This window comes from Dipodomys spectabilis, unplaced genomic scaffold (assembly GCF_019054845.1).
Source record: "Dipodomys spectabilis isolate Male_0828 unplaced genomic scaffold, ASM1905484v1 ptg000118l, whole genome shotgun sequence".
In the NCBI taxonomy this organism is placed as follows: domain Eukaryota; kingdom Metazoa; phylum Chordata; class Mammalia; order Rodentia; family Heteromyidae; genus Dipodomys; species Dipodomys spectabilis.
Window position 1 is genome coordinate 7,107,063 of NW_024870795.1, and position 123,281 is coordinate 7,230,343.

The 123,281-nt window shown below is 43.5% G+C and overlaps 2 protein-coding genes across 8 annotated transcripts in view; both read left to right on the plus strand.

Moving 5' to 3' along the window:
• The window catches only part of Med18 (mediator complex subunit 18), a 16,310-nt gene extending 1,110 nt beyond the window's left edge, over positions 1 to 15,200 (plus strand). For 3 of the 4 annotated variants that reach the window (XM_042688587.1, XM_042688589.1, XM_042688590.1), the window contains exon 3: positions 2,249 to 2,893. In XM_042688587.1, the coding sequence (XP_042544521.1) occupies positions 2,249 to 2,802 (554 nt within the window). In that variant the 3' untranslated portion in view covers positions 2,803 to 2,893. Of the gene's footprint in view, positions 1 to 2,248; positions 2,894 to 15,179 lie in introns of those variants that run through there. The other variant, XM_042688588.1, reaches the window with a different exon arrangement.
• Positions 15,201 to 28,871: 13,671 nt separating this feature from the next.
• Positions 28,872 to 116,743, plus strand: Phactr4 (phosphatase and actin regulator 4). 4 transcript variants are annotated; one of them, XM_042688661.1, is made up of 15 exons: positions 28,872 to 29,017; positions 42,783 to 42,836; positions 78,654 to 78,681; positions 79,576 to 79,749; positions 81,653 to 81,733; positions 84,313 to 84,471; positions 86,550 to 86,942; positions 89,348 to 89,948; positions 91,820 to 92,004; positions 93,579 to 93,732; positions 106,675 to 106,730; positions 109,835 to 109,896; positions 112,002 to 112,139; positions 112,630 to 112,706; positions 116,069 to 116,743. In XM_042688661.1, exons 4-15 carry the CDS (start codon positions 79,608 to 79,610, stop codon positions 116,082 to 116,084), a joined length of 2,064 nt encoding a protein of 687 aa, XP_042544595.1. In that variant the 5' UTR covers positions 28,872 to 29,017; positions 42,783 to 42,836; positions 78,654 to 78,681; positions 79,576 to 79,607; the 3' UTR covers positions 116,085 to 116,743. The 4 variants fall into 4 exon arrangements, with proteins under 4 accessions (XP_042544595.1, XP_042544593.1, XP_042544594.1 ...); XM_042688659.1 differs by lacking the exon at positions 78,654 to 78,681 and having other exon boundaries at positions 28,932 to 29,017; XM_042688660.1 differs by lacking the exons at positions 28,872 to 29,017; positions 42,783 to 42,836; positions 78,654 to 78,681 and adding an exon at positions 60,595 to 60,671.
• Positions 116,744 to 123,281: the final 6,538 nt, after the last annotated feature.

Sequence of the window (123,281 nt, forward strand, 5' to 3'; positions counted from 1 at the left end):
GAAATTAGAATTTCATAGGAGCTCAGTGCTGGTGGCTCACACCAGTGATCCTAGCTACTCAGGAGGCTCAGATCTGAGGATCATGGTTCAAAGCCAGCCCCAGCAGAAAAGTCCGTGAGATTCTTAACTCCAATAAACCACTAGAAAACCGGAAGTGGCACTGTGGCTCAAGAGGTAGAGTGCTCACCTTGAGCTGAAGAGCACAGGGACAGTCCCCAGGCCCAGAGTTCAAGCCCCAGTACAAAAAAGAAAAGAATCTCATAGGGACTTTTCTGCCAAGGCTAGCTTTGAACCGAGATCCTCAGATCTCAGCCTTCAAGAGTAGCTAAGATTACAGTTGTGAGCCACCGGCACCTGGCTGCAGGGATGTTTTTACTTTTCTTTCCTGAGCTCTTTTTGCTCAAGGCAAGTGCTCTACCACAGCTCCACTTCTGGCTTTTTGATGGTTACTGGAGTTATTGGAGGTAAGAGTCTCCCGGACTTTACTGCCAGGGCTTTGAACCGCTATCCTCAGATCTCAGCCTCCTGAGTAGTTAAGATTACAGGCATGAGCCACCAGCACCCAGTTGTATTTTACTTTTAATTGATTATTTTTGTGGTTCCAGAGGTGGCACCCAGAGCCTCGTGTCTGTTAGGCATCTGAACAGAATAGTTGCACAAACAGTTGGATGTATGAGTCTGTATATACAGCATGAGATGTAAATGTGTGAGGCTTGAGTGTATAAATGATATTTAAAGTCATAGAACCAAATTGAGTCATTGCATGAGAAAGTGACTTGCTAGAGAAGAGGACCTGGACTGAATTCACAGATCCTCTGTCATTTAAGGAAGATTAAGAAGGGCTGAGCACAAAAGACTTAAAGAGCCAGGCATGGTGGTACACTTCTGTCATCCCAGCTAGCATTCAGGAGACTGAAACAGGAAGACCAAGAGTTCCAGGCCCAACTGGAACAGAGGAGACCCTGTCCTGGGGGGGTTGGGGAGAATAGGCAATGAGTTTAGTGAAGGACCAAGAGCGACTTGTGTCCCCATAGGAAAAGTGGGTATAATCTAACAACCAGGCTGGGTGCTGGTGGCTCATGCTTATAATCCTAGGTACTCAGGAGACTGAGATTTGAGCATTGTGATTTGAAGCCAGCCCAGGCAGGAAAAGCTTTGAGACTCTTATCTCTACAACTACCAGGAAAGCCAGAAGTGGAGCTATGGCTCAAAAGTGATAGAGTGCTAGCCTTGAGTAAAAGAAGTTCAGGGACAGTGCCCAGGCTTTGAGTTCAACCCTCAGGACTGGCACCAAAACAGCCAACTCCCCAAAACAAAACGAACAACAACTACAACAACTAACGATTGGGCTGGGAAGGTGGCTCAGTGGTAGAGCGCTTGCCTTGCATGCCTGAGGCCCTGGGTTCGATTCCTCAGCACCACATAAGCGAAAAGAAAAAAGCCGGAAGTGGCGCTGTGGCTCAAGTGGTAGAGTGCTAGCCTTGAGCTGAAGAGCGGAGGGACAGTGCCCAGGCCCCACGACCAGACCCTCCCCCCCCAAAAAAAAAACAACAACAACTAACAATTATGTCAGATTCCACCAAGAGAAGACTAAATTAATAGTTTCTATGAAATACTTCATTTTTTTCTTAAGTAATTACATGAAAAGGAAAGATATTTCTTCTATATGGTTTTAGTTCTGGAAATAGAAGATAGTTGTGGCTGAGGGTATAGCTCAGCGCGTGTTAGTATGTATGAGGCACTGGGTTTGATTCCCCAGCACCAAAAGATACAAAGGGGAGGAGAAGAAAATAACTGTTCAATGACATCAATCAGTATTCTTTCTTTTTTTTTTTTTTTTTTTTCTGGTCGGTTGTGGGGCTTGAACTCTGGGTCTGGGCGCTGACCCTCAGCTCTTCAGCTCAAGGCGAGCACTCTACCACTTGAGCCACAGCACCACTTCCAGTTTTCTAGTGGCTTTTGGGAGATAAGTGTCTCACAGACTTTCTTGTCTGGGCTGGTTTGAACCATGATCCTCAGATCTCAGCCTCCTGCAGTGCCAGCTACCAATCGGTATTCTTAAAGTCTAGATAGCTCTTGTGGCTGGAGATGATCATTACCAGGGAAGGCCCAAAGACATCCTGGCACCAACCAAGGAAATGCCAGGCACAAAATGTTACAGTAAACTACTTCATTGTGTTTTTTTGATCTTTTGCTAATTATATGACAGAAAAACAAAAGCTGGACTCTGGTGCTTTTCCTTCTTTAGGAAGTGTTTTAGATCACAGTTTGGAAAGCCTCATCCATCGCCTTCGGGGTTTGTGCGACAACATGGAACCAGAGACTTTCCTTGACCATGAGATGGTATTCCTCCTTAAAGGCCAACAGGCTAGCCCATTTGTTTTAAGGGCTCGACGCTCTATGGACAGGGCAGGGGCACCTTGGCACCTGCGCTACCTGGGACAGCCAGAAATGGGAGACAAGAATCGCCATGCCTTGGTGCGGAACTGCGTGGACATTGCTACATCTGAGAACCTCACCGATTTCTTGATGGAAATGGGCTTCCGCATGGACCATGAGTTTGTTGCCAAGGGACACTTATTCCGTAAGGGCATCATGAAGATTATGGTGTACAAGATTTTCCGAATCCTGGTGCCAGGGAACACAGACAGTACAGAGGCCTTGTCACTCTCCTATCTTGTGGAATTAAGTGTTGTTGCACCAGGTGGGCAGGACATGGTCTCTGATGACATGAGGAACTTTGCTGAGCAGCTGAAACCTCTGGTTCATCTAGAGAAAATAGACCCCAAAAGACTGATGTGACTAGGAGGGTTGGGCCATCTTTTTCTTTTGTGCTGGTCCTTTGGCTTTAATTCAGGGCCTAGGTGGTATCCCTGAACTTTTTTTTGCTGAAAGTTAACATTCTACCACTTGAGCTACAGCTCTATTCCAGATTTGTGGTGGTTAACTAGAGATAAGAGTCTCATGGGCTTTCCTGCCCTGGCTGGCTTTGAACTATGATCCTCAGATCACAGCCTCCTATGTAGCTAGGATTACAGGTGTGAGCCAGAGGCCCATGACTTTAGTCCATCTTTGAGGCCTGTCCTCACTTGTTAGAAAGATAATACAAATGCCTCAATTCTGACACTGCCAACCAGTCCATATTCCTTCAGGAAAGACAGTTGCACTGTTTCTTTATGTAATGATTTGCGTTCATGACAGACTTTTTAAACAAAGGCTCAGAATGACATAGAGAGTTTTTCTAATTCCTCTGCACAAAGCGGGAAACTGGGATAAATCAGTCAAGTAAAGTATAATTGGCAGGTATAGAGGCTTATACTTATAATCCTAGAACTTGGGAAGCCAAGGCAAGAGGAATATGAGCTTTAAGTTTGAGAAAGAAAAACAAAAGAAAAATCTCCTAATTATTTTGCCAGTTGTACATAGGTTTTTAACAGAGTCTGTGAGTCTGTGCTATATGGTAATAAAGGTTATAAAGAAACATGTCTGTGATTCTGATCCCACTGTACAAATTCAGGGTTGATTCATTTCCAGATGGAGCAAGCAAAAACGAATGACAATTCTTGGTTGGTTTGCAATACTGGGAATGGAACCTATTCTTAGCTTTGAACATGCTAGGCAAGTACTCTACCATTAAGCTATACCATCTTCAGTCCCAGTTGTTCAGGGTTTTTTGTTGTTGTTTTCTTCTGTTTTTTTTTTTTGTTTGTTTTTGTGCCAGTTCTGGGGGCTTGGACTGGGCCTGGGCACTGTCCTAAGTTTTTTGCTTAAGGCTAGCTCTCTACCACTTGAGCCACAGCTCCACTTCTGGCTTTTTTTTTTTGGTTGGTCATGGGGCTTGAACTCTGGGCCTGCACTCTGTCACTCAGCCCGTCAGCTGAAGGCTAGCACTTTACTACTTGAGCCACAGTGCCACTTCAGGTTGTTTATTGGAGATAAGAGTCTCACGGACCTTTCCTGCCCAGGCTGGCTTTGAACCACAATCCTCATATCTCAGCCTCCTGAATAGCTAGGATTACAGGTGTGAGCCACCAGCTCCCAGCTTACTTCTGGCTTTTTGATTATTAATTGGAGATAAGAATCTCATGGACTTTCCTGCCCAGGCTGGCTTTTAATTGAAAACCTCAGCCTCCTCAGTAGCTAGGATTGTTGGTGTGAACCACCAACACCCAGACTCAGTCCTGGTTTTAATTTTGAATGTTATTAGGTTGTTTTGTTGTTGTTGTTTGCTGGATGCAGGTGTTCATGGGGGTAATTTCTTTTTTTTTGGGGGGGGGGGGTCCGGTCATGGGGCCTGAACTCTGGGCCTGGTGCTGTCCCTCAGCTCTTCAGCTCAAGGCCAGCGCTCTACCACTTGAGCTACAGCGCCACTTCCGGTTTTCTGGTGGTTTATTGGAGATAGGAGTCTCAGGGTCTCTCCTGCCTGGGCTGGCTTTGAACCACAATCCTCAGATCTCAGCCTCCTGAGTAGCTAGGATTACAGGCATGAGCCACCAGCGCCCGGCTCATTTTATTATTTTTTTATTGTGAAAATACTGTACAGAGGGGTTACAATTACATGGACAAGATAATGAGTACATTTCTTTTTTTTTTTTGTCGGCCGTGGGGCTTGAACTCTGGGCCTGGGCACTGTCCCTCAGCTCTTCAGCTCAAGGCAAGCGCTCTACCACTTGAGCTTCAGCGCCACTTCCGGTTTTCTGGTGGTTTATTGGAGATTGGAGTCTCACGGTCTTTCCTGCCAGGGCTGGCTTTGAACCGCGATCCTCAGATCTCAGCCTCCTGAGTAGCTAGGATTACAGGCGTGAGCCACCAGCGCCCGCCATGAGTACATTTCTTATCAACCATTGTGCCCTCCTCCTTTGTTTGCCCTTCCCATCCAACATTTACTTTTTCTAAGGTTAGAACTTAAGGCCTCATGTTTGCTAGGCAGGTGATCTACTTGAGTCTTGTCCCTAGTTATTTTTTCACTTTAATTCTTGTTTTATTTTTTTATTTTTTATTTTTTTAATTTTTTGTCGGTTGTGGGGCCTGAACTCTGGGCCTGGGCGCTGTCCCTCAGCTCTTCAGGTCAAGGCGAGCGCTCTACCTCTCTACAGTGCTACTTCCGGTTTGGTGGTGATTTATTGGAGATAAGAGTTTCACAGAGGGGCTGGGAAGGTGGCTCAGTGGTAGAGTGCTTGCCTTGCATGCATGAGGCCCTGGGTTCAATTCCTCAGCACCACATAAGCAAAAAAGAAAAAAGCCGGAAGTGGCACTGTGGCTCAAGTGATAGAGTGCTAGCCTTGAGTTGAAGAGCAGAGGGACAGCGCCCAGGCCCAGAGTTCAGGCCCCAGGATCAGACTCCCCAAAAAAAAGAGTTTCTTGGAGTTTCCTGCCTCGGCTGCCTTTGAACCTCGATCCTCAGTTCTCAGCCTCCTGAATAGCTAGGATTACAGGCGTGAGGCACCGGCGCCTGGCTTAATTCTTTTTTAAAATGGACACTTGCCTCTTTTTTTTTTTTGTTGGTCGTGGGGCTTGAACTCTGGGCCTGGGCGCTGTCCCTCAGCTCTTCAGCTCAAGGCGAGCGCTCTACCACTTGAGCTACAGCGCCATTTCCAGTTTTCTGGTGGTTTATTGGAGATAGGAGTCTCACGGTCTTTCCTGCCGGGGCTGGCTTTGAACCGGGATCCTCAGATCTCAGCCTCCTGAGTAGCTAGGATTAGAGGCGTGAGCCACCAGCGCCCGGCTAACACTTGCCTCTTTTATTTTTTTATTTTTGTATTTTTGCCGGGCTTGATCTGAACCACTATCCTACTTTTATGTCTCCTATGTAGTTGGGATGGCAGGCATGTACCACTTTGCTCAACACTGGTTGGAACGGGGATCTCACTAACCTTCTGTGTGTGCTGGCCTCATACAATGATCCTTTTGATCCCTGCTGCCTAATAGCTGGGATTATGGATGTGAGACCTGTGCCTAGTTCCCATTTTTCTTTTTAAATTTCCAGAACTTTTTGTATATTCTAGATATTAACTCTTTGTTTTAAATGCCTTTTCTAATTTTGTTTTTTTTTGCTTTACCATGTTAAGGATTAGACCCAGGACTTCACAGAATGCTAGGCAAGTAAGGAATCTACCACTGGGCCATATCTCCAGCAAATGATCTATATTGACCTTATGGTTTGGAACCTTATGTGTTTGCTTGTGGAGACATTGTCTGTATGCAGCCCAGAGTGACCTGAAACTGGACATCTTGCTTCCACCTTTGGAGTAAGTAGGATCACAGGTGTGGGCTGGGAAGATGGCTCAGTAGTAGAGCACTTGCCTTGCATGCCTGAGGCCTTGGGTTCAGTTCCTCAGCACCACATAAGCAAAGAGAAAAAAAAAGCCGGAAGTGGTGCTGTGGCTCAAGTGGTAGAGAGCTGGCCTTGAGCTGAAGAGCTGAGGGACAGCGCCCAGGCCCAGAGTTCAGGCCCCACGAAGGGACCCCAAAAAAAAAAAAAAAAAAAAGTAGGATCACAGGTGTGCCCAGGATAGCATACTTGGAATGGTTTGGAATCTTGTTTATAGGTTCATTATTTACTCCTAGTAACATAGATTTTTCTTACGTTTTCTTGTACTAGTTTTATAGTTTTACCATTCATTTAAATCTTTTAATCCACATAGTTTAAAGTAAAAATGCAGCTTTCTTTTTCCAGTGAATTTGTATCCCCATTTGAAAAACCACCTTTCTGGTTACCTTCATCACATATTAAGTTTCCACTGAGTATTCTTTATGTACAAGCCCTCCATTCTTTTCTATTGGTCGTTTTCTTTGTTTAATGCTGGCAACATGATGTTTTTATTACTGTGGCTTTATGGTTGAGCCGGTTCTACCAGTAGGACAGGTTTCCCTACTTTGTTTTACCCTCAAAATAGACCTAGCTTGCATAGACCTTTATTCTTTCATACTCAGCTTAGTGTAAGTTTTTCTGGAATTGCACTGGATATGAAATACAAATGATAAAAGTTGAGATAGGTTATTTTGGGAAAGAATTGTTGCTGGCTTCTTTCAACTTCCAGGTCTCTGCTAAAATGTTAGAGTAACCTTCCCTGATAATTCTGAATTATGTATCACACCCACTTTCTCTACTTTGTGTGTGTGTGTGTGTGTGTGTGTGTATGTATATGCCAGTCCTGCAGTCCTGGGCTTGAATTTAGGACCTGGTCACTGTCCTTGAGCATCTTTTTCTCAAAGCTTGCATTCTAACACTTGAGCCATGGCTCCATTTCTGGCTCTTTTTTTTTTTTTAAGTTGATTGGAGACAAGAGTCTCACTAACTTTCCTGCCTGGGCTGGCTTCAAACCCCAATCAGTAGATCTCAGCCTCCTGAGTGGCTAGGATGTCAGGTGTAAGCCATCAGTGCCCAACTTCTCTCCTTCTTCTGATTGGATTTCATTTTTCCACAACAGTTATTACTGTTTGACCCCATTTATTCATTTCTTTGTTTCTTTCTTTTTTTCTTTTCTTTTTTTTTGTTGGTCATGGGGCCTGAAATCTGGTCCTGGGGTTCTATCCCTCAGCTCTTCAGCTCAAGGGGAGTGTTCTTTTTTTTTTTTTGGGTCCGGTCGTGGGGCCTGAACTCTGGGCCTGGGCGCTGTCCCTCAGCTCTTCAGCTCAAGGCTAGCGCTCTACCACTTGAGCCACAGCGCCACTTCCGGGTTTTTTTATTTTGCTTATGTGGTGCTGAGGAATCGAACCCAGGGCCTCAGGCATACAAGGCAAGCGCTCTACCACTGAGCCACCTTCCCAGCCCCTTTTATTCATTTCTTTAATAAAATGTGAGCCCCATAAGTGCAGGTGCTTTGTCCTTTTCCTCACTGAATCATTGGCACCCACAACAGCAAGTAGCCCATGGCAGGGGCCACTGGATATTGGTAAACAAATGAAAAAATCTTGGTCCTATTGAGGTCATCCTAAGAATATTTATTCATGTTTTCTTATGGCCAGAATACAGTTTACATTTTTTCTTACTAAATTTCCTTAGGCATTTGCTAAGGCTCAAACTGATTACTGTGGACTGATAGTCAGACTTATGTATGGCATCCAGCCATTTGGTTTTGTAATTTAGGTTTTATTGGAACACATATTCATTCATTTAAATATTACCTGTGGCTGTCTTTATAGTATGAGAGATTTCACTAGCTACAATAGAATTTCTCTATTAACTATGAAAAAAAGGTCATTTTTTTAATCCTTTGATCCATTAATTGGGTCAGTGATTTTTGACAGATTTTCTGCTAATGGGCCTTCCCAGCCCACTTTACTCCCTTAGTGTGCATAATGATGTACTTACTTTTTAAAATTTGCGCTCTCCCTGGGTCTTGAGTTCAGGGCCTACGTGTTTTCCCTTAGTTTTGTTTTGTTTTTTCTCAAGTCTGGTACTGTACTGTTTGAGCCACAAATTCCCTTCTGGCTTTTTTTAGTGGTTAATTGGAGATCAGAGTCTCATACTTTCCTTCCTGGGCTGGCTTCCAAACCATGATCCTCACATCTCAGCCTCCTAAGTAGCTAGGATTACAGTTGCAAGTTACCAGCACCTGACTCATGATGTATCTTTTTAATGTCCTGTTGAATTTAGTTGTGTATTAGTTTCTTTAGTACACTTGCATTTTGAGTTCCTTAATTGCAGTGCAAGGTCATGAAATGTGTACACTGGGTTGAATGCTACTGTAGAACAGTGGCTAAGGGAAAATCCCTTCTGAGATTGCTCCCAGGGAAGAGGCAGACATTTCATTCAGTTGTAGTCATGAAAGCTTTGTGAACAAAGGGCTTCTTTGCAAAGGGAATGGGTTTTCAGTGCTGTCAATCAGGTCTGCTTCCTTTCCTTAGGACACACCTCAGTGTTCTTGCTTACCTACTCTCTCCTGATGCCCTTTCCCATTGCCCTTTCCATTCATCTCTGCCTGTTAAGAGCTCAGGCTGGAGGGACAAATGTAGACTCTGATTTTAGCCATGCCATTTACTAGCTGTATGACTGCATATAATACATCACCTCAAAGAGAATCTATTTCCCCATCCCTTAAGCTGAGCTTACTATCAAGGAACTGAACTGGGAGAACTCTTCAACACAAGGCCTGAAAGGCTGCTAGCAATATCCATTTCTATGCTTCTGGTATCTTTTCTGGACTACGAGAAACACAAAGAAGTGTCTCTTATCTGACCCTTGACTTCTGACAGCAGCTAAATAGCATCATTCATTTTACATTTCTTCTTTGTTTACTTGGCTTCTAGTTCTACCATTCTTGGTATTTTAGGCAAGTTATTTAAGCTTTCACAAAGTCAGTTTTCTCATAGTAAAAAGAACATAGCAGAGCCAGGCGCCAGTGGCTCACACCTGTAATCCTAGCTACTCAGGAGACAGAGATCTGAGGATCACGGTTCAAAGCCAGCCCGGGCAGGAAAGTCCGTGAAACTCTTACCTCCAGTAAACCACCAAAAACCGGAAGTGGCGCTGTAACTCAAGTGGTAGAGCTCTTCTTGCCTTGAGCTGAAGAGCACAGGGACAGTGCCCAAGCCCAGAGTTCAAGCCCCATGACCAAAAAAAAAAAAAAAGAACATAGTGCCTATTTCTTTTTTTCTTTTTCCTTTTCTTTTTTCTTTTTTTTTGTGTCAGTCCTGGGGCTTGAACTCAGGGGAGCTTCATTTGCTCAAAACTAGCACTCTACCACTCTACCATTCTTCTGCTTTTTCTGTTTATGTGGTACTGAGGAATTGGCCCAGGGCTTCATGCATGCTAGGCAAGCACTCTACCATTCAGCCACATTCCCAGCCCCAATAGTGCCTATTGCTAAAGATATGTCAAATTATCGATATGCATACACCCTAGCAGAGTGTTTGTCACATAAGTGCTTGGTATGTGTTAACTGTTTTTAACTTTTAGTATTGCATGCTGTGTTTTTGTAGTATAGCATAATGGTTATGAACACAGACTCTGGAATTTTGAATTCAGAAGTGAAGTTTGAATTCAAACTCCACTTTGAGGCCTGGGACTGTAGCTCAGTGGTAGAACATAAGCTTAGCACGCAAAATGCACTGAATTTGATACTAAGTACTAAGCAAACAAATATACCAAGAACAAGACATCAAGAGGCTGGGAAGGTGGCTTAGTGGTAGAGTACTTGCCTAGCATTCATGAATCTCTGGGTTTGATTCCTCAGTATCACATAAACAGAAAAAGCAGAAAGTGGCGTTGTGGTTCAAGAATAGAGAGCCAGCCTTGAGCAAAAGAAGCTCAGGGATAGTGCCGAGGCCCTGAGTTCAAGCCCCATGACTGGCAAAATAAAATTTAAAAAGTAAATAGGAAAATGAGTCTCATAGACTCCTTTTCAGTCTGCCTTTAAACTGCAATCTTCAGATCTCAGCCTCCTGGGTAGCTAGGATTACAGATATGAGTCCTTGGTGCCCCACTAAAACTTTATTAATTACTCTTTGAAAGTTCCAGTACTTGGTAAGGATATACTAGCTCAGTGGTAGGTCACTTGCCTATCATGCTGGAGAGCCTGTGTTTACTTGCCAGCTCCACAAAACAAAGTAAAGCAAGGCAAAACAAAGTTAAAGTTCTAGGGGCTGGGAAGGTGGCTCAGTGGTAGAATGCTTGCCTTGCATACATGAGGCCCTGGGTTCGATTCCTCAGCACCACATAAGCAAAAAAAAGAAAAAAGCCGGAAGTGGTGCTGTGGCTCAAGTGGTAGAGCACTAGCCTTGAGCTGAAGAGCTGAGGGACAGCGCCCAGGCCCAGAGTTCAGGCCCCATGACCGGACCCAAAAAAAAAAAACAAAGTTAAAGTTCTAGTGGTTTGCATGATGATTCTGTTTTATTTTCCATACAGACCATCTTATCATTGGCAGCAATAGCTACTGTATGTAGTTCAAGCTGGCCAAATCTCTCTAACCTTCGTTTTGCTATTTCTCCAACATGAGCATGATCATAGGAACCTGTCCTTCGTGGTTGTGAAACCAGAGTTTTAGACCCTAGGCCTAGACTCTAGGAGTTTTGTATGTGAGGTCTGCCCACTTACTCTTATATGCCAAGTAAAAAGACATATTTCACTCTGAGCAGGAAGGTCTGTGAGACTCTTCTCTCTAATCAACTACTCAGAAAAAGCTGGAAGTGGTGCTGTGGCTCAAGTGGTAAAGCACTAGTCTTGAGCACAAAGAGGCTCAGGGACAGCACCCAGGCTCTGAGTTCCAGTCCCAGCACTGGAGAGAGAGAGAGAGAGAGAAAGGGTAAAGGAAAAAGGAGATTTAATATGTGGGAATATATCCCCCATGCAGAGGTGACACTTTAGCCTATCTTTAGCTGGTCTTTGTTCTACAGAAATGAGCTATAGGTTTAAATAGACAAAGAACTGGGGACAGGAGAAAGAACTACTTATAGTTAAACAGTCCCAGCTGGAGTGATGATTTTCTCAGTCCTGGTATTGAGGGAGGTTTTGGAGTTGTTATGTGTCATCGCTCGAAAGGAGCAGCTGGGTCAGGATAAATGAATCATTGACACCTGCCAGAAGGTCTGGTCCTTCAGGGATTTTCAGATGGCTGTGTATTGACTACTGGAATGAATGGCTCAGGGAAAAGGATATGGGTACAAAGTACAGGCTGGAGTTCCTAGACTATCCTTTTGGTTAATTTGTGGGTCAATGCTTTCCAGCAAAAGCAGCTTTTAAGCACCTGTTGTAGTTGTTGTAGTGATTACATGAGATAACCCATTCGCTTAGTATTGGCATTTAGCACCATGCCTGGTGTAAATATTGACTTACTCTTCTAAATGTTTTATTTAGCATTTACAGAATGTTTTATTTAGCACTCAGGGTTCTAAATATGTTATTTTTGTGAACCTCATAGCCCACATATACCTTGGCACTACTCATCTAATGGTCTTTCAAATGTTTGTTGAGTGAATGGGTGAATTAGTGAATTCTGACTTACAGAGCACAAATCCTGTTTGTGTAAACCTGGCTTGTCTCTGGTCAGCAGTCTTCATGACTGCCATGTTTAGTATCGAAGGCACAGTTCAGCTCTGCGGAGAACAGAAGTGATTTAGGGAAAGGACAGCTGTTTGCCCTGCTTTTTCCCATCTCATCCTTCAGTGCTTCTAATTCATTTTTTTCAGAACTGAAAAAAAGGAAACCCATTAAAAAAAACACAGGGGCAAGCCGGGCGCCAGTGACTCACACCTGTAATCCTAGCTACTCAGGAGGCTGAGATCTGAGGATCACGGTTCAAAGCCAGCCCGGGCAGGAAAGTCCGTGAGACTCTCATCTCCAATAAACTACCAGAAAAACCGGAAGTGGCTCTGTGGCTCAAGTGGTAGAGCGCTCTCCTTGAGCTGAAGAGCACAGGGACAGCATCCAAGCCCAGAGTTCAAGCCCCACGACCGACAAAAAAAAAAAAAAATACAGGGGCTGGGAATGGGAAGGTGGCTCAATGGTAGAGTGCTTGCCTTGCATGCATGAGGCCCTGGGTTCGATTCCTCAGCATCATATAAGCAGAAAAGGCCAAAAGTGGCACTGTGGCTCCAGTGGTATAGCACTGGCCTTGAGCTGAAGAGCTGAGGGACAACACCCAGGCCCAGAGTGTTCAGGCCCACGACCAACAAAAACAAACAAGACCAGAGGGCTGGGAAGGATGGTTTAGTGGTATGTTTGCCTAGCATGCATGAAGCCTTAGGTTCACTTCCTCAGTACCATATAAACAGAAAAAGCCAGAAGTGGTGCTGTGGCTCAAGTAGTAGAGTGCTAGCCTTGAGGAAAATAGTTCAGGGACAGCACCCAGGCCCAGAGTTCAAGCCCCATCACCACCACCACTAACAACAAAAAAAAGCCCAGATCAGTTAGCCCAAAGAACTAGTTAAGTGTTCATGAAGGTTTACCATGGGGTTGCTCATTTTAGTGGATGTGTCTGGTAGCAAGAAATGGAAATAATCTAGATGTCAAATGAAAAGGGATGCAGGCACTGGAGGCTCACACTTGTAATCGGCTACCTAGGAGACTGAGATCCAAGAATCTATGTACTTTGAAAGGTAATCTCTTTTTTTTTTTTTTTTTTTTTTGTCGGTCGTGGGGCTTGAACTCTGGGCCTGGGCGCTGTCCCTCAGCTCTTCAGCTCAAGGCGAGTGCTCTACCACTTGAGCTACAGTGCCACTTCCGGTTTTCTGGTGGTTTATTGGAGATAGGAGTCTCACGGTCTTTCCTGCCGGGCTGGCTTTGAACCGTGATCCTCAGATCTCAGCCTCCTGAGTAGCTAGGATTACAGGCGTGAGCCACCAGCGCCCGGCGGTAATCTCTTAGATACAGGCAGTGACAGGTTCTTAACCATGTTGGTACCCAACAATAGAATACCATCAGTGAACTCTAGAGGTGAACAGGATGTGACTCACTACACTGGCCTTTTGTTAAGTAGACTGTAATTGTTTCTGTGTTTTTCCTTGGTAGTGTGGATGTGAATTGATGAGACTAATTAAAAAAACAAACATCAGCAGATAAACATCTAAATAAGTACTTACCTTCAATAACTTTTGAAGGTTCTTTGGGGAAGAGGAGAAATCAAACCCATTCAATAAAAATTGGTTTATATGAAATATTTTTTCTACCTCTTAATGAATAAAATAATGATATTCAGTACTGTGTGAGTGCGCGCACGTGTGTGTGTGTGTGTGTGTGTGTGTGTGTACTTTTACTGGGACTTGAATTCTGTGTATATATTCCAGTGCTAAGGCTTGAATTTATGGCCTGGGCTCTATCCCTTAACTTTCTTTTTTTTTTTTTGGTCCGGTCGTGGGGCCTGAACTCTGGGCCTGGGCACTGTCCCTCAGCTCTTCAGCTCAAGGCTAGTGTTCTACCACTTGAGCCACAGCGCCACTTCCAGCTTTTTTTCTTTTTGCTTATGTGGTGCTGAGGAATCGAACCCAGGGCCTTGAGCATGCAAGGCAAGCGCTCTACCACTGAGCCACCTTCCCAGCCCTCCCTTAACTTTCTTGCTCAAAGCTGATGTTCTACCAGTTAGCCACACCTCTACCTCCAGCTTAATGGTGGATGATTGGAGATAAAAGTCTGCCCAGGCTGGCTTTGAACCATGATCCTTAGATCTAAGTCTCCTAAGTAGCTAGGATTACAGGGGTGAGGCACCAGCACTTAGCTTCTACTACTTTTTAAATTATAGTTTGATGGTATTCTCATAGTTCTAATAGTATATAAATTAGATATTTAAAGTAATTTATAAGTAAATATGAAGAACCGCCAAAAATAGTTGTCATTTAAAAATAAAAGGAGCCTGTCACTAGTGGCTCATGTTTTGAAGCCAGCCTGGGTAGAAAAGCCCCCAGGAGACTCTTATCTCCAATTAACCATTCAAAAACCACAAGTGGAGCTGTGGCTCAAAGTAGTAGAATGCTAGCCTTGAGCAAAAAGATCTCAGGGACAGCACCTAGGCCCTGAGTTCAAGCCCCACAACCGACAAAAATAAATAAATAAATTAATTAATTAATTAAAAAGAAAAACATCAAATGTTCATACACTGTGACCTGACAGTACTATTTCAGTAACCTATGTATGGAAAATAAACTAAGTATGGCGGGGGGGGGGGGGGGGGGGAGGGGGGAGGGGAGGTGAAACATACTTCATACTAACAAAGATCTTGAACCTACCAAAATGTTCATAAAAGAATAGCACATAAATTTTTGGCAAATCATTTCACTGAATATTATCCAGCCATTAAACTTACTTTTGGGGGCTGGGAATGTGACTTTAGTGGTAGAGTGCTTGCCTAAAATGCAAGAAGCCCTGGTTTCAATTCCTCATACCATAGGGCTGGGAAGGTGGCTCAGTGGTAGAGCGCTTGCCTTGCATGCATGAGGCCCTGAGTTCAATTCCTCAGCACCACATAAGCAGAAAAAGCCAGAAGTGGCACTGTGGCTCAAGTGGTAGAGTGCTCGCCTTGAGCTGAAGACCTGAGGGACAACACCCAGGCCTAGAGTTCAGGCCCCATGACCGGACCCCCAAAAAAAAAAAAAAAAACAATCAATTCCTCATACCATATAAACAGAAAAAGCTGAAAGTGGTGCTATGGCTTAAATGGTAGATCTCTGGGCCTGGGCGCTGTCCCTGAGCTCTTCAGCACAAGGCTAATGCTCTACCACTTGAGCCATAGCACTACTTCTTATAGTTTTGTTTTGTTTTGTCATGGGGCTTGAACTCTGGGCCTGGGCACTGTCACTGAGTTTTTCATCCCAAGGCATGCACTCTACCTCTTGAGCCGCAGTGCCACTTTCCATTTTCTGAGTAGTTTATTGGAGATAAGAGTCTCATGGACTTTTCCTGCCTGGTCTGGCTTTGAACTGAGATCCTCAGATCTTAGCCTCCTCAGTAGCTAGGATTACAGGCGTGAGCCACCAGCACCGGCTAAGTTTTTAAACTTATAATGTTAAGATCATATTTTAAACTCATAGCAACCTTTGTGATAGATATTATGTTTCCTTTTTACTAGTAAGAAGATTGAAGCACATAGAGAAAGATGACCAAAGACAAAGTCATTCACTAGGATTATAGATATGTGCCTGGTTTTTGTTTTGTTGTTGTTTGTTTGTTTTTGGTGCTTTTTAAAATTTTCTGCCTGTACTGAGACTTGAACTCAGAGTCTAGGCACTGTCCTTGAGCTTTTTCACAGAAGACTGGCACTTTACCACTTTTGGCTTTTTGGTGGTTAATTGGAGATAAAGAGTTTCATAGCCAGGTGCTGGTGGCTCTCGCCTGTAATCCTAGCTACTCAGGAGGCTGAGATCTGAGGATCATGGTTCAAAGCCAGCCCGGGCAGGAAAGACTGTGAGACTCCTATCTCCAATAAACCACCAGAAAACCAGAAGTGGCGTTGTAGCTCAAGTGGTAGAGCCCTCGCCTTGAGCTGAAGAGCTGAGGGACAACGCCCAGGCCCAGAGTTCAAGCCCCATGACCGTCCAAAAAAAAAAAAGAGTTTTATAGACTTTTTTTGTCTGGGCTGGCTTTGAACTGTGATCCTTAGATCTCAGCCTCCTGAGTAGCTAGGATTACAGGTGGGAGCCACTAGCATCCCAGCCACATAATGCATTTTGAAAAATATTTGCAATATGAGCTGGGCACCAGTGGCTCACACCTGTAATCCTAGCTACTCAGGAGGCTGAGATCTGAGGATCGCAGTTCAAAGCCAGCCAGGGCAGGAAAGTCCATGAGATTCTTACCTCCAATAAACCACTAGAAAACTGGAAGTGGCACTGTGGCTCAAGCTAAAGAGCATAGGGACAGCGCCCAAGCCTAGAGTTCAAGCCCCATGACCGACCAAAAAAAAAAAAAAAGCCAGAAGTGGTGTTGTGGCTCAAGTGATAGCATGTATGCCTTGAGCAAAAGAAGCTCAGGGACAGTCCCCAGGCCCAGAGTTCAAACCCCAGGACCAGCCAAAAAAAAAAGAAAAAGAAAAATATCTGCAGCAAGATTTGCAATAAATGTTGACGTCATTGTAATGCACACTATGAAGGAAAAAATGTAACCTAGACAGAAAGTAACACCAGAGAAAGTAACCCAAAAGACCACGTGGACAGGGCTGGGAAGGTGGCTCAGTGGTAGAGTGCTTGCCTTGCATGCATGAGGCGCTGGGTTCGATTCCTCAGCACCACATAAGCAGAAAAACCTAGAAGTGGTGCTGTGGCTCAAGTGGTAGAGTGCTAGCCTTGAGCTGAAGAGCTGAGGGACAGCACCCAGGCCCAGAGTTCAGGCCCCATGACCGACAAAAAAAAAAAAAAGACCACCTGGACAGATGTCAAGTAGAAGAAAAGATTTATTGCCAGCAGAGCTGACAAGGCCATGAGGAAAGGGAGAAAATGGTGCCATCTGGCTCCTTGGAGGCCCCTTTTATATTGGGGGCCGGAAGTGGAAGGTGCCTCACCTACTACACAGGCTGCCCTCAAGGGCAGAGATTAGGTCTGTGAGGTGGGTGTTTCCTTACACACTAGACTATACTTAATATTCTGAAATCTCCTTATTCCACTTAATCCAGTCTGTGGGTCATTCTTCTATATCAGTATAAGGAGATTTGCCTTACCCTGTTCATTTATTTAACTTACTTGCTTATTTATTGGCATTACTGGGGATTGCACTTGCTCTGCAGGTACCTACCACTTGAGCCATAATCCCAGCTCTTTCTTGCTTTAAAAAGAAAGTTAAAGCCGGGCACTAGTGGCTCACGCCTGTAATCCTAGCTACTCAGGAGGCTGAGATCTGAGGATTGAGGTTCAAAGCCAGCCAGGAAAGTCATGAGACTTTTATCTCTAAACAACTACTAGAAAATTAGAAGTGGCGCTGTGGCTCAAGCAGTAGAGCGCTCGCCTTGAGCTGAAAAGTGCAGGGACAACGACCAAGTCCCAGAGTTCAAGCCCCACGACCAACATTTAAAAAAAAAGAAAAGAAAAAGAAAAAGTCTTGACGGGGGTACCAGTGGCTTATGCCTGTAATCCTAGCTACTCTGGAGGCTGAGATCTGAGGATCGCGGTTCAAAGACAGGCTAGGCAGTCTGGAGATTCTTATCTCCAAGTAACCACCAGAAAACTAGAAGTGGTGCTGTGGCTCAAGTGGTAGAGTGCTCACTTTGAGCTGAAAAGCTCAAGGACAGAGCCCAGGCCCAGAGTTCAAGCCTCACAACCAACAAAAGAAAAAGGAAAAAGGAAATTGACAGTCAGGGTCTGGGAATGTGGTTTAGTGGTAGAGTGCTTTCCTAGTATGCATGAAGCCCTGGGTTTGATTCCTCAATACCACATAAAGAGAAACAGTGGGAAGTGGTACTGTGGCTCAAATGCTCAAGTGGTTGTGTGCTAGCCTTGAGCAAAAGAGGCTCAGAGAAGCCCCTGAGTTAAAGCTCCAGGACAAGAGAAGGGGGGGAGAGAGTGAGGGGAGGGGGGAGGAGAGAGAGGAGGGTAAGGGAGAAGAGATGGAGAGAGAGAGAGAGAGGGTAGGAGAGAGGGAAGAGAGAAATTGAAGGTCAAGCCTAGTACTGGTGGCTCATGCCTGTAATCCTAGCTAATCAGATCTGAGGATCAAGGTTGAAGCCTGCCACGGCAAGAAGTCTATGAGAGGGCTGGGAAGGTGGCTCAGTGGTAGAGCGCTTGCCTTGCATGCTCGAGGCCCTGGGTTCGATTCCTCAGCACCACATAAGCAAAAAGAAAAAAGCCGGAAGTGGTGCTGTGGCTTAAGTGGTAGCGCGCTAGCCTTGAGCTGAAGAGCTGAGGGACAGGGCCCAGGCCCAGAGTTCAGGCCCCACGACGGGACCGAAAAAAAAAAAAAAAAAAAAAAAAGAAGTCTATGAGAATCTTATCCCCCATTAGCTACCACAAAGATAAGAATCAAGCTGTGGCTCAAGTGGTAGAGTGTTAACAGAAAAGCTCAGGGACAACCCCCAGGCCCCAAGTTCAAGCCTCAGGACCAGCACACACACACACAAAGATTGATAGTCAAGCCTGGTGTTGGTGGTTCTTGCCTGTAATCCTAGCTACTCAGAAGGCTGAGATCTGAGAATTGCAGTTCATAGCCATCCTGGGCAGGAAGGGCCATGATACTCTTAACTGCCCAAAGCTAAAAATGGAACTGTGGTTCAAGTGGTGGAGTTCTAGTCTTGAGCAACAACAACAAAAAACAAGCTCAGCACCTAGACCCTGAGTTCAAACCCAAGATTCACACACACACACACACACACACACACACCACACGGGGGGGGGGGGGGGGGGGGGGGGGAGGGGGAGAAAACCAAAAGAAATTAACAACCCCTGATAGCTCAGGCCTGTATTCCTATCTACTCAGGAGGCTGAGATCTGTGGTTGAGATCATGACTTGAAGCCAGCCTTGGATTGAGGACAGTGTTTCTGAACTTCTTTTTTTGCTTAAGGCTAGCATTCTACCACTTGAGCAACAGCGCAATTTCCAGCCTTTTCTGTTTATGTGGTACTAAGGAATCAAATCCAGGGCTTTAAGCATGCTAGGCAAGCACTCTATCACTAAGCTACATTCCCACATTTCCTGGTAGTTAATTGGAGGTAAGAGACTCTTACCTCCAATTAAGTACCAGGAAACCAGAAATGGCACTGTGGCTCAGAGTGGTAGAGTGCTAGCCTTGAGCAAAAGAGCTCGGGGATAGTACCTAGACCCTGAGTTCAAGCCCCATGACAGACAAAAAAAAGGACAATTATTGATGAAAAGATTGACACAGATAGATGCCACATGCTAACCATGTGACCTTGAGGTGGCTTAACCTGGTTAGCAGTAGGTAAAAGACCTTACGTGGTAGGGCTGCCATGAAGATAAAACAACATGTGAGAAGTATCCTGCTTCTTCCTGAACACAATGTGCACTTCATTGACTGTCATTGCTTTAGGAATAAGATTTTGTTATGTAAGGTACTTGTTACAGCCTGAGATAGAAGTCCTACCGCTCTGAACTCCCATGTCAACAGTGTTAAATTCATTGTTGAGACAATAATATAGCACATTCAGAGTGACGCTTGATAAAATATTCATTTCTTGCCTCTTTATGTTGAGACAAAGGGTCAATAAGGAGATGGAAATGTAAACATCTGTGTTTGAATAGCACTGTGCTATTCATATATTTGAACACAACATTTAATCTTCTTGGTCAGTGTGTCACAGAGCCAATTTTGGGCACTTTCTTAGACACACAGATTTCACCTGTGCCATATCTAAACATCTGGACTGAGGCTGCACACCTTCCTCACAGCTGTAAGTAATCATGGAAATGAGATGCTTGTGAGGACTAGGGTTAATGGCTGCCTTCCAAAGGTGGTTCTTTTTCCTCTTTCAGTTTACAAGGCATAGATTATGAGCAAGAAAGCCAAGGGAGAGCATAAGGCCCTGTGTTTAAGCCCCAGTACCAGCACAAATAAGAAGACTTTTTGCTGTTGCTGTTGTTGGTTGTGGATCTTGAACTCTGGGCCTGGGCACTGTCCCTGAGCTCTTCAGTTCAAGGCTAGTGCTCTACCACTTGAGCCACAGCACCACTTCCGGTTTTCTGGTGGTTTACTGGAGATAAGAGTCTCATGGAATTTCCTGCCGGGGCTGGCTTTGAACAGTGATCCTCAGTTCTCAGCCTCCTGAGTAACAGGATTACAGGCGTGAGCCACTGGTGCCCAGCAAGAAGATTTTTTTTTTTTTTTTTTTTTTGCTGGTCATGGGACCTGAACTCTGGGCCTGAGCATTATTGCTCAGCTCTTCAGCTCAAGGCTAGCGCTCTATCACTTGAGCCACAGTACCACTTCCTGCTTTTTCTGTGTATGTGGTGCTGAGGAATCAAACCCAAGGCCTCATGCATGCAAGGCAAGCAAGAAGAAGAATTGAGAGAAAAAATTAGTATAAGCAATTTGGTTGGCCTGGGCACCGGTGTCTCACAGTTTCTTTTTTTTTTGGTCCGGTCGTGGGGCCTGGGAGCTGTCCCTCAGCTCTTCAGCTCAAGGCTAGCGCTCTACCACTTAAGCCACAGCGCCACTTCTGGCTGTTTTCTTTTTGCTTATGTGGTGCTGAGGAATCGAACCCAGGCATGCAAGGCAAGCGCTCTACCACTGAGCCACCTTCCCAGCCCCATAGTTTGGATTTTCTTTAAGATCCCCTCATACAGTGTTTGTTTCATGGTAGAAGCTAAAAACAAGAAGTTCCATGTAGTTCTACCCAAGGTTGTGGTTTTGTTTTTGTGGTTTTTGTTTGTTTTGTTTTTGTTTTTATTTGCTAGTGATTAACGCACTCTTTAGCCCAGCACTTAGAAACTTGTCTTATCATGTGTGAAACATTGATGCATCATGCCTAGCATGTAGTAGGTACTCAGTTCATAGGTGTTGAATCCCATTAAGTGGAACTGAACATCCATCCATTTAGACTTTAACACAAGAGCTGTGTCACTAAATAGCTGTCATTTCCAAAGTGGTAGCCAATCATGACACAGATATGCTTACATAGTTCATAAGCCATGACTTCAACTTCCTGCATTGCAAACATCTCAATTGATATTCCATTCTTCTTGCTTGACCCTTAGAAAGGGCAAACTGAGGAATCTCTCCTTTAGCAGTTAAGAGAAGGCACTTTGATTTCATATCCTGGCACTCACACTGTCTGGGGGGTCTATTAATCTCTCCAAGCATCTGTGAGAAGGGGGGATGCTAACCCCTGTCTCCTGAAGATATTAGGAGAGTGGTGCCTTCCATCTGCTTCTCTTTGGACCACTCTTCCTCCATATTCCACCCATTTACCATCACTTCTTCCAAAATGCCTTCCCTGCTGCCTGTGATAGGTTAGGGCCAGGGTTACACTCTCCCTGGAGCAGCTTCTTCAACTACTCACTTCTTTTCTGAACTGTGAATTCCTGAAGGTGTCTATCTCATTCATTCCTGTATCTCCAGTGTCTAATAGTCCCTTGGCACACTATATTTTGGTGGACTGTTTTGTTAACTGAGTGGAAAAAAAATGAGATAAGAAGGCACAGAAATATAGAGCTTTATATTTATCAAGCCTTAGTAGATGTAAATGTATTCACTAGGTAAATACATTTACTTAGTATTGGTGCTGATTCAACTGGTCTTGAGAAACGAATATATAGAGAGGAACAACATAACGGGTGTTGTGTCTCTAGCTCTGTATCTTTTTGTTCTGTGTCTTGGGCAGATATATATTCTTTTCAGTTTCCATTATGAAAATGAATGTCAGATATTCACTGTGATATGCAACTCATCCTAGTTCTTGTGAAGTCTGCTCTTTTCCTGAAAGGCTGTTCTGTTCCTGAAACCAGATTCTATACTGATACTGTCTTTGTGTTTCTGTTTTCTCTGCTGCTAAGAGTTCATCATTTTGAACCTGGCTAGCTCCTAGTTTGTTATGCCCATTACCTACCTCCTGGTAGGTCTATCCTTGAAGTACAGATGCTCTTGGACTTCAGTGGCATTACGTCCCAATCAACCTATTCTTGCAAGTTGAAACATGTTGATTAGCCAGGAATGCATTTAAACTGGACGTTGGTGGCTCAAGCCTGTAGTCCTAGCTACCCAGGAGGCTGAGATCTGAGGATTGTGCTTCAAAGCCAGCCTGGGCAGAAAAGTCCATGAGACTCTTATCTCCAATTAATCACCAGAAAACCAGAAGTGGCACTGTTACTCAAGTGGTAGAGCACTAGCCTTGAGCTGAACTGCTGAGAGACAGCGCTCAGGACCAGAGTTCAAGCCCCATGACCAAAACCAAACAAACAAACAAAAAATGAATGCATTTAAGCTAGGGGTATTGGAACATACCTGGAATTTCAGCATGTGGTAAGCTGAGACAGTAGGGTTCAAGGCCAATCTGAGATACATAGCAAGGGCAAGACTTACAGTACCTACCTACCTGAATTCAAACTAGTACCACAGGAGAAAAAATGGCCAGGTACTAGTGGTTTACACTTATAATCCTAGCTACTCAAGAGGCTGAGATCTGAGGATTGAGGTTTAGAGCTAGTCCCAGCCAGAAAGGCCGTGAGATTCATCTCCAATTAACCACCTAAAAACCAGAAGTGGAGTTGTGGTTCAGAGTGGTAGAACACTAGTCTTTTTTTTTTTTTTGGGTTGGTTGTAGGGCTTGAACTCTGGGCCTGGGTGCTGTTCCTCGGTTCTTCAGCTCAAGCCTAGTGATCTACCACTTGAGCCACAGTGCCACTCCAGGTTTTTCTGCTTATGTGGTGCTGAGGAATTGAACCCAAGGCCTCATGCATGCAAGGCAAGCACTCTACCACTGAGCCACCTTCCCAGCCCCTAGAATACTAGTCTTTTTTTTTTTTTTTTTGGTCAGTCGTGGGGTTTGAACTCTGGGCTTGGGCGCTGTCCCTGTGCTCTTCAGCTCAAGGCAAGTGCTCTACCACTTGAGCCACAGCGCCACTTCCAGTTTTCTAGTGGTTTATTAGAGATAAGAGTCTCACAGACTTTCCTGCCTGGGCTGGCTTTGAACCGCGATCCTCAGATCTCAGCCTCCTGAGTAGCTAGGATTATAGGTGTGAGCCACCGGCGCCTGGCTCAGAATACTATCTTGAGCAAAAAAAAAAAACTCACTGACAGCACCCAGGCCCTGAATTAAAACCCTAGTACCAACATACAACACACACACACACACACACACACACACACACACACACACACACGCATCTCATGGCATTAGATTGTCTGGGCTCTACTTTGTCTAATCCTGTTCTTTACATCAGTTTCCTCATCCATAGCAGTAGCTCCTGCAGACACATGGCCCAAGGTTCCAATCTTGTCATAAGAAGCACACTGCCAGGCACATAGTGAACTTACAACTAATAGTAGTTGTTGTTGTTAGGCACATACAGCCCCTCCCATTCAAATTTTTCTTTTCTTTTTCTTTTTTTGTGCCAGTCTGGGGCTTGAACTCAGAGCCTCAGTACTGTCCTTGAGCTTTTTTGCTCAAGGCTCATACTGTACCACTTCAGCCATAGTTCCACTTGAGGCTTTTTTGGTGGTCAACTGGAGTTTCCTGCACAGGTTGGCTTTGAACTGCAATCCTCAGATTTTAGCCTCCTGAGTAGCTAGGATTACAGATGTGAGCCGCTGGGCTGAGCCCTCCCATTCTAAACTGCCAAGTTGGACCTTGACACACTTAGTCTAGTAGAAAGATCTTTAGCACCTGGCTCCACCACTTAGCGCTTGTGACCTTAGGCAAGTGTCTTCACCTTGCTGAACCTTACTTAACCTCACAGGTGTTTTGGAAGAATACATGAGATCATCTAAAGCACCAAGACACTGCCTGACAGATAAATAGAATGATAATGGTATAGTAATTACAGAACTAGTTACCAACTACAGCCAAAGACTGAATAGAACAGACTACAAACCAGTGCTTTACATTTTTTAAATTACTGGCCAACAATTAAAAAAAAATAGGGAGCTGGGAAGGTGGCTCAGTGGTAGAGTGCTTGCCTTGCATGCATGAGGCCCTGGGTTTGATTCCTCAGCACCACATAAAGCAGTAAAAGCCGGAAGTAGTGCTATGGCTCTAGTGGTAGAGCACTAGCCTTGAGCTGAAGAGCTAAGGGACAGAGCCCAGGCCCAGAGTTCAGGCCCCATGACTAACAAACAAACAAACAAACAAAACATAACATAACCTGGCTAGAATCCCAAGATTAGTGCTTCTGGGAGACTTCCAAGTAGTCAGTTGGCTGAAGCCCAATGATTGAGGAAGTAGGAAGAAAGCCAGGCACCAGTGGCTCATGCATGGAATCCTAGGTGCTCTAGAGGCTGAGATCTGAGGATCGCAGTTTGAAGCCAGCCTGGGCAAGAAAATCCAAGAGACTCTTATCTCTAATAAACTACTCCAAAAAAGTTGGAAGTGTTGCTGTGGCTCAAGTGGTAGAGCGCTCACCTTGAACACAAAGAGGCTCAGGGACAGTGTCCAGGCCCTGAGTTCAAGCCCCAGGAGTGGCAAAGAAAAAAAAAAAAGAAAAGGTCTCACAGATTTCCTGCTCAAGCTGGCTTCAAACTGTGATCCTCAGATCTTACCCTCCTCAGTAACTAGGATTACACACACACACACACACACACACACACACACACACACACACACACACACACACACACACACACGAGCCACCAGTGCTTGGCATGTTTTTTTGTTTGTTTGTTTGTTTTTGTCAGTCTTGGGGCTGTCCCTCAGCTCTTCAGCTCAAGGCAAGTCCTCTACCGCTTGAGCCACAGCACCACTTCCGGTTTTCTGGTGATTTATTGGAGATAAGAGTTTCAAAGACTTTCCTGCCCAGGCTGGCTTTGAACCGTGATCCTCAGATCTCAGCCTCCTGAGTAGCTAGGATCACAGGTGTGAGCCACCGGCCCCCCCACCCCCACCCCCGCCCATGAGACCCTTATCTCCAATAAAAACCACTAGAAAATTGGAAGTGGTGCTGTGGCTCAAGAGGTAGAGCGCTTGCTCGCCTTGAGCTGAAGAGCGCATGGACAACGCCCAAGCCCAAAGTTCAAGCCCCACAACAGACAAAAAAAGAAAAGACAAGACATCTCTAATTAATTACTCCAAAATCAGAAGTGGAGCTGAGGCTCAGAGCTCTTGTCCCTGAGCAAAAGACAGGGACAGTACTAGGCCCTGAGTTCAAACCCATGATCCACCAAAAAAAAAAAAAAAAGGATGAAAGGAAACGGGGAAAAAAGATCAGTCTTCACACTTACCCCCAAGTCTATTTCTGATCCCATTACTAAAGAATGAGTTCTTCTAGGATGGGTTCAAGGCAAGTGTTCATCCTTGGGATGAGTATTTTCCCAGGCTAAATGTCTTTAAAAATACTCTTATACCTAATGTTCAGGCTCCACAGCATGCTAATTACTTGGGCAAGTGGACAAGGTCAGAGGAAGAAAGACCTCCTTTTTATTAAACATTGCAGCTTACTGAGGCATGTAATGTTTAAAGGAAAGAAAGGAGAGCCCTGTGCACTGTTAATCAGTCTGTTCATTAATAACAATAATGTCTCTGAGTTCTGTGTGCTGTTTTCTTTCTCATTTTCCCTCATCTATCCTGCCTGAGTCCAGTTTCTTTAACTTAACATTAGTGGTGAGAATCATTCATATACTTGGGTATTGCATGTTATAGATAAAAAAATGTCATATGAGGGGCTGGGAAGGTGGCTCAGTGGTAGAGCACTTGCCTTGCATACCTGAGGCCCTGGGTTCGATTCCTCAGCACCACATAAGCAAAAAGAAAAAAGACGGAAGTGGTGCTGTGGCTCAAGTGGTAGAGCGCTGGCCTTGAGCTGAAGAGCTGAGGGACAGCGCCCAGGCCCAGAGTTCAGGCCCCACGACTGGACCCAAAAAAAAAAATGTCATATGACATAACATATCCATTGCAAAGGATTTTGATCAATACTGAATCTTCAAGATTATATCCACAGCCTGGTGCAGATGGTTCAAGCTTGTAAGCCTAGCTACTCAGGAGGCGAGATATGAGGATTGATGTTCAAAGCCAGCCTGGGCAGGAAGTCCATGAGATTTTTCTGTTCAATTGACCATCAAAAAGCTGGAAGTAGCTAGATGGGCGTGACTCACACTTGTAATCCTAGTTACTCAGGCTGAGATTATGGTTCAAAGTTAGCCTGGGCAGAAAAGTCCATGATACTGTCATCTCAAGTTAAATGCCAAAAAAGCCAGAAGTGGAGCTGTGGATCAAGTGGTAGAGTGCCAGCCAGCCTTGAGCAGAAAAGCTAAGGTACCATACCCAGGCCCTAAGTTCAAGCTCTTAGTATTTGCACGCGCGCGCACACACACACACACACACACACACACACACACACACACAGGGAAAGAAAAGAAAAAGAAAAGATTATATTTAGGCACACTACTTGAATCCAGCCATAATTCCTGCAGATTAGGTTGTGGACTGGATCTAACATAGAATATGGACAGTTGTGAGCAATGCAAGGGATGGTCCACATACCTTGTCCCTTACCCCACTTTTTCTTCTCTCAGATTCTAGCTGAGACCTGGAACATAATTTGGAGGTGGTTCAACTCTCCCTGTGACTTTCTGTTTTGTGTCTAGAGTTTTTCCTAAACCCTGAAAGACATTGGTGGTGTGTGATGCCTCCTGGGCAGTCCTAACCAATTGTTAGAATGGGAGTCAGTGGATACTTGCATCTTAGTAGCAGTCCTTTAGGAGGACCAGGAGGAGAAACATACTACAAAATCCTCAGATGCCTGTTGCAGAACCTACCTTCGGGTAGATGAAATGATTACCCTAGGTATTGTATCTGGCATTGGCTGTTTTTCCTACATGACTCTTGCTTGACTTTCACCTTAAATTCCTGGGATCACCTCCAAATAAATGATCAGCAATCAGTGCTTGTCTGAGAGTCTGCTTTTTTTTTTTTTTTTTTCCCCTTGTCAGTCATGGGGCTTGAACACTGGGCCTGGGTGCTGTCCTCATCTTTTCAGCTCAAAGCCAGTGCTCTACCACTTGAGCCACAGTGCCATTTCTGGCTTTTTCTGCTTATGTGGTGCTGCGGAATCGAACCCAGGGCTTCATGCATGCAAGGCAAGCACTCTACCACTGAGCCACCTTCCCAGCCCCCTGGGTGTTTTTTTTTTTCTTCTTTTTTTGGGTCCGGTCGTGGGGCCTGAACTCTGGGCCTGGGCGCTGTCCCTCAGCTCTTCAGCTCAAGGCTAGCGCTCTACCACTTGAGCCACAGCGCCACTTCCGGCTTTTTTCTTTTGTAGTGCTAAGGAATCAAACCCAGGGCCTCATGCATGCAAGGCAAGTGCTCTACCACTGAGCCACCTTCCCATACTTGGGTGTTTTCTTTAGGTAAGAATCTCATGCACTTTACTTGTTCTGGCTGGCTTCAAAACACACAATCCTCAGATCTCAGCTTACTGAGTAGTTAGGATTACAGGCATTAGCCACAGACACCCAGCTATATGTTTGTTTTCTTTTTTATTTTTGGTGCTGGTTTTGGGGCTTGAACTCAGGGCCTGGGCACTGTCCCTGAGCTTCTTTTTGCTCAAGGCTAGCATTCTACCACTGGAGTCATAGCTCCACTTTTGGCTTTTCGGTAGTTAATTAGAAATAAAAGTCTTGGCTGGAAATGTGGCTTAGTGGTAGAATGCTTGCCTGGCAAGCATGAAGTCCTGGGATCAATTCCTCAGTGACCCATAAGCAGAAAAAGCTGGAAGTGGTGTACTGGCTCAAATGGTAGAGTTCTATCTAGCCTTGAGCAAAAAGAAGCTCAGGGACAGTGCCCAGGCCCTGAGTCCAAGCCCCAGGACTGACAAAAGAACAAAAGAAAAAGAAAAGAAGAGTCTCTTAGATATTTCTCCCTGGGCTGGCTTTGAACCTCCATCTTCAGATCTGCTGAGTAACTAGTATTACAGGGGTAGACACCTGGCTGGATTGTGTTTTTGATTTTGTTTTTTTGTTTTGTTTTTGGGTCCGGTTGTGGGACCTGAACTCTGGACCTGGGCACTGTCCCTCAGCTCTTCAGCTCAAGGCTAGTACTCTACCACTTAAGCCTCAGCGCCACTTCTGGCTTTTTTTTTCTGCTTATGTGGTGCTGAGGAATCGAACCCAGGGCCTTAGGCATGCAAGGCAAGCACTCTACCACTGAGCTACCATCCCAGCCCCGATTGTGTTTTTGAAAATCAGATTTTTCTCCTGTTTTCCTAGAAGTGTAATAGCTTTAGGTTTTACATTTAGGTCTAATTTAGATGTGACGCAATTGGTTTGGCATCTAGATCCTCTAGCTGAAGTAAGGGAGGTGCTTCTAAGACTTTAGCCTGGAGGCCTGAAATGAGTGCAACTTTGAGGTGCTGGTTTTTTAGCTATGGAGAAAATGTAAAGGTGTTGAAGAATTGTGGCTGTTGAATGGCCAGACTTGGGTTGGAGGTATCAGTAGTGATCCCCAGGATTTGTTTTTTGTTTTTTAATGCACAGAACCGTGGGTGGCTTATTTCTAAGATTTTTGCACTTAAATTGGCCCCGAATGTTTTTTTTTTCTTTTAGGGAGATTGAATAGTTTGTAAAGCAACACACTGCATCAGCTGTCTTTTGGGGCACTTCCTGGAGCCCAGTATTGAACCTGCATTCCCGAGCCCAGGGACCTTTGCCTTCCTCTGTTCCACGAAAGGCGCCCAAGCCCTCGTCCTCGCAGGGCGCGAGCCGCGCATGCCTAGAAGGGCGGGTGTAGAGCTGGCGGTTTGAAGCTCAGGTTCTGCAGTTCCCGCCATTTTGTCCCGCGGGTCCCAAGGCGAGCCCCTGACCCGTCTGGCTACGGACTACAAGTCCCGTGAGCCTCCGCGGCGCTACTTCCGGCCCTCACTGTCCGGCCCGCTCCCTCTTCTCCCCCCCTCCCAGGGGCCGAGGGCTCTGGCTGCAGCCGGGCGGCCAGAGGCCAGGTAGGATTTCCGGGGGAAACTGCTGTGGAGACTGAGGAGGCTGTGGCAGCGACCTCGAGCCGGGTGAGTTCGGCGAGCGAGGGAAAAGTGAATGGCTCTTGCTCTCCGGCCGTGCTCTGGTCCTCGCTAGGGGGTCGCGGCCTGGGCGGGAAAGGGAATGGCCGGGGTGGCGCGGGGTCTGGCCAGGGCGTGGCGGTCCGGGGCCGCCGCCTCCCTCCTCGGCCCTCCCACCGTGGAGCGGCGGCGCGCGGTGTCTCCGCCCGCGGCTGGGCCGCGCAGGCTCGCCCTCTCCGCCCCCCGGACTCCTCCAGGCCCTTTTGTCTGCGCGGCTTTCGCGTGAAACCCTTTGTGTCCGTGCGTGGAGTCGCCGCTCGGGGTGCGGAGGTCGGCCCGCAGAGCCCCGGCGGGGACCGGCTCCCCTGGGGATCCGGTGGCCGTAACGGGATCGGGTCCAAAGTCCAGTTTTCAAAACGGTTCTCCCGCCCACCTCGGCATTCGCACCGGGCCGAGCGGAGGCTGCGGAGCCAGGCAGTTTCTGTGGAAACCAAGGTTGTTGTCCGGCTCCTCCATGTCCGCCGCCGGCAGTCCGCGCACGGGCTTCTCCGTTAGGGAACGAATCCGAGAGACGCAGCCTCCGAGCCCCGCTCCTAGAAACCCGAGCGAGCGAACCTGCGGAGCGGGGAGCGGGACACCCCGGAGCGCCCGTGTGCGTAGCATTGCCCACCCCGAAACTCGGGGGACAATGAGTGATTCACGGGACATCGTTCATTGCTTGCAGAGTGACTCCGATACTTCATTCGCTTCCCGAAACGGCGCCCGTCGTTCTGTTTTGTTTTTCGTTCTTTAAACGAAAAAGCCCTTTCACAGAGAGACTTAGGGAGAGAGAGAGCGAGCGCAGAAACCACTAAGTTTCTAGAAAGCACGCGCTTTTTCACCAAGCAAAGTAACAGTTAGGGGAGGAGAGGTGTTGTATTTCTTATGGAAGCCACGGAATTGCGTGGATGTGTAACAGTGCGTTGCTAGATTTAGCTTACGGTTAAAAAAAACACTTTTTTGTATAATTTTTATTGTTAAAAATACTGTACAGAGGGGTTACACTGCATGAGTTAGGTAAGACACTCCTTTTGAGAAGTAGATTAATCCGTATTTCAGGTTCCTGGAATGGAGAAAGTATATAGATTAAATTTCTACCAAATCCAGCAAGGCAAAGTCCTTTATTTCCTATTATATTTATTTTGCTATCTCATAATGAAAATGACTTATTCTGAGAATACAAGACTGTGTTAGTAATATTGTATAGGGTTGGGAGGTCCTTGATTGCAAATATTAATTAATTTATTGTGCTGGTGTGGATTGAACCAAGTCTTGCTCATGCTAGGTAAACACGTGCTTAGTGCTGCAACTCTAGCTTCAGCTATTACTGAGGTTTGAACTCAGTGCCTGGCACTTCATAGACATAGCACTTGCTAGGCAGCTTAGCAAGTCTTCCAGCTCAGTTTATTTTTGAGAAATTATCTTGGTAGGTAACATCGGTTAGGCTCAGATTCCAAGTCTTCCTGCCTCACCCTCCTGAATTCTAGGATTACAGGTGTGCCTCACCATATTCCAATCTTGTGTTCAGATTTTTAACAAAGAAGTGAGGAATCTTAATGTATTCCTGCGTAGGCTTCCAAGCAGTAACCACAATTTTAAACTGAATTTTTAAAACAGTCCAAGAAACAGTAGTTGCTGTGGAGTAGCTCTTATATGTTCGGGCATGATAATGCTATCAGTGTTACTTTAAACAACAAGAATGATTGCACACTCTGTATGTTTTGATTCTCACTACAGTTCTGTGGGGTAGTGGTTCTCATTTTACAGCTGGTAAAACCTTCCCTCTTATTGTTTAGTGACTTACTCAGGACCATAGAGTTAAACTAGGTAGAAAAGAGCAGAAAAAAAGCCGGGCACCAGTGGCTCATGCCTATAATCCTAGCTACTCAGTAGGCTGAGATCTGAGGATCTTGGTTCAAAGACAGCCTGGGCAGGAAAGTCTGTGAGACTCTTATCTCCAATAAACCACTAGACAACTGGAAGGGATGCTGTGGCTTAAGCGGTAGAGCGCTTGCCTTGAGCTGAACAGTGCAGGGACAGCGCCCAAGCTCAGAGTTCAAGCCCCATGACAGACCCCCCCCCAAAAAAAAAGCAGAAAAGAACTTGCTTGTTCCAAGTCTAATGCTCCTTCCTTTACCTCATATTTAATGCAGGTATTAGTCATACTTCCACAAATAGCTTTTATTTGCTCAGATCTGAGTATGGGAGAAAAGTAATGGAAATATTTTCCAGTCAGAGAAAACTGATTTATAAGGAACTAGAATTCATAGACTCTTTTTTTTTTTTTTCCTTGACGGTCATGGGGCTTGAACTCTGGGCCTGTGCGCTGTCCCTCAGCTCTTCAGCTAAAGTACTCTACTACTTGAGTCACAGTGCCACTTCCTGCTTTTTCTGCTTATGTGGTGCTGAGAAATCAAACCCAGGTTCTCATGCATGCAAGGCAAGCACTCTACCACTGAGCTACCTTCCCAACTTCATAGAGTCTTTAATATTCAGTCTTTTCCATAAGTTATACTGATCACTGGTGCATCATGTTGGCTTGCCATATATAGTTTGATTACCTTATGTCTAGGCAGAATAGCAATTTAATTGAGCCTTGGGGATGGAAGCCTGGTGAGCTACTCATTTGTGGTTTTAAGGTTTTTGGTTTTTTTTTTTCTTCCATCTGTCCTAGGGCTTGAACTGTGGGCCTGGGCACTGTCCCTGTGCTCTTCAGCTCAAGGCGAGTGTTTTATCACTTGAGGTGGTTTTAAGTTTTGTGAAAAGATTAAAAGGTTTATTAAGATATAGAAGGAGATATAGGTATATATCTTTTGGCTCTTGAAACATTGAAGACAGAACTCAAATACATGTGTTTTTTTAGTCAGAGCATTAAGACTTAAGAGTGTTTTATTTTGTTTCTACCTTGAATAAAAACTTTAAATCAATTTCATACCTGCAGGTAAATCTTGGATTTATGACAGTACATGCCATAAATGTGACATAAGAAATAGAAACAGCTTCAACTCCTTTACTTAAATTCTTAGGCAAAATGTATGATATGCCAGTGGAACTGAGTCAATACCAGCTCAGGGCTGGCATGCTACCACTTGAATCACAGCTCTACTTCTGGCTTTCTGGTGGTTTATTGGCGGTAAAGAGTCTCACAGACTTTCCCGCCCAGGCTGGCTTTGAACTGTGAGCCTCAGATCTCAGCTTCCTGAGTAGCTAGAATTACTGGTGCCCAGCCTTTTCTTCTTCTTCTTCCTCCTGCTGCTGCTGCTGCTCTTCCTCCTCCTCTTCCTCCTCCTCCTTTTCCTCCTCCTCTTCTTCTTTTTTTTTTTTTTTGTCGGTCGTGGGGCTTGAACTCTGGGCCTGGGCATTGTCCCTCAGCTCTTCAGCTCAAGGCAAGTGCTCTACCACTTGAGCTACAGCGCCACTTCCAGTTTTCTGGTGGTTTATTAGAGATAGGAGTCTCACGGTCTCTCCTGCCCGGGCTGGCTTTGAACCGCGATCCTCAGATCTCAGCCTCCTGAGTAGCTAGGATTACAGGCGTGAGCCACTAGCGCCCGGCTCCTCTTCTTCTTCTCCTCCTTCTCCTTCTCCTTTTCCTTCTCCTTCTTCTTCTTTTTTATTGTGGGGCTTGAGCTTAGGGCCTCAGTGCTGTCCCTGGGCCTTTAATTTTTTTTTTGTTTAATTTATTTTTTAATCATGGGGCTTGAGCTCAGGCCTGGGTGCTGTTCCTGGGTTCACTCTTCAGCACCAAAATCGAAAAAGATAAATAAAGGAAGGAAAAAAGGATGGATGGTATGGGAGAGATTTGAAGTGTGTGTGAATGTGTGATGAAATCCTGAGCCTTTTGTGTGCTAGGTCAGCATTTTATTATACGAGTCCATAGGTGTGACACTTGAAGGGAAAGTTGCCAGGAGAGGGGCATATAAGTTGATAGGTACAAGAGAACAGGTAAATAGTGAAGAAGTCTTAAGAAAAAATAGAATCAAAAGCTCATGGAGTCCTAGAGTTATAGCTCAGTGGTAGAACACTTGCCTGAAGGAGGTTCTGGAGTGATCCTCACCACTAAAAAACAAACAAAAAATTCATGAAGAAGTGAACTTTGAAATGGAAAAGGGTGGGAGAAGATATAGTTGGAAATGGTAGAGATAAAAGATAAAATAGGCCAGGAGCCAGTGGTTCATGCCTGTAATCCTAGCTGCTCAGGAGGCTGAGATCTGAGGATCATGGTTCGAAGCCAGCCCAGGCAGAAAAGTCCCCGTGAGACTCTTCAATTAACCACTCAAAACCCAGAAGTGGAGCTGTGGTTCAAGTAGTAGAGCGCTAGTTTTTACCAGTTCTGGGGTTTGAACTCATAGCTTGTGTACTGTCCCTCAGTTTTTTTTTTTTGCTCAAGGCTTACACACTCCGCCACATGAGCCACAGTGCCACTTCTCGCTTTTTCTGTTTATGTGGTACTGAGGGCTTGTGCATGGTAGGCCAGCACTCTATCACTAAGCCACATTCCCAGCCAGAGCACAACTCTTGCACACAAAGAGGCTCAGGGACAGCACCCAGGCCCTAGTTCAAGCCCTACAACCACAAAAAAGAAAAAAAAAGCTAAAGTAGGATCAGCTGTTGCCAATTGCTTGTTTGTGTGTACCCAGATGCATTTATATTATTTTATTTAATAATTTTTTTTTTTCCCTTGAGCTCTTTGAGCCAGAGTACCACTTCTGATTTTCTGGTGGTTAATTGGAGATAAGTCTTATAGACTTTCCTGCCTGGGCTGGCTTTGAACCATTATCCTCAGTTCTCAGCCTCCTGAGTTGCTAGGGTTACAGGTGTGAGAACCAGCACCGGCTTATTTAATAATTCTGTAGAGTCGGCATCCTCACTTAACAGATGAAGAGGTTATAATTTAACTGGGCCAGGCTGTATGGCTCATGCCTGTAATCCTAGCTATTTGAGGGCTATTTGGGAGCCAGGTCTTTATGCTAGCTAAGCAGGTGCTTAAGTCACAGACCCAACTCGTAGGTTTTAATTTTCCTTTTTTTTTTTCTTTATGTGTATGTATACACTTAGTACTGAGTCTTCAGCTCAGGATGTGAACATTGTCCCTGAGCTTTTTCACTCAAGACTGATGTTCTGCCACTTGACCACAGCTTTATTTCCAGCTTTTTTGCAGTTAATTGGAGATAAGAGTCTTATGGACTTTCCTGCCTGCATTGGCTTTAGATCTCAGTCTCCTGAGTAGCTAGGATTACAGGCATGAGGCACTGGCACCCAGCAGTTTAAATTATTTTTGAATAGGATCTTAAATATATGCCTGGGATCCCCTTAACCATGATCTTCTTAGCTGAGTGATACTTACCTAGCACCCTTCTCTTCCCCCCCAAAAAAGAAAGGAGAGAAACATCTTAGAATGTCTTATTAAGAAACTGAATGGTAGCCGGGGGCCAGTGGCTCAGGCCTGTAATCCTAGCCACTCAGGAGGCACAGATCTGAGTATCAAGGTTCAAAGCCAGCCCGGGCAGGAAAGTCTGTGAGACTCTTATCTCCAATAAACCACTAGAAAACTGCACGTGGCACTGTAGCTCAAGTAGTAGAGCACCTGCCTTGAGCTGAAGAGCGCAGGGACAGCGCCCAAGCCCATAGTTCAAGCCCCACAACTGACCAAAAAAAAAAAAAAAAGAATAGTAAATTGGGCACTGGTGGCTCATGCCTGTATTCTTTTTTTTGTTGGTGGTGGTGGTGGTCATGGGGCTTGAACTCTGGGCCTGGGTGCTGTCCTTGGGCTCTTCATCTCAAGGCGAGCGCTCTACCACTTGAGCCACAGTGCCACTTTTGGTTTTCAAGTGGTTTATTGGAGACCAGAATCTCAGGGACTTTCCTGCCCGGGCTGGCTTTGAACCTCAATCCTCAGATCTCAGCCTCCTGAGTAGCTAGGATAACAGGTGTGAGCCACGGGTGCCTGGCTTCATGCCTATATCCTTAAGGGGGATGAGATCTGAGAATGTTAGTTTAAGGCTAGCCTGAGCTGGAAAATCCATGAAACTCTTATCTCTAATAAATCACAGAAAAAGCCACAGTATCACTGTGGCTCAAATGGTAGAGTGCTAGCCTTGAGCAAAAGGAGCCAGGGATAGTGCCCAGGCCCAGAGTTCAAGCCCCAGGACTGGCAAAAATAAAATAAAAAAAATAAAACAAGCCTGTTGACATTATTTTAAGAAAGGGAAGTAGGATGAGGGAGAGTGATATGGGGATGAAGTTGATGCATTCTGGAAATTTCACAAACTCCCTTGTAAAAGTAATGCATATTAGGGGCTGGGAAATTGGCTCAGTGGTAGAGTGCTTGCCTTGCACTCATGAGGGCCTGGGTTTGATTCCTCAGCACCACATAGGCAGAAAAAGCCAGAAGTGGCACTGTGGTTCAAGTGGTAGAGCTCTAGCCTTGAGCTGAAGAGCTGAGGAATAGCGCCCAGGCCCAGAGTTCAGGCCCCACAACCAACCAAAAAAAAACACACACAAAAAAAAAACCCAAAACAACCAAAAAACCCCCTAATGTATATTAATTTTTAAAAAAAGGGAAAAAATTTACTGACTAAAAGAACTCAGTCTGAGAATGTGGCCTAGTGGTAGAGTGCTTGCCTAACATGCATGAAGCCCTGGGTTCAATTCCTCAGTTGCACATAAACAGAAAAGGCCGGAAGTAGTGCTGTTGCTTAAGTGGTAGAGTGCTAGCCTTGAGCTAAGAAGCTCAAGGAAAATGCCCAGGTCCTGAGGTCAAGCCCCAGGATTGGCCAAAAAAAAAACCCTCATATTATTTTTTACTGAATAAATCAACAGGTTAGATTCAAGTATTAATCACACATGAAAGTGATCAGCATTTTGTCCCCAAAGGATTAGGATTATGTGTGTGTGTGTATGTATGTATGTATGTATATATATATATATATATGTGTATGTATGTATGTATGTATATATATATATATATATATATACATACATATATTTATACACATATCCATTTGTTTGTTAAAAGTGTTTGAGGACAGCATTTGGCAAAGTCCTCTATCACTTGACCCTCAGCCCTTTTGTTTTTATTTTTTTTCTGTTACCAAGAAGCTCTTAGCTCATTTGGCTCACTTTGGCCATGACTCAGCCAGCTTTTTGCTGATTTTTTTTTTTTGGTCCAGTTGTGGGGCCTGAACTCTGGGCCTGGGTGCTGTCCCTCAGCTCTTCAGCTCAAGGCTAGCGCTCTACCATTTGAGCTACAGCGCCACTTCTGGCTTTTTTCTTTTTGCTTATGTGGTGCTGAGGAATCGAACCCAGGGCCTCATGCATGCAAGGCAAGCGCTCTACCACTGAGCCACCTTCCCAGCCCCTGATTTGTTTTTTGAATTGGAATCTCATGGACTTTTCTGCCCTGGCTAGTTTCAAACCATTTTCCACATCTCAGCCTCCTAGGATGAGCCACCAGCTGGTTATAAGCCACCAGCACCCAACCCTCCAGACATTTCTTGTATTAAATCTAGCCAAAGGCATACCAGGTGTTCCTTGTATCTTGTTTCTTCAATATCCTGTTAGTTACAAAGGTCATATGATCAACACTATTCATTTTTTTTTTGCCAGTCCTGGGGCTTGAACTCCTGGACATTGTCCCTGAGCTTCTTTTGCTCAAGGCTAGCACTCTACCACTTGAGCAACAGCACCACTTCCGGCTTTTTCTGTTTATGTGCAACTGAGGAATCAAACCCAGGGCTTCATGCACGTAGGCAAGCACTCTACAACTAAACCACATTCCCAGCCCAACACTATTGAGTGTGGAAGGAACTACTCACATGTATTTATCCTGGGAAGCAAAAATCACTGGTGTCTACATTGGAGGCTATACTTCCATATTGACCTTTCTTTGGCTTGTAGGGTTGACCAACCACTGTGTGAACTTTTGGAGTTCAAAGGCACCAGTGAAAATGACCATTCTGGGAAAAGTAGTACATATTTCTTTCTTTTTCTTTTTTTTTTGTCAGATAAGAGATAAGAGTCTTAGGGACTTTCTAGCCTGAGCTGACTTTGAACTGAGATCCTCAGATTTCAGCCTTCTGAGTAGCTAGGATTACAAGTGTGAGCCACTGGCACCCAGCTGGCTATGTATGTCTTTTTTTTATTAGCTTATATTAGTTATACAGGGGGGAGGGGTGCTTTTATTGTTGTATCTCCACACCTGTTTCTACTGTATTCGAATTAATTTTACCCTGCTTTCAAACTCCTTGCCCTCTTTCCCCTAAATAGCATTTCTAACAATTTTCTTTTTTCTTTTTTTGGGTCTGGTCATGGGGCCTGAACTCTGGGCCCTACGCGCTATCCCTCAGCTCTTCAGTTCAAGGCTAGCGCTCTACCACTTGAGCCACAGCGCCACTTCTGGCTTTTTTTGTTTATGTGGTGCTGAGGAATCGAACTCAGGGCCTCATGCATGCAAGGCAAGCGCTGTACCACTGAGCTACCTTCCCAGCCCTTTCTAACAGTTTTCATTGTTCCATTTTCTTTCTTTTCTTTTTGTCAGTCGTGGGGCTTGAACTCTGGGCCTGGGCGCTGTCCCTCAGCTCTTCAGCTCAAGACGAGTGCTCTACCGCTTGAGCCACAGTGCCACTTCCAGTTTTGTAGTGCTTTATTGGAGATAGGAGTCTCATGGTTGTTCCTGCCTGGGCTGGCTTTGAACTGCGATCCTCAGATCTCAGCCTCCTGAGTAGCTAAGATTACAGGTGTGAGCTACCAACACATGCTCATATTCCAAACTTTTTTTTTTTTTTTTCCAGTCCTGGGGCTTGAACTGAGCACTGTCCCTGAGCTGCTTTTGCTTAAGGCTGTTACTCTACCACTTGAGCCACAGTACCACTTTTGGCTTTTTCTGTTTATGTGACTGAGAATTGAATGCATGTTTCATGCCTGCTAGGCAAGCGCTCTACCACTAAGCCATCCAGACGTTTTTTTGTCAGTCATGGGGCTTGAACTCTGGGTCTGGGCACTGTCCATGAGCTCTTTAGCTTAAGGCTAGCTCTCTATCACTTGAGTCACAGTGCCACTTCTGTTTTCTGGTGGTTAATTGGAGATAAGAGTCTCATGGACTTTTCTGCCTGGACTTGCTTTGAACCGTGATCCCCAGATCAGTAGCTAGGATTACAGGCATAGCCACCCGGGTCTGGCCAACACCATTCTTTCTTTCCCTTCAACATTTCCATTGTTATCTATGAAGAGTTTTATCTTTGATGTTTGAGATGTGTGTATTCTAACTTTGTTTCACAGAGCAATCTGGATTATATAAAATCATAAAAGATTGAACATAGGCTATCTCATCCCATCTTCCTGATTTTTTTTTTTTGAGTCCGGTTGTGGGGCTTGAACTCTGGGCTTGGGCGCTGTCTCTCAGCTCTTCAGCTCAAGGCTAGCGCTCTACCACTTGAGCCACAGCACCACTTCCGGTTTTTTTCTCTTTTGCTTATGTGGTGCTGAGGAATCGAACCCAGGGCCTCATGCATGCAAGGCAAGTGCTCTACCACTGAGCCACCTTCCCAGCCCCATCTTCCTGATTTTTTATTTTATTAAACTTTTTTTTTTTTTTTTTTTTTGAGCCTAGAGCTGATAGCTCATGCCTAGCTCCTCAGGGGGTGGAGATCTGAGGATTACAGTTTGAATCCAGCCCAGGCAGAAATGTCTGTGAGACTCTCATCTCCATTTAACCACCAAAAAGCCAGAAATGTCACTGTGGCTCAAATGGTAGAGTGTTAGCCTTGGGCAAAAGAAGCTCAGGGACAGCAGCCCTGAGTGCAAGCCCCAGGACTAGCACTTTTTTTTATTTTTATTTTTTTAATTTTATTTTGCTTGCTTCTTTGCTTTTTGTTTATTTTGGGACAGTGTCACTGTGAATCTTAGTCTGTCCTCAAACTCAAGATCCCTGTGTCTCAGCCTTCCATGCCTGGCTTCTGCTAAGATTTTATTGAGTTTCTTGGATGGAATTTCATTGCTTAAATTCTTCTCTTTGGTATGTTTGTATTCCAGAGTTCTTTATAGCTTTGTTTGTCTACATTCATTTTTCTTTCTGTGCTTTGGACTGGGTAATTTCTTTTTTTTTTTTTTTGGGTCCGGTCGTGGGGCCTGAACTCTGGGCCTGGGTGCCGTCCCTCAGCTCTTCAGCTCAAGGCTAGCGCTCTACCCACTTGAGCCACAGCACCACTTCCGGCTTTTTTCTTTTTGCTTATGTGGTGCTGAGGAATCGAACCCAGTGCCTCATGTATGCAAGGCAAGCACTCTACCACTGAGCAACCTTCCAAGCCCCGGACTGGGTAATTTCAATTGACCCACCTTTGAGTTTTCTGATGCATTCTTTTGTCTGCTCAAACCTACTTTGAGCCTGTCTTATTAAAGCTTTAATTGAAGTTATTTTACTTTTTTATTTTCTTTCTCTGCTTTTTTATCTTCTTTTCTTCCTTATTGGGTCTCAGTATGTAGCCTAAGTAGGCCTTGAAATTGTGATCTTTCTGCCTCCCAACTACCAATTGCTGGGATTGCAGACATGGACTGCAATGTTTAGACAGTGCTTTTGTTTCTGTTTTATAGTTTATCTCTGTTGATGTTCTCCATTGTTAAGAAGTATTGATATTCTGTGTTTGATGAGTTCTCAGACTTTTTGTTTTGTTTTGTATTTTTTTTATTGTGAAAATACTGCACAGAGGGTTACAATTACATAGGCAAGATAATGAGTATATTTCTTATCAAGCATTGAGACTTTTTTATTGTCAGTCGTGGGGCTTGAACTCTGGGCCTGGGTGCTGCCCTTCAGCTCTTTAGCTCAAGGTTAGCATTCTACCACTTGAGCCATAGCACCACTTCTGGTTTTCTGGTGGTTTATTAGAGATAAGCAACTCATGGATTTTCCTGCCTGGGCTGGCTTTGAACTGTGATCCTCAGATCTCTCCTCCTGAGTAGCTAGGATTACAGACATGAGCAACTGATACCTGGCTGAGTTCTCAGACTTTTTTTTTGGGGTCCGGTCGTGGGGCCTGAATGCTGTCCCTCAGCTCTTCAGCTCAAGGCTAGCGCTCTAACCATTTGAGCCACAGCACCACTTCCGGCTTTTTTCTTTTTGCTTTTGTGGTGCTGAGGAACCGAACCCAGGGCCTCAGGCATGCAAGGCAAGCTCTCTACCACTGAGCCACCTTCCCAGCCGCAGAGTTCTCAGACTTTTAAAAAATGGTTTTGAAAGCCAGGCATCAGAGGCTCACACCTAGAGTCTTGGGTACTTAGGAGACTTAGATCTGCAGATAGATGTGTGAAGCCAGCTGGATAGGAAGGTCTGTGACTTTTATCTCCAATTAACTACCAAAAAGCTGGAAGTGTGGCTGTACCAAGTGGTAGAGCTCTAGTCTTGAGCAGACAGTTCAGGGACAGGGATGGGACAGTGGCTCAATGGCTCAGTGGTAGAGTGCTTGCCTTGCATGCATGAAGCCCTGGGTTGGATTCCTCAGCACCACATAAGCAGAAAAATCTGGAAGTGGTGCTGTGGCTAAGTGGTAGTGCCCTAGCCTTAAGTTGAAAAGCTGAGGGACAGTGCCCAGTCTGAGTTCAGGCCCCACGACTGGCAAAAAAAAGAAAGAAAGAAAGAAAAAGAGACTCTCAGGGATAGCACCCAGGCTGTGAGTTCAAGCCCTAGGAGCAGCACCAAAAAGAAAAGAAAAGAAAAGGTCTTGACACGATTTCCTTCTGTTCTTTTTGTGGTGATAGGAATCAAACATATAACCTCATGCTAGACAGACCTTATACTACTAAGCTACATCTACAATGCTCCTTTAATTTTTTGAATTTTTGATAGCAGTATACTTAAAATCATTAAAAATTCAACATCAAGGATTCCAAAAATAGTGTTGACTACTTTTTTTTTTGGGGGGGTGGGGTGGGGCGAGGAATCATGGTGCTTGAACTCAGGGCCTGGGTGCTGTCCCTGAGCTCTTTTGCTCAAGGCTAACACTTTACTACTTTGAGCCACAGCACCACTTCCAGTTTTCTGGTGGTTAATTGGAAATAAGAGCCTCATGGATTTTCCTGCCAGGGCTGGCTTTGAAGCATGATCCTTAGATCTCAGCCTCCAGAGTAGCTAGGATTATAGGTATAAGCCACTAGTTCTTGACTTACTGACAACTCCCCCCACTCTCCAAAATACTTGCCATACTTTCCTGCTTATTTGTGTATCATGACTTTTTTTTTTTTTGGTCGTTATGGGGCTTGAACTCAGGGGTTATCAGCTCAAGGGTAGTGTTCTACTACTTTGAACCACAGCTCTACCTTCTGGTTTTCTGGTGGCTAATTGGATATAAGAATCTGAGAAGCCGGGTGCTAGTGGCTCACGCCTGTAATCCTAGCTACTCAGGAGGCTGAGATCTGAGGATCGCGGTTCAAAGCCAGCCCAGGCAGGAGAGACCGTGAGACTCCTATCTCTAATAAACCACCAGAAAACTGGAAGTGGCGCTGTAGCTCAAGTGGTAAAGTGCTCGCCTTGAGCTGAAGAGCTGAGGGACAGCGCCCAGGCCCAGAGTTCAAGCCCCACGACTGACCAAAAAAAAAAAAAAGAAATCTGAGAGTTCAGGGGCTGGAAAGGTGGCTCAGTGGTAGAGCATTTGCCTTGCATGCATGAGGCCCTGGGTTCGATTCCTCAGCACCACAGAAGCAAAAAGAAAAAAGCCGGAAGTGGCGCTGTGGCTCAAGTGGTAGAGTGCTAGCCTTGAGCTGAAGAGCTGAGGGACAGCACCCAGGCCCAGAGTTCAGGCCCCACGACCGGACCCCCCCCAAAAAAAAAGAAAAAAAAAAGAATCTGAGAGTTCAGAAGATATAAGATGGCTGGGACTGTGGCATAGGAGTACCTCAGTACCACATAAACAGAAAAAAAAAACAGAAATGGCACTGTGGCTCAAGTTGTAGAGTGCTAGCTTAAGCAAAAGAAGCGTAGGGACAAGTGCCCAGGCCTCCTACGTTCAAGCCCCAGGACTGGCAAAAAAAAAAAGTCTCATGGACTTTTCTGCCCAGGTTGGCTTTGAGCTGTTCTCCTTAGATGTTTGCTTCCTGAGTAGCTAGGATTACAGGCATGAGCTACCAGTGCTCGGCCATGTTCTTTTTTTTTTTTTTGTCAGTCGTGGGGCTTGAACTCTGGGCCTGGGCTCTGTCCCTTAGCTCTTCAGCTGAAGATGAGCACTCTACCACTTGAGCTACAGCGCCACTTCCGGTTTTCTAGTGGTTTATTGGAGATTGGAGTCTCACGGTCTTTCCTGCCCGGGCTGGCTTTGAACCGCGATCCTCAGATCTCAACCTCCTGAGTAGCTAGGATTACAGGCGTGAGCCACCAGTGCCCGGCTCATGTTCTTTTTTTAACTTGGCATTTAAAATAATATAATGTGGAAGTAGATATGTAGCTCAAGTCGTACAATGCCAGCCTTGAGCTAAAAAAGCCAAAGGAGGGCTGGGAAGTTGGCTCAGTGGTAGAGTGCTTGCCTTGCATGGATGAGGCCCTGGCGGTGCTGTGGCTCAAGTGGTAGAGTGCTAGCCTTGAGCTGAAGAACTGAGGGACAGTGCTCAGGCCCAGAGTTCAAACCCCAGGACCTGGGAGGGGGGGGGAGCAAGAGGGAAAAGCCAAAGGAGAGCCTTGAGTTAAAGTCCCAGTATATATCAGGATATATATGGTGGTAGATTTTACATTTTCACCTTTTTCTCTTTTTAGAAACTATACCCTACCCTTATAAATTGGTTCGTAGTGGCATGGAAGCTCAATTTGGTGAGTATTACCTGCAATTTTCTTTATTTTATTATTAATTTATTGTTACTATAGAGGTGATGTACAGAGGGATTACAATTACATGAGTCAAAGGAGTACATTTCTTTGCATATAGTGTCTTCTGTTCCATCATTTTCTCCCAGTCCCTGCCTCCTGTCTCTATCCATGAGTTGTTTGCATTCATCAGTGTTACCTGTATTTTTCTTAGTAAAAATATTAGTGTTTTATCCTCATATTTGTGAAAGCCTTGAGAGTACAGTAAATTAATTTTTTTCTTTTTTAAGCTTTGTATTTACAATAAAAAAATATTCAAGTTCTCCCTTCCAAAATACATATAGGCAGAGATTTAATGTTCAGTCTCAAACCACTTTGGTAACTTTGAACTATTTACTTCTTGCCTGATTTAATGTCAAAATTAAGCAAAATTATACTGGATGTTATTTAGGCAAAATATAATGAATTTGGATTAACCAATAATTTTTTTTTTGCTCACTGCTAGCACTCAACCACTTGAATCACAGTGCCACTTCTGGCTTTTCTGTTTATGTGGTGCTAAGGAATGGACCCTAGGGCTTCATATATGCTAGACAAGCACTGTACCACTAAGCCACATTCCCAGCCCTCCAATAACTTTTATAATGGAGATAATCTTGGAAAAAATTGATGCAAATAATACAAGAAGTAGAAATAAGCCGGGCGCTGGTGGCTCACGCCTGTAATCCTAGCTACTCAGGAGGCTGAGATCTGAGGATCACGGTTCAAAGCCAGCCCGGGCAGGAGAGACCGTGAGACTCCTATCTCCAATAAACCACCAGAAAACCGGAAGTGGCGCTGTAGCTCAAGTGGTAGAGCGCTCGTCTTGAGCTGAAGAGCTGAGGGACAGCGCCCAGGCCCAGAGTTCAAGCCCCACGACCGACCAAAAAAAAAAAAAAAAAAAAGTAGAAATAATCAGTGGTAGAGTGCTTGCCTTGCATGCCTGAGGCCCTGGGTTCAATTCCTCAGCACCACACAACCAAAAAGAAAAAAGCCAGATCACTGTTCAAAGCCAGCCCAGGCAGGAAAGTCTGTGAGACTCTTATCTCCAATAAACCACCAGAAAACGAGTAGTGGCGCTGTGGCTCAAGTGGTAGAGCGCTAGCCTTGAGCTAAAGAGCTGAGGGACAGCGCCCAGGCCCAGAGTTCAGGCCCCATGACTGGACCCAAAAACAAATTAAAAAAAAAAAAAAAGTAGAAATAAGACAATGGTACTGCTGGCCTGTTTCCATTTCAGGTTACTGTTTGCATGTAGGCTCAATGAGTTCATCACCTTTTTTTTTTTTTTTTTGGCCAGTCATAGGGCTTGAACTCTGAGCTGGGCGTTGTCCCTGAGCTCTTCAGCTCAAGATTAGCGCTCTGCCACTTGAGCCATAGCGCCACTACTCGTTTTCTGGTGGTTTATTGGAGATAAGAGGCTCACAGACTTTCCTGCCTGGGCTGGCTTTGAACAGTGATCCTCAGATCTCAGCCTCCTGAGTAGCTAGAATTTATCACCTTTTCAATTTATGTAAGATCCCTAGACAAAAAAAAATTAAGTAGTATTTTAAAGCATTGTTTTTATAAGTCCTATATTTTAAAAGTAAATAATTTTTTTCATATTCAGTATGCTACTTTCTAGAATAGTAGTTCTCTTTTTTTTGCTTTTAGCAGCTATTTATACTGTTAAGTAGAATTGAACTTCCCTGCAAGTTTTCATTTACAAAGTTTATATCTAAGGGCTGAGAAGGTGGCTCAGTGGTAGAGCTCTTGCCTTGCATGCATGAGGCCCTGGGTTCGATTCTTCAGCACCACATAAGCAGAAAAAAAAAGCTGGAAGTGGTGCTCTGGCTCAAGTGGTAGCGTGCTAGTCTTGAGCTGAAGCACTGAGGGACAGCGCCCAGCCCAGAGTTCAGGCCCCACAACTGGACCCCAAAGTTTATATCTATTGATATTTGCTGTATTATACAGTAAGCCTGACTCAGAGAGACAAACATATGTTTTCTCATATGTGGAAGCTACATCTAAAATATAACTAGTCATGATAATATGCAAAGGACTTAATTAATTTATAACAAATTGACTAAAGAAGAGTATACTTATGGGAGGAATCCAAATACATAACTCCTGTGAACAACTAAAGTACTGCTTATTAAAACAAATACTAGGAAACAAATACTTCTGAAAGGAAATAAAGGGAGGACACAAGAATGCAGGTAGGGCCGGGCACCGATGGGTCACGCCTGTAATCCTAGCTACTCAGGAGGCTGAGATCTGAGGATCGCAGTTCAAAGTCCCGGGCAGGGGGACTGGGAAGGTAGCTCAGTGGTAGAGCGCTTGCCTTGCATGCATGAGGCCCTGGGTTCGATTCCTCAGTACCACATAGGCAAAAAGAAAAAAAAAGTCCCGGGCAGGAAACTCTGTGAAACTCTTATCTCCAATAAACCACCAGAAAACTGGAAGTGGCTCTGTAGCTCAAGTGGTAGAGTGCTCACCTTGAGCTGAAGAGCTCAGGCCCAGAGTTTAAGCCCCACGACCAAAAAAAAAAAAAAAGAATGCGGGTAGGAAAGGTGAGCAAATACAGTCATTATATTCAATATATAATATATATATATATATGTATACATATATATATATATATATATATTTATATATATTTGTTTTGGGTCCGGTCGTGGGGCCTGAACTCTGGGCCTGGGCACTGTCCCTCAGCTCTTCAGTTCAAGGCTAGCGCTTTACCACTTGAGCCACAGCGCCACTTCCGGCTTTTTTCTTTTTGGTTGTGTGGTGCTGAGGAATCAAACCCAGGGCCTCAGGCATGCAAGGCAAGTGCTCTACCACTGAGCCACCTTCCCAGCCCCAATATATACTATATTAAAGATGAATTGTAACTTCTGGGTAGGGAAAGGAGGGGGGAAATGTGAGAAAACAAAGGAAAGGGTGACATTGTCCAAGAAGCACTGTGCTCATTACTGACTTATGGAATTGTAACCCCTTTGTACAACTACTTAATGATAACAATAAAAAAGAGTAAGCCTGGGAAATTTTATTCTTTTTTTTTTTTTGTGCCAGTCCTAGTGTTTGAACTCAGGTCCTAGGTATTGTTCCTGAGCTTTTTCGCTCAAGGCTAGTACTTGAGCCACAGCTCTATGTCAGGCTTTAAAATGGTTAATTGGAGATGAGTCTCACAGAGGGGCTGGGAAGGTGGCTCAGTGGTAGAATCTTTGCCTTGCATGCATAAGCCCTGGGTTCAGTTCCTTAGCACCACATAAGCAGAAAAAGCCAGAAGTGGCGCTACGGCTCAAGTGGTAGAGAGCTAGCTTTCAGCTGAAGAACTGTGGGACAGTACCCAGGACTAGAGTTCAGTCCCCACAACCAAAAAAAAAAATTACAGACTTTTCTGACCAGACTGGCTTTAAGTTAAGCAGTGACATTCAGATCTCAAGCCTCCTGAGTAGTTAGGATTACAGGCTTAAGCCACCACCACCTGCCTTTGTTTTTCTTCTTTTAGCAGTACTGTGGGTGAATCAAGAGTTTCATGCTTAGTTAGGCAGGTATTCTACCACTGAGCCCATGCTTCGCGCTCTGTCAATGAGATCGTTGGTGTGAACACTAGAGTGAACACTAGAGGGCAGTCAGTACTTTGTTGACAGGTTAATTTTTTTTTTTTTTTTGGTTGGTTATAGGGCTTGAACTCTGGGCCTAGGCACTGTCCCTGAGCTCTTCAGCTCAAGGCAAGCACTCTACCACTTGAGCCACAGCCCCCTTTCGGTTTTCTGGTGGTTAATTGGAGATAAAGAGTCTCACGGACTTTCCTGCCCAGGCTGGCTTTGAACTGGGATCCTTAGATCTCTGTCCCCTGAGTAGCTAGGATTAGAGGTGTGAGCCACTGACGTCCAGCTAGCAAGTTAATTTTTGAAGAAAATATTCATGACAAAATTGGTTAATTGACTATTTTAGTAGCATTGTGAAAAATTTTAAAGACTGTATGCATATGCAGAAGTAAAGCTGTGGCTTCTTCAGTGGCAGAGCACCAGCCTTGAACTAAAAAACCAAGCAAGAACATGAAACCCTGAGTTCAAGCCCTAATACAAACACAAACACAAAAATAAAGGTAAAAAAAGGACATGTCCATGTGACAGACTGGAATAGTGCACGATAACTCCAAAGTTTTTCACTGGAAACTTGAATTTTTTTTAACTGACATCTATATCTCACCTTACATTGTTATTATTTTTTTGTCCATCGTGGGGCCTGAAGTCTGAACCTGGCCGCTGTCCCTCAGCTCTTCAGTTCAAGGCTAGCGCTCTACCATTTGAGCCACAGCGCCACTTCCTTTTTTTTCTGCTTATGTTGTGCTGAGGAATGGAACCCAGGGCCTCATGCATGCGAGGCAAGCACTCTACCACTGAGCCACCTTCCCAGCCCCTTAAAGTACAAGTTTAATATTCCTAATTCATAATATGAAATGCGCCGTCTGAGTGCAAGCTTGATACAATTGAAAAATTCTACCTCAACCAAGAATGAAATGAGTCACAATCTAAACATAAGAGCACCAAAAATATTCTAGCTATGTGTTTAAGGTGTATGTCAAATATAAATGAATTTTATGTTTATACTTTAGCCTCAACCACAAGATAGCTCATTCTGTATATGTAAATACTCCAAAAACAAAGCTTTTTTTTGGTTGTGAGGTTTGGACTTAGTGCCTGGGCCCTGCCCCTGAGGTCTTTTGGCTTAAGTCTCTAGGGCTCTACCACTTTGAGCCATAGCTCCTCTTCTGGTTTCAGGTGTTTAATTGGAGATAAGTGTCTCATGGACTTTCTTGCCCTGCTTGGCGGGGGGTGGGTGGTGGTGATGACTTCAAACCATAATTCTCAGACCTCAGCCTCCTGCGTAACTAGGATTCCAGGCATGAGCCACTAGTACCCGGCTACAAACTTTCTGTCCCAAGTATTTTGGATACAAGATATTCAATCTGTATAACCTAGATTTAAATACCATGTAATGAATTAAATTATTATTAAGCTAATTTAGCTAAACTGAAAAAATATTTTTGAGACAGACTTACAGTACAGCCCAAGTTGGACGCAAACCCACAGTCCTTCTGCCTCAGCCTCCTGAGTGTTGGATTATACATCTGTACTACCTTGAAATGAATTACACTGAAGTGTAAAAGTGAGACTTGCTGTTGAAGTTGGCTAGAAAATGAAAGATCCTTTAAAAAATACTTTTTTTGTGCCAGTACTAGGGCTTGAACCCGCGATCCAGGCTTCTCCCTGACCTTTTTGCTCAAGGCTGGTGCTTTACCACTTGAGCCGTATCTCTGCTTCTGCCATTTTTGGTAGTTCGGTAGAGAGATTAAGTATTAAAGAAGGGTGCTGGTGGCTCACTGTAGGGGTAAAAAGCTGGAATTTGGTCCCCTCCCAGAGAAGGCAGTGAGCAGCAGCTGTCCCTTGGTGGCGTGAGTCCTTAGGTGAAGTCTGGAGAAGTCTCATGAGCATTGAGGGGCAGAGTAGAGAAGTGGTGTGGACGTGGATGTGAAGGCAGCAATGGTATCGATGCGCTGATTCCGCCGCAGACAGACTGGTTCGCAAAAGGCCGTCTGAACTGTGGGTATTTCTCAGAGCAAAAAGGGAAGAACAAACAAAAAAAGAAAAAGAGGGAAAAAAAACAGAAATCCCAGCTATCCTGACTTTAAGCCCTTTATCTGAGTCACGGCACCATTTATGTTAGGTTTTTAAAAAGAGATAGCCCAGTAAGAACTGCACCAGCACGCACGTGGTATTCAGGTAAGGGGTAGGTTTATTCAGTAGACCTGCTGGGACCAGGCAAGGTTGGCACTCCACGTGGCTGGGAAAGGCCTGGGAATGAGAGAGAGCTGGGAAAGAGAGGAAAGAGAGAGGAAAGAGCTAGAGCAGAGAGAAAGCAGAGAGAGCTAGAAAAGAGCAGCGAGAGAGCAGAGAGAGAGCCGAGAGCAGAGAGAGCAGAGAGAGCTAGAAAAGAACAGAGAGAGCAGAGAGAGAGAGCAGAGAGAGCTAGAAAATAACAGAGAGAGCAGAGAGAGAGCAGAAAGCTAGAAAAGAACAGAGAGAGCTATTTTGGTATTCTTACGCATTGAGTTTTACCTTAGATTCCTAAAGACTCTTGGTAGACTGTGCTTGCCTTAGTTTTCTTCTTTTTTGGTACTAGTGCTAGGGCTCTACTGTTTGCACCATACCTTTACTTCTGGCTTTTTGCTGGTTGATTGGAGATAAGAATCTCAGAATTATCTGCCCAGGCTGACTTCAGATCTCCGCGATCTGAGCAGTTAGGATTGTACTTTTGAGACACCAATACCCAATTCAGCTCTCTTTCTTTTTTCTTCTCTTCATTTCAATACTGAGGATTGAACACAGTGCTTCAAACTTGCTAGGCAAGTGCTCTACCATTTGAGCCATATACTTAGCCCTTTCATTTGTACTTTTTTTTTTTTTTTTCTTTGTTCAGTCGGTTTGTGGGACCTGAACTCTGGGCCTGGGCGCTGTCCCTCAGCCCTTCAGCTCAAGGCTAGCACTCTACCACTTGAGCCACAGCACCACTTCCGGCTGTTTTTTTTCTGCTTATGTGGTGCTGAATTGAACCCAGGGCCTCATGCATGTAAGGCAAGCACTCTACCACTGAGCCACCTTCCCAGCCCTGTACTTTGTTTTTGAGATAGGATTTCACTTTGCCTGGACTGGTCTCAAACTTGAGATTCTCCTGTCCTACTTCTTAAGTGCTGGGATTACAGGCATGTACTACTATGCCTGGTTCCTTGTTTCCGTTTTCTGAGATTCATAGAATTTCTTCTATGGAAGTTAAGACTTAGTTTTGGAAATTCCATTGTGTAGGATCCTAGTCAGAGTGAAGTCATGGACATTTAGCAGAAATATAGTCCGTGGGACTGAATATTTTGTGATATTTCTTATGGTGACCTACCTGCATTTTTTTTTTCCTTTTCCAGTTGAGGGGCTTGAACTCAGGACCTGGGTACTGTCCCTTAGCTTTTTGTGCTCAGGGCTAGTTCTCTATCACTTTGAGCCACAGCTCCACTTCTGGTTATCTGGTGGTTAATTGGAGATGAGTCTCACGGACTTTCCTGTTGGGCTGGCTTTGAACTGAGATCCTCAGATCTCAGCCTCCTGAATAGCCAGGATTACTGGTATGAGCCACCAGTACCTGGCCTACCCACAGCTTCCAGTGGTTTATTAAAAAAAAAAATACTTCCTTGGGGGTATAGTGAGCTCAATAGTAGCCATGTATGTTGAAAAAGTTTATTACCATTAATTAAAGATAGACTATCCAGGTGCTGGTGGCTCACGTATGTAATCTAGCTACTCAGGAGGCTAAGATCTGAGGATTATGGTTCAAGCCAGGGCAGGAAAGCCTTTGAGCCTCTTATCTCCAATTAAATCACAGAAAAAGCTGGAAGTGGTACTGTGGCTCAAGTGGTAGAGTGCTAGCCTTGAGCAAAAAGGAGGTCAGACAGCGCACAGGCCCAGAGTTCAGGCCTCAGGGCCAGCACACACACACAAAAAGGTAGACTAAGGACAAAATTACCAAGGCATAGCCAGGGCTGGTGGCTCACACCTGTAATCCTAGCTACTCACAAGGCTGAGATCTGAGGACATGGTTCAAAGCCAGCCAGGGCAGGAAAGCCCATGAGACTCTTATTTCCAATAAATCACCAGAAAATCAAAAGTGGTGATGTGGCTCAAGTGGTAGAGCACTAGTCTTGAGTTAAGGAGCTGAGGAACAGTGTCCAGGCCCAGAGTTCAAGCCCCATGACCGACAAAAAATAAAAAGTGGAGATCTATATAGCAATTTGGTTTTCAGTTGTTGTGTTTTACTTTCTTTTTGTTGTGCTGAGGATTGAACCAAGCACCTTAACTTGTAAGGTGAGTTCTATATCCACTTAGCTATATCCACAGTCCCTCAATTAGAAGTTGTTTTTTGTTTTTTTTTTGGTATGGGGGAGGATCGAAATAATAAATTCCCAAAATGTTTTAAAACATATGAGTGTTTTCATTAAGTTTCCATGTACCCTCCCTGTACATATATAAACACATTTTGTTGAGAAATATTTTGAGTAAAGGCTTTTGATGAAATAATTAGATCATAAACTACAGATGATTGATATGAATTATGAGTTTATTAGTGTGAATTCTGAATTTAAAACTTTTCATGGGCTGAGAATGTGGCTTAGTGGTAGAGTGCTTGCCTAACATGCATGAAGCTCTGAGTCTGATTTCTGAGTACCTCATACAGAGAAGCCAGAAGTGGTGCTGTGGTTCAAGTGATAGAGTGCTATCCTTGAGCAAAAGAAGCTTGGGGACAGTGCCAGGCCCTGAGTTCAAGCCCCCAGGACTGGCAAAACAAAAACAAACCCCACAACCTTGTAAAGCCTTGGTTCATATATACATATTCAGTGAATAGATTTATGAGGCAATATCTACTTTTGATTAGAATCATTTTCACTTAGGAGCTATGAGAAGCTGCTTGTTAATATAATAAATAAAATGTATTACTTCCTAAATAAGAAAGATTAGTTATTTCCTCCTTTATTCACTGTCTGAAATTATAATTACTAGGTAATCTAAAGCTTTTTTTTTTTTTTTTTTTACAATAATTGTTAAGTAGCCATGTTCAAGACTCATGTACTTTACCTGAAAGTTTGAGAATTTTTTGGTGATATTATCTGTTACCACTTTAAGCACAAAGTATGTCAAAACTTAATCCTTTTCTCCCTTTTTTTCCTTTGGTCAGTCATGAAGCTTGAACTCAGGGTCTGGGCACTATGCCTGAACTCCTTTTGCTCAAGACTAGTGCTCTACCATTTTAGCCACAGTGCCGTGTCTGATATTTTCTGTGATTAATTAGAGATAAGAGTCTCACAAACTTTCCTGCCTGGGCTGGCTTAAACCATAATCCTCAGATCTCAGCCTCCAGAGTAGCTAAGAGAATAGGCATGAGCCACCAGCACCCAGGTTCCTATTGTTTTTATTAGAAATTTAATATAGCATTATTGTAAGTAAGTGTTAAATATTATCTATCGTCTTCCAATATGAGCATAAACTTATGGAGGACCATGTCTTTTTACTGCTATAACCCATTATTTGACACATAGTTCTTCTAGAAGCTTTAAAATTTCTTCACTACATAAAATTACCAATCTCCCTTTAGGAAAATACACTAAACAGACACCACTTTCTGTGAACTTATAATGTGTCTCATGGTTGTTTCTACTGTTGGTAGAGAGAGATGGCACAATTTTGTGATATAAGCCTGGCAAGTTCAGCATGCTGATGCTATGGTCTAACTCCATGTCCTCTCACCACTTCTAACTACTTCTGCTTACTCCTAGAAAATCATTGTAAATGTGATAAGTTCACTAAATGGATAAATTAGGTTCTATCTGAATTTATTTCTACATATCTTGTCCTTATGTTATATGCCATGCAAATGAACCACTGGTGTCCAGCTGCTCAACATTTTTTTTGTCATTCATGGGGCTTTTGGTGATTGTTATTTTGCTGGGAAGAAACTTTAATTTGATGTAGTCTCATTTGTCTTTGCTCCCATCCTCTGGATATCTAAAATGTTGTTCAGAAATGTATCTGTGCCTATTAATTTTCTTGAGTTTTGTACAGGTGAGAGATAGAAGTCCAGTTTTAGTCTCCTGAGATAGCCAGTTTTTCCAGCACCATTATTTGTTGAAGAGGCTGTCTCACCCCAGTGTATGTTCTTGACTCCTTTATCAAAAATGATTTGGTGGGGCTGGGAAGATGGCTCAGTGGTAGAGCGCTTGCCTTGCATGCATGAGGCAGTGGGTTCGATTCCTCAGCACCACATAAACAGAAAAAAAAAGTGTAAAGTGGCTCTGTGGCTCAAATGGTAGAGTGCTAGCCTTGAGCTGAAGAGCTGAGGGACAGTGTTCAGGCTCCACAACCGGACCCCCCCAAAAAAAAATGATTTGGTGGAGCAGGGGGCCAATGGCTCACCTCTGTAATCCTAGCTACTCAGGAGGTTAAGATCTGAGGATCATGGTTCAAAGCCAGCCTGGCCAGGAAAGTCTGTGAGACTCTTATCTCCAATAAATTACTCAAAAAAGCCAGACATGGTGATATGGCTCAAGTGGTTGAGTGTTAGCCTTGAGCAAAAGAAGCTCAGGAATAGGCTTCATGCATGCTAGGCAAGTACTCTACCACTAAGCTACATTCCCAGCCTGAAGTTTTTCCCTATTTTAATGTGATATTGGGCTATAGGGTTGTCATATATAGACTTTATTAAGTTTAGATGTGTCACTTCTATTCCTAGTTTGGTGTTTTTCAGACAAGATCTCTCTGCATAGTCCAGGCTGGTCTTGAAATACTGCTTTACCTTCTTTTTTTTTTTTTTTTTGTTGGTCATAGGGCCTGAACTTGGCCTGAGCACTGTCTTTCAGCTCTTCAGCTCAAAGCTAGCACTCTACCATTTGAGCTACAGTGTATTTCGGCCTTTTCTGTTTATATGGTACTGAGGAATTGAATCCAGGGTCTCATGCATGCAAGGCAAGCACTCTACCACTGAGTCACCTTCCCAGCCCTGCTTCACCTTCTTAATTCTGGGATTTCAGGCCTCTTCTACCATGACCTGCTTTTTATTTTTAAAATAGTTTATAGGCAAAGATATATATAACCAAACATAATTTTGTCTTTGATTTTAAAAAGTATATATTCTTTTCCCCTATAATGCTTTATTTCCAATAGTTGTAAAAAATTGAGGGCTTTGAGAGAGGGGAATATTATTATAGAGGTGGCTATTCTTTTTTTTTTTTTTTGTCGGTCTTGGGGCTTGAACTCTGGGCCTGGGCGTTGTCCCTCAGCTCTTCAGCTCAAGGCGAGTGCTCTACCACTTGAACTACAGCGCCACTTCTGGTTTTCTGGTGGTTTATTGGAGATAGGAGTCTCACGGTCTCTCCTGCCCGGGCTGGCTTTGAACCGCCATCCTCAGATCTCAGCCTCCTGAGTAGCTAGGATTACAGGCGTGAGCCACCAGCGCCCGGCTTAGAGGTGGCTATTCTATACATGGAAGTTAATAAACAGCATTTGAATTACTGACTGAAGCAAGTTTGCAAGAAATACCATTTATCTAGTCATCCTTAGTTTTTTTCCTGTGTGTTTGTGTAAGTGTGTGTGTGCGCGCATGTGCACATGGATGTGTACACAAGTCCTAGGGCTTAAACTCAGAACCTGGGCTTTTTTGCTCAAAGCTAGAGCTCTACCACTTGATCCTAGCTTTTTCTGTCTAATCAGAAATGTGTGTCTCATGGACTATTTGTTGTTGTTGGTGGTGGTGGTCGTGGGGCCTGAACTCTGGGCCTGGGCGCTGTCCCTCAGCTCTTCAGCTCAAGGCTAGGCACTCTACCACTTAAACCACGGCGCCACTTCCAGCTTTTTCTGCTTATGTGGTGCTAAGGAATCCGAACCCAGGGCCTCATGCATGCAAGGCAAGCACTGTACCACTGAACCACACCTTCCCAGCCCCTCATAGACTTTCTTACCCAGACTGGCTTCAAATAGTGATTCTTAGATCTCAGTCTGCTGAATAGCTAGGATTATAGGCATGAGCCATTGGTGCTTAGCTTCTTCCTTAATTCTTTTCCAGGAATTATTATTGACTCATAGTATTACCAGGTGTTCATTACTCAGACTTTTTATTTAGTATAAGATGAAGGCTATATTCTTCTGCACCTGTACAGGAAGTAAATATTTAAGATGATTCATTATTAGAAATTTTGGAATGACATTTGGGTATTATAGCTATCATCAGCCATTTAATGTAGCATACTGGATATATTACCAATTGTTGGTAATGTTTAGGTTTCTTTTCTTTCCCTTCAAGTGAACTTGGGAGCCAGCTGAGTTAGAAAGAATTATGAAAGCGAGAGGAAAGACTCAGTGGCAGTGGCTGATAGCCATCTTTTGAGTCACCAGCAATGAAAGCCAATGAATGCCATTTTACTAGGAAACCTCCAACACATTTCAAAACCCTGGGATGGGTGCTTCTTGATTTTTGTCTGGCTAGTTTCTATACATCATTGATGCCCCTTGGTTGCTTAATAATGTCAATGGGAACTTAGGTGTTTTTTTTTTTTTTTGCCCGTCATGAGGCCTGAACTCTGGGTCTGGGCGCTGTCCCTTAGCTCTTCAGCTCAAGGCTAGCGCTCTACCACTGGAGCCACAGCGCCACTTCTGGCTTTTTTTTTTTTCTGTTTATGTGGTGCTGAGGAATCGAACCCAGGGCCTCATGCTTGCAAGGCATGCACTCTACCGCTGAGCTACCTTCCCAGCCCCGGAACTTAGGTGTTTTTTGTTTTTTGTTTTTTTTTTTGGTCAGTCATGGGGCTTAGACTCTGGACCTGGTTACTGTCTCTGAGCTTTTCAGCTCAAGGTGAGTGCTCTACCACTTTTGAGCCACAGTTCCACTTCCTGTTTTCTGGTGGTTAATTGGAGATAAGAGTATCACGGATTTCCCTGCTCCGGCTGGCTTTGAATCATGATCCTCCGATCTCAGCCTCCTGAGTAGCTAGGATTATAGGTGTGAGCCACTGGTACACTGCTGGAACTTAGTTTTTATAAAGACTCTTGAATGATTTTATAAAGTACTTGTTTTTTCTTTCTTTAAGATTAAGGTTTTGGCCAGGTGCCAAGTCAGGTGACTCATGCCTACAATCCTAGCAACTCAGGAGACTGAGATCTTGAGGATTGAGGTTCGAAGCCAGTCAGGAAAGTCTGTGAGACTCCCAGGACTGGCATACTCACAGACACACATACAAATAAACTATGGCTTCTTAATGTTTACTTTAACTACAAATCATCTATATTCTCTTCATGTAAAAATAGTATTTTAGCTGGGTTTTGGTGGCCCATGCTTGTAATCCTAGCTACTCAAGAGGGTGAGATCTGAGGATCATGGTTCCAAGCCAGCCTGGGCAGCAGCCTGAGACACTTATATCTCCACTAAAAAACTACCAAAAAAGCCAAAAGTGGAGCTGTAGCTCAAGTGGTAGAGCACTAGCCTTAATGACAAAAGCACCCAGACCCAGAGTTCAAGCCCCAAGACTGTCAAAAAAAAGAAAGAAAAAAAAAAAAAAGCCAGGCACTGGTGGCTCATGCCTGTAATCTAGCTACTCAGGAGGCTGAGATCTGAGGATTTCGGTTCAAAGCCAGCCTGGGAATGAAAGTCTGTGAGACTCTTTTTTTTTTTTTTTATTTTTTATTGTGAAAATACTGTACAGAGGGGTTACAATTACACGGGCAAGATAATGAGTACATTTCTTATCAAGCATTGTAGCCTCCTCCTTTGTTTCCCCTTCCCATCCCTTTCCATCCTCCCCCTGCCCCAAGTCCGTGAGACTCTTATCTCTAATAAACCACCAGAAAACTAGAAGTGGTGCTGTGGCTCAAGTGGTAGAGTGCTAGTCTTGAGCTGAACAGCTGAGGGACAGTGCTCAAGCCCAGAGTTTAAACTCCATTACCGACAAAAAAAAAAAAAAGAAAGAAAAAGAAAATGTAATATTTTAGCCTGGTACCGGTGTCTCACAACTTACATTGCTAACTACTCTGGAGGCTGAGATGTGAATATTGCAGTTTGAAGCCACCTGGACAGGTAAATCCAAGAGACTCTTACCTCCAGTTAACCAGCAAAAACCTGGATTTGGAGGTATGGCTTAAGTGATAGGGATCTAGCCATCAGCAAGAAAGCCAATTGAGTTCAAGCCCTGTACTGGCACACAAAAAGAAGGGAGGGAAGAAAGGGAAGGGAAGGGAGAAAGGGAAAGGAAGAGGGAAGGAGAAGGGAGGGGAGAGAAGGGGCAGGGAAAGAGGGAGAGGGAGAACTGGGAAGAAAAGGAAAGAAAAGAAAGCAGCCAGGTGTTGGTGGCTCATGCCTTGTAATCTTAGCTACTAAGGAGGTCGAGCTCTGAGGATTGTGGTTTGAAGTCAGCCCAGGCAGAAATGTTACTGAGACTGTAATCTCAGTTAACCATGAAAAACTGGAAGTGGAGCTTATGGTTCAAGTGATACAGCACTGGCCTTTAGCACAAAAGCTCAGGGACAGCACCAGGCCCTCAGTTTAAGCCCTAGAACCAGGGGCTGGTAAGGTGTCTCAGTGGTAGAGTGCTTGTTTTGCAAGCATGAGACCCTGAGTTCGATTCCTCAGCACCACATAAGCAGAAAAAGCTGCAAGTGGCACTTTGGCTCAAGTGGTAGAGCGCTAGCCTTGAGCTGAAGAGCTGAGGGATAGTGCCCAGGCCCAAAGTTCAAGCCCCACGACCAAAAAAAACAAACAAACAACAAACAAAACCCTAGAACCATTACCAAGAAGAAAGAAAAGTAAAGTACAAAAAATATCAAATGAGGGCTGGGATGTAGCTCAGTGGCAAAGCGCTTACCTAGCAAGTGCAACGTCCTGGGTTCGATCCCCAGTACCAAAAAAGAAAAGACAAAAAAAAAAAATACAGTTAAAAAAAAAACAAAAAACCCAGGGCTGGGAAGGTGGCTCAGTGGTAGAGCGCTTGCCTTGCATGCATGAGGCCCTGGGTTCAATTCCTCAGCAGCACATAAGCAGGGAAAAAAAAAAGCCGGAAGTGGTGCTGTGGCTCAAATGGTAGAGTTCAGGCCCACGACCGGACCCCCCCTCCCCCCCCCCCCAAAAAAAAAAAAGAATATCAAATGATGTCCAGTGGATGAAAGTTGTTAATTTTCCAATTAGATGAAAAGAACCATTCTTGCTTGGTTCCTTAGGCTTTAAATTGTTACTGATATTCAGGGACTTTACCTGAATGTTGTAATTTAGTTGCTACGAATGACTATAACCATTATGAGTACAAATGAATTGTTCGTAACTGAAAAAAATCTTTTTAAAACTGTCAAGATTCCTTCAGAGAGTACTCTCCATAGTAGTTGGTTCAATGAAAGATAGACACTGTGTGCTGGTAAAATGTGCCATTATGTCTTGGACATACTCTTGTGATTATTGGAAATTTTCTGAGTGTGCTGTAAAAATCTTTTAGTTCAGCATGTCCAGAAGAACTTTCTGTACTGACAGAAATGTTCTGTATTTGCATTCTTCAGTGTAGTAGTAGCCTTGTTTGGCTTCTGAGCATTTGCAAATGCGGTAAGTACAATTGATAAACTTTTTTTTTTGTTGTTATTGTTGGTCCTGGGGCTTGAACTCTGGGTGGGCCTGGGCGCTGTCCCTGAGCTCTTCAGCTCAAGGCAAGCCCTCTACCACTTGAGCCATAGCACCACTTCCAGTTTTCTAGTGGTAAATTGGAGATAAGAGTCTCAGGGATTTTCCTGCCAAGATCCTCAAATCTCAGCCTCCTGAGTAGCTTGGATTACAGGAGTGGGCCACTTGCGCCTAGCTCAGAGAAACTTTTGAATTGGCTTTTATTTTAATTAGTGTAAATGTAAGCCAGTCATGAGGTACACACCTATCATGCTAGCACTTGGGAAGCTGAAGTAAGATACTCTTTTTGTTGTTGTTGTGGTTGGTCCTGGAGCTTGAATTCTGGGCCTGAGTGCTGTCCCTCAGCTCTTCAGCCCAAGGCTAGAGCTCTACCACTTGAGCCACAGCGCCACTTCCGGCCTTTTCTGCTTATGTGGTACTGAGGAGAAATCGAATCCAGGGCCTCATGCATGTGAGGCAAGCACTCTACCACTGAGCCACTTTCCCAGCCCCCTAGGATACTATTTTTTTTGGGGGGGTGTCTGGTCATGGGACCTGAACTCTGGGCCTGGGTGCTGTCCCTCAGCTCTTCAGCTCAAGGCTAGCGTTCTACCACTTGAACCACAGCGCCACTTCCAGCTTTTTTCCTTCTGCTTATGTGGTGCTGAGGAATCCAACCCAGGGCCTCATGCATGCAAGGCAAGCGCTCTACCACTGAGCCATCTTCCCAGCCCTAGGATACTCTTTTTTTTTTGGGGTCTGGTTGTGGGGCCTGAACTCTGGGCCTGGGCGCTGTCCCTCAGCTCTTCAGCTGAAGGCTAGCACTCTACCTCTTGAGCCACAGCGCCACTTCCGGCTTTTTTCTTTTTGCTTATGTGGTGCTGAGGAATCGAACCTAGGGCCTCAGGCATGCAAGGCAAGTGCTCTACCACTGAGCCAGCCACCTTCCCAGCCCCCCAGGATACTCTTAAATTTGAGGCCACCCCAGGATACATAGCAAAACCTTGTCTCAAAAAAAAAAAAAAAATCACATTTGGCTAGAAGCTATAGTATTAACCAGTGCTCACTGATATTTGAGAACCAAGCAGCACATTTTCTAATCTTTAATTCTCTACCATGATTAAAATGTACTACATATAGCCAAGCACTGGTGGTTCATGCCTGTAATCCTAGCTACTCAGAAGGCCAAGACCTACAGGATTTGTTTAAAACCAGCTTGGCAGAAAAGTCTGAGGGATTCCCATTTGATGGGTGTATAAACTGAGATTTTTGTTTGTTTGTTTTTTGGGTCTGCTCATGGGGCCTGAACTCTGGGCCTGGGCACTGTCCCTCAGCTCTTCAGCTCAAGGCTAGCCCTCTACCACTTGAGCCACAGCGCTACTTCTGGCTTTTTTTCTTTTTGCTTATGTGGTGCTGAGGAATTGAACCCAGGACCTCATGCATGCAAGGCAAGCGCTCTACCACTGAGCCACCTTCCCAGCCCCCTAAACTGCGATTTTTGTAAGGTAAGGTTTCCCAAATTACTTCATTAGTAAATGAGAAAGTTCTGTTTTCTATTAGTAAAATTATGCTGCCTGTTCTTTTTTTTTTTTTTTTTTGGGTCTGGTTGTGGGGCCTAACTCTGGGCCTGGGCGCTGTCCCTCAGCTCTTCAGCTCAAGGCTAACGCTCTACCACTTGAGCCACAGTGTCACTTCCAGCTTTCTTTTTATGTGGTGCTGAGGAATCGAACCCAGGGCCTCATTCATGCAAGGCAAGTGCTCTACCACTGAGCCACCTTCCCAGCACCATATGCTGCTTGTTCAAAGTACGAGCATCACAGGGAAGTTGGGAAGTTACAGAGTTTGATCTTGAATGGCACAATTCATTAGTTTTTTTTTTTTTTTTTCCGCGTCTAGTGAACTTGTAGAGAAACTACTGTCATATGTGGTAGGAGTAGGTGGTTGAGTATCTGGTGATTTCAGTGCTCTTGTCCTTGTCTCTTCCAGCCCATTTTCAGGCTAGTTCATAAATGCACTCTATGGAGAATCTTAAGCCCAACAGTAGTGGTATATGAGCATTTATGTGAACATTCAAACAAGGAGACAAATGACAAATTTACAAATGACAATGGGTTGGAAGGTGGCTCAGTGGTAGAGTGCTTGCCTTGCATGCATGAGGCCCTGGGTTCAGTTCCTCAGCACTACATAAGCAGAAAAAGCTAGAAATGGCGCTGTGGCTCAAGTGGTAGAGTGCTAGCCTTGAGCTGAAGAGCTGAGGGACAGCGCCCAGGCCCAGATTTCAGGCCCCATGGACCGACAAAAAAAAAAGACAAATATGTAAAGGAGTAAATTCTCCAAAACTGTCATGAACATTCCATTTTTCCCCACATAAGTTCCATGGCACTACTCAGGAGTTTTCAAATGATAGAATAGTCCATAGTTCCACATTTCTTCTAGTCTCCAATACTAGCATTCTTTACCTTAATTACTTTGTCTTGTTTTGTTTCATTTCCTTTAATTTAGTTTTGTTTGAGATGGTCGTCTTATGTAATCCTGCTGCCTTGAACTACTGATTCTTCTGCTTTAACTTTCCAACTCTAAGGATTATAGGTATGTACCACCATGCTTGGTGTGTTAATTGCCTTTTGCTGCTAGATTCCACAAGCAGAGCTTCAAATTAAAGAATGCTGTTTCTTCCTTGTATAATACTGCTGCATTTGCACTTTGTACCAAGTTGTGTGAAGCATAATCAATTACATTCTCTGCCCATGAAGAAATTTAGCCTAATGGAGAAGTGTAAAGATCATTGTAGTTTGAGGTGGTATGTCCTTCAAGACCATAGTTAAGATCACTTACTCTGGGGCTGGGAAGGTGGCTCAGTGGTAGAGCTCTGGCCTTGCATGCCTGAGGCCCTGGGTTCGATTCCTCAGCACCACATAAGCAGAAAGAAAAAAGCTGGAACTGGCGCTGTGGCTCAAGTGGTAGAGCGCTAGCCTTGAGCTGAAGAGCTGAGAGACAGCACCCAGGCCCAGAGTTCAGGCCCCACGACCCGACCCAAATAAAAAAAAAAAAAGATCACTTATTCTGCTGGGCACCAGGGGCTCATGCCTGTACTCAGGAGGCTGAGATCTGAGGTTCCAGATTCAAAGCCAGCCCAGGCAGGAAAGTCTGTGAGACTCTTATTTCCAATAAACCACTCAGAAAACCGGAATTGCCGCTGTGGCTCAAGTGGTGGAGCACTAGTCTTGAGCTGAATATCTGAGGGACAGCGCCCAGGCCCAGAGTTCAAGCCCCATGACCGACTCTCACCCGCCCCCCTCCAAAAAAAAAAAAAAGGGTCACTTATTCTTTGTTTGGCTGGATTTTTTTTTTTTTTTATGCTATGTAGCCCAGCCTGACCTGGAACTCAAAATCCTCTTGGATCTACTTCCCCAGTGCTCTGTTTACAGGTATGCACCATCATACTGAGTCAGATACCTCTCCAATAGTTTCTTCTGATGATTGTTGTTTTTCTGATTGTTGTGGGTGACTCTAGCTACATTTACCCCATCAATATGCTTGCTTAGTGCTTACATACTCATTGTACTCTACAGTAGGTCCTCTTTATAAGCAACTTAAAGGCAAAAACTTTTTTTGAGCACCAGCACAATGCTAGGCACATAATCAGGATTCAGAAAATTTTTATTGGAATTCTGTTTGAGGCCTTTTTTTTTCCTGGTCGTGGGGCTTGAACTCTGGGCTTGGGCGCTGTCCCTCAGCTCTTCAGCTCAAGGCGCTCGTTCTACCACTTGAGCCATAGCATTACTTCGGGTTTTCTAGTGGTTTATTGGAGATAGGACTCTCACGAACTTTCCTGCCTGGGCTAGCTTTGAACCTCGATCCTCAGATCTCATCCTCCTGAGTAGCTAGAATTACAGGTGTGAGCCACCGGCGCCCGGCTGAGGCCATTTCTTAAAAGATGAGAAAGACTTCCCCAGATAGATCAGGGAAAGAAATTCCAGGCCAAGGGAACAATTTACACAAATAGATGAGATTGTAAAGAGTTCCCAAAGAGGGGTTGGGAAGGTGGCTCAGTGGTAGAGTGCTTGCCTTGCATGCATGAAGCCCCTGGTTGGAGTCCTCAGCACCATATAAGCAGAAAAAGCCGGAAGGGGGACTGTGGCTCAAGTGGTAGAGCACTAGCCTTGAACTGAAGAGCTGAGGGACAGTGCCCAGGCCCAGAGTTCAGGCCCCATGACCGACCAAAATAAATAAATAAATAAAGAGTTCCCAAAGGCTAGGAAGGCTTTCTAATGTGGTGTTTGAGGCACAGTTACTTGTAGGATGATATTGCCAATAAACTATCCAGAGCCAGCTATGCTAGATTAGAAAAAATCAGATAGTGAAGAAAAGGAAGTTCTCTCCCCACCATTTATACAGAAGTTAAAAATTAGTCTATTACTTGATACATATTTGTGTGATCTGAACATTCCTTTTGGTGATCTTTTCCTAGAGCTTACATCCCAAAGATGGCCATAAATAATAAGAGGCATGTTGAATTGCAATATAGTTAAAATAGCTAGAGTTTACTCTCCTAGGTAATTTAGTTTATATTGGTACTAAAGCACAAAAGCACATTTAAATTAAAGCATATTTATTGAAAACATAAGGCATGTAAGTATGCTGTCATGTTGCTGTATAATATGCTTTTTATTTATTTATTTTTTTGTCTGTGGTGGGAATTGAACTCTGGGCCTTGGTGCTGTCCCTCAGCTCTTCAGCTCAAGGCAAGCACTCTACCACTTGAGCCACAGTGCCACTTCTGGTTTTCTGATCGTTAACTGGAAATAAGAGTCTAACTTACTTTCCTGTACGGACTGGCTTTGAACCGTAATCCTCAGATCTCAGCCATCAGAGTAGCTAGGATTACAGGTGTGAGCTACCAGTGCCAGGCTTAATATGCTTTGCTAACAATGTTTAGGAATTATAAATGTTGCTAAAAGTTTAGAATGTTTGGAGTTTTTAACGAAAAAATATGGTCAGGGAATTTTGTAATTATTATTTGGAGTTTTGTTGCTGTTTTATTTGAGTGTTAAATCTAAGGAACAAAATATTGCTTAGGCCAGGTGCCTGTGATCCAAGCTACTCAGGAGGCTGAGATCTGAAGATCACAGTTTGAAGTCAGCCTGGGCCAGAAAGTCCGTGAGATTCTTTTTTTTTTTTTTTTTTGTCGGTCGTGGGACTGAACTCTGGGCCTGGGCGCTGTCCCTCAGCTCTTCAACTCAAGGCTAGTGCTCTACTACTTGAGCCACAGCACCACTTCCGGCTTTTTCTGCTTATGTGGTACTGAGGAATCGAACCCTGGGTCTCATGCATGCAAGGCAAGCACTCTACCACTGAGCTACCTTCCCAGCCAGTGAGATTCTTATCTCCAGTTAACCACCAGGAAACCGGAAGTTATGCCATGGTTCAAGTAGTAGAGCATTTGCCTTGAGCTGAACAACTGAAGTACAGTGCCCAGGCCCAGAGATTCAAGCCCCACTACCAACCAAAAAAAAAAGTATATTGCTTAGGCAAAGCTAACAGTGTAGTTCAGTGGTTGAACATTTGCCTGACATGTGCAGCTGAGGCCCTGGGTCTGCAAAGAGATGCTAACTATTGAACCTAGGACAAGCAAAAGCTTGCTTTTAACAATACCCACAGCTAGAAAGATAGATAGAGGGGCTGGGAATGTGGCTTAGTGGTAGAGTGCTTGCCTAGCATGCATGAAGCGTGGGTTTGATTCCTCAATGCCACATAAACAGAAAAAGCCAGAAGTGGTGCTGTGGCTCAAGTGGTAGAGTGCTTGTTTTGAATAAAAGAAGCTTGGGGACACGGGGCTGGGAAGGTGGCTCAGTGGTAGAGCGCTTGCCTTGCATGCCTGAGGCCGTGGGTTCGATTCCTCAGCACCACATAAGCAAAAAGAAAATAGCCGGAAGTGGCCCTGTGGCTCAAGTGGTAGAGCGCTAGCCTTGAGCTGAAGAGCTGAGGGACAGCGCCCAAGCCCAGAGTTCAGGCCCCACGACCGGACCCAAAAAAAAAAAAGCTTGGGGACAGTGCCAGGGCCCTGAGTTCAAGCTATAGGAATGGCAACAACAACAACAAAATATAGATAGATAGATAGATAGATAGATAGATAGATAGATAGATAGATAGATAGATAGAGTTAGATAGGTAGAAAATTAATTATGAAATTATTTGCTTATACCTGATGAGGATTCTCAACTCCATTCCTCTTCCAAGGCAGTGTTCAATAAAATGAGGCTCTGGTTAACAGGTTGTTTTGTTTTTTTTGTTTTTTTGGATCAGTCATGGGGCTTGAACTCTGGGCTTGGGCGCTGTCCCTGTGCTCTTCAGCTCAAGGTGAGCGCTCTACCACTTGAGCCACAGCGCCACTTCCGGTTTTCTAGTGGTTTTATTGGAGATAAGAGTCTCATGGATTTTACTGCCCAGGCTGGCTTTGAACCGTGATCCTCAGATCTCAGCCTCCTGAGTAGCTCGGATTACAGGCATGAGCCACCGGTGACCAGCGAGAGAATATCTCTTATTAGCTACTAATAAGAGATGGCTATCTTCCTGTGAATTTAAAGTGAAACTTCCCTTTCCATTTCTCTTTTGTTTCTTTTTTTTTTTTTTTAACGATCACTAATTCTTTTCTAGTTCCTTGAATATACTCTTGTTTCATTTTCTTGTAGAGTTCCCTTATCGGTTTTTTTTTTTTTTTTTTTTTTTAGCCATTTGAAATCTTTGTTGTTGTTGTTGTTATTGTTGGTCATGGGGCTTGAACTCTGGGCCTGGGCGGTGACCCTCAGCTCTTCAGCTCAAGGTGAGGGGTCTATCACTTTTGAGCCACAGTGCCACTTCCAGTTTTCTGGTGGTTAATTGGAGATAAGAGATTTGAACAGCGATCCTCAGATCTCAGGCTCCTGATTGATTAGGATTACAGGTGTGAGCCACCGGCACCTGTGCAGCTAGCCCTCATTTTCTTTTCTTTCTTTCTTTTTTTTCTTTTTTCTTTTTTGGTTGGTCATGGGGCTTGGACTCTGGGCTTGGGCGCTGTCCCTGCGTTCTTCAGTAGCCCTCATTTTCTTACCTGAAAACAGAGTAAATGATACATGGTCATAATGCAGAACAAGCTGTGGTGATGGTTAAGTTCATGAAAAAAGTATAAAACTTTTTAATATTATGCTCAAAATTGTTTCCTCTTTTACCTTCACGTGTTAGTGAAATACTCCAGGGTACGTGGCTAAAGACTGTTAGGTCACTAGAGTGAGCCCACATTAGGGTGATTGGTGCCTTACAGAAAGGTCTCAGAAGCTTAGCACAGTGTACATGCCTGTAATCCTAGAATTTGAGTGAAGGAGAGAGGACAATTACAGAGTTTAAAGTCAGGCTGGGCTTCACAGAGAGACCCATTCCCCACCCCATTCTACTCCCAAAAAAACACACCTAAGAGAGCTCTCTAGGTGTTTCCACCAAGTGAAAGGAACAATTAAAGCAACAACAATAACAAAACAAAAACAACCAGCTGTCTGGAAACTAGCCAAGGACCTCCACAGACACTAAATCTCCAGACTCCTTAATCTTAGATATGGATTAAGATAAGCTGCAGGTTCTTTGGACAGTGCTTCTGTTGAAACAACCGAAAATCAGAGTTCCTACAACCTTTTTGTAGGGTTCTGTTTATTTGCTGGAGCACTCTCAGGATGCAAGAAAACTCTTAGGTTTACTAGTTTATTACAAAGGATTTTGTAAACCTGGCACTCATGCCTATAATCCTTGCCATTCTGGAGGTTGAGATCTGAGAATCCGAAGTTTGAACCTACTCCAAGCAGAAAGATTGGTAAGACTCTCATTTCTAAATAACTAGGAAAAGCCAGGCTCTGGTGGCTCACGCCTGTAATCCTAGCTACTCAGGAGGCTGAGATCTGAGGATCACGGTTCAAAGCCAGCCCGGGCAGGAGAGACCGTGAGACTCCTATCTCCAGTAAACCACCAGAAAACCAGAAGTGGCACTGTAGCTCAAGTGGTAGAGCGCTCGCCTTGAGCTGAAGAGCTGAGGGACAGCGCCCAGGCCCAGAGTTCAAGCCTCACGACCGACAAAAAAAAAAAAAAAAAAACTAGGAAAAAGCTGGAAGTGGAGTATGGTATAAGTGGGCTCCAAATTCACTTCAACTTTGAGCAAAAAAGCCAAGGAGAGCATGAAGCCCTGAAGTTCAAGCCCAGTAATAGCACATGTTTGTGCACTTGTACACACATACATGGATATTACAAAGGATATCAATGAATATAAGAGATGAAGAGCTGGGTGAGGTCTAGAAGGAGCCTCGGGGCTTCTACACCTTCTCTAGACCAGCCTCCTGAACCTGTGTGTTCAGCTTTCTAAAGACATTTTGAAATTTTGTGGAGGTTTCATTACACAGTATGCTTGATGAACGTGGGCCAATGGTGATCAATATAACCTTCACTTCTTACCCTTTTTAGAAGTTTGAGATGGGGGGTAGAAAAGACCCAGTTTTCTACTTACACTTTAGACTTGAGACTTGGGGGCTGAGCCCTCATTCTGGACATTCATAGAAGATGAAGACTTGTGTGTGTGTGTGTGTGTGTGTACTGTACATATATATGTATATATATATATATATATATATATATATATATACATATATGTATATTTCAGATGTGGATGATGATTGAGGGGGTAACAAATAGTCCAAATCACAGTGAAACTCTAGAAGCTTGTATCTAAAATAAGCCTTTTGAATGGACTCCCCCCACCCCTGCCAATAAGTAGCAACTTCTCACCCACACTAATGGAGATTTTATGATTAAATTTACAAATTCTTTGGTATACTCTTGAGCAGGCTTCCTTTCTCTGTACTTGGAGTTTCAGACAAGCTCAATGTCAGGAAAAGGGGGGTGTGGGCTGTTGGGCGGGCGCTCAGCAGCTAGAATGTGGTTGGCAGTCTCCTCCCCTTCCGCACTCGCTCTACACTGTGTGCTCTCTGGAATGACAGGCATTCCTGTGTGAAGAGAACCAGCGTGAAGACATATTTGTAAGGATCACAAGTGCCCAGGCCAGGATACAGGGAAACAGAAATTCCAGGAGATTAACTGACCTCATGTCATTTCCTGACGTTTGGCAGTGACACTGAGAGAGAATTGCTGGTACCCTCCTTATGTGGATTTATCTTTTAAGAGAAGTTTGCTTTCGTCCGGGACAGTTTGTTGTCGTGAGATACATCTAAGAGAGTATAATCATGGGGCAAGCTGATGTCTCCAGACCGGTAAATCCAGATGCAGTTGGTGAGTAATTGAAGGCAAAAAAACCAAAAATCTTGGCAGAGGCAAGGCAGATTTACAGGTGAAGTGAGTTTTTTCATAAGAATTTAAATGCAAGAGCTTTGATGTTCCTAACTTTGGAACAGTTGTAAGTTTGTGAGTAATGAATGAAAACATGTAAGTTATTTTCACTTAAGTTATATTAATTTACCACTCAGTTTTGTTTTACTTGAAATCTTTGTTGTATTTTTAGATAATTGCTAGGGAGTTTCCTGCTGATTTCTTGCTCTTGAAGAAAAGTGCTATTGAAAATGTTACTTAGAATTCAGAAGTATCTTACTAGCGTTTTTGTAAAACTTGAGTAATTGCTAAATAATTGGTACAGAAATAAAACTGCTGACTTCTAGAAATTGCACCAAATTTTAGAAAACTGCACCAGTTTTTATACTTGATTATACCTTTTCCAAGTCAGTCTCAGGCTTTTCCAGTGTGCTTGTGTATCTGTTGCTTTGATGTATATACTTTTCTGAAGTCAGTGCTTTCTATCTGAAGTATTACTGTCTCTGGATAGCGACAGACTAGGCTGAGAATTGTGATTATAGCTCAGAGTTTTAAAACCTATAGCAAAATGATAGTCCTTCACTACTGCAGGCACATTTTCCTAACTTTTGAGGGCTTTATATGTGAGGTGACAATCATAACTGGGAGGAGTGATGCATGTATGTAAGCAAGTGGGGGAAAGCCTGTAAATATTTTCTGGATATTATACTATTTAAGAAAAAGGGTTAGCTGGGCGCCAATGGCTCACACCTGTAATCCTAGCTACTAGGGAGGCTGAGAACTGAGGATCACAGTTCAAAGCCAGCCCGGGCAGGAAGTACGTGAGTCTCCAGTTGACTACCAAAAAACCAGAAGTGGTGCTGTGGCTCAATTGGTAGAGAGCTCACCTTGAACTGAAGAGCTCAGGGACAGCACCCAGGCCCAGAGTTTAAGCCCCACGACCAACCCCCCCCACACACACAAAAAAAAAGAAAGTTGTACTGTCACTATGACTTACTGAAGTAGTAGGAAACATATTCATTCCCATGTTCCTTTTATTCTTGAAAGTAAAAAATGCTAGTCACTTTGAAGAAAAGCATAAAAATAGGAACAAAGGCAATATACATAAATGTGTCTCATTTTGATGTTACTTTTTCTTTTCTTTCCATCTTTTTTTTTTTTGTCAGTCATGGAGCCTGAGCTCTGGGCCTGGGCGCTGTCCCTCAGCTCTTCAGCTCAAGGCTAGCGCTCTACCACTTGAGCCATAGCACCACTTTTGGCTTTTTCTCCTTATGTGGTGCTGAGGAATAAAACCCAGGGCCTCAAGCTGGGCGCCGGTGGCTCACGCCTGTAATCCTAGCTACTCAGGAGGCTGAGATCTGAGAATCACGGTTCAAAACCAGCCCAAGCAGGAAAGTCTGTGAAACTTATCTCCAATAAACCACTAGAAAACGGGTAGAGTGCTTGCCTTGAGCTGAAGAGATGAGGGACCGTGTCCAAGCCCAGAGTTCAAGCCCCACTATCAACCAAAAACAAAAACAAAAAAACCCAGGGCCTTGTGCATGCAAGGCAAGCACTGTACCACTGAGCCACCTTCCCAGCCTTTTGATGTTACTTTCTAAAGGGAATGTATTAAAATTTCTCTGCTTTCTAAAGGGAATGTATTAAAATTTCTCAGGTGAAAAAATGGGGGGGGAGGGAGAGAGAGAAAATGACAATGTGGCTCAGTGGTAGAGTGTTTGCTTATGTAGTATACCCATGGCCCTGGCTTGCCCACTAGCACTGAAGAAAAGAGAAAAAGAATGCACAAAAAGATTTTTGTTTGTTTGTTTTGTTTTTAATGTGCTTGAACTCAGGGTCTGGGTTCTGTCCTTGAGCTTCTTATCATCAAAGCTAGCTTTCTACCACTTGAGCATAGCTCACTTTTGGCCTTTTTTTTTTGGGAGGGGGGCAGTGTTAAGTTTATTGGAGATAAGAGTTTCACCAACTTTCCTGCCTGGGCTGACTTCAAAATGTAGTCCTTAGATCTCAGCCCTGTGAATAACTAGGATTACAAACATGAGCAGCACCCAGCTACAAAAAGTATTTTTTATGTGTTCCTGAAATTGAGGCACGTGGATCATGCTTCATAAATAGAAAAAAAATACAGAAAAATATAAAGAACCTTCACTTTCCAGTTTAAGAAATAAAATTAAAGACATAGAATGGTACTCCACCCTCTTCCTGTGCCTGCATTCCCTGATGATGACAGTTTGCTACTTTGTTCCCAGAGTCAACCCTCTCCTGTATTTGGTAAATAACTCACTTGCATGCCACTAAATTTTCCTTCTTCACTGATTAGTCCTTTTATAACAAGTATAGAAAGAACTCCAATAATCCTAAACATTTGCATGGTAGGAATGAAAGAGCTTTCAGAAGCACTAAATTGTTCAGCAACTACAACTTAATTGTGGGTGGCTGTATTTATGAAGATGTCCATCTAATGTTGTACTGTTGGTATACTTTATGCTTTTAAGAACAAAATTCATGACTTTTCCCTAACAATAGCCCTAATGGAAGAACTTTGAAGCTGAACCTTGGTGGCTCAGCCTGTAATTCTAGTAACTCAGGAGGTTGAGATTTGGTTTGTTTTTTGTTTGTTTTTGTTTTTGTTTTGGGTCCGGTCGTGGGGCCTGAACTCTGGGCCTGGGCGCTGTCCCTCAGCTCTTCAGCTCAAGGCTAGCGCTCTGCCACATGAGCCACAGCGCCACTTCCGGCTTTTTTCTTTTTGCTTATGTGGTGCAGAGGAATCAAACCCAGGGCCTCATGCATGCAAGGCAAGCACTCTACCACTGAGCCACCTTCCCAGCCCAGGAGGCTGAGATTTGATGATCAGGGTCCTAATCACTTTAAAAAAAAAATAAAGTATGTGTAAATTTATGATTCCTTGCTATTTAACCCACATTAGTCTTAAACTCAAGATCCTCCTGCCTCTGACTCCACTGCTAAGAAGATTGGTTCACTTTGCCACACCCTGCTAATTGTTCTTTTTTAAAATTAGTTGACTCACTTGACTTATGATGGAAGCCCAGAACTTTTAACCTAGAAAAATGTGCTTTTTTTTTGGTTTGTTTATTTGTTTAAGACAAGGTCCCAATGATTTAGCCTGTGCTACTCTAGAACTCACTGTGTAGCCCATGCTGGACTCCAGCTCATGATCTTCCTGCGTCACATATAGACTTCTCCCACAGGCATATTTTGTTTAAGGTTAATTACTTGCTATGAACTAGTGAGTTCAACTATTTTCTTTCTTAGAATGGACAAATTCCTACTCCACATTGAAATACCCAATTATTTTGGTAGCAGTTTAAAGTTCTAGTAGTAAGAACTGGTTAGATACTGATAATAACAACTCATAAATCTGCATATAAATAATCTCGCAAAAGTAAGGTTATTGCTGGACATGGTGGTACATGCCTGGAGGGAGCAGGAGGATTTCAGGTTTGAGGCCAGCCTGGTGGGCAACACTCTCTCTCATCAAACAAAAACAGTCTTATTTTGCAGTTATCAATCAACATAAAAGGTAATTTTGTCTTTACTAGAGTCTTGCTATTTATCATATTAAAATAGCTAGAATGTGCTTAAATTAGGTACGAAACCAAAGAATTAAATAAATTATGCTTAACCTCTCTTCCCAGCCCAATGAATAAATTTTAATGCAGCTACATAGTAACAGTAAAATAAGTCACAGATGGTAGCACATATCTGAGCTCTCAGCTACTTGGGACCTCAGGAGGATCATTTGAGTCCAAGTACTCAAGGCCAGCTTGGATAACATAGAGAGGCCTCCGTCTTGAAAAGATGAAGAGACAACAAAACAGACACACAAAGCCAGTCATGGTGATGCACACCTGTAATCCTAGCACTCAAAAGGATAAAGAAAGAAAATTATGAGTTTCAAAGTCAGCCTAGACTACATACTGAATTCCAGGCTAGCCTGAGTTTACAAAACAAAAAACCTTAGAAATAAATAATGGGTGGGCTAATTAAAGTACTTCTTGGGAATTTGGAAAAAAAATACTTAGTATTTATCCACTAGAATTGTTAGATATTTCTCATATCTAACAAGAATTCTTTGGTGTTAAAGGGAAGAGGCCTACTTTCTCCATCTGAGCCACAATTCAGGTACCTTCCCTATGTGTATGTAATCCATGATTCAGGGGTAGATGGCATTAAAGGGTTCTATCATAAAGGGTTCTATCTGTTGTTACTGAATTTAGAATTATTGACCTGTCTTAAGTATTGTTCTTCCAATAGCTTATAGTTTGGCTCCTCACTATAAACATCCATACTTAGCCTGGAATTTTTACCCAAGTATAAACATCAAGTTTGCAAATACATAACTTTTTTTTCCCCCATGCTTAGGATTCCTGTATACCAGGCAAACACTCTACCACTGAGCTACCCCTATCCTTCAGCCAACCAGCATTACTTCTTGATACGGGTGCTGTCAAAATACTTTTTACCAAAGCAAAGAATCTTGGACCTAACTGTATTTTAAAGTACAGAGAGAACTTATCCCCTAACTTCTTTCAAATGCTTTGTCCAGTTCGTTCTAATCCCCAAGGGTCAGGCTGTGCAAGATTTCAGGAAAAGTTGTAGGTCTTCCTTGGACAAAGCCTACTTTGTTCATTAGTAACAGACTTTCATTCTGCAATTTTGTTATAATTTTCTAAACAGTTTTCTTTAATCCAATAATAATCCTCTTTCAGAGAGCAAAAATGAGTAAGTACAATAGTTCAAGGACCATAAACTAATAGTCTCCATTTACAAAGTTCAGATGCTATAAAAATACTGTTTACAGCAAAATTTATTTCCAATTAGTGGCCATAAAATGTTATATTAACAAAATCCTTAGATTATAAAAGATGTTTGTCATTTTTTGATATGGAAGAATATCATTGAACTAAAATTTTTAAATACTGGAAAAATAAAAATATTTATGAGCCAAACAAGAGACCTTTATACATTTTAAATGTAAATATTTCTGAAACCCAGTTATAAGAGGTCTCATTGGTAGAGTAGATGCTTAGCATATGTAATGCTTTGAATTCTATCCCCAGCTCCCTTCCCTTCCTCCTATTATTGTAATTATGTTCTGATTTCTGTTAAGGATTGGAATGCTGGGGATAGTGTCAGGCACTGTTTGAACCAGCCTTTTTCAATTGGTGACTTTCCAGGTAGGATTTCTCTTGAGCTTCTAGTGTCATTGAGGATGACAAGCACATACCACTCCACCTAATCAGTAGTTGAAATGGAGTCTCAAGAACATTTTGCTGGGTGCTGGTGGCTCATGAATGTAATCCTGCTCAGGGGGCTTAGATCTGAGGATCATGGTTCAAAGCCAGCCCAGGCAGGAAAGTCCATGAGCCTTATCTCTAACCACCAGAAAAAAACCGGAAGTAGCACTGTGGCTCAGTGTTAGAGCACTGTCCTTGAGCAAAAAGAACTTAAGGACAGCACCTAGGGTTCATAATTGACCAAGAACAAAAACAAAAAAACAAATGAAGAAAAAAAACGAGAATATTATTTGTTAAACAACAAATACTTTTTGGTTTTTTTTTTTTGTCGGTTGTGAGGCTTGAACTCTGGGCCTGGGCGCTGTCCCTCAGCTCTTCAGCTCAAGGCTAGCGCTCTACCACTTGAGCTACAGCGCCACTTCCGGTTTTCTGGTCGTTTATTGGAGATAGGAGTCTCACGGTCTCTCCTGCCCGGGCTGGCTTTGAACCGCGATCCTCACATCTCAGCCTCCTGAGTTGCTAGGATTACAGGCGTGAGCCACCAGCGCCCGGCCAACAAATACTTTCTGTAGTTTGTATTATATGTATATAGAAGTAAAATACTGAACACCACATAGATTATAATAAGTCACAAATGTACAAAACCAATGAGATAAATACAAAATGGTAGCAGTAACCCCAACCATTCCCGTGAAAACATTCACTGTAAATGGACTAAGTGCTCCAGGCAATTGGCAGGCTTTCTTGGGCACATCTGGGTCCCAACACTGGCAAGGTCTAAGGCAGGAGAAAGTTGAGTTTGAGGCCAACCTGGGCTGCATAATAAAAGCTTGTCTCAAAAAGAAAAAGACATTGTCAAACTAGATAGAAAAGGAACAGGTAAAAGTGTTTCTAGAATGGTAGAGCAACGTCACAATAACTTAAAGGGATTTTTCAATAGGAAAACAACTCTAAAAACCAAATACAACTAAAAAAACAAATGTTTCATAGATGTTAATGTGCCTCTCCTGCTGATAGAACAAGGAGACAATACATCAGAAGGTTGTTAATGATTTGTATAATAGGATTAACTAACTTAACCTAATTGGCATAGTTAGAGCACTACACCTAGCAACTGCATGAACTGTTTCTGTTTGATATTGCCTAGGCTGGCCTTGAACTTTTGATTTTCCTGCCTGTCTTTCTTTGCTGGGATTTATAGGCATGTACCACTAAGTTTGATTCCTAATGCATTTTGTAATGATATTATTGTTATTATTATTTGTCAGTTATAGGGCTTGAACTTAGGGCCTGGGACCTGTCCCTGAGCTTTTTCTAACACTCTACCACTTTGAGCCACTGTACCACTTCTGGTTTTCTGACGGTTAATTGGAGATAAGAGTCTCAAGGACTTTTCTGTCCAGGCTGGCTTTGAACGAACCTCAAATCTCAGCCTTCTGAATAACTAGGGTTACAGGTATGAGCCCTCAGTGTCTGGTGACTTTATTTTTATTAGAGTTTGTTTTTTTTTTTTTGTGGGGTCCGGTCATGGGGCCTGAACTCTGGGCCTGGACGCTGTCCCTCAGCTCTTCAGCTCAAGGCTAGCACTCTACCACTTGAGCCACAGTGCCACTTCTGGCTTTTTTCTTTTTGCTTATGTGGTGCTGAGAAATCGAACCCAGGGCCTCATGCATGCAAGGCAAGCGCTCTACCACTGAGCCACCTTCCCAGCCCCTATTAGAGTATTTTTTATTGTACAAAGGGGACTTTGGTTAAATTCACCCCCTTATGGTAGGGGGAAAACAATGGAAGGGGTAACAGTGCTCAATAGGTACCTTGCTCATCTAACTGTAACCCTCTGTATAGTATCTTTACAATAAAAAAATTTAAAAAAATAAAAAAATAAATTCACCCCCTTTATTACTCTTTTTTATTTATTTATTTATTTTTTAATTTTTTTTGGGTCCGGTCGTGGGGCCTGAACTCTAGGCCTGGGCACTGTCCCTCAGCTCTTCAGCTCAAGGCTAGTGCTCTACCACTTGAGCCACAGCACCACTTCCGGCTTTTTTCTTTTTGCTTATTACTCTTTTTTAATCCCTTACCTCTACCTTCTTAAACCATTTTCAGGGATTTCATTATTCTGATTTTGATCCATGAGTATGAAGTATTTTGATATAGTCATTCTGACTCAGTATATTTCTGTATAGGTGAACTTACAACATAAGTCTAGCAAGAAAGAACTGGAAACTTTTATTTTTATTTTTTAAATTTTTGTTGGTTGGTCATGGGACTTGAACTCTGGGCCTGGGCACTGTCCCTTTAGCTCTTTAGCCCAAGGCTAGCACTCTACCACTTGAACCACAGTGCTGCCTCCAGCTTTTCCTGTTTATGTAATGCTAAGGAATCAAATCCAGGGACTCCTGCATATGAGGCAAGCACTCTATCACTGAGCCACCTTCCCAGCCCGAAACTTTTATTTTTAATTTATACTATGAGACAAGGAAAGAACAAGGAATACCTCTAGGAATATCTTGCTGAGTAGGAAACACTGTAATAGTACTGTCATTTTATAGTTTATTGTTCTTCAGCCAAGAAGCAAGCTATAGACAGAAAATGTTTGCTTCTATTGCTTTTAACAGGGTGGGTTTTCCAGATAATAATCTGGAATTGGGTTAACTAAATGATTTAACATAAGGATTTAACATAAGGAGCTCTTGAGTGCTGCTATACTTTTTAGTACAAACTAAATGTGCTTTTAGCTCATGCTCTCTGTTAATATAAAGATATTTGAAAAAATTTCAGGGCTGCGAATGTGGCTTACTGGTAGAGTGCTTGCCTAGCATGCATGAAGCTCTGGGTTTTATTCCTCAGTACCACATAATCAGAAAAAGCCAAAAGTGGCACTGGGGCTCAAATGGTAGAGTGCTAGCCTTGAGCAAAAGAAGCTCATGGACAGTGCCTAGGCCCTGAGTTCAAGCCTCAAGACTGGCACACATACATAAAAAGAAAGAATTTCATAGCCAGGTGCTGGTGGCTCACACCTGTAACCCTAGCTACTCAAGAGACTGATCTGAGGTTGAAACCAGCCTGGACAGGAAAGTCTATGAGACTCTTAACTCCAATTAACTACTAAAAAGCCAGAAATGGAGCAGGGACTCAAGTAGTAGAATACTAGCCTTGAGTCGTTCCCCCCCCCAAAAAAAAAAAAAAAGCTCAAGGACAGGACCCAAGTTCTAGCCCCAGGACTGATACACACAAAACAGCCAGAAGTAGAGCTGGGCCTCAGGTGGTAGAGTGTCAGCTTTGAGTGGAAAAAGCTGAGACAGTGCCCAGGCCCTGAGACCAGAACTGGTGCATTGTGCATGCTTGTGCATGTACACACATCTACATCTAATTTTTTAACAATTTAGATTTAATTTCCCCTACTACTTTTTTTTAACCAAATAAGCATTATCTTATGTGTTTGTTTGGTTTTTTTCTAGAATGCTTAGTTTATTGGTTAGCACATTACAGTTTTAATGCCTCTTAGCCTGTCCAAGTAAGACTGAGATTGAACAGTTTATGTTAGTTACTTAGTTCCATTTCTGAGGTTTCCCATGTCTTTGAAAGCTTTTTCATTAGCATATATTAAATGGAATATTATGAATGTTCTAAAACATCTTCAGTTCTCATTGATACTATATTATTATTGTTATTGTTGTTATTATTTTATTTATTTATTTTTGCCAGTCCTGGGCTTGAATTCAGAGCCTGGGGTGTCCCCCCAGCCTCTCTGTGCTCAAGGCTAGCGCTCTACCACTGGACCCACAGCACTACTTCTAGCTTTTTCTGTTTATGTGGTACTGAGGAATCAAACCCAGAGTTTCATGCATGCTAAGGCAAACACTCCACCACTAAGCCACATTCCCAGTCTGTTGAGGAAGAAGAGGAATACTAGGTTTTGAACTCAGGACTCTGTGCTTGGCAGACACTGTTCACTTGAGCCATGATTCCATACCTTTTTGTTCTGTTAATTTTGAGATAAGGTCTCACTTCTCCTCCACCATAGCTAGGTCATGTTACCAAACACAGCTATTGATTGAGATGAGGGCCTCAGGAACTTTTTGCCTAGACAGGCTCAAAATTCTATCCTGCCAATTTTCTTCACCTCTCAAATAGCTAGGATTATAGGCATGAACCCTCAGCAGCTAGAAAGTACTGTCTTAATTAAAATCACAATTCTTAAAAAAACCAATATCATGACTGCGAACATGATTCAGTGGTGGAGTGCTTGTCTCGCGTGCATAAGGCCCTGGGTTACATTCTTCAGCACCACATAAACAGAAGCTGGAAGTGGCACTGTAGCTCAAGTGGTAGAGTGCTAGCTTTGAACTGAAGAGCTGAGAGACAGTGCCCAGGACCAGAGTTCAAGCCCCACAACTGACAAAAAACAACAAGAACAACAACAAACCGGTATCATGTGTTCACCCTATTAGCACTCTTGGGGTTCTTCCAGCGTTTACTTCCTCATTGAGGGAAAATTATGCCAGAAGTTTTGTTTTCTCTTTAAAAAAAATGTACTCAGTTGTTCCCATCAGATTCAGTGCATTTAGTGTTATTAGAATTATTTGAGATCTAAGATGCCTTAAGGCATGTAACTAGGAAGAAACAAGTCACTGTCCTATGTCATCTTCATCAGTTGTACTTTAGTAACCAGAATCTGGTTTACCTAAGTCTTTTGACACTGAAGCCTATCAGATCAGCAATCATTACTGTAGTTAGTTACTCTGATAGTAAAGTTTATATAAATCCAACCTTGTTCAAATTTCCCAAGATTACTGTCAACCTAGCAAAGGTTAGATTTGGCAACTGCCAAATATTTAAAAGCATTAACACTTATGGACTGTATATTTGCACACACAAAAAAATGTACCAACCTTGATGGTGATCGAGAGCCCTCTGTGAGTGAAAAGGCTTTAGTAAGAGTTTCAGACCCTGAGGTTGAAGCTCCAGTGCCAACACCCAAAAAAAAAAAGTATAGGTGTTACACACCTATAGTCCCAGCATTCAGTAGGCTCAATTAGAATGGAATGATTGTAAGTTCAAGGCCATGCTAGGGTACAAAAAGACCCTGTCTCAAACAAAGCAGCATAAAAAACCTGAAGTATTGCCGGGCCCCAGTGGCTCATGCCTGTAATCCTAGTTACTCAGGAGGCTGAGATCTGAGGATTACAGTTCAAAGCCAGCCCAGGCAGGAAAGTCATGAGATTTTTTTGGGGGGGGGGAGGGGTCTGTTCGTGGGGCCTGAACTCTGGGCCTGGGTGCTGTCCCTAAGCTCTTCAGCTCAAGGCTAGCACTCTACCACTTGAGCCACAGCGTCACTTCCGGCTTTTTTCTTTTTGCTTAAGTGGTGCTAAGGAATCGAACCCAGGGCCTCAAGCATGCAAGGCAAGCACTCTACCGCTGAGCCACCTTCCCAGCCCAGTCCATGAGATTTTTATCTCCAATAAACCACTTGCCTTGAGCTGAAGAGTTCAGGGACAGCACCCAGGTCCAAAGTTCAAGCCCTACCACAGACAAAAAAATCCTTCAGTATTTCTTTTTTTTTTTTTGGCGGTTATGGAACTCTGGACCTGAGGGCTGTCCCTGCACTCTTCAGCTCAAGGCTAAGTGCTCTACCACTTGAGCTACAGCGTCACTTCCAGTTTTTTGGTGGTTTATTGGAGATAACTTTCACAGACTTTCCTGCCCTGGCTGGCTTTGAACTGCGATCCTCAGATCTCAGCCTCCTAAGTAGCTAGGATTACAGGCGTGAACCACCAGCACCAGGCTAATCCTGCAGTATTAAAAGGAGACAATTTTTAATGGGTGTGTTATACCCTTCTTCCCCCAGAAGGCATTATTTGCTCCAATATGAAATACAGTATGTATTCCTTAATGTATCTTTATAAAATAGCAGTTCTACTTTAATTTCAGGACAGTTATTCCACATAACTCTTTTTTTCTTCCCCTCTAGACTTCTCCAGAGAACCCTGGGACAGTAGGTGGAGTGCAGCTCTATTGTGTTGCTTTCCTGCGTTTTTGTTGTTGTTGTTGCCTTCCTGCTTTTATTTTATTTTGTTAAAAATAAGTTTTTGGCCCTGCCTTGGCTGCTCCTTTTCTCTTCTACTTGAAACTAAGCCCTGCATGTGCTGTCATTATCTAAGGGGCCGTGGCCTTTCATTTCAGTCCTGTAGATGTATCTTGTCAATTATGTTTCATGTCAAGTCCTTAGTGTCAGGATTATCCCTAAAGCAATACCATGATAGACAGACTAGAATCTCAGTTCTGTCTGTTCTTCAGAACATTTTCTTCCATTTTAAAACATGCTCTTTCTACTGCAACCATGTACCTCACTTCAGTCACCTTCCATTGTGCCAAGACTATCTAAGCTTCTTTTTACGAAGGCTGAAAATCTGATAAATAGATGCAAGTAAGGTGAAGAGTTGCTCATCCCTGAACTATCTAAATCCTGAAAAAGTCAGGAGAAGGTAATATTTAACAGAATAAGGCCTCACTAATGGTGGAATTCCTTGCTTCAGTGATCAGAGAACTCATGTATATAGAGAAGATACCCACCTTCTGTGTGTGCATGTATATATGTGAGTGTGTGTGTGTGTGTGTGTGTGTGTGTGTGTGTGTGTGTGTGTGTGTGTACACTTTTGAACAATATTGTCCTGGACCAATACATTTTGTTCTAAAATGATGTGTTTGTTTTTATTTCTTTAGTAATTTGTCTGATACAGATTTTGTTGTTTGATCTATGTAATGTTAAGGAGTCTGTCTGCATGTTTGTTTATCATTGCCCTGATCCCTTCCAACTACCACAGGAAGAGAGGGGAAGGACTGTTTTAGAGATTATGCTGAAGTAATAAGTTGTTGCCTTCTCTCTGTAACAGAAGAAGCAGACCAGCATACTGGAGATCTAGGCATGGTCATGGACAGTGTGGAAGCTGGAGACACAACACCTCCGACCAAAAGAAAAAGCAAGTTCTCAGGCTTTGGCAAAATCTTCAAGCCCTGGAAATGGAGGAAAAAAAAAAGTAGTGATAAATTCAAAGAGACATCAGAAGGTGAGAGAGGGGGCTGGGAATGTGGCTTCGTGGTAGAGTGCTTGCCTAGCAAGCATGAGGCCCTGAGTTCTATTCCTTGGTACCACATAAACAATAAATAAAATTAATAAAATAAAAGGAAAAATAATTTTTTTAAAAAAGGTGAGAGCGTAATTTATGTATTCTGAGTTGTAGAATTTCCCTTTTTCTTTCTTTCTTTTCGGTTTCTTGGATTTTGAGACAAAATCTCATTACACAGTCCAGGCTAGCCTCAACCTTTCCAGCCTTGGGCTCCCAAACACTGAAATTATTGGCATGTCCCATCATGCCTGGCCCTACGGCTTTCTAACTTAGAAGCTCCTAACTTTTTCATAGTTTCTTTTTTTTTTTTTTGGGTCCGGTCGTGGGGCCTGAACTCTGGGCCTGGGCACTGTCCCTCAGCCCTTCAGCTCAAGGCTCGGGTTCTACCACTTGAGCCACAGCGCCACTTCCGGCTTTTTTTTTTTTTGCTTATGTGGTGCTGAGGAATCGAACCCAGGGCCTCAGGCATGCAAGGCAAGCACTCTACCACTGAGCCAACTTCCCAGCCCCTTTTTCATAGTTTCTGTGGAAGGGCTATACCTCCCTGTTTGGATCATTTAGTCTTTTAGAATTTAACCATACAAATGGTCATTCACTGACCCTTATATTCTATAGCCTCATTCCTAGGTTTGTCTTTTGAATGGCTGAGCTGGGAATAATGGTGCATGTCTATACTCTTAGCATTCTCTTCTACTGCCTGTACTCAAGAGGCAAAGACAAGAGAATCTTAAAGACTGGGCTACTACTAGTGATGAAACCCTGTCTCAAAAACAAAAAAACACTAACAGTGACTAATCTGTTCAGTGGTGCAATGGCCATCTTACACTGAGAAAATAACATCTAAAGTACTGGAAATGGAAGTGTGTCTCAAGCAGTAGACTGCCAGCCTTGAATGAAAAAGCCAACTCAGAGCTGTGAGGCCCTGAGTTCAAGCCACAGTATAGGCACCAAAATAATAATACTAATAGGGTTGGGACGGTGGCTCAGTGGTAGACCGCCTGCCTTGCCTGCATGAGGCCCTGGGTTCGATTCCTCAGCACCACATAAGCAAAAAGAAAAAAGCTGGAAGTGGCACTGTGGCTCAAGTGGTAGAGCACTAGCCTTGAGCTGAAGAGCTGAGAGAGAGTGCCCAGGCCCAGAGTTCAGGCCCCAGGACCAACCAAAAAAATAAATAAATAAAAATAAAAAATAATAATAATGAAGCCTAAAGTGCTTCTTTTCTACTTTGCCCACTTCCTATCAATACAGACTTTATCCATAAAAACCTTATTATTAAAATTTCAATTGGGTTACCTTATAAAAGGATTCTTCCTTTTAGAAATGATATTTCCGGCTGGGAAGTTGGCTCAGTGGTAGAGCGCTTGCCTTGCATGCCTGAGGCCCTGGGTTCGATTCCTCAGTACCACATAAGCAAAAAAGAAAAAAGCCGGAAGTGGTGCTGTGGCTCAAGTGGTAGAGTGCTAGCCTTGAGCTGAAGAGCTGAGGGACAGTGCCCAGGCCCAGAGTTCAGGCCCCACGACCGGACCCAAAAACAAACAAAAAAAAAAAAAAAAAAGAAAGAAATGATATTTCCCCAATAGAATAGTGTATAAAAGAAATTAAAGTCTTGTTTTTTGTTTTTAATGATGGGAGTAGAACCCAGGGTGTCACATATACTAGGCAAGGATTCTACCCCAGGCCCAGAAATTAATTTTTTTAATTGGAAATTAACTTTTGTTTAGTTCCTGTCCTAAGAATGAAGAAATTTGAATAAATTTTTCTCTACCTATGGATTTAGAATGCTGAGTAATGTTGACATTTCAAGTACTGTATTTCTGAGTGGTGTTTTTCAACTCAATGTTAGTTTTAGAGCGAAAAATATCTATGCGAAAACCAAGAGAAGAGTTGGTTAAGAGAGGAGTTCTCCTGGAAGATCCTGAGCAAGGTAAGTTTCAAATGAATATCATATGACTTTCTGTGTATTTAGTCTTTAATTGAACCTAAATAGGTATTTAAATTTTCTTTCTGTTATTTCTATAGTTAGGCTGTAGTTTCCTGGCTGAATGCCAGTGGCTCACATGTGTAATCCTAGCTACTCAGGAGGCTGAGATCTGAGGATCACAGTTCAGAACCAGCCAGGACAAGAAAGTTCATGAGTCTTTTAGCTCCAATTAACCACCAGAAAATTGGAAGTGGCCCTGTATCTCAAAGTGGTAGAGCTCTAGCCTTGAGCTGAAGAGCTCAGGGACAGGGCCCAGGCCCTGAGTTCAAGCCCCATGAATGACAAAAAAATAAGTTTCCTGTACCTTCTTAAGTGTCTTCCTTAGGTGTTTTTTTTGTTTGTTTGTTGTCAGTCGTGGGGCTTGAACTCTGAGCTTGGGCGCTGTTCCTGCACTCTTCAGCTCAAGGCCAGTGCTCTACCACTTGAGCTACAGTGCCACTTCTGGTTTTCTAGTGGTTTATTAGAGATAGGAGTCTCACGATCTTTCCTGTCCGGGCTGGGTTTGAACCAAGATCCTCAGATCTCAGCCTCCTGAGTAGCTAGGATTACAGGCGTGAGCCACCGGCGCCCAGCTGCCTTAGGTTTTTAACTCTGAAATTAGAGTGATTAGTGAAAGATACTTGGGGCAACAATTCCTTGTATCTGTATATCCTCAGCTTTGTGCCACCTTCAGCAGTTGTTATTACTTTCTTCTTTTGATCACATTTGTCTCCCTGCTTTTATTATTGCACTTATCTTTCTCTTGCTAAGAGGATAGCTTGAGATTTCAATATTTGTGCTGGTTTAGTAGTTGTTCTTTTTTTTTTTTTTTGTGATCAGTTGTGAGGCTTGAACTCAGGGCCTGGGCACTGTCCCTGAGCTTTTTCACTCAAGGCTAGCACTCTACCACTTTGAGCCACAACTATACTTCTGTTTTGTAGGTGGATAATTGGAGATAAGTGTCTCATGGACTTTAGGTCCTATCCAAAGCTGACTTGGAACAGCTCTCAACCTCTGAGTAGCTAGGATTATAGGTGTGAGCCACCAGTACCTAGCCTTTGTTCAATTTTTGAAGCAGTTTATTATAAATGTAAAACTCTAGACATATATTGGTTACATTTCATTTCTCATTTCTCTTTTACAGTAACATATTACTTTTGCATAACTGTCAGTTTGTCAGTTTGCTCCCTTCCATTTTTCCTTTCTTTTCTTTTTCTTTTTTTGTTCTTGTTGTTGGTGGTGGTGGTCATGGGGCTTGACCTCTGGACCTAGGCGCTGTCCCTCAGCTCTTCAGCTCAAGGCAAGCGCTTGAGCCACAGTGCCACTTCCATTTTTCTGAGTGGTTTATTGGAGATAAGAGTTTCATGGACTTTTCCTGCCCAGGCTAGCTTTGAACTGTGATCCTAAAATCTCAGCCTCCTGAGTAGGATTAAAGGTGTGAGCCACCGGTACCCAGCTTCCCTTCCATCAAAAAAGTTGGCAGGGCAGGTGACTTTAACTTTAGGAGTACCTTTTCATTTGTTATTTAGATTCTTCAGAATTTTTAGCCCAAATACCACCTCTTGATTAGACTCCCTGAAGAATGACTGATCTCCTAGTAGTATGTGATGGGTCAGGGTAAGGGACTGGTCCTTGAGAACTCAGTGAACTAAATCAATCAGGTGTCAAGAGACACTCAAAAGTGTCTCATTAGGGAAAACAAAGAAGTGAACAACTAGTGCCAGTTACCATATGACTCTGGGAAATGAGACAGTGCTTTTAATCTCTAAGTTTGATGTTTTCAGCTCTGTTGTTGAAGAATTTAGGAAACCTCTGCAGGAACTGGGATTGTTTGTCTAGTTTCTTTTTTGTTTTTGGTTGGTTGTTGGGCTTGAATTCTGAGCCTGGGTGCTGTCACTAAGTTCTTCAGCTCAAGGCAAGTGCTCTACCACTTGAGCCACAGCACCACTTCCTGTTTTTTGGTGGTTAATTGGAGATAAGAGTCTCATGGTCTTTCTTTCCCTGGCTGGCTTTGAAGCACAAACCTCAGATCTCAGCCTTCTTAGTAGCTAGGATTATAGGCATGACAACACCCCTCCCTCCCCTGCGCCATCAAAAGATTTTTTATTGAGGCTGGTCTGGTGGCTCACACCTGTAATCCTACTCAGAAGCCTGAGATGTGAGGATCACAGTTCAAAGCCAGCCCGGGCAGGAAAGTCCGTGAGACTCTTTATCTCCAATAGACCACCAGAAAACCAGAAGTGGCCCTGTTGCCCAAATGATAGAATGCTAACCTTGAGCTGAAAAGCTTATGGACAGTGCCCAGGCCCAGAGTTGGAGCCCCACAACCGACCAAAAAAAAAAAGAAAAAGAAAGAAAGAGAAGAAAAGATATTTATTGAAAAAAAGAATTACGTATTTTTATTATTACTAGAAGGGTTCCAATAACATAGGTATAAATAAAACAAGGAGGCAAGAGAGTAAGAGAGGTTAGACACTAGCAGCTCTTCTTGTTTGATTACGCCAAGTCCCATCACTTTATCTCTTTCCTCTTTCTTTTGGCAGGTGGTGAGGATCCAGGAAAGCTGAGCCATGACATATTAAAGAATGGCCATACCACCCACATAGGGAGTACCAGATCTTCCAGCCTAGTAGAAGAAGAGGCAGTAAGAATATCAAGTCTTAAAGATCCTATTCCAGAAGAAGACCTAAAGAAGCGACTAGGTAAAATTGGAATTGGGGGGAAAAGGAGAGTCTCATTTTGTTGTCCAAGCTGGCCTTGAAGCCCTCTTGCCTCAGGAGGGCTTGCCATCAACCAAAAATTGTATTTTTGAGCTTAAAAGCCATGGACTAGGAGCTCAGACTGTGGCTTAGTGCTAGAGTGCTTGTGTAGAATGCATGAAGCCATGGGTTTGATTTCCTCAGAATCACATAAGCAGAAAAACCCAGAAGTGGCTCTATGGCTCAAGGGTAGAGTGCTAGACTTGAACAAAAGCAGTTTAGGGACATGGCCAGGCCCTGAGTTCAAGCTCCAGGACTGGGGGGAGGAGGGAAAAGCCATGGACTACATACTCTTAATTCACATACTTTGGGGTTCTGAGAGAATAGGGAAATAGAAATTCAAGAGGCAATTATGTTCTCCTTAAAAAACTATTTACCTATATACAACTTAAAGTAGAATATTCCTCCTTCTAATTCTGTTTTTTTTTTTTTTTTAATTACCAATCCTGGGGCTTGGACTCAGGGCTTGGGCACTGTCCCTGAGCTTATTTTTTTTTTTTTTTTTTGTCGGTCGTGGGGCTTGAACTCTGGGCCTGGGCACTGTCCCTCAGCTCTTCAGCTCAAGGCGAGCGCTCTACCACTTGAGCTACAGCGCCACTTCCGGTTTTCTGGTGGTTTATTGGAGATAGGAGTCTCACGGTCTCTCCTGCCCGGGCTGGCTTTGAACCGCGATCCTCAGATCTCAGCCTCCTGAGTAGCTAGGATTACAGGCGTGAGCCACCAGCGCCCGGCTCCCTGAGCTTCTTTTGCTCAAGGTTAGCACTCTACCACTTGAGCCATAGAGCCAATACAAGCTTTTTCTGTTTATGTGGTACTGAGGAATTGAACCCAGAGCTTCATACATGCTAGGCAAGCACTCTACCACTAAGCTACATCCCCAACCCTCCCTCTAATTCTTTTTTTTTTGGGTCCGGTCGTGGGGCCTGAACTCTGGGCCTGGGTGCTGTCCCTCAGCTCTTCAGCTCAAGGCTAGCACTCTACCACTTGAGCCACAGTGCCACTTCTGGCTTTTTTCTTTATGTGGTGCTGAGGAATCGAACCCAGGGCCTCAGGCATGCAAGGCAAGCGCTCTACCACTGAGCCACCTTCCCAGCCCCCCTCCCTCTAATTCTTATATTCACAAAATACATAAATTTGTGGGGTTTTTTTGTTTTTGGTCAGTTGTGGGTGCTGTCCCTGAGCTCTTCAGCTCAAGGCAAGCACTCTACCACTTGCGTCACAGCTGCCATTTCTGGTTTTCTGGTGGTTAATTAGAGATAAGAGCCTCATGTACTTTCCTGCCTGGGCTGGCTTTGAACCATGATCCTCAGATCTCAGCCTCCTGAGTAACTAGGATTTTACAGTCATGAGCCACCAGTGCCTGGTAAATTTGTGATTCTTAAAGAGGAAAATATTGGTCTGACAACGTGGCTTAGTGGTAGAGTGCTTGCCTAACATGCATGAAGCCCTAGCATGCATGGAGCCCTGGGTTCAATTCCTCAGTGCCCTAGCATGCATGGAGCCCTGGGTTCAATTCCTCAGTACCAAATAAACAGAAAAAGCTGGAAGTGGCAGTGTGGCTCAAGCGGTAGAGTGCTAGCCTTGAGCAAAAGATCAGGTTCAGTGCCCAGTCCCTGAGTTCAATCTCTGGGACTGGCAAAGAAAAAAAAAAAGGAAAATATTGTTAAATACTAGACTGCTGTGGGACTTGTTTCTTTTGGCCATGCTGGGAACTCAGGGCCTCATATTTGTTAGGCAGGCACTGTAGGACTTTTCCAAACACACTTGTTCTACCCAAGAAATTTGTATATATTTCCTTAGTAGCATTGCTCTGGTACAAATAATTGCCACTATAATTTGCCTCTTATTTTTTAATGATATTCCTTAAGAATGCTAAGGGTGGCAGGTGTTGTGAACTATAGCCTGTAAAACTGTAAATTAACTAATCTATGCAGTTGACCAGCAATCCATAGATGTATTAGCCTTTTCAGGCTCTTGTGTTACTCTTAACTTCCTTTTAAATGATATCTTTCATTACCCAGGCTCAACTGGAAGCCAGCCTAATTCTGAAGCAGAGTCCATTCCTGAGAATGTTCCCAAACCGCCTTTACTTCCCCCGAAAAGACCCTTGTCGTCTTCTCATGAAGCAAGTGAAGGACAAGCAAAAGACATCACTTGTGGCAGCACAGCCAGATCCACCTCCTCCACCTCTGCCTCCTCCGCCACCATAGCACCTGCTGCCACTACTGCTGCCACAAACCTAGCAAAGACTGTCAATTCTTTTGCCACCCCTACCCCAGTACCCAGGACTCTGTCTGTCGCTCCTGTCAGTACTAACACTACTCTTGCTTCTAGCCTTACGAATATGGTCCCTGCCAAGCAGCCCCCAGTCCCTCCCCCCAAACCAGCTCACAGAAATAGCAACCCTGTCATTGGTAAGTGTCTAGGCTTTCATGTTTGGCGTTTAATTTAGGATGTTTATTTTAGTGAGTAACTAGTACAACACTGATTTGGTCTATGCAAGAGTTTTCCATTTCTTGTACCTTTGACTATCTTCTATATTGAGAAAAATTTTTTAAATGAGGCATATGACCATGAATGGAAACATCACCAAAATTAAGTTAAGATTTGAGATTAAAATCTATTTTTCTATGATAGTATTTCAGGATACTGTATATAGTTAGACTAGTGAAGACCATAACATATTTTACCTGCATAGAATTATCTGTGGCATTTACTGAGAAAATAAAAATTATGCCACAAATTACAATGGTCCTAGCACCAGTGGCTCACACATGTAATCCTAACTATTTAGAAGGCTGAGATCTGAAGATAGTGGTTCAAAGCTAGCCTGGCCATGAAACCCTTATCTCCACTAAACCAAGTGGCACTGTGGCTCAAGTGGTAGAGCACTGGCCATGAGCTGAAGAGCTGAGGGACAGAGCTCAGGCCCAGAGTTCAAACTCCATAACTGACCAAAAAAAAAAAAAATTATAATGGGCAAGACAAGCCTCAAATAAAAAGTTAGGGTTTATAGAACATCTGCTTTGAACTACCAGTGCTTTCCTTAAATGTAAACAAGTCTAGTAGATAAAAAGATGATTTTGTGGATGCCTGTGTAATTTAGGATTCAGTACTTGGCACTGTAGCTTCATGAGAATTGCAAAAGGTATTATTTAAATTATTCTGATAAAATCATGTTTTATCCTCAGAGAATTAAGAATGATAGTCTTTTTATGGGGGGAGGGGGGCCTGGTCGTGGGGCCTGGACTCTGGGCCTGGGCGCTGTCCTTCAGCTCTTCAGCTCAAGGATAGTGCTCTACCACTTGAGCCACAGTGCCACTTCCAGTTTTCTGGTGGTTAATTGGAGATAAGAGTCTCACAGACTTTCCTGCCCAGGCTGGCTTTGAACCATGATCCTCAGATCTCAGCCTCCTGACTAGCTATCCTTTTAAGAAGTACAGTTTTTTGGGGGGTGGGGGGTCGGGTCATGGGTCCTGAACTCTGGGCCTGGGCGCTGTCCCTCAGCTCTTCAGCTCAAGGCTAGCACTCTACCACTTGAGCCACAGCGCCACTTCCAGCTTTTTTCTTTTTGCTTATGTGGTGCTGAAGAATTGAACCCAGGGCCTCATGCATGCAAGGCAAGCACTTTACCACTGAGCCACCTTCCTAGCCCCAAGAATGATAATCTTATATTAAAATAAGTGATCACAAAGAAAACCAGGAATTGTAATTTTTTTTCATTTACCTGAAATCGTGTTTAGGTCTCTTTTCTTTATATAAATGTGTGCCATTTTAGAGCAATTTTCCAAGAAAAGGAGAGTCAAGAGGGAAAGCTCATGCATATTTCAGAGGTAGTGAGAATTTAGTTTCTCAGAAAAGTGATACTAAGCTTATTATTGCTTAAACTTCTTGTTTTTGATTGAATGATTGAAAAAAATGTGCTCATTAAAAATCTAATACTACCAAGTTGGGTGGAGTGACTAACCTTGCAAAACAGGTTCAGAATATATTGTATGACAGGTTGGAGTAGCTTGATTAAAAACAGGATGAAGATTAGTGTTATCACCACTTTGGATGGATAATGTCTTGTTGACTTATCTCTGAGGAATGTGAGGAGCTTTCACATACTTATTTTCAAAACTACTTTTTGCCACAGGAAACCGATTTTATCAGTTATATACATAGAGCAATTAGAACGTAGAGCTGTAATGACTCATGCAAGGTTGGAGTTAGGGAGAGACAGAAACTCAGCTGTCAGGTCCAGATTTCCATTTTTTTCTCTATACTAAGATTCTCAAAGTATAGTCTAGCACTTTTAACAGACAGAATTTTCAGCTTTTTTTTTTTTTTAGTCAGTCGTGGGGCTTGAACTCTGGGCCTGGACGCTATCCCTCAGCTCTTCAACTCAAGGCAAGTGCTCTACCACTTGAGCCACAGCACCACTTCTGGTTTTCTAGTGGTTTATTGGAGATAAGAGTCTCTGGGACTTTCCTGCCCAGGCTGGCTTTGAACTGTGATCCTCAGATCTCAGGCTCCTGAGTAGCTAGAATCACAGGCATGAGCTACCAGCGCCCTGCTTTTTCAACTTTTGTTATTGTTGTTGTTCATACAGCAACATAAAGTTGCAAGTTTATCTATTGTCAAAGTAATTAAATAAAATATCAGCTTTCTAGTCAGGCAACAGTAGCTTATACTTTTATTCATTAGGCCTTCTATTGGATAACTGTAAATTTTTTCCTGGAAGATTAAGACTAAATTCATTCTGATTTCAGTCTGATGCTGGCCCCTCAATGCATTATAAAGCCATGTTAACTTGAATTGTTGCTCTCTTTTCCAGCTGAACTATCCCAAGTCATAAACACTGGCACATTGTTATCAAAGCCATCCCCACCCTTACCACCTAAGAGAGGCATTCCATCAACTGTGGTACCCACCTCAGAGTCTGCCACTGCCATCACCACAAAAACACCAAGTGATCAAAGAGAGAAGAATGCATTATCTGTGAGCTCTGAACCACTGATGATGGTCCCACCTTCCTCCCCATCTCCTCCACTGCCTACTCATATACCTCCAGAGCCCCCGCGGTCTCCACCATTCCCTGCTAATAAGACTTTTCAAGTTGTGCCAGAAGTTGAGTTTCTACCTTCTTTAGATCTATCCCAAGAGGTTGCCCAGCAGGAAGACCAGAAAAATGAAGTCCCCAAAAGGACAGTGGACCAGAGATTTGGGGAGCCCCATATACCCCCTAGGCTGCCCCCAGTCCCACTTCATATTCGAATTCAGCAAGCCCTAACTAGTCCCCTTCCTGTGACTCCTCCCCTTGAGGGCTCTCACCGAGCTCACTCATTGCTCTTTGAGAGCAGTGACAACTTTTCTGAAGACAGCAATACCCTGGGTCGGACCAGATCACTTCCTATCACTATTGAAATGCTGAAAGTGTGAGTGCTTTAATGGTTGCCTCTTGTTTCTCTTTCTTTACCATTAGGTAGCCCTAATTGGGAAAAAAAAAAAAAAGTTAGAAAATACAAGTGAATTTAAAGCATTCAAAGAATATTTTGTCCCAGGCACCAGTGGCTCACGCCTGTAATCCTAGTTACTCAGGAGGCTGAGATCTGAGGATCTCAGCTCAAAGCCAGCCCAGGCAGGAAAGTCCATGAGACTCTTATCTCCAATAAACCACTAGAAAACCAGAAGTGGTGCTGTGGCTCAAGCGGTAGAGCACTCGCCTTGAGCTGAAGAGCACAGGGACAGAATTTAAGCACCATGACTGATACAAAAAAAAAAATTTTTTTTTTGCTAAAAGGGATGGGTTCTATGCTAAGCACTCAAGGTGGCTCACATCTATAAATCCTGACTACTCAGAAGGCTGAGATCTAAGGATTGTGGTTCAAAGCCAGCCCAGGCAAGAAAGTACATGAGAATCTTTTTTTGTTGTTGTTGTTGTTGGTTGTGGTGCTTGAACTCTGGGCCTGGCACTGTCCTTCAGCTCTTCAGCTTAAAGCTAATGCTCTACCACTTGAACCCCAGAGCCACTTCTGGCTTTTTCTGCTTATGGGTACTGAGGAATTGAACCCAGGGCCTCATGCATGCTAGGCAAGCACTCTACCACTGAGCCACCTTCCCAGCCCCACTTGAGACTCTCATATCCAATTAATCACCAAAAAGCCAGAAGTGGAGCTGTGGCTCAAGTGGTAGAACCTTGCCTTGAGGCATAAAGCTCAAGGACAGTACCCAGGCCCTGAATTCAAGCCCCACAGGACCTACACCAAAAATTTTTGGACTTTTTTTTTTTTCTAGAATTTGGACTTTTTTATCCTACTGGATTTTTTTTTTGTGGCCATTATACAAGTTTATTTTTACCAAATGTTAGATATGAAAATGTACATGGCCAGGGGCTGGGAAGGTGGCTCAGTGGTAGAGTGCTTGCCTTGCCCTGGGTTCAATTCCTCAGCATCACATATGCAGAAAAAGCCAGAAGTGGCGCTGTGGCTCAAGTGATAGAGCACTAGCCTTGAGCTGAAGAGCTGAGAGACAGCGCCCAGGCCCACAACAGGCAAAAAAAAGAAAAGAAAAGAAAAAATGTACATGGCCAAACCTTGGGAGACAAACCCTTGGGAGAGAAGACTTGTATTTCTCTACTAAACAGTCATTACTTAAATTTGTTTCAAGGCTTCCTACATGATAGTACTGTTCCTTGTCTTGCCAACATTCCAATATTGTTCTGTTGCCCACTGATGCCATTTCCATACACTAGTCTCGCACAAGATTCATAAATGGACCAAATCTCCACAGCCTTTCTTTGGACATATCTACCACCATTTAGTTTCTTTTCTTTTTTCTTCTTGTTGTTGTTGTTGGTCATGGGCTTGAACTCTGGGCCTGGGTGCTGTCCCTGAGCTCTTCAGCTCAAGGCTAGCACTCTACCACTTCTGGTGGTTAATTGGAGATGAGAGTCTCATGGACTTTTCTCCCTCATCTGGCTTCTAACTATGATCCTCAGATTTCAGCCTCCTGAATAGCTAGGATTATAGGTGTGAGCCACTGGCACCAAGAGATTCTTCTCTCCAGTAAAATAAGCCAGAAGTGATGCTGTGGCTCAAGTGGTAGAGCACTAGCTTTGAACAAAAAGCAGCTCAGGAATAGCACCCAAGCCCTGAGTTCAAGCTTGAGGACCAGGAAAAGAAAAAAAGATTGTTAAGGAGAGGGATTTATAAGTTTTATTAGTGTACTTTCCATAGATACTTCACATACTTTGTCTTGCATTTCCATCCTCATTGTTTCTGAAAATAAAATTATGTTAATTTGTTAGTCCAGATGATGAAGAAGAGGAGCAAACCTGCCCATTGACACTTGTTGAAGATACAACATCTACCTCACCTATTCCTAAATTACCACAGTGTCTGCAAGAGGAAGAAGAAGAAAAAGAGAGTGACTCAGATTCAGAGGGTCCCATTCAGTACCGAGATGAAGAGGATGAGGATGAAAGCCATCAGAGTAAGAAAGAGGGGAACAGCAAAAGAAACAGTCCTGTTACAGCTAAAGCTACATGCTGGTCTTAGCAAGTACAAGATGGATGGAAACAGACCCCCTCTTCCACTGAGTTTTCTAGGTGTTGGAAGCTCTATAGAGTACTAGCTCCTGCTATTATACCTCTGTTGAAATAAGCCATGAGTGGGAGCCACATGAGTGGGAGTGGGTCATTCAAAAAAAATTTTATTTGTAAACTGTTCACCCAATCGTGGGAGTATAGGTCAGCCACAGAGCACATGGTTAGCATACATAAGGCTTTGGATTTAATTCCCAGCACCAAAAAATAAATAAATAAATTCACCTTGATGATAGATATTAAAGAATATTGAGTAGAGGAAAACTGGTACATGAGCTAAATTGAAAAGACAGAAGTGATACCTTGTTTCAACATAATGAACTTATTGTCATAGGACAAAGAAAAAATGTTTATGTCTACGGTCTTTGTGAATAATGGTATTATGATTCAAGAAGTGGAAATGCAGCTTTAAAAACACATTAGGGGGGCTGGGAAGGTGGCTCAGTGGTAGAGCACTTGCCTTGCATGCCTGAGGCCCTGGGTTCGATTCCTCAGCACCACATAAGCAAAAAGAAAAAAAAAACAAAACATTAGGGGCTGGGAAGGTGGCTTAGTGGTAAAGTGCTTGCCTCACATGCATGTAGCCCTGGGTTCCATTCCTCAGCACCACATAAGCAGAAAAAAACAGAAGTGGCACTGTGGCTCCAGTGGTAGAGCACTAGCCTTGAAAAAAGAAACTTAGGGACAGTGCTCAGGCCCTGAATTCAAGCTCCAGGACTGGGGGAAAAAGAGAAGTGGAAGTATGGCTCAAATGATAGAACACCAGCCTTGGGTGAAAAAGCTAAGAGACAGCACCCAGGCGCACTAGTACTGACACACGCACGCACACACGCACGCACGCGCACGCGCGCACACACACACACACACACACACACACACACGAAAGGAGAGACAAAAAGGAAAGGAATCCAGGCACTGGTTGCTAAAAACTGAGGATTGAGGTTCAAAGCCAGGCAGACAAAGGCCCTGTGTTGAAGCACTAGTACTGGCACACACATGCACACACACATACAGTAGCTAGAGTGCATGTCCCTGAGTTCAAGCCCCAATATTATTTGAAAGCTTTTATGCTTTAATTCTGATGCCTGTCCCAAGCCTAACAACTCTAAAAGGAAAATCTAAAAGGCTGGTGGAAGAGGGAAGAAGATCCCTTGCCTGTCTGAGTCATCTTGCTGATGACTTGTGGATGACTTCAGTTTTCCCACCTCCTCCTGTGTTTAGCTGAATTATTTATTACGTTAATTATTATTTATTTAATTAATTTTATTAGTATTAGAGATTAAACGAAGGACTTTGTGCTTGCTAGACTGTATTCTACAAGTTGAGCTACCTCCAGTCTCCTGACTGAATCGTAAGTGGGAAGCTGGATTCATTCAGATTCTTGCCTCACTCTATATTAGGTCAGGCTATTGGTAGCTATTGGCTTTGTACTTCTTCATTTTGTTCTCCCCCTTGTTTACAGGTGCTCTGGCTAACAAAGTGAAGAGGAAGGACACACTGGCAATGAAGTTGAACCACAGACCCAGTGAACCAGAGTTGAACTTGAATTCTTGGCCTCATAAAAGCAAGGAGGAGTGGAATGAAATACGGCACCAGATTGGGAACACACTGATCCGGTAGGCCTTTGCTTAGATGGGCTGAGTTTGATTGTGCTGGAATGTATGTTAGACATTTTGTGGGAGATAATTTATTTATCATCTTTTTTGTTTTTATTTTTGTCAGTCATGGGCTAGAACTCTGGGCCTGGGTGTTGTTCCTGAGCTCTTCAGCTCAAGGCTAACACTCTACTACTTGAGCCATAGCACCACTTCCAGTTTTCTGGTGGTTAATTGGAGATAAGAGTCTCACAGACTTTCCTGCCCAGGCTGGCTTTGAACCATGATCCTCAGATCTCAGCCTCCTGAGTAGCTATTATCCTTTTAAGAAGTACAATTTTTTTTTTGGAGGGGGGGGTCCAGTCATGGGGCCTGAACTTTGGGCCTGGGCGCTGTCCCTCAGCTCTTCAGCTCAAGGCTAGCGCTTTACCACTTGAGCCACAGCGCCACTTCCGGCTTTTTTGTTTTTGCTTATGTGGTGCTGAGGAATCAAACCCAGGGCCTCATGCATGCAAGGCAAGCGCTTTAACACTGAGCCACCTTCCCAGCCCAAAAAGTACAAATATGCTCTAAGAATTTGGAAATTTAGGAATTAGAAATCATTGAGTAAGATACATGGTTTTGCAAAAGTTGCTAAAGAAGTCAGGATAATTTCTGGGACATTAGGAAGCCTCTGCTGTCACTTTTTTTTTTTTTTTTTTTTTTTTTTGGGGGGGGGGTCCAGTCGTGGGGCCTGAACTCTGCCTGGGCGCTGTCTCTCAGCTCTTCAGCTCAAGCCTAGCGCTCTACCACTTGAGCCACGGCTTTTTTCTTTTTGCTTATGTGGTGCTGAGAAATCAAACCCAGGGCCTCATGCATGCAAGACAAGCAACCTACCACTGAGCCACCTTCCCAGCCCCTTTCACTTTTTTTTTTGGTCAGTCATGGGGCTTGAACTCTGGGCCTGGGCGCTGTCCCTCAGCTCTTCAGCTCAAGACCAGCACTCTACCACTTGAGCTACAGCGCCACTTCCGGTTTTCTGGTGGTTTATTGGAGATAAGGTATCTCCTGCCCTGGCTGGCTTTGAACTGCGATCCTCAGATCTCAGCCTCCTGAGTAGCTAGGATTACAGGCGTGAGCCACCAATGCCCGGCCATCCTGTCACTTTTTTTTATCCAGTTGCTAAACCATGAAATGCCAACCCAGTTACTCACACTTAACTTTTCTTTTTGCGTATTCCATTTTTTCCTTTGTAACTGCTTCCTTTCAAAATGTTAGTGTAGTTCTCAAGTCAGCTGGAACCAAATTATAGGAAACTAAATGCTGGCCAGCTTCCCGCATATACAACACTCATTAATAGTCCAGTTGCCATGACAGGTGTTTTTGCTTGGTACAGACAATTCTCACAAGGGAAAGAGTAAAAAGATAGACTTCTTGCCCTACTCCCTGTGAATTAATTAACTGAAGGTATCCGTTAATTAAAATACATTATTTCCTCACTTTTTAACATCAGGCTTTACTGTGTATGTTGCATATAGAGACAAGTATGGCCCTTTTTTCTTCCTGTAAACAATTTTTGGATCCTAAAACCATTCTTGGCCACTTCAACACAAAGATTACTTAGTCTCTATGACCTGTGATCTGACAGCTGTTGAAATTCAAGGTAATTAGAGAGAAAGGATATAGAGGCCTCGTCTTACTCTGACTGTGTTCCTAACCCACATATTTCCAGTCCGGACATTGGTTTGTTAGATGTTCTTTGTGGCACCAAAACTTCTAGACTGGCCCTTTATATTTAAGATTTTGAGATTTGGTATTTGTATGTGGATGTATTCTTTTCTTTTTTTTTTTTTGCTGTGCCGGGGCTTGAACTCAGCAGGACTCTGTCCTGAGCCTCTCTGCTCAAGTCTAGCTCTCTACCACTTGAGCCACAGTGCTACTTCCTGCCTACTCAGGAGGCTGAGATCTAAGAATTGCATTCAAGGGGCTGAGAAGGTGGCTCAGTGGTAGAGCGCTTGCCTTGCATGCATGAGGCCCTGGGTTCGATTCCTCAGCACCATATAAACAAAAAGAAAAAAGCCAGAGTGGCTCTGTGGCTCAAGTGGTAGAGTGCTAGCCTTGAGCTGAAGAGCTGAGGGACAGCACCCAGGCCCAGAGTTCAGGTCCCACGACCGGACCCAAAAAATAAAAATAAAAAAATAAAAAAAAGAATTGCATTCAAAGCCAGCCCAGGCAGGAAAGTCCACTTATCTCCAATTAACCACCAAAAAGCTGGAAGTTGGCACTGTAGTTCAAGTGGTAGAGCGCTCACCTTGAGCTAAAGAGCTGAGGGTCAGCATTCAGGTCCAGAGTTCAAGCCCCATGATGGGCAAAAAAAAAAATTTTTTTGAGGGCTGGGAAGGTGGGTCAGTGGTAGAGTGCTTGCCTTGCATGCATGAGGCCCTGGGTTCAATTCCTCAGCACCACATAAGCAGAAAAAGCCAGAAATGGCATTGTGGCGCAAGTGGTAGAGAGGAGAGCTAGCCCAGAGCTAAAGAGCTGAGGGACAGCACCTAGGCCCAGAGTTCAGATCCCTCAACCAACAAAAACAAAAAAATTGAGCCTGGTGCCAGTGGCTCAACCTACAATCTGGATTTGAGTCTAAAGTAACAGTTTGTATTAGTTATCATAGCCCTTTGGTTCCCTTTAATTAGAAGAAATTCCATAGCTATTTTTTTTGTGGGGGGGTCCGGTCGTGGGGCCTGAACTCTGGGCCTGGGTGCTGTCCCTCAGCTCATCAGCTCAAGGCTAGCACTCTACCTCTTGAGCCACAGCGCCACTTCCGGCTTTTTTCTTTTTGCTTATGTGGTGCTGAGGAATCGAACCCAGGGCCTCAGGCATGCAAGGCAAGCGCTCTACCACTGAGCCACCTTCCCAGCCCCCATTTTGTTTTCTTTTAAGACATTATCATTTTTTTTTTAGATTATAGGCCACAGGGCTGGGAAGGTGGCTCAATGGTAGAGCACTTGCCTTGCATGCATGAGGCCCTGGGTTTGATTCCTCAGCACCACATACGCAGAAAAAAAAAAACAAAAAATAGCCAGAAGTGGTGCTGTGGTTCAAGTGGTAGCACGCTAGCCTTAAGCTGAAGAGCTGAGGGACAGCGCCCAGGGCCAGAGTTCAGGCCCCACGACTGGACCCCGCAAAAAAAAAGATTATAGGCCATTTGTTTTGTAGAATGCCCCTAAATCTGAATTTTCCAGTTGTTTCCTCATACTAAGTTTCTGAGTGTTTTCACCTGTTCTCATTTACTTGCTTGTATTGCCCATGCCATCCCATTTCATCCCTTCACCCAGCTTCATGAGAGTAGGGAACTTACCTGTTCTGTCCACTATTCAGATTGCCAGTGTCTGAGGGCAGTTTTATACTGACCTTTGGAACACATTTGCATAGTTTTAGTCACTGTAGGGGGAAAACAAAAATAATTTTTCTATCAGAATAAATTTGCAAAGCTTTTTTTTTTTTCCCCTCGTGTAAAAATAAAGAACTTTTGGGCTTCATGGTCATGCTGAGCAAGACCTTTCCTCTCCCATGGTTTAGCAGTGGTCATCAGGCTTCTTGTCCTGCCTGAGAAGCTGCCTGCACTTTAAGCCTACCACCTGGCCTCTCCATTTAAGAGCTCATGGCTGAGGTAATGGCATGCATTGCTTGAATCACTATTCTAGTTCATCAAACACTTCTGAAGTCATACAGATACTGTCTGTTTTCTCCTTTTGTTGGTCCTACAAGACCTAGTAAAGCTATTAAAAATAAAATCCAGTGGCAAAAGACAAATTAGGCTGCCCAAGAATGTAGATACAAGTGGATTACCAGCAAAAAGATGACCAGAAATATCTGCTAAAAAGAAAGACTAATAAGTGAAGGTGTGGCTCAGGTTGTAAGAGTATATATACCCTTTGCCTAGAAGAGGGTTAACATTCATGTTTACTTTATTGATCATTGGGTTTTATTGATTATTAGAGCATCAACCTTGAGCAAAAAAGCCAAGCCAGAGAGCAAGACCTTGAGTTTGAGCCCCAGTCCCAGCACCAAAAAAAAAAAATTTTAAAGAAAGACTAATGTAATTTTCCCAAAAATCACAATTATTTTAACTTTGGGCAAAATGGTAAAAAGCACATTTTATTTATTTATTTATTTATTTATTTATTTATTTATTTGTCAGTGTGGGTATGAACTCAAGACCTGGATGCAGTCGAACCTCTTTGTGCTCAAGGTTAGCACTCTACCACTTGAGCCACAGCACCACTTCTGGTTTCTTGTGGTTAATTGGAGATAAGAGTCTCACAGACAGGCTGGGAAAGGCTTAGAAATGCAATCCTCAGATTTCAGCCTCCTGAGGAGCTAGGATTACAAGTATGAGCCACCAGCACCCGGCTTTAAAGTTTTTTTTGTCATCACCTCCATTTCCACTTTTGTGAGAAATCTTACAGTACTTTTTCAGTATTTGGCATCATAGCCCTTCCTTCTAATTAGTTGCTCTTCCTGGTAAAGTCATCTTCATCATTAGTAATGCTTATTACTAGTGCTGATTACTAATGATGAGACTTATCTGTTCATGCTCAAGACAGCTAATGCATGATTCTCAGTTTCAAATTGAACTTAGCTGGAGAGTGAGGAAACAAATGGGCCTTGCTGTCAACCTGATTGACAGCACAGAAAAGGGTTACTTGCTTCACCCTCTACCATACCAGATCCCATGCTCAGTTTCACTACCAGTGGCAAATAACTAGTTTGTTAATCCCACAGTGCATGTCTTGATTTTGTGAGTAGCTGATGCACAAATCCACAGAAACAGACTGAATTATGTTGCCCTTCTCTTTCTTTTGGGATCTAGCTGTCATAATTTGGTAACTAGTATTGGCCAAGATAACATTCTGCCAGAACAGTGGCCCTTTTAGAGTTTCAGCAAGAGAATATCAAGATTTGGGATTGAGCCAGGTACTAGTGGTTCACGCCTGTAATCCTGCCTTCTCAGGAGGCTGAGATATCAGGATCACACTTCAAAGCAGGAAAGTCTATGAGACTCATCTCCAAATAACCACCAGAAAACCAGAACTGAACTGTGGCTTGCACTGGTCTTGAGCAAAAAGGCTCAGGGCCTGAGTTTAAGCCCTATAACCTACCAAAATTGGGAGATTGTTTAAGAATGAAGGCCTCAATTCTTTAACTCCCAATTTCCATTTCCTACGTTTAGAGTGGTAAATGTTTCTTTCACTTCTCCATTTTTCCCTACCTTATCCTTGTTATACTAAAATAATTTTTCTTAATCAGTCATGGGTCTTGAACTCTGGGCCTGGGCGCTGTCCCTCAGCTCTTTAGCTCAAGGCATGTATGTTCTCTACTACTTAAGCCACAGTGCCACGTCTGGCTTTTCCTGCTTATCTGGTACTGAGGAATAGAGCCCAGGGCCTCATGCATGCAAGGCAAGCATTCTTCCACTGAGCCACCTTCCCAGCCCTATGAAACTCTTATCTACAATAAACTACTGAGAAAAGCCAGAAGTAGCACTGTAGCGCAGAATAGTAGAGTACTAGCTTTGAGCACAAAGAGGTGCAGGGACAGCGTCTAGACCCTATGTTCATGCCCCAAAAAAGAAAAAAAAGAAACAAAAAAAAATCTGTGGCCAGTGATTCATGCCTGTAATCCTATATACTTAGGAGATAGATCTGGAGAATCTACTCTCCAAAATAACCAGCAGAAAGCCAGCTAAAGGCATGTCTCAAGTGGTGGAACACCAGCCAAGCAAGCAAGTTGTAAACCAAAAAGTTCATCCCAAAATAAAATATTCTCCCCACATTCTCAGGGGATGCTTAACACTTGAGATAGTACCAAACTCCATATGTAGTATTTTTCCCCTGTATACATATTTATGGTAATGTTTAATTCATCAAGTAAGTATATTAACATCAACAATAGCTGATGATAAAACAGAACAATTAGCCAGGAGCTAATGGCTCAATGCCTATAATCCTAACTACTCAGGAGGCTGAGATCTGAGGATTGCAGTTCAAAGCCAGCCCAAGCAAGAAAGTCTGTAAGACTCTTACAGTTAACTTCCAGAAAAACTGTAAGTAGAACTGTGGCTTAAAGTGCTAGAGCACTAGCCTTGAGTGAAAAAGCTCAAGGACAGTGTCCAGGCCCTGAGTTCCAGCCCCATGACTGGGGGAAAAAAAAAAAAAGCAATTTTGTACTGTAACGTAATACAGTTACATTTTCTCACTTGGAAGCATTTTGTCTTTGTTAGCAGATAGAAATTGCTGGTCCAACTTGTCTTGCATTTCGTGACCATTATTAAGTAAAGTAAGGGTTAATGAAACACCAGCACCACAACAACTTGACAGTCAACCCGATAATATAGATGGCTAATAATTAAAAGGATGGATAATACACACAGTGTGGGTTGTGCTGTACAAAGGGATGACTGTGTCCCATGTGGAACAGAGTAGAACAGCTCAAGATTTCAGAACAGCATGCAGCTTAAAGTCTATGAATTAGCTACATTTAGAATTTACTGTTTAATATTTTGGGGTCTTGGTTGACAGGGTAACTGAAAGCAAGAGCATGGGAAAATAGGGACTATTGTAAAATATGTATGAAATACCTCTATAAATCTACTAGAGTGGCTAAAATTAAATAATTTATTTTGCTGTTGGTTTTTTTCTTTTTTTTTCTTTTTGGTCATGGGGCCTAAACTGTGGGCCTGGGCGCTGTCCCTCAGCTCTTCAGCTCTACCACTTGAGCCACAGTGCCACTTCTGGCTTTTTCTGCTTATGTAGTGCTGAGGAATCAAACTCAGGGCCTCATGCATGCAAGGCAAGCACTTTACCACTGAACTACCTTGCCAGCCCCTTGCTGTTGCTTTTGTTTGAGGCAGGATCTTGCTGTATTTTCTAGACTGGCCTTGAACAGCCTTCTTTCTCAGACTCTCAAATTTGAGGGGTTGTAGGCATGCACTACCATTTCTGACTAAAATTAAACAGTATACCAAGAACTGCTGAGGATGAGAAGCCACTGAATTCTCATACTTCAGTGGTAGGAATGTAAATAATAGCAGTACTTTAGAAAAACAGCTTAAACCATGTGAAGTCCCTTGGTATAATTCATGCACACACATGTGCATACTTGCACATATAAACATGAACACGCATATATAAAATGAACAACAAGAAACTAAAACAGGCTCTGTTGGAGGTTGATGGATATCAGTGGGAATCAGGAGGTCATATAGGATAAATGAAGATGAATATAGTTTTTTTTGTATAAATGAGATGAACAATTTAAGCTGTTCTTTTTGAAGTGAGTAGAGGAATGGGAGAGTTATGTGCATGTATGGAAATGTCACAAAGGAACTCCCCCTTATACATCTAATACAGTAAAAAAAAAAAAAAACTCATTTGAAAAAAAATTATGGGGGCTGGGAAGGTGGCTCAGTGGTAGAGCGCTTGCCTTGCATGGATGAGGCCGTGGGTTCGATTCCTCAGCACCACATAAGCAAAAAGAAAAAAGCCGGAAATGGTGCTGTGGCTCAAGTGGTAGAGTGCTAGCCTTGAGCTGAAGAGCTGAGGGACAGCGCCCAGGCCCAGAGTTCAGGCCCCACGATCGGACCCAAAAGAAAAAAGAAAAAAAATTATGATGTAGAGTATGTAGTGATTCATGCCTATAAACCTAGCTGCTCAGAAGGCTGAGACATGGAGAATCAAGTCTTGAAACAAGCCCAAGCAGAAAGCAAAAAAGTCTGTGAGACTCCATTTCCATTTAGCCAGCAAAATGCTAGAAAGCATGGCTAATGTGGTAGAGCACTACCCATGAACAAGAAAGATGAGGAAGAACATAAAGCTCTGAGTGGGCCGGGCGCTGGTGGCTCACGCCTGTAATCCTAGCTACTCAGGAGGCTGAGATCTGAGGATCACGGTTCAAAGCCAGCCAGGGCAGGAGAGACCGTGAGAAGACTCCTATCTCCAATAAACCACCAGAAAACCGGAAGTGGCGCTGTAGCTCAAGTGGTAGAGCGCTCGCCTTGAGCTGAAGAGCTGAGGGACAGCGCCCAAGCCCAGAGTTCAAGCCCCACGACCGACAAAAAAAAAAAAAAAAAGCTCTGAGTGGCAGTTTCTTTCAAAATTGAACAAAGGTATATATGTGATCCAACCAGTCCATTTACTGTTATAGGCAAAACTGGAAGCAGCTCAAATATTTGTCAATAGGTAAATGGATAATTTGTGGCATATTTATGCAAGGAAACAGTACTCAAGAATAAAAAGAACTAATTACAAAGTCACAACTTGGTGAATCTCAATAATTACTTTGAATTTAAAAAAATATTGGAAGCCAGGCGGCGGTGGCTCACGCCTGTAATCGTAGCACTCAAGGGGTTGGGAAAGTGGCTTAGTGGTAGACTGCTTGCCTAGCATGGATGAAGCCCTGGGTTCAATTCCTCAGTACCACATAAACAGAAAAGGCTGGAAGTGGCACTGTGGCACAAGTGGTAGAGTGCTAGCCTTGAGCAGAAGCTCAGGGACAGTGCCCAAGCCCAGAGTTCAAGCCCCATGACCGACAAAAAAAAAAAAAAGAAGAGAGAGAGATTAGTGAAGCTGGGTACAAGTGGCTCATACCTGTAATCCTAGCTATTCACAATGCTGAGATCTGAGGATCTTTGTTCAAAGACAGGCAGGAAAGCCTCTGAGGCTTTTTTTTTTTTTTTTGGCAGTCCTGGGGCTTCAACTCAGGGGCGAGGCACTGTCCCTGAGCTTCTGCTCAAGGCTAGCACTCTACCACTTGTGCCACAGTGCCACTTCCAGCTTTTTCTGTTTATGTGGTACTGAGGAATTGAACCCAGGGCTTCATCCATGCTAGGCAGGCAGTCTACCACTAAGCCACATTCCCAGCCCCTGGAGTCTTTTTTTTTTTTTTTTTGTCCATCATGGGGCTTGAACTCTAGGCTTGGGCTCTGTCCCTCAGCTCTTCAGCCCAAGGCGAGTGCTCTACCACTTGAGCCACAGAGCCACTTCTGGTTTTCTGGTGGTTTATTGGAGATAAGAGTCTTATGGTCTTTCCTGCCTGGGCTGGCTTTGAACCTGGATCTTCAGATCTCAGCCTCCTGAGCAGAAGGATTATAGGTGTGAGCCACCAGTGGCCCACCTCCCTTGAGTCTCTTATCTCCAGTTAACCAGCAAAAAGCCAGAGTGGAGGGAGCTGTGGCCCAAGTGGTAAACTGCTAGCCTTGGGCAAAAAAGCTCAAGGACAGCACCTAGGCCCTGAGTTCAAACCCCAAGGGGGAAAAAAAAATCAATGTACACCTTAAGTTATGGAGGATGAATTTAAAGACATGAGAAAATACGATAGGGTTTGTTGTGCGAAGAATTACATTCTCTGCAAAGTTAAATTCTGATTGTTACTCCCGGTAAATGTTAAATATAACCTCTTCTTTTTTTTTTTTTTTTTGTCATAGGGCTTGAATTTTGGGCCTGGGCACTGTCCATCAGCTTTTCAGCTCAGGGCCAGCACTCTACCACTTAAGCCACAGTGCCACTTCCAGTTTTCTGGTGGTTAATTGAAGATAAGAGCCTGCCTTAAGCTGGGCGCCAGTAGCTCACACCTGTAATTCTAGCTACTCAGGAGGCTGAGATCTGAGGATTGCGGTTCAAAGCCAGCCCAGGCAGGAAAGTCTGTGAAACTCTTATCTCCAGTAAACCATCAGAAAACTGAAAGTGGCTCTTTGGCTCAAAGGGTAGAATGCTAGCATTGAGCAGATGAGCTGAGGGACAGCACAAGGGCCAAGAGTTCAAAACCCACAACCGACCACAAAAAAAAAAAAAAAAAGTATCATAGACTTACTTACCTGGACTTTCTTTTTTTATTTTTATTTTATTTTATTTTTTCCGGTCATGGGCCTGAAATCTGGGCCTGGGCACTGTCCCTCAGCTCTTCAGCGCAAGGCTAGTGCTCTACCACTGGAGCCACAGCGCCACTTCCGGCTTTTTCTGTTTATGTGGTGCTGAGGAATGGAACCCAGGGCCTCATGCTTGCAAGGCATGCACTCTACCACTGAGCTACGTTCCTAGCCCCCTTTATTTTTATTTTTTGTCTAGACTCTCTTGAACCATGATCCAGATCTCAGCCTACTGAGTAGCTAGGATTAACCAGCACCCAGCTTGTGTTATGTTTCTTTTGTTTTGTTTCTGAGAGTACAGTTTGAAATCAGGGCTTCACACTTGCTTGATAGTCATTGTATCTATGAGCCACACTTTCTGTCCAAATTTCTGCTTTTAAAAGGCTCCTGCTGATTTTTTCAGAGTAGTCATAGAAAACAAATACAGGATACTATTCATTCTCTTGATTGTAATGATTGTTTCCCGAGTGTGTTAAAATTTATTGACAGGCGTGGTAGCACACACAGCATTAAAGAGAGTGAGGCAGGAATATCACAAGTTCAAGATCAGCCTGGGTTACATGCCAAGACTCTGTCTGGGGGGAGGGGGGGAAGATAGGAAGGGATGGGAAGGGGAAACAAAGGAGGAGGCAACAATGCTTGATAAGACATGTACTCATTATTTTGCCCATGTAATTGTAACCCTTCTATATAGTATTTTCACAATTAAAAAAAAGACTCTGTCTCATAAAACCAAAATAATGAAAAAATCAAATCATGTGTCTAATATATGCATAATTGTACATACTTGTCATTTTTATATGAGTTATGCCTTCATAAATCCAATATTTTTAAATTTTATTTTATTTTTTTTTGCCAGTCATGGGCCCTGAACTCTGGGCCTGGGCGCTGTCCCTCAGCTCTTCAGCTCAAGGCTAGCATTCAGACACTTGAGCCACAGCTCCACTTCTGGCTTTTTCTGTTTATGTGGTCCTGAGGAATCGAACCCAGGGCCTATGCATGCAAGGCAAGCACTCTACCACTGAGCCACCTTCTCAGCCCCAAATCCAGTATTTTTAAAGATCATTTGTAAAGGAAAAGAGGAAAAGTTCTTTGTTCTGAAAGATGAAAAGTCTTTGAAAAGAAAAAAATATAAAAAGCTGCATATGAGGTGGCTCAAACTAGGACTCCTAGACACATGGGAGGCAGATCAGACACTGGTTTGAGACCAGCCAGGCCATTAACATTAATCTCAGTCCATGGCTGGGCATGCCTGTCATGTCATTCCTGTAGCAAAAAGAAGTACAAAGCTAGGCGCTGGTGGCTCACGTCTGTAATCCTAGCTACTCATGAGGCTGAGATCTGAGGATCACGGTTCAAAGCCAGCCTAGGCAGGAAAGTCCGTGAGACTCTTATCTCCATAAACCACTAGAAAACCGAAATGACACTGTGGCTTAAGCAATAGAGCACTTGCCTTGAGCTGAAGAGCTCAGGGATAGCACCCAAGCCCAGAGTTCAAGCCCCACGACTGACAAAAAAAGGAAGCACAAATAGTAAGATCATAATCTAAGCTAACCTAGGCATAAAGTGAAGACCCTATGGTGAAAATAACCAATACTTAAAGGTGATGAGGAGTGGTTCAGATGTCTGCTTAGCAAGCCTGAGGCCCTCAGTACAGACCCCAGTATTACCAAAAGAAAAAGATGAGTAAATTATGTCCAGAATGGGACTAGGAGTTCTCTATGCAACCCACAAGGGTTGAATAATTAGTAGGTAGCTGAAACACTGTCTGAGAAGTATAAATTAAAGAAATGAATATCTTTCTGAGTCCAGAAATGATGTTATCATTGATGAATTAACACCTCACAATTGTTGATGAGATGAGAAACTTTCATCAAATACTTCACAGAGAAAACTGAAATATAAGTACAAAGTATCACCTAGAAAGAGATGGTCTTAAATTCCAGTGCCTCATAAGGCACTGGTTTAAAAACTCTAGAGAGCAAGCAGGATTTGGTGACATAAGTCTTTAATCCATGCCACTTGGGAGGAGAAACAGGAGGATGGAAAATTTAGGTCAGCCCAGGCAAAGTTAGGGAACCCTGTCCTGTTTCATAAGCAAAGTGCAAAAGGAAGGAAGGGAGGGAAAGAAAGAGAAGGAAGGAGAGAGAAGGAAGAAAAGGAAAAGAGAGAGGTGCTAAGAGCAGAGTTTATGTGGTAGAGTACTTGCCTAGCATACTTTAGGCCTTGGGTTCAGTCTCCACGTGTTACACACCTGTAGTCCTAGTTACTTGGGAAGTTGAGATAGGAAATAACCAACCTGGTCAACATAGACTCTATCTCAAAAACAACTAAAATAGGGTCTGGGAAGGTGGCTCAGTGGTAGAGCGCTTGCCTTGCATGCATGAGACCCTGGGTTCGATTCCTCAGCACCACATAAGCAAAAAGAAAAAAAGCCGGAAGTGGCGCTGTGGCTCAAGTGGTAGAGCACTAGCCTTGAGCTGAAGAGCTGAGGGACAGCGCCCAGGCCCAGAGTTCAGGCCACACGACCGGACCCAAAAAAAAACTAAAATACCTACATACACAGTATATGTAATATTAATTCATATATTCATATATAAAATCTCATTCCACATTATGTTTTATTGAACCAGAATTTCTACTAATATGCCTTAGGAATCTGAGTTTTATTGTTTTGGAGAGTTTGTGCCAGGTCTCAAAACCTAGGGCTTTATACATGCTAAACCCCACACTCGCAACCTATGCCCCCCAAGTCTCAGCAATACTTCTGATGGGGCAAATCTATATGAACCACCTTCATTTTACAGATGAGGACACTTAGAGTTTATCTGAACTTTTTTTGTGGTGATGTCTATTCATGTCAGAGCTAGATTCCTAGCTTCCTGTTTGTATGTAAAATTCCTTTCAATGTGAAAATTACTTTTAAACAAATAAGGAAATAAAATTGCTTGAAAATGAAGTAATTTCTTGTATATGGCTTAATGTAAACTATGGTCAAAAATAGTTATAAATGTGATTAGGAGGTTTAACAGGAATGATATATATGTCTCCTTTTTTAGGCGACTGAGTCAAAGACCAACACCAGAAGAACTAGAACAACGAAATATACTACAACGTGAGTCCAGTTATTTTATCATGCGCTGTGTGTGTGTGTGTTTGTGTGTGTCTCTATACTGAGACTTGAACATTTTTGCCTCATAGTCTTACTATTCAAAGAGAGTGCTTTACCACTTGAGCCACACCTTCACTTTTGGCTTTTTGGTAGTTATTTGGAGATAAGAGTCTCATTTGTCTGCCCAGGCTGGCTTGGAACCACAATCCTCAGATCTCAGCCTAGGATTACAGTAGGAGAGTAGCCTTGAGAGCTATAGTCATGAGCCATTGGCACCTGACAGTTGATGACTTTAAGTTATAAAGGAATAAGCATTTGCTAAGTGGACCAAAGAAAGTGTTCCTATCAAAACACAGTATCTTTTCTTCAGGGAACAAAGTTTTCGAAGCTTTGTTTGAAAGTTACTATCGTGTTATTGTTCAGTATATTGAAATATTCCAGAAAATACTATTTTAGTATTCTCAGAGAATCCTGGGACTACCTTGGGCATGACAGTGTGAGAGACACTTGTTCCAACTTTTCTTTGTCTTCAGGGAACCAACGTAGTAGCTGTACTCATAGATGAGAGTGGAATCTGAGGGCACAGAGCAAGTCCCCAGTTTCCTGGGTTTTCTGCAGCTCTTCTCTTTTTAAATCTTACTTCTACAGTCATCAAATAGAACCATATGTTTAATTTGTTGTCTGTGTACATAATGTTCTGAAATGGCATTCTAATCTATTATCAGTTAAAATTGCCAGAGATTGTAGCCATCAGGCCTTCACCATGTATTTCCTCACTGTCTTCCTGTTCCTCACTGTGGGGTCCTACTCAACATGACTCTTACCCATTGCCCCAAGCTCCTCTGTCAGCTACTCAGCTAACTCTTGGGACTGTACTCCCTTCACAGAACCAGCCTCCAGGAATACCCTAAGCCCCTGGAGGAGAGACTTTATCTGTCCTGTCACACCAGTGTCCTTGGGTTTCTCAAATCCTATCCCTCATCCCTACCCAGATGAGCTCTCCTAGGAAATGAACTTCAAGGTGGGACCAGGGATGAGGAACAAAAGAGGCCAGACGATGAAATAGAGGATGAGAATGGATGTTATAGATGTGGAAAGCCACACACTAAGTGTGCTTTTGGGATCAGCAAAGAGATGGGGATGTGACAGCCTTCTCTTCTGTGAAGTTGCTCTGGGCTTGCTGTCCCACCAATCCATCACCTGCCTTCAGCACTATTTAGGTATATTTAACTTAGTTACCTAGTGAATTTAAAATGTGAGAGGGGCTGGGAATGTGGCTTAGTGGTAGAGTGCTTGCCTAGCATGCATGAAGCCCTGAGTTCAATTCCTCAGTATCACATAAACAGATATGGGGCTGGGAAGATGGCTCAGTGGTAGAGCGCTAGCCTTGAGCTGAAGAGCTGAGGGACAGCACCCAGGCCAAGAGTTCAGGCCCCACGACCAGACCCAAAAAAAAAAAAAAAAAAAAAGCCAGAAGTGGTGGTGTGGCTCAAGTGGTAGAGTGCTAGCCTTGAGCAAAAGAAGCTCAAGGACAGTGCCCAGACCCAGAGTTCAAGCCCCAGGCCTGGCCCCCCCCAAAAAAATTGTGAGAACCTTTATAAACAGATGACATGAAACTTGGTGTGGTATCCATTGTCCATTCTTATCTATCACTCTTGAGCAAGAATCTGTAAACGTTTTTTAAAATCAGCATACATTAGTTGTACACAAGGTGTCTCATTGTGACATATCCCCACATGCATATCATATATCTAATCAGCCTCACCCTCCATCACTTCCATTGTCTGACTTCACCCTCTCAAACCCATCCCACAGGCATCAGCATTCGATTTCATTCACCTTCCTTGCCAGCCCAATAGGCTGCCCTACTTTTCTGTCATTTGTTTTTGTTTTTGTTTTAGTGGGCATTAGTTACATCAACAGATTTTACCTTGGTATTTCAGACATTCAGTCATATATTTTGTATAACCCTGTTAGCTGGGTGCCAGTGGCTCATGCTTATAATCCAAGCTACCCAGGATGCTGTGACCCAAGGGATCATTATTTGAAGCCAGCCCAGTCAGAAAAGTCTGTGAAACTTTTATCCCCAATAAACTATGTGGCAATGTGGCGCAAGTGGTAGAACATTACCCTTGAGGAAAGGGGGTGGGGGAAGGAAGGAGGGAAGAAAGGAGAAAGAGGGAGAGAGGAAGGAAGAAGAGAGAAAGAAAGAAAGAAAGAAACCTTATTTCTTTTCACACCAACTCCCTGACAAACTTTTCTTTCTTTTTTTTTTTTGGGGTCCAGTCGTGGGGCCTGAACTCTGGGCCTGGGCACTGTCCCTCAGCTCTTCAGCTCAAGGCTAGTGCTCTACCACTTGAGCCACAGCACCACTTCTGGCTTTTTTCTTTTTGCTTATGTGTGCTGAGGAATAGAACCCAGGGCCTCAGGCATGCAAGGCAAGCGCTCTATCACTGAGCCACCTTCGCAGCCCCTGACAAACTTTTCTTGAAGAATACATAGTAAATACTTTCCACTCCATAAACCAACAGCAAATGAAGATTCTTATGCAGATATTTAAAAGTGTTTTAAAATGTAAAAAATATTCTTAGCTCATTAGCAGTATAAACAAGCCAGTGGACAGATTTGGTACCATAGTTGGCTTATCATTACTTTTTTCTTTTTTTGTGTGTGTGCTGGCCCTGGGGCTTGAACTCAGGGTTATATTATTATATTATTCTTTTTGGGGGGGAGGGGTTCCAGTTGTGGGGCCTGAACTCTGGGCCTGGGCGCTGTCCCTCAGCTCTTCAGCTCAAGGCTAGCGCTCTACCACTTGAGCCACAGCGCCACTTCCGGCTTTTTTTCTTTTTGCTTATGTGGTGCTGAGGAATCGAACCCAGGGTCTCATGCTTGCAAGGCAAGCGCTCTACCACTGAGCCACCTTCCCAGCCCCTATTCTTATTCTTAAGTGAACGTACCCCTGAGAAAATTATTTTACTTAGCTATTACCAAAGGTATTTTATTCTGGTTTAGACCTACAAGAAATAAATCTGTAGTATAATTACAAAATGTTTTCTATGCAAATTGCGATTTTGAAGTAATATCCTTTGTTTCTGACTCAATTGCAGCTAAAAATGAAGCTGATCGTCAGGCAGAGAAACGAGAGATTAAACGGCGGCTCACTAGAAAGGTACTGCTTCTTCTGTAATCCCTTTCATTCTGGTAATTGGATGAACAATTGGATTAGAAATGAAGTAACTTCATAATGTAAAAAATAAGCACATATATGTAGAAAATAACATCAACAGCTTTTTGTGTTAGTACTGGGGCTTCAACTTAGGGCCTAGCACTCCCGCAGGCTTTTTCACTCAAAGCTGGTAGTCATGGGCTGGGAAGGTGGCTCAGTGGTAGAGCGCTTGCCTTGCACGCATGAGGTCCTGGGTTTAATTCCTCAGCACCACATAAACAGAAACACTGGAATTTGTAGCTCATGCCTGTAATCCTAGCTACTCAAGAGGCTGAGATCTAAAGATCTCAGTTCAAAGTTAGGCCAGCAGGAAAAAGTCTGTGAGACTTTCAGAAAACCAGAAGTGGCACTGTGGCTCAAATGCTAGAGCACTAGCCTTGAGCTGAAGAGCTGAGGGACAGCTCCCAGGCCCAGAGTTCAAGTCCCACGACAGACAAAAGAAAAAGCCATAAGTGGCACTGTGGCTCTAGTGGTAGAGTGCTAACCTTGAGCAAAAGAAGTTCAGGGACAGTGCCCACGCTCTGAGTTCAAGCCCCAGGACTAGCAAAATAAAGCTGGCAGTCTGCCACATGAGCCATATCTCCATGTCTGCTTTTTGCTGGTTAATTAGAGATCAGTGTCTCTGGCTCTGAACTGCAGTTCTCACATCTCATCCTCCTGAGTAAGTAGAATTATAGGCATGAGCCTCTAGCACTGACTTTTCTTTCATTATTAATATGTGAAAAAGACCTGGAACAATGTGTCTGATACTTTTTAGCCTTTCCTTTGGTAGGCTAGAATTTTGATATAGATTCTAAAACTTGGTGGAGTGTTTGAGTAAATTTCTTTGGTTTGTTTTGGTGGGCTATATATCAAACCCAGGATTTTTTTTTCTTTCTTTCTTTTTTTTTTTTTTTTTTAACCATTGAACCATGAGTTTTGAATTGTCTCCTATAGATTCTGATTTGGTCTAATGTCACTAGATATTTCTTAGAACTCTTAAGAATCCCCAGGAGAACAAGGGATCCAGATGTTGCTTTCTGGATTTATCCCACATCTTCCTTCAGTAGAAACAAAGCAGTAACTATTTATGGTTAGAGGCCACGGCCTCAGGTTGAGCAGGTTACCTGATGGTGCCAATGTAAATCATAATTTGTGGCAGAATCTGATGTCTGAATATTGTTAAAATAAAGTACACAAAATCGACACATTTTGGCGAGGAATGCTAGAGGGTGAACCCAGGACCCTCATGTGTTTTATCACTGAGCTACATCTTGAGTCCATTCTACCTTTAATCCAGATCCCCATGTGATCTGCACACTTACTAAAGTTTGAGAAGCACTAGGTTATAATTCTCAACCCTAGTTATCCAATTAAGTGATTTTCAAAATAATTTTCAGTTGGAGACATGGCTGAAGTAGTAGAATACCTACCTAGCAAGTGCAAGATCCTGAATTGAAATTCCAGTTGACCAGTCAATTGATAATAAACAAATTAACTGACATTTTTAAAATATTGCTATTATTAAGGTGTCATATAAAGTATCAGAGAGGTTACTATTTTTTTGTTTTTGTTTTTGTTTTTTTTTGTCGGTCGTGGGGCTTGAACTCTGGGCCTGGGCGCTGTCCCTCAGCTCTTCAGCTCAAGGCGAGCGCTCTACCACTTGAGCTACAGCGCCACTTCTGGTTTTCTGGTGGTTTATTGGAGATAGGAGTCTCACGGTCTCTCCTGCCCGGGCTGGCTTTGAACCTCGATCCTCAGATCTCAGCCTCCTGAGTAGCTAGGATTACAGGCGTGAGCCACCAGCGCCTGGCGAGGTTACTATTTTGTAAGCTGCTTCCTTTGCTTTCTCCCAATTTCCCCCTCACCTCCCTACCCACAGGTTGTGTAGTTCATTTTCCATGTAGTGTCTATTGAGTACCATATCTGCATTTGCTGACCCAGAATCTGTGAAGGATGGCACCCAGGGATTAATAATGGTTCCAGCTTTCCAAGTGGTGAAGGCAATTTAAGTACATTGTTGATGGCTTAGTTCTGTCATAATGAACCAAGAATTTCATTCTTTTCAGCTCAGTCAAAGGCCAACTGTGGCGGAACTACTTGCTAGGAAGATTCTGAGATTTAATGAATATGTAGAGGTCACAGATGCTCAAGATTATGATCGGCGAGCAGACAAACCCTGGACCAAATTGACTCCTGCTGACAAGGTAACTGCAAAATATTTCTCTCTGTCTCTCTCTCTCTCATTTTGATATGTTAAAATTTCAAAATGCCAAGATGTGCAACCAAAATTTTATGCTGTTAACTACTATTGACAATGAAAGACAAGAAAATGCACGTTGTATCATGGAGTTTTAGGGGAAAAATGAACAAAGTAAAAAACATTTTTAACCTAATTGATATTTAGTTAGAGGAACTTTAGGTGGTATATTTTAATAAATGTACATATTTCTCCTCTGTATTCTATTATATAAAAGCTATAATATCTCTTAAGCTTTTTGGACATTTTAGTGTAACTTGAAATTTAGTTATGAAGTTAATGGTGTCAAGGAAAGTCACATACATTGGCTCTCTCTGTTGATCTGGCTTCTTTGTCCCCTCTGGGTTGCTCACAATGGAAAGCACAATAGAGCTAAATGGCAAGTCTCACTGATATACCACAGCAGAAGATGATGAAATCTTATTTCTGCCCTACAGGCTGCCATACGAAAAGAATTAAATGAATTTAAAAGCTCAGAGATGGAGGTTCATGAAGAAAGCAAACATTTTACACGGTAAGGCCCCAAAAACTCAAATACTATGAGCTAAGTAAAATTTCCCCAGCAAAAAGCCATTGCTACCAGAGTTACTCAGAAATGAAGAATCATATCAACATCATTAAAAGGAGGACACTTAGTGAGATTGCAAGAACTGCATTCAGAGGAATGAATGAGAATTAAGGAGGGATGTTGCAGAACCAGGATTTAAAAAAAGGAATGAGTATCTTCAAAGCCATAGGAAGCTTTCCTCCTTAAATTAAGAGATTGTGCTGAGGTCAGGCATCACTAGCTCATGCCTTATAATCCTATACCTACTCAGGAATCTGAGATCTAAGGATTATAGTTTGAATCCAGCCTGGGCAGGAAAGTCTCTAAGATTTTATTCATTTATTTATTTATTTGCCATTCCTGGGGCTTGAACTCAGGGACCTGGGCACTGCCCCTAGCACTCTACCACTTGAGCCATAGCACCACTTCCGGCTTTTTCTGTTTATGTGGTACTGAGGAATTGAACACAGGGCTTCATGCATGCTAGGCAAGTACTTTACCACTAAGCCACATTCCTAGCCCCTTAAGATTCTTTTTTTTTGGTCAGTCATGGGATCTGAACTCTGGGCCTGTCAGAGTTCCCTCAGCTCTTCAGCTAAAGGCTAGTGCTCTACCACTTGAGCCACTTGCAGCTTTTTCTGCTTATGTGGTGCTGAGATATCGAACCCAAGACCTTGTGCATGCAAGGCAAGCACTCTACCACTGAGCCACCTTCCCAGCCCACCCTCCACTTAAGATTCTTATCTCCATTTAATCACCAAAAACCCAGAAGTAGAGCTGTGGCTCAATTGAGAATGGACATTTCATTCATAGATCCAATATGGTTTAATAGTCATTAGATTCCAGGATGAAATAAAGGAAATAGTTAATATGACTAATATTTCTTACAGCTCAGTGGTGCTGTGTGTAGGTATATGAGAAAAACTAGTAGATTGCTTATTTTTGAGACAAATAGTCTCCCTATGTCACCCAAGCTGACCTCTTAACTTCCTTTTTTGGGGGGAGGGGGGTTCGGTCGTGGGGCCTGAACTCTGGGCCTGGGCGCTGTCAGCTCTTCAGCTCAGGGCTTGCGCTCTTGAGCCACGGCGCCACTTCCGGCTTTTTTCTTTTTGCTTATCTGGTGCTGAGGAATCGAATCCAGGGCCTCATGCATGCAAGGCAAGTACTCTACCACTGAGCCACCTTCTCAGCCCAAGCTGACCTCTTAACTTTCTTTTTTTTTTTTTTTTTTTTTGGGTCCGGTCATGGGGCCTGAACTCAGGGCCTGGGCCCTTCCCTCAGCTCTTCAGCTCAAGGCTAGCGCTCTACCACTTGAGCCACAGCGCCACTTACAGCTTTTTTTCTTTTTGCTTATGTGGTGCTGGGGAATCGAACCCAGGGCCTCGAGCATGCAAGGCAAGCGCTCTACCACTGAGCCACCTTCCCAGCCCCTGACCTCTTAACTTTGTAAGTAGCCCAGGCTACCCTCCAATTTGAAATCCTCATGCTTTAACTTTCCAAATGCTAGGATTATTAGATGTAAACCTACCCTCCCAGTATAAAATAACAGTTCTTTAAAGGAAACTTTTTGTTGTTGTTGTCAGGTGTGGAGCTTGAACTCTGCCTGGGTGCTGTCCCTGAACTCCTCAGCTCAAGGCTAGTGCTCTACCACTTGAGTCATAGTACCACTTCCAGTTTTCTGATGGTTTATTGGAGATAAGAGTCTCAAGGAAGGTTGGGAAGGTGGCTCAGTGGTAGAGCGCTTGCCTTGCATGCCAGAGGCCCTGGGTTCGATTCCTCAGCACCACATAAGCAAAAAGAAAAAGCCAGAAGTGGCGCTGTGGCTCAAGTGGTAGAGTGCTAGCCTTGAGCTGAAGAGCTGAGGGACAGTGCCCAGGCCCAGAGTTCAGGCCCCATGACTGAACCCAAAAAAAAAAAAAAAGAGTCTCAAGGAAGCTGGGTGCCAGTGGCTCACACATGTAACCCTAGCTACTCAAGAGGCTGAGATCTGAGGATCATGGTTCAAAGCAAGCCCAAGCAGTTAAGTCCCAGAGACTCTCATGTCCAATGAACCACCAGAAAACCGGAAGTGGGGCTGGGAAGATGGCTCATCAGTAGAGTGCTTGCCATGTATGCATGAGGCCCTGGGTTCGATTCCTTAGCACCACATAAGCAAAAAAAGCCAGAGTGTACTATGGCTTAAGTGGTAGAGCACTAACAAGGAAAACCGGAAGTGGCGCTGTAGCTGAAGTGGTAGAGCACTTGACTGGAGCTCAAGAGCTCAGGGACAATGCCCAGACCCAGAGTTCAAGCCCTGTGACCTACACTACCACCACCACCCCTCCCCCCCGCAAAAAAAGTGTCAGAGGCATTCTGGCCTGGGACGGTTTGAACCTGATCCTCAGATAACCTCCTGAGTAGCTAGGATTATAGATGTGAGCTACCAGCACCAGGCAGGAACATTTTTAATTTATTTATTTATTTTTGGTTGTGGGGCTTGAACTCTGGGCCTGAGCGCTGTCCCTCAGCTTTTCAGCTCAAGGCTACCACTCTACCATTTGAGCTACAGCGCCACTTCCGGTTTTCTAGTGGTTTATTGGAGATAAGAGTTTCACGGACTTTCTTGGACTTTCTTGCCCGGGCTGGCTTTGAACCTCGATCCTCAGATCTCAGCCTCCTGAGTAGCTAGGATTATGGGCATGAGCCACCGGCGCCAGGCAGGAACATTATTTTGTATTTAAAAGATAGCTGGCTGCCAGTGGCTCACAACTATAATCATAGGTATTCAGTAGTCTGAGAGATCTGAGCTAAAGATCAAAGTTTGAAGCCAGCCTGGGGTTGGGGGGAAGTCTGTGAGACTCCAATCTCCAATTGACTACATAAAGCCCTAAGTGGAACTGTGGCTTTTTTATGTGGTAGTGTGTTGGCCTTGAGCAAAAATACTCAGGGACAACACCCACGCCGAGTTCTAGCACCAGGACCAGCACACACACAGAAAGAAAGAGAGGAAACAAACCAGGTCAAGATAGCACACTGAGGAGGAGTAATGAAAAAAAAAGAAAAGCTATGGAATATATATAATGTACTAATATTAAGAAAAAAATGAATTTCAAGAAGAGGGACAGGAAGTGGCACTGTGCATGAAGTGGTAGAGTGTTAGCCTTGAGCAAAAGAAGCTCAGGGACAGTGCCCAGGCTGTGAGTTCAAGCCCCAGGACCAGGGGCAGGGGAGATATAGATATAGATAGATAGATAGAGTCACAATATGGATTTATTTTTAAAAATTTAATAGACTTAACAAAGTAATCTACATTATCTGGTAACTTGCCTTTTCGTGGTTGTCTGTTTTAGCTACCATCGTCCATGATGCCCAAGTTTGAGAGAAGTAAAAGACTCACCCAAAACTTACAGGCTGTTTTGCTCCTGTCTTTGATCTTGGGAGTGACATATGGCAGGAACTTCAGCACTTGCCAGCACAGCCAGAATTGTATCTTCTGGGGTCTTGTTCTGGGGTGAATAGCACTTCTATGAATGTAGCCTTTCACTGGAATGGATTCTCCTGTGCTTCCCCTGGAGCAGAACCGAATGCTTTGTCACTGCTTTTGGACCTTCTGACATTGCAGCATACTTGTGGGGGTTTTCCCTCATCAACCACCAAAGTTTGAAGCCTGTAGCAGGTTCCCCAAGATGACTGCCTGTGCTGAGCCACAGTTTGCACCATTCGCCTTACCTATCCTGTTCTACTTGTGAATCCCACATGTATGGGCACTTGTTTCCAGCCTTCAAATCCACTTGTCAGTGGGAAAAGCCTTTCAGAGATCCACCCCAGCCTTCTCACATGGGGGACCCACTTCCCTAGGAAACTTGTGCACCACATCGCATGTCAGCAGGAAGCATTGCACTATACCTCTTGTAACACAGCAGTATAGTCCTTGTAAGGCCATCTAACCTGAGAGAAAGCTTGGGATCTGACATGGTCCTATTTTTTTTGGCACTTGTCTTCCTGATTTTAATTTTTTTTTTTTTTTTTTTGTCAGTCATGGGTCTTGAACTCTGGGCTTGGGCGCTGTCCCTGTGCTCTTCAGCTCAAGGCGAGCACTCTACCGCTTGAGCCACAGCGCCACTTCCAGTTTTCTAGTGGTTTATTGGAGATAAGAGTCTCATGGACTTTCCTGCCTGGGCTGGCTTTGAACCGTGATCCTCAGATCTCAGCCTACTGAGTAGCTAGGATTACAGGCGTGAGCCGCCAGCGCCCTGCTTTGATTTTCACTTTAAAAGGATCTACAGGGCCAGGTGCCATTGGCTTATACCTGTGATTCTAGCTACTCAGGAGGCTGAGATCTGAGGATTAAGGTTCAGTGTCAGCCTGGGTAGAAAAATTTGTGAGACTGCTAGCTCCATTAGCAAAAAAGCCAGAAGTAAAGCTGTGACTCAAGTGGTCGAGCACTAGCCTTGAGCAAAAAAACTCAGGAACAGCGCCCAAGCCCTGAGTTCAAGCCCCAGGACTGGCACCCCAAAAACAAAAAAAAAAATATCTTGAAGAAGTAATGAGGACTTAATTCCTGCCTATTAGACAGTTTGAACTGCAACTAGAATCCTAAGTTGGTCAAATCAGAAACTCATGTCTATTTCCTATATAAAGAAGGCCTTACTATTAATACCAAGTTGGCAAAAAACTGACTCATGGCTTTAAATTTTACAGTAGGTTGAACTTGTTTGTTTGCAGTCTATTTTGTCTGAGACAGCCCTTGCTGTGTTTCCCAGGCTGACCTCTAACTCAGCTATCTTCCTGCCTGAGCCTCCTGAGGGCTGGGATTACCAGTGTGCATCACTCTCTCAGCTAGGTTATTATACTTTTATTGTACTGAATGATACTGTAAATCACTTCAACCAATAGATGTATTCTCATCAAGCAGAGTTGGAGGGACTTTATCCAAGTTCTTGTGTGCTGGCAGCCCCCACATTCCGGGCAGTCCTAGTCAGGTCCTAAGCAATGTGGGGTGCTGGATAGAAAAGCACAGGAGGGGGCTGGTTGTGGCCCACTGCTGACCTCAGGGCTGTGTACACATTCCCTCTTAATGCCAACACAGTCCTCCTGCTGGCCCTCTGACAGTCCCACCTGAGTTGCTGTTCCTTGTCACCCAGCCAGTATGATTGGTACCTAGGCGCTGACTCAGCTCTCACCCCATTTGTATTCGAAATAGATACTCATATAATTTCCTAATACAGAGGTTTGGTTATTTTCCTTGAATTTCTACTGAAAACCATATAGCCTCATCATTTACCTCTTAATTCTTACCTATAAGTGAGAAAAATAGTTCCTATTTACCTGGAGCATGTGGCTTTGTTTTCTTCACTGGTAATATTTAGGAAATTGTGCCTGTTTTATAGATTAGACCATTTTTTTCTGTGATGTCAGTTTTTTTCTTTCTGTATGAAGCCTTTCAGAAGATTTTTCTGCTTTCACATCTACATCAAATTTGCTAAAGATTTTTAAAAAAATTGTTTTTGCTAAAGAATGTCAGCTCGGGCTGGAAATGTGGCTTAGTGGTAGAATGCTTGCCTAGCAGGCATGAAGCCCTGGGCTCAATTCCTCAGTACCACATACACAGAAAAAGCCAGAGGTGGCGCTGTGGCTCAAGTGGTGGAGTGCTAGCCTTGAGCAGAAGCAGCTCAGGGACAGTACCCAGGCCCTGAGTTCAAGCCCTAGAACTGGCAAAAAAAAAAAAAAATGTCAACTCAAGTGTGGCACTATTGGTTCACACCTGTAATGCTAGTCACTCAGGGGTCTGAGATCTGGAAAATCACAGTTCAAAGCCTTCTGGGCGGACAAGTATGAGAGACTTTGACTTTAAAATAACCAGCAAAAACAGGCTGGTGATGTGGCTCAAGTAGTAGAGAACATTAGCCCAGAAAGTGCTGGAGAAAAATAGTGGCTCAAAACAAAGAAGTTACTGTGACTTTGAAAAGTAGTGTTTTGTGTTTGGGGCTGGAGGCATGGCTCAGCAGTATCACGCCAACCTAGCATGTACAGGGCTCTGAGTTCAAACCACAGTACTGCCAAGTGTGGTGGGTGGGGGTGGGGGACATGGTATGTTTTTAGTCTGAAGAAGAGCCCCAAAAGAGAAGTTCCATGGTAGAGCACTTACCTGGGATGTACAGGACCCTGTATTCAACTGCTAGCACTGCAAAGAAATAAGTAATGTTTTCACTTTTGTGTAGGGAAAAAGGGGAATTCAGATTTCTGTATTACTGTCAGATGTTTTGTAGCTATGGAAAAATACTGGCTCCACATCTCCTTAAAAGCCATTAACACCAGCCTAGCTGAGAGCTCCTTGGGGGTTCTAAGAATCTATTAAAGGTCTAGATACAAAGTAGGCACATACTAACTGCTAACTTGACTTGTAACCATTCTGTCTTGTTGGTTTGGAGACTGCTTGGCTAAGCCCCCAGGTCTGGCTGAGGTGATGTTTGCAAGGTTTTCATCCATTGCCTTTCTTTTGCTGTGCCAAGCTTGACACAGAGTCCAGCAACCTGAGCTACATTTCTGCTTGTATGTGCCATCAAGGATTCTGCTTTATCTTTCATCTCATTCATGCTCTTTTTACAAGATATTTTGGAAGTGGAGTCTTTGTAGTGTTTGGGTTTTTTTTTTTTAATGTATAAAAATGGATTTTGTGTTCCCTTTATCTGTTAGAAGTTCACAATCGTAATGTAAAAAGGAAAAGCCTGATGTATTGTACTTCAAGATGTTTCCCTGATGTACAGAATCTCCTTGTAAAATATAAAATTGCATTGTATATCAGTCTTTTCACCAATATTAAAATAATTATTAAAGTATTTTAGAAGATTAAAATATCAAACAATTTTTGTGTGAATTATATTTTATGTTTTACTTTATTCCAGAAGATCAAAGCCACCTCAAAAATATTAGCCACACCAAGCACTGTTAGCTCATGCCTATAATCCTAGCTACTCAGCAAGCTGAGATCTGATGGTGGTGATTCAAAGCCAGCCTAGGCAAGAAAATGAGACTCTTATGAGACTCTTATCTGCAATTAGCCACCAGAAAATTGGAAGTGGTGCTATGCCTCAGTAGAGTTGAGCAAAAGAGCTCAGAGACCATGCCCATGCCCTAAGTTCAAGCCCCATGACTGACAAAAAAAAAAAAAAAAGCCAAGAGCCAGCCCAGACAGAAAGGTCTGTGAGACTCTGTTTTTTTGTTTGTTTGTTTTGTCAGTCGTGGGGCTTGAACTCTGGGCCTGGGCGCTGTCCCTCAGCTCTTCAGCTCAAGGCGAGCGCTCTACCACTTGAGCTACAGCGCCACTTCCGGTTTTCTGGTGGTTTATTAGAGATAGGAGTCTCACAGTCTCTCCTGCCCGGGCTGGCTTTGAACCGGGATCCTCAGATCTCAGCCTCCTGAGTAGCTAGGATTACAGGTGTGAGCCACCAGCGCCCGGCTTCTGTGAGACTCTTATCTCCAATCAGCTATTCAGAAAAAGCCGGAAGTAGAACTGTGGCTTGAGTGCTAGAGCACTTTTTTTTTTGGAGGGGGGGTCTGGTCGTGGGGCCTGAACTCTGGGCCTGGGCGCAGGCTAGCACTCTACCACTTGAGCCACAGCGCCACTTCCAGCTTTTTTCTTTTTGCTTATGTAGTGCTGAGGAATCAAACACAGGGTCTCAGGCATGCAAGGCAAGCGCTCTACCACTGAGCCACCTTCCCAGCCCCTAGGGCACTATCTTTGAGTACAAAGAAGCTCAAGGGCAGTACCCAGGCCCTGAGTTCAAGTCCCAGGACCAAAATTAAAAAAAAAAAAAAAAAAAGCCAAAGCCAGGTATGATGTGTCACATCTATATGTACTCTCAGCTACTCAAGAGGTAGAGATCTGGAAGACTGAGGTCTGGACAAAATATTAGCAAGATTTAACCAATAGCTGGGTTTGGTGGTACACAGCTGTCATCCCTGCTAAGTGGAGAAGCACAAGTAGGATCTCAGTCTAGGCTAGCCGAGGCAGGAATTGGAGATTTTATCTAAAAAATAATCAAAAACAAAAGGCTAGAAATGACTTAAGGTAGATCACCCACCTAACAAATGTGAGGCCCTGAGTTTAGTCTCCAGTACAATTTAAAAAGGAAAGAAAATACCAGAATTATTTTTTATGACCCTAGAAAAGTAGATAAGGAGGAAAATGTACATACTGAATTCACCCAGAGGTGAATCAGGTATGTGTCTGAGCCAACTATGAGTCCCCTAGGTATCAGGTACTGTCTCAGGCACTGTGTTGAGCCTACCTTAACCCATTACATGATACTGTATTACACTACCTTTCCTAGAAGCTAATGCAACATAACTTTAGCAACATTTGCTTCCTCAAGGCCAAAGGAAATTATGTAACCACTCTCAAATATTCAAGGTAAGACACTTGCATCAATTATTTACCTGATACAGACCACATCACAAAAGAACAGTTTGTGCTTTCTGTCTTTTCTGGCAAGCACCCCAGTTTTAATCCAGGTGGCCTCCTCAGTGGCTTTTTTTTTTTTTTTTTGGTCATGGGGCCTGAACTCTGGGCCTGGGCTCTGTCTCTTAGCTCTTCAGCTCAAGGCTAGCGCTCTACCCCTAGAGCCACAGAGCCACTTCTGGCTTTTTCTGCTTATGTGGTACTGAGGAATCAAACCCAGGGCTTCATGCATGCCAGGCAAACACTCTACCACTGAGACACCTTCCCAGCCCACAACTCACTTTCCACTTGTTACTTCAGATACTGACCTTGTTTAGCACAAGAGTTAAAAGAAACCATGAGGGGCTGGGAAGGTGGCTTAGAGGTAGAGTGTTTGCTTAACATGCACGAAGCCCTGGGTTTGATTCCTCAGTACCACATAAACTGAAAAAGCTGGAAGTGGTGCTGTCAAGTGGTAGAGTACTAGCCTTGTGGCAAAAAGCAGCTCAGGGACAGCACCCAGGCCCTGAGTTCAAAACCCAGAACTGGCAAAAGAAAGAAAGGAAGAAAGAGAAGGAAGGAAAGAAAAAGAAACCATCATATCATTGGTTTTTCCCTGCTCTCAGATTGCTTAGCTTCCAGTTACTTTTCCTCTTTTTGGTTAAACTGGCCTCAGAAGAATGTTTTTGTGTTAGTCCTGAGGCTTAAAGGGTCTCTCCATACTCTTCACTTAGCTTCTTAGCTCATGGCTGGTGCTCTAACAGTTGAGTCAAGCTTTATACTGGTTAATTGGATAGAGTCTTGCAGACTTTTCTCCCCATGAGAATTTTGAACTAAGATTCTCAAAGTTCAAAGAGCCAAGATTACAGGCATGAGGGCTGGGAAGGTGGTTCAATGGTAGAGGGCTTGCCTCTCTCAAGAGGTACAGTGCAGGGCTGGGAAGTTGGCTCAGTGGTAGAGCGCTTGCCTTGCATGCCTGAGGCCCTGGGTTCGATTCCTCAGCACCACATAAGCAAAAAGAAAAAACCCGGAAGTGGTGCTGTGACTCAAGTGGTAGAGCGCTAGCCTTGAGCTGAAGAGCTGAAGGACAGTGCCTAGGCCCAGAGTTCAGGCCCCATGACCGGACCCAAAAATAAAATAAAAATAAAAAAATAAAAAAAAAGAGGTACAGTGCAAAAAGAAGTTCAGAGATAGCACCCAGGCCCTGAGTTCAAGCCCCAGGACTGGCAAAAAAGAAAAAAAGAGGGGGGGGCAAGTCCAGTGAATTTGCAACAGGCAAGGAATCCTATAAAAGAAGAAAATGGGCAATAACAAAAAAGCCTAGTCACAAAAACACAACACAGCTTAAAACATTGCTTCAAGGTTCTATTTCATTCGTACCTGGGTCACACGAAGTGAAACCCAACAGCAAGCTGGACCTCTTGCACCATTTGTGTGCATACTGTTCATTTCTTCCTCCATAAATTTCTGCTTCCAAATACAGTTCATCATCTCAACAGGGGCAGATCCTTTTACCTTCCTACTATGTGGTTCTGGGAACACACACCGTCTCCCACCTCTCTTCCCTACCCCTTATTTTCTTTCTATCCTCCCCCCTTTCTTCCCTGCCAATTTTTCCCCTTCTTCAAACTATTATTTTTAAAATTAAACACTTAAATGCCTATCCAGTCCAAACAGTTGAGCTTAATGATTGACAAGTGAAAGAAAAAGACTCCATGGAGATGTGACCTGAACAAGGATACTTGAGCCAACTCTGGGTTCTAGACATGACTTACAGATATAGACAGGTCTTAGGCACGCTGGTCAGTGCACAGTTTTGCCTTTCTAAAAATCTTGTTCACTACACTCAAAATCTAAACTCTATCCAAGCTAAACTGCTTTTACTAAGATCACCAGAAACCTCAGTTAACTTAAGGGCTGTTTTCACTTAATCTAGTCTACATCATTAGCAATGTGTGTGTGTGTGTGTGTGTGTGTGTGTGTGTTTGTATCTCACACTTTCCAGGCACACAGTTCACCATTCTGGCCACACCCCCAGCCTACATTTGATGCTTTTAGGTCATGTGCTCTTCAGCTCAAGGTGAGCACTCTACCACTTGAGCCACAGCGCCAATTCCGGTGTT

Coding starts and splice junctions, on each gene's coding strand:
- Phactr4 (XM_042688658.1), top strand. CDS start 67,340: ATGGGGCAAGCTGATGTCTCCAGACCGGTAAATCCAGATGCAGTTG. Junction 67,386..79,575: donor GGTAAATCCAGATGCAGTTG/GTGAGTAATTGA, acceptor TCTCTGTAACAG/AAGAAGCAGACCAGCATACT. Junction 86,943..89,347: donor AAATAGCAACCCTGTCATTG/GTAAGTGTCTAG, acceptor TCTCTTTTCCAG/CTGAACTATCCCAAGTCATA.